This window comes from Pseudophryne corroboree, unplaced genomic scaffold (genome assembly GCF_028390025.1).
Source record: "Pseudophryne corroboree isolate aPseCor3 unplaced genomic scaffold, aPseCor3.hap2 scaffold_1411, whole genome shotgun sequence".
NCBI classification, from domain to species: Eukaryota; Metazoa; Chordata; class Amphibia; order Anura; family Myobatrachidae; genus Pseudophryne; species Pseudophryne corroboree.
This window is the reverse complement of record NW_026968037.1, coordinates 15,464-138,000: the sequence shown is the minus strand read 5'-3', so window position 1 is coordinate 138,000 and position 122,537 is coordinate 15,464. Positions and strand designations below refer to the sequence as shown.

The following is a 122,537-nucleotide window of genomic DNA, read 5'->3' as shown; positions in this document are numbered from 1 at the left end:
CGCTTTTTTTTTCAGAAGGAGAGGGTCGCGGTGATAGTTGGGTGAGGGGATGGGGGCTTGGGTAGGGAGGGAAGCCAAGGGAAGATCTCTGGGAATTGTTGCATATAAAGCCCCTCCAAAGCCACCCACTGCTTGGTATCTCGACTCCTCGTCCAATCCAGGACCCTATTAAGCAAAATTGCCCAATAATAGCCTCTGATATCAGGTAATTGGAAACCACCATTTCGGGTGGAACGAATCATAGTGGATCGACTAGACCACATAAAGTCTTATTATTCTAATAATTTCAAGTTCAATTTTGAGTTCGGTTTGCAAATCGAATGTTAGTAAATGACGGGATCCTATATTTGACTATGGTAAAACATCAATGTTTTGCAGAAATTCGATTTTGAGTGGGATTTGATTGGAATTCTGTTCTATGTTCAATTTGACATTCAATTTTCCCTTTAGTAAATCTCCAAAGTCAAATGGAAATTGAATGGCAAACATTAGTAAATATATTGCATGGTTTGAGTTCGGTGTGGAAGAACCTGACTGGCCCACACAGAGACTTGACGTCAACCCTTTGGGATGAACTGGAACGGAGATTGTGAGACAGGTCTTCTCGTCCAACATCAGTGCCTGACCTCATAAATGCTCTACAGAATGGATACAAATTCCCACAGAAACACTCCAGAATCTTGTGGAAAGCCTTCTAAGAAGAGTGGAAGCTCTTATAGCTGCAAAAGGGGGACCAACTCCATATTAAAGTATATGTTTTTAAATGCAATGTCATTTCAGTCACTGTTGGTGTAATGGTCAGACGTCCTTATAGTATTGTAACATGGGTACTGTAAATAAGGACTCACAGGCAGGTGTTCCAGTTACAACCACAGTGTCTTCTTTACTGGCATCAGACACTGTAGAACAGCATACACAGGCTTGGGCCTGGTCACACAGGTACATACAGAAAAATGAAACAAACAAAACATAAAAGGACCTAGCACTTCCCGTGCTCACAAGTCATTCTGCTGCAGTGGCTTGCAGCTACACATGCCATGCTCTCCTGGCACAGCCAATGTCCACAGTCCCTGGTGCTATAAACTCAGCCCTGCTCACTGGCCTCTAACAGGCATCAGCGCAATGCATTGTGGGTAAATAGGATTTTTAAACCCCTCTCCTGCACCTGACTTCCTTCTGTATCTGGGTGAGCTGGAAAACCAGAACAACTGTTTCTTCAGATGCAGCGGTGCAGGACTTTGTAATTTTATATATATACATATATATTTATTACACACACACACACACACACACATACATACATACATGTAGTCATTTTGGACATGAGCCTGTACAAATCCATATACATTTTATTTTCATCTCCATAGTTCATAAACAGTCCCTAGATGTGTATTTGTTCCGTAACAATGACACTTCTATACATAGAGTCATTTTTGGCTCGAGGAGTTTGCACGTGTTGAGTGTCAATCATCTGATTTCTCTTTTATTGCTCCTACCACTGATGCCACAGCAAGATCATACATACCTCAGTTTCTTTCGAGGTCACTAAGCTATACAATAGTGACAAACGCAATCCAAATTCATCTAGTAATTTTTTTCATGATGCCGGATAAAAAAAACCCCAAAAGATTCCCCCAATTTTTTCTGTGTCATATACAGTCCCAAGGAGCACATTTTTCTACAAAAATTGTATGTACAGACACAACCATTACAACTTTATTGCAAGTATAGATTACCAGTTTTATATATATATATATATATATATATATATGTATATATATATATTTTATTTTTTTCCCCGCAGCAATTTACAGATAAATTGCGTCCATGTACATCAGTCCCTGCCCCAGTGGAGCTTACAATCTACATACCCTACCATATGTACAAACACATACATTTTATAGTTCATTTTTTGGGGGGAGACAATTAGCCTAACATTGATTTGTGGATTGTGCAAGGAAACTGAAGTACATGGAGAAAACTAACATGAGCGTGGAAAGGATATACAAACTGAACACAGGGCCATGGAGGGAATCGAACCCAAGACTTCAGTACTGTGAGGAAGTAGTGCTAACTATTTCATCAACTCTATGACCCATTAGGCCCCTGATACTATACCTACCAGCTAGAGGAAATTCAACTATGACTTTCTGATATCTTACACGGGTTCTCACCTGTGTGAGTTTTCTGATGTCTATTTAAGTGTGTTTTTTTCGTAAAAGATTTCTCACACTCAGAACACGGAAATGGTTTCTCACCTTTGTGACGTCTCTCATGTCTAATAAGATCAGATGTTTGCGTAAAACGTTTCCCGCACACAGAACATGTAAATGGCTTCTCACCTGTGTGACTTCTCTCATGTTTAACAAGATCTGATCTTTGTATAAAACATTTCCCACACAAAGGACATGGAAATGGTTTCTCACCTGTGTGAATTCTCTCATGTCTAACAAGATCTGATTTCTGTGCAAAGTATTTCCCACACTCAGAACAGGAAAATGGTCTCACACCCGTGTGACTTCTCACATGTTTAACAAGAATTGATTTCTGTGAAAAGCATTTTCCACACTCAGAGCATGGAAATGGTTTCTCACCCGTGTGATTTCTTTTATGTGTAACAAGATGTGATTTGTAAGCAAAACATTTCCCACACTCAGAACATAGGAAAGGTTTCTCACCTGTGTGACTTCTCTGATGTTCAACAAGATGTGATTTATTTGTAAAACATTTCCCACACTCTGAGCACGAAAATGGCTTCTCACCTGTGTGACATCTAAGATGTTCAGCAAGATGATATTTTAGTAGAAAACCTTTCCCACACTCAGAACATGGAAATGGCTTCTCACGGTTGTGAATTCTCACATGTCTAGCAAGAGATGATTGGTTTGTAAAACATTTCCCACACCCAGAACATGGAAATGGTTTCTCCCCCGTGTGTATTCTCTGATGTACAAGCAGTTGTGATTTTTGTGTAAAACTTTTTCCACACTCAGAACATGGAAATGGTTTTTCACTTATGTGACTATCATCCCTAACAAGTTGGGTTTTAGGTGCAGAACTTTTTTCATCAAAACATGGAAACTGTATCTCCGTGTGACTTCTCAGATGTGTAACAAGAGATGATTTCTGTGAAAAACATTTCCCACACTCAGAACATGGAAATGGCCTCTCACCTGTGTGACATCTTTGATGTTTAATGAGATGTGATTTCTCGTTAAAACATTTCCCACACTCGGAGCATGGAAATGGTTTCTCACCTGTATGGACCCTCTCATGTATTGCTAGAGCTGATCTGTGGATAAAACATTTCCCACACTCGGAACATGGAAATGGTTTCTCACCTGTGTGACTTCTCTTGTGTCTTACAAGATGTGATTTTTGTGTAAAACATCTCGCACACTCAGAGCATGAAAATGGTTTCTCACCTGTATGAGTTCTCTGATGTTCAACAATATATAATTTCTTTGCAAAACATTTCCCACACTCAGGACATGGAAATGGCTTCTCACCCGTGTGGCATTTCTGATGTATACCAAGATGTGTTTTATCAATAAAACATTTCCCACACTCAGAACATGGAAATGGTCTCTCTCCTGTGTGACGTCTCCCATGTTTAACACGAGCTGAATTGCTGATAAAACATTTCCCACACTCAAAACATGGAAATGGTTTATCACCTGTGTGAATTCTCTTGTGTCTAGCAAGAGCTGTTTTCAGTTTAAAACACTTCCCACACTCAGAACATGGAAATGGCCTGTCGCCTCTGTGATTTTTTAGATGTCTTCGAAGATATGTTTTCCGTGTAAAACATTTCTCACACTCAGAACATGGAAATAGCCTTTCACCTGTGTGACTTCTCTCATGTCTAACAGCTGATTTATTTGTAAAACATTTCCCTCGCTCAGAAGACGAAATTACTGTATCAACGCTATAGTCTGTACTATGTGCAGCAATATGTGAGTTACCAGGAGAACATTCCTCAGGCACAGGGGGATCAGATGATATATCTGCACTGTGAGGTACTGGATGCATATTTAGGGTAATACAGTTTTCTTCTGGAGAACCTCGTGTGATTTTCTTATCTTCTAATTTACAATCAAGACGTTCCTCAGAGGTATTCCTTGCATTGCGTCCATCTGGTAGAAATAATTTAGTTAACTTAGTGTCCCACAGCACAGGCATCATTAATCATTATTTGACCTAACCACTATTCATCATAACTCTTCTGTATAGATACACACACATATAACCTTGGATTGTGTGGCCACCAGTGCAGTGTTCATTGGGTTTATGATTAGTAGTCACCACGGTGGGGTGGTTGAGATTTATAGATGGTTCCCTTTACCATCTCTTCCCTTTGTTTTACCCATCGGTATATAAACAGAATGACGAAACTGAAAAGTAAGCGGGAAATAAAAACGGAAAAAAAGGAAAATTTGCAGGTGTACACTGCAAACATCAAAAATACTGACAATTACAACAATTATAGTTAACTCTGCTATTTAACAGAGTCAAATTGAGGTTCTTGGCAAAATTTGTGGCCAAAAATATGGGCCCACCTACTGCATTTCATTCCTAAGGTTCAAGTTCAGTAGACAAGACAGCCCAATTGCCCAAGGCATCATACAAATGAAAAGTAGAGTATAACTATTAAAACGTGCCACAGGTGTTACATAGGTGAGAGGTAGCAACTAAAGTGTTAAAATGTGTGTCACACTCTGGAACTTTATCATGTAACTTCCCTTTGCTGCCTGTCCTAGTTGCACTTTTGTTGCGGAGCTAATACCTGGATATCGCCATGTTGGCTCTTGTCAGCTGACTGCATCTTTTCCAGTCAGAGGGCTTTTTGCATCAGCTGACTCTGGCAGCCAATCTGTAACCTACAGCTCTCACATAAACCATCCATGTCTACTGATTCACTGCCAGAGCAATAAGCGACATAGCTAATCTCTGGCCCCTGAGAGCCTCTGAATTATGGCTTTCCTTCTGGCAAGTCTTCCAAGCCACAGATTTTCCCAGAATCCCTTGTGCACCAAATCAGATAAGTCACTGATGTAATCTTGACTCCTGTTTAGCAGCAAGTCAGAAGATATTAGGGTAACCTCAATGTCTCAGTTTTGCTGACGTCCGTCTGTAACTTAGGTAAATGAAGAGAGGAAAGAAAGACTCTTTTTGGGGCCCTCTGCCTATGTTTAAAATGTAAATGTTATTGATTTTTTACTAATAATAAGGGGGGGGGGGAGTCTTTGAAGGTTAAAAACCCAGTGGGTATGGAAGTTGTGCTCACAGTGAATAGATAAGGATAGATTTTATATATATATAAAATTAATTTGTACATCTTAGTTGGATAGTAACAGTGTGATAACAGGGCCTAAATCAGCATGGAACAATATCTCCGAACACGATTCACGGGATGGAAGGGCCACGATCCAGACAACGCAGGTGTGTCTGGACCGAGGCCCTCATTCCGAGTCGTTCGCTCGGTAATTTTCATTGCATCGCAATGAAATTCCCTTAGTACGCATGCGCAATATTCGCACTGCGACTGCGCCAAGTAATTTTACAATGAAGATAGTATTTTTACTCACGGCTTTTTCTTCGCACCGGCGATCGTAGTGTGATTGACAGGAAATGGGTGTTACTGGGCGGAAACACGGTGTTTTAGGGGCGTGTGGATAAAAACACTACCGTTTCCGGAAAAAACGCAGGAGTGGCTGGAGAAACGGGGGAGTGTCTGGGCGAACGCTGGGTGTGTTTGTGACGTCAAACCAGGAACGACAAGCACTGAACTGATCGCAGATGCCGAGTAAGTCAGAACCTACTGTGAAACTGCTACTAAGTAGTTTGTAATCGCAATATTGCGATTACATCGTTCGCAATTTTAAGATGCTAAGATACACTCCCAGTAGGCGGCGGCTTAGCGTGAGCAACTCTGCTAAATTCGCCTTGCGAGCGATCAACTCGGAATGAGGGCCCGTGTGTGTATGGGGAGGTGGCCAGGTGGCTGAGTGACATCACATGTAGCTGCTGCAATCTGAAACATGGCAGGTAGCGGTCTGCCTACGCAGCTAGCCTTATATCATACTGTCCCAGCATCAGGTGTAAGATGGCGGGGCTGGCGAACACGTGGTCACACATTGAGGTGCGGTGTGTGATCAGATTTCTGCTTATAAAAAGGACACATCACCAGCTGAGATTTGCGAGGTGATAACGTCATGTCATAGTTTGGTGCACTGCCTTTGATAATGTCAGGACAGACCTGAGTTATTATGGCACTATCATTCGGGAAAACTAGACCATCCATCCTACAGCTCTAACTACTGAAACCGTGGTCCACCGCATATCCAGAGGGATGGACAACGGTGCTGGCGTGGACACGGACACAGCTCGGGGTCCCCACTAGACCACCAGGGCATTGAGGCACAGGTTACAGTGCATTGCACTAATTTTAAAGGGGCCTCTCAGCACCGGGGGTTGAGTGTCAGCTTAGGGGAGGGAGCGTTCATCCTGTAGCCCCTACCCCAGCTTTGGATGCCAATCCACCATGGACTTTCTGCCTTCTAGATGCATTGCCACACCTTCTACCCTCAGAGACTCAGTGTTAGGGTCTCCTGCCCTGTGCTGCCACGTCGTCAAGGCAACCGGGAGACAAGTGCTAGCAGAGCAACCTGAGCGCAGCTGATACTCCGGTTCGGGTCTTTTGCTGTGCAGTGGTTACAGGCTCTGTGCACGGCAGGGGATCCAGTGCTGGTTTTTGTGCTCACAGTCTGTGAGGTCTGAGTGGGGCGTGGACAGCACCTGCTATATAAGGCCTCTTCTCAGGTTAAGCAGATGCTGCTGAATCTTTGTTGGTTAGTCAGTTCCTGAAAGTTAGCCAGTACTGTGTAGCTTTGTATTTGTTGTTGCTTACTGCAAAAAGGCCTGGGGATTTGGTACTACACTCTGCCAATCCAGACCTAGCAGTAAGACTGGAGTCAGTCGTTTAACTTGCTGGGGTTCTTTTGCTACTCTGTGAACTTAGCAAGTTTGCGGCTGTATTCTCAGATTTGCCTGCCTAAATCCTGTCTCACTGTGCAAGGTGTTCAGGTGTCAGTTTAGTGGAAGTAAGCTGAACCTGTGCACTGCAAGTGAGGATTAGGATTGTGGAGACTCTCCTTGTGTCTATCATTCCATCTCTGACCAAGGAGTTTACTGCCACACCCGTTGGTAACCCTTTAGGGTTTTGCTGTTGCCCTTAGCAACAGCATTTCGGGTTCTCTACGTATTAAAACACAACATCTTGCTTTTTCCATCTGAGCATTACTAATACTAGGGAGACACCCAGTTTCTTAGCCTCTGGGCTTCTCTGTTCACTTTGTGTTTATTTTGTTACCCTATCACCTTCTGTGTACGTAATGTCATACTCCCCAGTCTGTCTGTGAGTTCATTTGTTTTGCATCCCTATCCGTTCAGACACCAGTACATTCCTGCAGGCACTGGTGTGCATAACAGTTCAGACACCAGTACATTCCTGCAGGCACTGGTGTGCATAACACTCAGGCAGCCATCTCAGTGTAAGCAAGCCAGGTCTCCGGGAACACTGGGTTCAGTCTCTCTGTAAAAACGTCTCCAAGGAGCCAGGTTTTGACATCACTTATATCCTAACTGTGTAAACTGCCATACACCTCCTGCCCTGTCCACATCCTCAGCACCTACTCAAGAACCCCCATTGGCTTCTCTCAGTTACTGGGTACCTTAGTGGATCAGTTCATTCCACCCATGGGACCTCCTATGTTTGCACCAACTAATATTGTCTCCATTATTTATCCACCTTGGGTGGATACTCTGAATAATACGACTTAGAACCTAGCCCAGCCATTCCTAGCTTTGCAAAAGATGTTACCTGGGACTAAACAATCCTCCTTGTTCTACTACCAGGACCACACCTTCATCTCAGTCCACGGCTATGTTAGACTCAAATTAGTCATCTGCTGAGGAAGGTGAGGACACAACTCTGTCAGTGATTCCTGTGTAGTAGAGGAGGAATCACTCAATACAGTGGAGGTGGCAGCTTTGATTCATGTTTTTAGGCACATCCTCCAAGTGATGGAGGAGGAACCCAAGCTGGTTGCTAATAAAAACAGATTTTAAGCAACAAAAAGGTAATTAGATCAGAAATCCCAAATTCACATCTTGTCACGGAAATTAGACAGGAGCCCCGGAAAACCCTTGGTAAGAAGTTCCCTGTGTCTAAATGATTGGCACCACGTTACCCTATCCCTTATTGTGCTAAGTGGGAGGCTCCTCCTCTGGTGGATTTGCATATTGCACATCTAGTTAAGATGTCCATTCTACCCGTCACTAAATCTTTCCTCACTGAAAGAGCCCACAGAGAGACAAATCAAAAAGTTCCATAAGTCTATTTTTTCTCTCACTGGTGCGGTCACCAAACCTACAGTGGCTGCTTCTTCGGCTGCTAAAGCCATTGAATCATGGTTACAGGCCATAGAGGAGGAATTGCCCTCAGATATATGTTAGGACTGTATGTCATACTTGGCCCTTACTAAGCACGCAGCTTCTTACATTTGTGAAGCTCTCTCTGATGCCGGAGTATTGGCAGCAAAGGCTTCTGCCACTTCTGTACTGGCATTCTCTGGCTACGTTCCTGGAAAGCTGACCTCGATTCCAAGAAAACACTGGAATTTTTTCCCTTTTACGGGTGAGGTGTTATTTGTAGCTGAATTGGACAAAATTGCAACTTCTCTGGCTGCAGCTAAGACTTTCTCCCATCCACACTGACTCCACAAATTTTCATTCCTTTCATCCCCAAGGCAATGTGAAAGGACAGGCTTTTCCAGACAAACACCCAACACAAAGCCTAAGCGCAAGGCCAAGCAACCCTGGGCTGCACGACAACCTCCAGCAAACCCCGAAAAGCCCACAGCCAGATGGGGTGCGCCTCCCCAGGGGACCCCAGCGTGGGAGGCTGACTTCTTCACGTTGCGCATGTCTGGATTCGGACCAGCCTCCCTACGTACCTCCTGTGGCTCCATGTGATTTATCTGTGGTTCTAGATGCTCTTCAAAAACCTGCATTTGAACCTCTTGAGTCAGGTGACCTAAAATGGTTAACTGCGAAGACTTTATTCCTTCTGGCCATTGCATCTCCTAGACAGGTGTCAGATTTGGTCACACTCTCATGTCACCCTGCTTTCTTGGTCTTTCGTCCAGACAGGGCTGTTCTCTGTACTCAACCTGGTTACTTATTTAAGGTGGTCTCGCGTTTCGACTTGAATAAAGAAATTATGGTTCCGGCCTTCGTATCGTCAGACCTCTCGGCATGAGAAATTTCTCTGGACATGGTTCAAGATCTGAGTATCTATGTAGATCGGACATCATCCTCCTCTATGGTTTTCACAAAATGTGGTTGGCAAGATAATGAACAGACTCTGGCCAGATGGATCAGAATGGCTATCGCGCAAGCATACTCTCATGCTGATTTTCCAGTATCAGCTTCAATCTCAGCTTATTCTACTCGGTCTGTGGAACCGTCATGGGCGGCGCACCGTGGTGCGTCTGCTTAACAATTGTGCAAGGCGGCTACATGGTCTTCTAGCCACACCTTTCTTAGGTACTATTCTTTGATATATTCGCCTCCCAGGATGCATCATTTGAATGGTGGATTCTACTATCCACTCAGGAGCGTCCCCATGCTTGAAGTACTGCTTTAGGACATCCCCAATGTGAGAGTGTGTTCTTATGTGTACCATGTCTTCTGATAGAGTTGATAATTAGCCATCATATTGGGTTATAATAATCAAATGCTTTTTATATCAGAAAGTTGTGTTTAAGCAAGGTTTGGACATATTTCAGGCTGATATATAGAATATTGGAACTATAAGTTAGTCACGCACACCATTGTTTGAAAGGGAAGTAGCTAGCATCCTGTGCTCTCTACAGAAACAGAAATGCATCTAAATGTAGTTCTCAGAGGAAGTTGATAACAATAGATAGGCGGATGTGAAAGGATGTTGGCAGGGCGTAGAGGAGCTAGGAATGTATGACGTTATTATGCTATACATTTACTGGAAATTATGTATTGAATGTTACAAAATGGAAGGGACGTAGCTTACGTTGAACCAATGTTTAGACTGTAACCCCTCCTTTGGGGAGGAGATGTGGGCTGGCCAACTATGGCTGAATGTGAAATGTATGTGTATAAAAATGCTAACAGACAAAAATGAATTCAGAAGACTTGTGAGACATATCCTGTGTGGTTGTTTCATTTAAGTGTTCTCCCAACGCATTGGCCTTTGCTGCAAAGAGGTGACTTGATACTTGAAGGATATTTCTTTAGTGACCAGACGGAGCTAATGAGGCCAGCTCCATCACTTCTCTCCTATCCTCTCCTGCTTACAAAATTGACCTGCCTGAGCATTGAGGAGAGGTTATAGGGAGAGGGACCAAGGCATCCTGGGAAATCTGAAAAGCTTAACTGTTTGGTGCCCAGGACCTGATCCCACCACCTACAACCCGATGTTCCCCTGTGGACCTCGAAGAAAGAGTTAACAAAGGTAAGTCTACCATAACTCTCCTTATCCATACTATAAGCAGAAGCAGTGGAGCAAAATCTGAGTCCCTGTGGTTGCCATTTAGGGAGCAGAACTTCAGAGCCAACATCTTACTGACAATCTAGACTAAGCCATCCGTGTAGGCCAGCACTGATAGGGAAGGACAGCAGGACAGAGCAGAAGATCAGGAATCAGCAACTCAGAAGGACATAGCAGAAAGTAGAAGAAAGCAAAAGGGCAGAGAGGGATACAGAGACAGGTCACAGAATAAAGAGCATCAGAACAGGAAATCATTCAGAGAGACTGGAGTGTACTACACAATGACAAGAGTGTAGTTACAGTGGTGAAAGTGTGCGGAGGAGACTGGTCAGATCTCTGGGCTGGTAACACACAGTGACATGATGTGAGGAGGATAATAAGAATTTACTTACCGATAATTCTATTTCTCGTAGTCCGTAGTGGATGCTGGGGACTCCGTCAGGACCATGGGGAATAGCGGGCTCCGCAGGAGACAGGGCACATCTAAAAAAGCTTTTAGGTCACATGGTGTGTACTGGCTCCTCCCCCTATGACCCTCCTCCAAGCCTCAGTTAGGTACTGTGCCCGGACGAGCGTACACAATAAGGAAGGATCTTGAATCCCGGGTAAGACTCATACCAGCCACACCAATCACACCGTACAACTTGTGATCTGAACCCAGTTAACAGTATGATAACAAAACGAAGTAGCCTCTGAAAAGATGGCTCACAACAAGAATAACCCGATTTTTGTAACAATAACTATGTACAAGCATTGCAGACAATCCGCACTTGGGATGGGCGCCCAGCATCCACTACGGACTACGAGAAATAGAATTATCGGTAAGTAAATTCTTATTTTCTCTAACGTCCTAGTGGATGCTGGGGACTCCGTCAGGACCATGGGGATTATACCAAAGCTCCCAAACGGGCGGGAGAGTGCGGATGACTCTGCAGCACCGAATGAGAGAACTCCAGGTCCTCCTTAGCCAGAGTATCAAATTTGTAAAATTTTACAAACGTGTTCTCCCCTGACCACGTAGCTGCTCGGCAAAGTTGTAATGCCGAGACCCCTCGGGCAGCCGCCCAAGATGCGCCCACTTTCCTAGTGGAGTGGGCCTTTACAGATTTAGGCTGTGGCACGCCTGCCACAGAATGTGCAAGTTGGATTGTGCTACAGATCCAACGTGCAATCGTCTGTTTAGACGCAGGAGCACCCATCTTGTTGGGTGCATACAATATAAACAGCAAGTCAGACTTTCTGACTCCAGCCGTCCTAAACTATATATATATATATATATATATATTTTTAGGGTCCTGACAACGTCTAGTAACTTGGAGTCCTCAAAGTCCCTAGAAGCCGCAGGCACCATAATAGGTTGTTTCAGGTGAAAAACCTGACACCCCCTTAGGAAGAAAACTGGAGACGAGTCCCAGTTCTGCCCTGTCCGAATGGAAAATTAAATATGGGCTTTTGTAAGACAAAGCCGCCCATTCTGACAATCGCCTGGCCGAGGCCAGGACCAACAGCATGGTCACTGTCCATGTGAGATATTGGTCAACAGCATGTTCACTTTCCATGTGATATATTTCAAATCCACAGATTTGAGCGGTTCAAACCAATATGAGTTTAAGGAATCCCAACACTATGTTGAGATCCCACGGTGCCACTAGAGGCACAAAAAGGGGTGTATATGCAATACTCCCTTGACAATCTGGACTTCAGGAACTGAAGTCAATTCTTTTCGGAAGAAATTCTACAGGGCCGAAACTTAAAACCTTAAAGAACCCCAATTTTAGGCTCAAAACACTCCTGTTTTCAGGAAGTGTAGAAATCGACCTAGTTGAATTTTCTTCGTGGGGCCTTCCTGGCCTTACCCACGCAACATATTTTCACCACATGTGGTGATGACGTTGTGCGGTCACCTCCTTCCTGGCTTTGACCAGGGTAGGTATGACCTCTTATGGAATGCCTTTTTTCCTTCAGGATCCGGCATTCAACCGCCATGCCGTCAAACGCAGCCGCGGTAAGTCTTGGAATAGATATGGTACCTGCTGAAGCAAGTCCCTTCTTAGCTCCCCAGGCCCTTAGTCCTCTGTGAGCATCTCTTGAAGTTCCGGGTACCAAGTCCCTCTTGGCCAATCCGGAGTCACGAGTATAGTTCATACTCCTCTATGTCTTATAATTCTCAATACCTTGGTTATGAGAAGCAGAGGAGGGAACACATACACCGACTGTTACACCCACGGTGTTACCAGGACATCCACAGCTATCGCCTGAAGGTCTCATGACCTGGCGCAATACCTGTCCCGTTTTTTGTTCGGGCGGGACGCCATCATTTCCACCTTTGGTCTTTGCCAATGGCTCACAATCATGCGGAAAAACTTCCCTATGAAGTTCCCCCTCTCCCAGGTGGAGGTCATGCCTGCTGAGGAAGTCTGCTTCCCAGTCGTCCACTCCCGGAGAGAACACTGCTGACAGTGCTATCACATGATTTTCCGCCTAGCGAAAAATCCTTGCAGTTTTTTCACTGCCCTCCAGCTTCTTGTGTCGCCCTTTCTGTTTACGTGGGCGACTGCCGTGATGTTATCCCACTGGATCAATACTGGCTGACCTTGAAGCAGAGGTCTTGCTAAGTTTAGAGCATTATAATTTTGCTCTTAGCTCCATCTATGTGGAGAGAATTCTCCAGACTTGATCACACTTTCCTGGAAATTTTTTCCCTGTGTGACTGCTCCCCAGCCTCTCAGGCTGGCCTCCGTGGTCACCAGCATCCAATCCTGAATGCTGAATCTGTGGCCCTCTAGAAGATGAGCACTCCGTAATCACCACAGGAGAGACACCCTTGTCCTTGGATATAGGGTTATCCGCTGATGCATCTGAAGATGCGATCCGGACCATTTGTCCAGCAGATCCCACTGAAGAGTTCTTGCGTGAAATCTGCCGAATGGAATTGCTTCGTAATAAGCCACCATTTTTACCAGGACTCTTGTGCAATGATGCACTGACACTTTTCCTGGTTTTAGGAGGATCCCGATTAGCTCGGATAACTCCCTGGCTTTCTCCTCTGGGAGAAACACCTTTTTCTGGACTGTGTCCAGAATCATCCCTAGGAACAGTAGACGTGTCCTCGGAAAAGCTGCGATTTTGGAATATTTAGAATCCACTCGTGCTGTCGTAGAACTATTAAAGATAGTGCTACTCCGACCTCCAACTGTTCTCTGGACCTTGCCCTTATCAGGAAAGCGTCCAAGTTTCTTTTAAGAAGAATCATCATTTCGGCCATTACCTTGGTAAAGACCCGGGGCGCCGTGGACAATCCAAACGGCAGCGTCTGAACTGATAGTGACAGTTCTGTACCACGAACCTGAAGTACCCTTGGTGAGAAGGGCAAATTTGGACATGTAGGTAAATGTCCCTGATATCCAGTGACACCATATCGTCCCCTTCTTCCTGGTTCGCTATCACTGCTCTGAGTGACTCCATCTTGATTTGAACGCTTGTATGTAAGTGTTCAAATATTTCAGATCTCACCGAGCCGTTTGGCTTCAGTACCACAATATAGTGTGGAATAATACCCCCTCCCTTGTTGTAGGAGGGGTACTTTGATTATCACCTGCTGGGAATACAGCCTGTGAATTGTTTCCAATACTGCCTCCCTGTCGGAGGTAGACGTTGGTAAAACAGACTTCCGGAACTTGTGAGGAGGAGACGTCTCGAATTTCCAATGTACACCTGGGATACTACATGTAGGATCCAGGAGTCCCCTTGCGAGTGAGCCCACTGCGTGCTGAAACTCTTGAGATGACCCCCTACCGCACCTGAGTCCGCTTGTACTGCCCCAGCGTCATGCTGCGGACTTGGCAGAAGCTGTGAAGGGCTTCTGTTCCTGGGAATGGGCTGCTTGCTGCAGTCTTCTTCCCTTTCCTCTACCCCTGGGCAGATATGACTGGCCTTTGCCCGCCTGCCCGTATGGGGACGAAAGGACTGAGACTGAAAAGACTGTGTCCTTTTCTGCTGAGATGTGACTCGGGGAACAAAAGGTGGATTTTTCAGCTGTTGCCATGGCCACCAGGTCCGATGGACCGCCCCTTTATACGGCAATACTTCCATGTGCCGTCTGGAATCTGCCTCACCTGACCACTGTCGTGTCTTCGTCTGGCAGATATGGACATCACATTTACCCTTGATGCCAGAATGCAAATATCCCTCTGCGCATCACGCATATATAGAAATGCATCCTTAAAATGCTTTATAGACAATAAAATCTTGTCCCTGTCAAGGGTATCAAAATTTTCAGTCAGGAAATCCGACCAAGCCCCCTCAGCGCTGCACATCCAGTCTGAGGCGATTGCTGGTCGTAGTATAACACCAGTATGTGTGTATATAGTTCTTAGGCTATTTTTCAGCTTCCTATCAGCTGGCTCCTTGAGGGCGGCCGTATCTGGAGACGGTAACGCCACTTGTTTTTATAAGCGTGTGAGCGCCTTATCCACCCTAAGGTGTGTTTCCCAACTCGCCCTTACTTCTGGCGGGAAAGGGTATACCGCCCATAACTTTCTATCGGAGGAACCCCACGTATCATCACACACTTCATTTAATTTATCTGATTCAGGCAAAACTACAAGTAGTTTATTCACACCCTACAAAATGCCCTTATTTGTGGTACTTGTAGTATCAGAAATATGTAACACCTCCTTCATGCCCTTAACATGTAACGTGTGGCCCTAAAGGAAAATACGTTTGTTTCTTCACCGTCGACACTGGAGTCAGTGTCCGTGAGGTAAATGGGCGATTTTACAAGCCCCTACGGTGTCTGAGACGCCTGGACAGGTACTAATTTGTTTGCCGGTCGTCTCATGTCGTCAACCGGCTTGCAGCGTGTTGACATGATCACGTACTTCCACAAGTAAGCCATCCATTCCGGTGTCGACTCCCTAGAGAGTGACATCACCATTACAGGCAATTTGCTCCGCCTCCTCACCAACATTTTCCTCATACATGTCGACACACACATACCGACATACAGCACACACACAGGGAATGCTCTGATAGAGGACAGGACCCACTAGCCCTTTGGGGAGACAGAGGGAGAATTTGCCAGCACACACCAAAATGCTATAATTATACAGGGACAACCTTTATAAAAGTGTTCCTCCCTTATAGCATTTAATATATATTTATATCGCCAAATCAGTGCCCCCCCTCTCTGTTTTAACCCTGTTTCTGTAGTGCAGTGCAGGGGAGAGCATGGGAGCCTTCCCCTCAGCCTTTCTGTGAGGGAAAATGGCGCTGTGTGCTGAGGAGAATAAGCTCCGCCCCTTTTCGGCGGGCTTTTTCTCCCGGTTTTTAAGAACTGGCCTGGGTTAAAATACATACATATAGCCTTAATGGCTATATGTGATGTATTTATTTTGCCAATAAGGTACTTATATTGCTGCCCAGGGCGCCCCCAGCAGCGCCCTGCACCCTCCGTGACCAGGTCAGTGAGCCGTGTGACAACAATGGCGCACAGCTGCAGTGCTGTGCGCTACCTTCATGAAGACTGTGAAGTCTTCTGCCGCCTGTTTCCGGACCTCCGTTCTGCCGTCTTCTTCAGCGTCTGTAAGGGGGATCGGCGGCGCGGCTCCGGGACGAACCCCAGGCTGACCTGTGTTCCGACTCCCTCTGGAGCTCAGTGTCCAGTAGCCTAAGATCCCAATCCATCCTGCACGCAGGTGAGTTGGAGATCTCTCCCCTAAGTCCCTCGTTGCAGTGATCCTGTTGCCAGCAGGAATCACTGAATGAAACCTAAAAAAAAACTTTTCTAAACAGCTCTTTAAGAGAGCCACCTAGATTGCACCCTTCTCGGACGGGCACAAAAACCTAACTGAGGCTTGGAGGAGGGTCATAGGGGGAGGTGCCAGTACACACCATGTGACCTAAAAGCTTTTTTAGATGTGCCCTGTCTCCTGCGGAGCCCGCTATTCCCCATGGTCCTGACGGAGTCCCCAGCATCCACTAGGACGTTAGAGAAATCAGGAGTATAATAGGGGCTGATGTCTCCTGATGTATGAGATACACCAGAGAGTGTGGGGAGGAGACTGGTCAGATCTCTGGACTGGTAAAAAACAGTGACATGATGTGATGGGAGAACAGGAGTATAATAGGGGTTGATTGCTCCTGATGTATGAGATACACCAGAGAGTGTGGGGAGGTGACTGGTCAGATCTCTGGACTGGTAAAACACAGTGACATGATGTGAGGGGAGAACAGGAGTATACTAGGGGCTGATTGCTCCTGATGTATGAGATACACCAGAGAGTGTGGAGAGGAGACTGGTCAGATCTCTGGGCAGGTAACACACAGTGACATGATGTGAGGAGGATATCAGGAGTATAATAGGGGCTGATGTCTCCTGATGTATGAGATACACCAGAGAGTGTGGGGAGGAGACTGGTCAGATCTCTGGACTGGTAAAACACAGTGACATGATGTGAGGGGAGAACAGGAGTATAATAGGGGTTGATGGCTCCTGATGTATGAGATACACCAGAGAGTGTGGGGAGGAGACTAGTCAGATATCTGGGATGGCAACACACACAGTGACATGATGTGAGGAGGAGAGCAGGAGTATAATAGGGGCTGATGGTTCCTGATGTATGAGATAGACCAGAGAGTGTGGGGAGGAGACTGGTCAGATCTCTGGGCTGGTAACACACAGAGACATGATGTGAGGAGGAGAGCAGAAGTATAATAGGGGCTGATGTATGAGATACACCACAGAGTGTGGAGAGGAGACTGGTCATATGTCTGGACTGGTAACACCCAATGACATGATGTGAAGGGGAGAGCAGAAGTATAATAGGGACTGATGGGACCTGATGTATGACATACACCAGAGAGTGTGGGGAGGAGACTGGTCAGATCTCTGGGCTTGTGCCACACAGTGACATGACGTGAGTAGGAGAGCAGGAGTATAATAGGGGCTGATGGCTCCTGATGTATGAGATACACCAGAGTGTTGAGAGGAGACTGGTCAGATCTCTGGGCTAGTGACACACAGTGACATGATGTGTGGGGGAGAGCAGGAGTATAATAGGGGCTGATGGCTCCTGATGTATAAGATACACCAGAGAGTGTGGGGAGGAGACTGGTCAGATCTCTGGGCTGGTAACACACAGTGACATGATGTGAGGGGGAGAGCAGGAGTATAATAGGGGCTGATGGCTCCTGATGTATGAGATACACCAGAGAGTGTGGGGAGGAGACTGGTCAGATCTCTGGGCTGGTAACACACAGTGACATGATGTGAGGGGGAGAGCAGGAGTACAATAGGGGCTGATGGCTCCTGATGTATGAGATACACCAGAAAGTGTGGGGAGGAGACTGGTCAGATATCTGGGCTGGTAACACAGTGACATGATGTGAGGGGAGAACAGGAGTATAATAGGGGCTGATGCCTCCTGATGTATGAGATACACCAGAGAGTGTGGGGAGGAGACTGGTCAGATCTCTGGGCTGGTAACACACAGTGACATGATGTGAGGGGGAGAGCAGGAGTATAATAGGGGCTGATGGCTCCTGATGTATGAGATACACCAGAGAGTGTGGGGAGGAGACTGGTCAGATCTCTGGGCTGGTGACACACAGTGACATGATGTGAGGAGGAGAGCAGGAGTATAATAGGGGCTGATGACTCCTGATGTATGAGATACACCAGAGAGTGTTGGGAGAAGATTAGTCAGATCTCGTAACACACAGTGACACGATGTGAGGGGGGTGCAGGAGTATAATAGGGGCTGATGGCTCCTGACTCCCTCCACTGGGCACATACATTTTCCTAGTTAGTTTGTACTGACAGAGGAGGGTGTAGGATAAGAGATTGCTGTAGTGACTGAGCAGGGAGAATATGTGACTCTTTTCTGTAATAAGTGTTTATTACTCACCTGTGCTGATATCTGTAGGGATCTCTTCCTCCTTACACTGCTGATCACCCCTCACATACGTCTCTCCTTCCTCATTATTAGTCACATAGCTCTTTTCTTCTCTCTCTGTATCGTCTGCCTTTATATTGGTCACATATGCCTCTTTTTCTTCTTCCTCTAAATCTTCTGCCTTTATTTTAGGCACATACGTCTCTTCTTCTTCCTCTATATCTTCTGTCCTTTTATTAGTCACATACGTCTCTTCTTCTCCCTCCATATCTTCTGCCTTTATATCAGTCACATACTTCTCTTCTCCCTTTATATCTTCTACCTTAATATCAGTCAGTTCTTCACCCTATATGACAAATAACAATAAAATAACATTATATGCAATTTATCTGATTTGTAGCAAGCGATGATTATAACCTTTTGTGCCACGGGTGGCAGTATTTCTGACCTAGCGTAGTGTGTGAACTGTTTGCGTGCTGCTGCGGTGAAGGTGTATCGTGACTGGACAAACAGCACATTGCAAATAACCGATGTGGAAACAGTGGAGCACCACGTGCCATTGATGTGAGAGGTGAATGTCAGCGACAAAGGTGCATGAGGGCCGACCAACACACTACAGTGGAATAGCTCACTGTCAAAATGAACCTGGGAGCCACCAGACATGTGTAAAATTATAGTTCAGCCCATCTTACTGCTGTCCGTTATTAGCTGGTGCTCATAATAATGTGACTCAATTGTGTATTATGTTTAGTTAGTGCCCAGATGGGCACTTGTTTTTTTTTTTTTTGTTCTGCACAATTAAACTACCTACAGCTAGATTTCATGAAAACCCTGGACTGGTGTGCTGTTTTCCTGGCTGCTGTGTGTATGGAGGTGCCCATCTACCCCAGGAGAGAGCACCCCTACCCTGATCTCCTCACGATTAGTGGAAGCGAATGTGAGCAACACAATGAAAATTGCAGCAGTAGGAAAAGTTTATGTTGAAAATTGAAAGTGACAGACGCCAATCTGTTGTTTTGGACATCAACTTATATACAGTGAAATTCAAGTGGTGGCATCGACAGATACTTAGAGAATACAGACTCTGCTTCACACCTACACTCAAAGATAACATGGAAGATATTGTTAAGGCTTTGCTGCAGGCTACCTCAGATCAACAGGAAGCTACCCCGGTGCAACTAGCCACTACTGAGGAAATCCACAGACCTCAACTGGAGCTTAAGGAACTTCACGAGCAACAGCACTAAGACCACCAGGCCTTACAGGAGCTGGTACAGCAGCTAGCAGCCCGGTCAGGAGATACTTCCATGAACGTTCTAACTAACTCTAGCTCCATATGGGCCAGTCACTTTCTGGAAAAAGATGACCCCGAGTGATGATGTTGAAGCTTATCTAATCACTTTTGAAAAAACGCAGCTAGAGAGTCAGCCTAAAGATCAGTGGGAAAGCCTTGTGCCACCAATCCTGTCTGGAGAACTGCAAAAATCCTATTTTGACTTGTGCCTGACTGATTGATTAGGAGTCACAGTATTGGTCATGCCCAACAAGCTCACTGCTGGGAATACCAAACAGAAAACCCTCCCTGCTCTAAAATGCATGACCTCATCCATCTCACCACAAAGTGGCTACAGCCGGAGTTTCTGACAAGACCATAGAAAGGGTTGTTATGGATCGATATCTATGGTCCCTACCTACAATCCTGTGAAAGTGGGTGAGCCAAGCAGTCCCTAAAACAGAAGACCAATTGGTTGAAATATTTGAGAGGTATGTGACAGCTGAGGAACTGCTAAGTGATTGGGGAGCCAGTGAATCATGAGAGCAGTAGTGGATGATTGGGGAGCCAGAGAATGATGAGAGCAGTAGTGGATGATTTGGGAGTCAGAGAATGATGAGAGCAGTAGTGGATGATTGGAGAGCCAGAGAATGATGAGAGCAGTAGTGGATGATTGGGGAGCCAGAGAATGATGAGAGCAGTAGTGTATGATTGGGGAGCCACAGAATGTTGAGAGCAGTAGTGGGTTATTGGGGAGCCAGAGAATGATGAGAGCAGTAATGCATGATTGGGGAGCCAGAGAATGATGAGAGCAGTAGTGGATGATTGGGGAGCCCGGGAAAGATGAGAGCAGTAGTGTATGATTGGGGAACCAGAGAATCATGAGAGCAGTAATGGATGATTGGGAAGCCAGAGAATGATGAGAACAGTAGTGGATGATGAGAGCAGTAGTGGATTATTGGGGAGCCAGAGAATGATGAGAGCAGTAGTGGATGATTGAAGAGCCAGATAATGATGAGAGCAGTAGTGCATAATTGGTGAGCCACAGAATGTTGAGAGCAGTAGTGGGTGAATGGGGAAGCAGGGAATAATGAGAGCAGTAGTGGATGACTGGGGAAGCTGGGAATAATGAGAGCAGTGGTGGATGATTAAGGAGCCAGAGAATGATGAGAGCAGTAGTGAATGATTGGGGAGTGGGGGAAAGATGAGAGCAGTAGTGGATGATTGGGGAGCCAGATAATGATGAGAGCAGTAGTGGATGATTGGGGAGCCAGATAATGAGGACCGCAGTAATGGGTGATTGGGGAGCCAGAGAATGATGAGAGCAATAGTGGATGATTGGGGAGCCAGAGAATGATGAGAGCAATAGTGGATGATTGGGGAGCCAGAGAATGATGAGAGCAGTAGGGGGGTACAGAATAATGTACCTCCTACTGAGATAGGAAATGTTGTGGGACCAGTTGATTGGCTGCCTGACTGTGAACCAGAAAAGAGATATTTGCCTTAGAGCAGATAAATGACACTATTCTGGTCAAAGCTAGAGAGAAGGTAAAATTGATTGATGGAAACCCTGTAGACCCAGATAGTCAGGTGTTATAGCCTCACATGGCAGTACATCAGGATTTTCTGCATAAAGTGACTAAGAAAGGGAAAGATATTGTGGAACAATTGGTAGTCCCCAAGGCATATAGAAGAATGGTATTAGACCTGGCTCATGGTCACATAACTGCAGGTTACCTAGGGGCAGAAAAAACCACTGCGAGAATTTTACAGAGGTTTTTCTGTCCTGGGGCCCATAAAGGATGAAGTATCTGAATATTGTGCATCCTGCCCTGAATGTCAGTATCATGCTCCAAGACCACATTTTAAAAGTCTACTTGTCCTGTTACCCATTTTTGAGGTTCAGTTCCAAAAGAATAGCTATAGATTTGATTGGATCTCTAATAAAATCCACACATGACCATCAATATATTTTGATGATAATGGATTATGCTACCAGATACCCAGAAGCAATATCATTGCACAATACATCAAAGACTATTGCGAGAGAACTAGTACAAGTCTTCAGCAGGTTAGGAATACCAAAGGAAATTCTGACCAGGGTACCCCAATTTTGTTGAAAATCATGAAAGAATGATGCCAACTGTTTAAGGTGACTCAGATAAGAACCTCCGCATATCACCCCCAGGCTGATGGGTTAGTGGAGAGGTTTAACAAAACTTTAAAGAAAATGCTAAAGAAAGTGCTGGATAAAGATGGAAGAGATTGGGATTAATTGCAGGAGAGGATGGCTGCAGTGATGCAGACAGTGGGAGAGCACTTGGAACAGGCCCAACAGGGCACAGCAGCAGGTGTACAATCACAATGCCCAGTTATGTGTCTATACTCCTGGGGACAGAGTGCTTGGTTTGGTTCCTATAGTAGAAACTAAACTTTTGGCTAAGTGGCATTCCCCTTTGAAATCTAATAAAAGTGATGGAGGCTAATTATAAAGTGTATAAGCCCGGGAAAATAAAGCCAGAGCAGATCTACCATACAAATCTTATAAAACCTTGGAAGGACAGAGCAGCTCTGTCAGCTATCCCAGTCCCTCAGTAAACCTTTGGTTGTTAAAGTAACAATGGGGGTAATTCTGAGTTGATCGCAGCAGCAAGTTTTTTAGCAGTTGGGCAAAACCATGTGCACTGCATGGGGGAGGGGGGGGCAGATATAACATGTGCAGAGAGAGTTAGATTTGGGTGTGGTGTGTTCAATCTGCAATCTAAATTGCAGTGTAAAAATAAAGCAGACAGTATTAACCCTGCACAGAAACAAAATAACCCACCCAAATGTAACTCTCTCTGCACATGTTATATCTGCTTCCCCTGCAGTGCACATGGTTTTGCCCAACTGCTAAAAAATTTCCTGCTGCGATCAACTTGGAATTACCCCCCATGTGCGCTGCAGGGGAGGAAGATATAACATGTGCAGAGAGAGTTAGATTTGGGTGGGTTATTTTGTTTCTGTGCAGGGTAAATACTAGCTGCTTTATTTTTTACATTGCAATTTAGATTGCAGATTGAACACACCACACCCAAATCTAACTCTCTCTGCACATGTTATACCTGCAGTGCACATGGTTTTGCCCAACTGCTAACAAAGTTACTGCTGCGATCAACTCAGAATTACCCCCAATAGCTTAAACTCTCTCTTCTGTCTAACAGCCGGTGGCTAGAGATATTTCTCATAAAAAATAGAGTTTTGTTTTTAGACATACGGGTAAAACAACAGTCATACAACATGACCTAATCACTGACCCAGGGATTGAGGTTATCCTAGAGACCTATCCTAGAGATCTAGGTTATCCTAGAGATTCCTTCCAACAGGAATCAGTGTCTACAGAAACTAAAAAAAAGTTGGAGTTGGGGGAATTGAAGAGCCACATCGTGAGTGGTCAAGTCCTGAAGCCAGAAGGGAGTTTACGCTTCTGCAATGATTTCCATAAATTCAATAACGTATCAATGGGCTAATTCAGTAGAGATCGCAAAAGCGATCCTTAGTGCAGTTAGCCAATGTCCTGTGATCTCTTCTCTAAAATGTAAAAACCTCTCCCTGACTAAAAGGCAGAGGCATTCAAGAAGTGGTATGCACCTCCTACTGCATTTGCAATCCTTAATGAATCAGGCCCAACATTCAATGCCTACCCAATGCCTTGGATGGATGAACTTATTGAAAGATTAGGAACAACTTGAGCACTCTAGACTTAACCGAAGGGTATTGGCAAGTGGCATTAACCAAGAATGCCATTTGGGTTATATAGGCATCCACCACCTAACAAAGGATGATGGACAGAATTATAAGGCCCATAGACAGTATGCTGCTGTTTATCTGGATGATAATCATCTGTAGTCCTGATTGGCAGTCTAACATACCCTGAGTACAAGCAGTGTTGGACTCCATCCATAAAGCAAGATTGACAGCCAACCTCAACATAAGTTGTCTAGGGATGGAAGAAGTAAAGTATCTTGGCTACACCACTGGCAGACGTGTGATAAAGCCCCAACTTAATAAAATTAAGGCAATACAAAATTGGCCACCACCAGTAAATAAGAAGTAGGTGAGAGTGCTCTTAGGAATCACGGGGTATTATAGAAGGTTTTTACCCAAATTTGCTACAACTGCAGTCCCAGTGACAGTCCTTACCAAGGGCAAACAGAAAATTATGGTTACGTGGAGTCCTGAGGCCGAAAAGGCTTTTCAGGTGTTGAAAGTAGAGTAGCATTGTGTACCCAATGAGTTCTGATGACTCCTGACTTTCAAAGAGAATATGTGGTGCAAACTGATGCATCGGATGTAGGGATAGGTGCGGTCCTGTCGCAGAACAAAAAGGGTGAAGAACATAGTCTTATTTACTTAAGCAAAAGGTTAAAAAAATGAGTTCACCTATGCCACTATTGATAAAAGAGCATTGATAATAAATTGGGCATTAGGAGCTCTCAATTACTTCTTGCTGGGCAGAAAACTCCGGTTGATCACTGATCATGCCCCATTGAAATGGATGTCTGAGAATAAAGAGCAATGGGAAAGTAATGATGGTTATTTGTGGTTCTCAACACTGCAAAACATAACATTTTAAGAGCACAGGCCAGGAAGCAAACTGTCCAGTGCAGACACTTTGTCTTGTGTGTTTTGTTTGGGGGCTGCAGTTGTTCCGCTCCACAGGTTGAAACCAATTGCGGAATATGTGATAGAAGCACTGGAAAGTGACAAACAGGAGCTATGGCCCTCATTCCAAGTTGTTCGCTCGCAAGCCGATTTTAGCAGCTTTGCACACGCTAAGCCACCGCCTACTGGGAGTGAATTTTAGCTTCTTAAAATTGCGAACGAAAGATTCGCAATATTGCGAAAAGACATCTCTGTGCAGTTTCTGAATAGCTCGAGATTTACTCTGCCAGTGCGATCAGTTCAGTGCTTGTCGTTCCTGGTTTGACGTCACAAACACACCCAGCGTTCGCCCAGACACTCCCCCGTTTCTCCAGCCACTCCCGCGTTTTTCCCAGAAACGGTAGCGTTTTTTCCCACACGCCCATAAAACGGCCTGTTTCCGCCCAGTAACACCCACTTCCTGTCAATCACATTACGATCGCCTGAACGAAGAAAAAGCCGTGAGTAAAATACCTAACTTCATAGCAAATTTACTTGGCGCAGTCACAGTGCGAACATTGCGCATGCGCACTAAGCGGAAAATCGCTGTGATGCGATGAACTCGGCGAACAACTCGGAATGACCACCTATGTTTGTCCCAGGTTTTTGGCCTATATCAAGGGCGGAACTACTGGCAGGGCAGGCAGTGCATTGCACTGGGGCCCCGCCGCACTCAAGGGCCCACAATGAGTCACAAATGACTCATTGTATCATGCCGCCACACAGCAGGCACCAGCGCTCCCGTCGGGTCTGTGTCCCGCTGCCCGCCCGCAGCCAGCACCAGACAGGCTGTCGCCCGCCGCCTCTGTAACACACTCAGCGGCAGCCCGGCTACAAGGGAAGGAGCAGGAGGGGTCCCGGCCGAAGAGGGAGGAGGGTCCGTCCCTCCCTCAAACGTATTAGTCGGTCAGACTCTCAGGTCTCACTGGCTGCTGCTGCTGGCTCTCTCCGGGGCCTCCTCCTCCACACGTCCTCGGTCCTCCTCCTATAATAAAATGCTGCTGCACAGTGTCTTGTCAATCAGGAAAAGGAGGGAGGGGCAGCTAACTCAGCTCCTCCCCCTTCCTGTTTATATTCCGCCTCTCCCTCAGCTTTCTCTCTCTCTCTGTGTTTGGGCGCCGGGGATCTGACAAGCATCACGCCAAGATCTTGTGGCCGTCCCCAGCGCCCACTGTGATAATAAGAGGGAGGGAGAGAGAGAGGAGCTGGAGCTGCTGGTCATTCCCTAATTTCCCTATGTGCATGGCCATGGTGAGTCTCCATTTGCTTGTATTACTGCCTGCAGCAACCCTCTCCCTCTGGTAGGAATTAGGTGTTTTAATTGTGTTGCATCACATGTGTAAACACAAAATAAATATATATATGTGTGTGTGTGTATATATATTTTATATTGTGTGTGTGCATAATTTTTTATATTTTTCTTATGAAAAAAATTTATATTTTTATATATTGAGTTTCATCTCTTGCCTCTGTATCACCGATGCCATGTGTTTTTCAGCCGATAAAGATGGCCTCTAATTTGATACTGCGTTAATTACCATCAATCATTAATCGCAATATCCGTGTTTTCACCTACCAAAGCGGCACCGCAGCTTTTTGTATATCCCCCCCCCCCTTGTCTGTTTCTATATTTTGCCGTTTTAAGTAGTTACATCACCACCACCTGTTAGGGGTCTCCCTTACTCCATTTCCGCACACGTCGTTGGTAAAATGCTAAGCACAACTCATATCGTGATAGGCTGTATGTAATGCAGTACAAGACGGCTGGGGTGCCAGTACTCTGTACAAATGTGTATTTTATTTATTTTTTTAGCGCCAAAAATTTACACGGGAAATGATTGCATCTTTTTGTTTAAAAAGTACGCGTTTGGCCGTATTCTTGGTGCTCCAACCGTCTCGCACTGCATTACATCCGGCCCCATGGGTTCAAAGAACGAAGTAACGAAGCGCTAATGCGGCTCCCTCTACTGCCCGGGAATCGTCTCTGACGCTGCACTGAGGAGCCGGAGCCAGCGGAGAGGGTAAGTATCTTTCTTTCTTTCGCCGTAATGTGTAAAAAGGGGACGCTGTCTGCCGTTATGTGTAACAAGGGGACGCTGTCTGCCGCTATGTGTAACAAGGGGACGCTGTCTGCCGCTATGTGTAACAAGGGTCGCTGTCTGCCGCTATGTGTAACAAGGGTCGCTGTCTGACGTTATGTGTAACAAGGGGACGCTGTCTGCCGCTATGTGTAACAAGGGGACGCTGTCTGCCGCTATGTGTAACAAGGGTCGCTGTCTGACGTTATGTGTAAAAAGTGCACGCTGTCTGCCGTTATGTGTAAAAAGGGGACGCTGTCTGCCGTTATGTGTAAAAAGAGGAATCTGTCCGCTGTAAGGTGTAAAAGGGTCTCTACCTGGTGTAGTGGTGCTACTGTGCGGCGTAATTTGAATAATGGAGACTACTGTGCACCGTTTTATGAATTGGTATTATTTTGTGGCCACACCCCTTCCCCACGAAGCCACGCCACTATGTATTTTTGCGCGCGCCTACGGCGCGGACTGCCCCTGTTTTGCATGCAGGGGTGGGGCTCCGATGCCGTTTCTTGCACACAGTGCTAAAATGTCTAGTTACGGCACTGTTGCTAGGTATCCATTTCTCTGGCCCTGAGCAGGTCCCCCTCACCAAATACTCTCCAGGGGTGAGGGGGTGGACTTGGATGGGATATATGTGTGTGTGTGTGTGTGTGTGTGTGTGTGTGTGTGTGTGTGTGTGTGTGTGTGTGTGTGTGTGTGTGGCAAAGCATTTTGTCGCACCTGGGCCCACCGCTCGCTAGTTCTGCCACTGGCCTATATATGTTAGAAACTCCAGGAAGATGTGTGTGATTGCTGTGCTGAGAGCTTTTGGGCTATTGAAAAAAAGCCTTAAAAAAGGTTCCTGGGAAGTAAGTGGATGTGAGAGAGAAGGGAGGGCTCCAGCCAAAAGGCCCATTTCGGGTCTTTGTCACAATCCTGACTGTAGGTTTATATTTGGTGACTTACCCCTGCCATCTGTCCTGGATCCTGTGTCTTTTCACTCACGGAGTTAAACAGCTTGTCAGCACTATGAGTTTTCCTGAGTTCTCTGCCTGAGAGGTAATCAGCTCCACCTGTGGTGATCTCCTGTGTGAGGCTGAATTCAGTAATCTAAAAGCAAGCATCCTGTGTTTTGCAGAAGTCCAGGCTTCAGTGTTCTCTTGGCCTGCTAGGCCTCATTCTACATCACAGCCTTGGCTAGAGTAGTCACATGACAGTGACATCACCTAATCCTGCCCACCAATCATCAAGGACCAGGAAGTATAAATCAGGAGGCTGAGTTGGAATCTGGGCCAGTTCCTTGTGTCACATACAGCCTTGTGTGGGTCTTAAGCTGAGCTCCCTAAAGGTAACCTTTGTACCTAAGTTCCTGTGGAAACTCTGTTCCCTTGTTACCGTTTGGTTTATTTGTGTGTTGCCATTTGATTTCACCATTTCCCTGAGTCTCAATGTAAAGGTACAGCTGCAATGTTTCGTCTTAAAGGCACAGTACTGAATTCCGTGTTCTCCACTGAAAACCACAGCTGTCGTGTTTCAGTTTTACTACTGTTGTAGTTGGGATCTCCAGGGCTCAGTGCCTCGTGCCTCAGCATCTCCGTGCCTCAGCACCTCCGTGCTTCCAGCATCTCTGTGCCTCAGTACCTCCGTGCTTCCAGCACCTCAGTATCTCCGTGACTCAGCATCTCCGTGCCTCAGCACCTCAGCATCTCCGTGCCTCAGTGCCTCAGCACCTCCGTGCTTCCAGCACCTCAGTACCTCCGTGCCTCAGTACCTCCGTGCCTCAGTACCTCCGTGCTTCCAGCACCTCCGTGCCACAGCACCTCCGTGCCTCAGTACCTCCGTGCCTCAGCATCTCCGTGCTTCCAGCACCTCCGTGCCTCCAGCACCTCCGTGCCTCAGCACCCCTACGCACCCCAGTGTCTCTACGCACCCCAGTGCCTCCACGCACCTCAGTGCCTCCACGCACCTCAGTGCCTCCACGCATCTCAGTGCCTCCAAGCACCTCAGTGTCTCCAAGCACCTCAGTGTCTCCAAGCACCTCAGTGTCCGCAAGCACCTCAGTGTCCGCAAGCACCTCAGTGTCTCCAAGCACTCCGTGCCCTTTAGCACAGTTGTACCTGGTATTCTTCACTGATTCATCAGTGCCTTTCCAGTTCTGTCTTTCAGGAGACCTTCAGCATGCCTCCTGTCTGCCGACCTAATCCTGCATGAGGAGAACCTAGATTCGGCCATCTCTGCTGCGGTTCCTCTTCCCAGTCACCGGAAGAAACCCAGAGTCCACAACAGTCCCAAACCAGGTCAGTGGTAGTATTCATATAATCCTCCAGTCGCCCGCACAGACTTCACTAACACCGGGTTCACAAAACCTTAGTCATGACAGTAGGAACTGGCCACATGGACCCGTCCGAAAGTGTTTGTCTGACGCATGACCTCCTAAGCAATACTGCAGGACGCTTGGAAGGTCTGGAGTCGACTCAGCATCGATTGGCACATTGTCTGCATCGGAATTCGTCCTCCAGAGATTCTATGACCTTCTGCTCTAAGACTCCTGACCAACTGCAGATTTTCTACCAGATGTTACTACAGTTACAAGAACTTTTGCCTAGTATTCTCTCTGTGATGCCTGATCTCCTCAGGAATACTACCAACGTTGTTGATCCTGTTTTGTCCCATCCAGTTAATAGAGTCTCTTCCTCTGCGCAAGGGAAAGTTTTTCATCAGAGCTATCCACGGCCCAAGCTCTCTGAAGCTGAACGTCAGCGGCGTAAGGAGCTACATCTCTGTCTTTACTGTGGAAATTCTGGTCATTTTGTTAAAGACTGCATTCTTCGCAAGCCAGGTAATAGTGACAAATCTCAGTATCATAGTGCTCATGTCTACAAGTCATCCACAGTATCCGATCCTTCTGCTGCTGACGGGGGTATCAAGAAGGCTACTCTTCTGAGAGAGACTCAAATTTATGACTGGGGTCCGGTGGTTAAAAGACCTTATCCCAAGTTGGGTGTCCAGAGAAGAATGTTCAAGCCATTTACAGTCACAGAGGAGTCCGTGTCCACAGCCCCAGGAGGGGCATCTTCAGAGCGTCCAGCCCCAGGAGGGGCATCTTCAGAGCGTCCAGCCCCAGGAGGGGCGTTTTCAGAGCGTCCAGCCCCAGGAGGGGCGTCTTCAGAGCGTCCAGCCCCAGGAGGGGCGTCTTCAGAGCGTCCAGCCCCAGGAGGGGCGTCTTCAGAGCGTCCAGCCCCAGAGAGTCTTCAGAGTGCTGCCCAGCCAGTGAGTCTTCAGAGTGCTGCCCAGCCAGTGAGTCTTCAGAGTGCTGCCCAGCCAGTGAGTCTTCAGAGTGCTGCCCAGCCAGTGAGTCTACAGAGTGCTGCCCAGCCAGAGATTCTACAGAGTGCTGCCCAGCCAGAGATTCTACAGAGTGCTGCCCAGCCAGAGATTCTACAGAGTGCTGCCCAGCCAGAGATTCTACAGAGTGCTGCCCAGCCAGAGATTCTACAGAGTGCTGCCCAGCCAGAGATTCTACAGAGTGCTGCCCAGCCAGAGATTCTACAGAGTGCTGCCCAGCCAGAGATTCTACAGAGTGCTGCCCAGCCAGAGATTCTACAGAGTGCTGCCCAGCCCCGTGAAGAGGGGGCTCTTGCCTCAGCCCAGCCCCGTGAAGAGGGGGCTCTTGCCTCAGCCCAGCCCCGTGAAGAGGGGGCTCTTGCCTCAGCCCAGCCCCGTGAAGTGGGGGCTCTTGCCTCAGCCCAGCCCTGTGAAGAAAGGGCTCAGCCCGTCCCGGTTCCAGCCGGTCCAGCAATACTCCAGGCCCTGCCTGTCAGTCCGTCCCGGTTCCAGACGGTCCAGCAATATTCCAGGCCCTGCCTGGTCAGTCCGTCCCGGTTCCAGCCGGTCCAGCAATACTCCAGGCCCAGCCTGGTCAGTCCGTCCCGGTTCCAGCCGGTCCAGCAATACTCCAGGCTCCGCCTGGTCAGTCCGTCCCGGTTCCAGCCGGTCCAGCAATACTCCAGGCTCCGCCTGGTCAGTCCGTCCCGGTTCCAGCCGGTCCAGCAATACTCCAGGTTCTGCCTGGTCAGTCCGTCCCGGTTACAGCCGGTCCAGCAATACTCCAGGACCAGCCTGGTCCATCTCCTTTGGCTCCAGCCAATTCAAGTATCCTCGGATCCAATCCAGTCCTACTCGTCCAGCCAAAGCTTTCTTCAGTTTCATCCTCTAAGCCTGCCAAAGATAGTCCAAGTATCTCCTTCCGTAGGAATCCGACCATTCAGGTTGGTCATGTAGGAGTCTCTCCTAGCTCAATACTAAGTTCTCCGCCAAAGAATTTAAAGTTACAGTGCACTTCTAGGTCATTTTCAAACTGTGTATCTAAAGGAGATTCGTATTTTCCGTTAGACTTGGACTCAGACTCTGAATTTGATCCAGTTTATGATGCTACTCCTTTCCTGGGAGGTGCTGTTCCTTCCTGTTATGCTTCCATGCATGAAGAGGTTCCAGAATCACCAAAAAGCTCTACAGGTCTCTGTATGAAAAGTCCTCGTTATAGAACAAGATTTAATTTAAGCCTCAGTGGAGTGCTAGCTTCGAAAGCACAATCTTCTCGCACTACAAAACGAGGAGAGGAACCTTCTACAGTTTATTCCTCAGTCCTTTCGGATGAAGGAAATTCCAGTCTTGTCTATGATGGATGGTCTACCTGTTCTGAAGATGAAGATCAGGAAGACTTCTAAAGAATCCAGCTTAAGTTTTGTTCTGGACCCTCTGGTTTCCACTTTTTAGAAGCTTTGTGTACAAGTTATTCATCAAGATCCTCTAAGATTCAAGATGGGTGTCCGGAGTCCACCCTTGAAGAGGGGGATACTGTCACAATCCTGACTGTAGGTTTATATTTGGTGACTTACCCCTGCCATCTGTCCTGGATCCTGTGTCTTTTCACTCACGGAGTTAAACAGCTTGTCAGCACTATGAGTTTTCCTGAGTTCTCTGCCTGAGAGGTAATCAGCTCCACCTGTGGTGATCTCCTGTGTGAGGCTGAATTCAGTAATCTAAAAGCAAGCATTCTGTGTTTTGCAGAAGTCCAGGCTTCAGTGTTCTCTTGGCCTGCTAGGCCTCATTCTACATCACAGCCTTGGCTAGAGTAGTCACATGACAGTGACATCACCTAATCCTGCCCACCAATCATCAAGGACCAGGAAGTATAAATCAGGAGGCTGAGTTGGAATCTGGGCCAGTTCCTCGTGTCACATACAGCCTTGTGTGGGTCTTAAGCTGAGCTCCCTAAAGGTAACCTTTGTACCTAAGTTCCTGTGGAAACTCTGTTCCCTTGTTACCGTTTGGTTTATTTGTGTGTTGCCATTTGATTTCACCATTTCCCTGAGTCTCAATGTAAAGGTACAGCTGCAATGTTTCGTCTTAAAGGCACAGTACTGAATTCCGTGTTCTCCACTGAAAACCACAGCTGTCGTGTTTCAGTTTTACTACTGTTGTAGTTGGGATCTCCAGGGCTCAGTACCTCGTGCCTCAGCATCTCCGTGCCTCAGCACCTCCGTGCTTCCAGCATCTCTGTGCCTCAGTACCTCCGTGCCTCAGCACCTCCGTGCTTCCAGCACCTCAGTATCTCCGTGACTCAGCATCTCCGTGCCTCAGCACCTCAGTGCCTCAGCATCTCCGTGCCTCAGTGCCTCAGCACCTCCGTGCTTCCAGCACCTCAGTACCTCCGTGCCTCAGTACCTCCGTGCTTCCAGCACCTCCGTGCCACAGCACCTCCGTGCCTCAGTACCTCCGTGCCTCAGCATCTCCGTGCTTCCAGCACCTCCGTGCCTCCAGCACCTCCGTGCCTCCAGCACCCCTACGCACCCCAGTGTCTCTACGCACCCCAGTGCCTCCACGCACCTCAGTGCCTCCACGCACCTCAGTGCCTCCACGCATCTCAGTGTCTCCAAGCACCTCAGTGTCTCCAAGCACCTCAGTGTCTCCAAGCACCTCAGTGTCCGCAAGCACCTCAGTGTCCGCAAGGACCTCAGTGTCCGTAAGCACCTCAGTGTCTCCAAGCACCCCGTGCCCTTTAGCACAGTTGTACCTGGTATTCTTCACTGATTCATCAGTGCCTTTCCAGTTCTGTCTTTCAGGAGACCTTCAGCATGCCTCCTATCTGCCGACCTAATCCTGCATGAGGAGAACCTAGATTCGGCCATCTCTGCTGCGGTTCCTCTTCCCAGTCACCGGAAGAAACCCAGAGTCCACAACAGTCCCAAACCAGGTCAGTGGTAGTATTCATATAATCCTCCAGTCGCCCGCACAGACTTCACTAACACCGGGTTCACAAAACCTTAGTCATGACAGTAGGAACTGGCCACATGGACCCGTCCGAAAGTGTTTGTCTGACGCATGACCTCCTAAGCAATATTGCAGGACGCTTGGAAGGTCTGGAGTCGACTCAGCATCGATTGGCACATTGTCTGCATCGGAATTCGTCCTCCAGAGATTCTATGACCTTCTGCTCTAAGACTCCTGACCAACTGCAGATTTTCTACCAGATGTTACTACAGTTACAAGAACTTTTGCCTAGTATTCTCTCTGTGATGCCTGATCTCCTCAGGAATACTACCAACGTTGTTGATCCTGTTTTGTCCCATCCAGTTAATAGAGTCTCTTCCTCTGCGCAAGGGAAAGTTTTTCATCAGAGCTATCCACGGCCCAAGCTCTCTGAAGCTGAACGTCAGCGGCGTAAGGAGCTACATCTCTGTCTTTACTGTGGAAATTCTGGTCATTTTGTTAAAGACTGCATTCTTCGCAAGCCAGGTAATAGTGACAAATCTCAGTATCATAGTGCTCATGTCTACAAGTCATCCACAGTATCCGATCCTTCTGCTGCTGACGGGGGTATCAAGAAGGCTACTCTTCTGAGAGAGACTCAAATTTATGACTGGGGTCCGGTGGTTAAAAGACCTTATCCCAAGTTGGGTGTCCAGAGAAGAATGTTCAAGCCATTTACAGTCACAGAGGAGTCCGTGTCCACAGCCCCAGGAGGGGCGTCTTCAGAGCGTCCAGCCCCAGGAGGGGCGTCTTCAGAGCGTCCAGCCCCAGGAGGGGCGTTTTCAGAGCATCCAGCCCCAGGAGGGGCGTCTTCAGAGCGTCCAGCCCCAGGAGGGGCGTCTTCAGAGCGTCCAGCCCCAGGAGGGGCGTCTTCAGAGCGTCCAGCCCCAGAGAGTCTTCAGAGTGCTGCCCAGCCAGTGAGTCTTCAGAGTGCTGCCCAGCCAGAGAGTCTACAGAGTGCTGCCCAGCCAGAGAGTCTACAGAGTGCTGCCCAGCCAGAGAGTCTACAGAGTGCTGCCCAGCCAGAGATTCTACAGAGTGCTGCCCAGCCAGAGATTCTACAGAGTGCTGCCCAGCCAGAGATTCTACAGAGTGCTGCCCAGCCAGAGATTCTACAGAGTGCTGCCCAGCCAGAGATTCTACAGAGTGCTGCCCAGCCAGAGATTCTACAGAGTGCTGCCCAGCCCCGTGAAGAGGGGGCTCTTGCCTCAGCCCAGCCCCGTGAAGAGGGGGCTCTTGCCTCAGCCCAGCCCCGTGAAGAGGGGGCTCTTGCCTCAGCCCAGCCCCGTGAAGTGGGGGCTCTTGCCTCAGCCCAGCCCTGTGAAGAAAGGGCTCAGCCCGTCCCGGTTCCAGCCGGTCCAGCAATACTCCAGGCCCTGCCTGTCAGTCCGTCCCGGTTCCAGACGGTCCAGCAATATTCCAGGCCCTGCCTGGTCAGTCCGTCCCGGTTCCAGCCGGTCCAGCAATACTCCAGGCCCAGCCTGGTCAGTCCGTCCCGGTTCCAGCCGGTCCAGCAATACTCCAGGCTCCGCCTGGTCAGTCCGTCCCGGTTACAGCCGGTCCAGCAATACTCCAGGCTCCGCCTGGTCAGTCCGTCCCGGTTCCAGCCGGTCCAGCAATACTCCAGGTTCTGCCTGGTCAGTCCGTCCCGGTTACAGCCGGTCCAGCAATACTCCAGGACCAGCCTGGTCCGTCTCCTTTGGCTCCAGCCAATTCAAGTATCCTCGGATCCAATCCAGTCCTACTCGTCCAGCCAAAGCTTTCTTCAGTTTCATCCTCTAAGCCTGACAAAGATAGTCCAAGTATCTCCTTCCGTAGGAATCCGACCATTCAGGTTGGTCATGTAGGAGTCTCTCCTAGCTCAATACTAAGTTCTCCGCCAAAGAATTTAAAGTTACAGTGCACTTCTAGGTCATTTTCAAACTGTGTATCTAAAGGAGATTCGTATTTTCCGTTAGACTTGGACTCAGACTCTGAATTTGATCCAGTTTATGATGCTACTCCTTTCCTGGGAGGTGCTGTTCCTTCCTGTTATGCTTCCATGCATGAAGAGGTTCCAGAATCACCAAAAAGCTCTACAGGTCTCTGTATGAAAAGTCCTCGTTATAGAACAAGATTTAATTTAAGCCTCAGTGGAGTGCTAGCTTCGAAAGCACAATCTTCTCGCTGTCACGAACCGGTCTCTCACCTTTGCGGGTTCTGGGGTTCATCCGTTGCCAGTGCGGTTGCTCGCGGTGCTGTGCGCCCGTGTGGGGACACGGCGTGATCAATGGCACAGGTAATGCAGAGTCTGGGAACTGTGAGTGCGGGGACCAAATGGCCTAAGGCACTGCGGTGTGTCTGCTGTATAGGAGGTGGCTATGTTGGAGACCAAATAGCTAATACTGAGCACTTGTGAAAACACCTGTGGGCAGGTGTAAGCCAATCCCGTGCTTGTGCTGCCTTTAAGTAGGCTGGGATTATGTCACTCTGGGCCAGTGCTTTGTTGTATCAAAGCTGTGCTCTAGCTCTGAACTCTCTCCGTGCATTCCTGTGTGATTCCCGTGGTCCAGATATCGCCTCCGTTCCCAGAGGTCCGTTTTGCAGCCTTCACTGCCAAAGATCTACCGGCTCTCCATTGTGCTATCAGTCAATTGCACACCTATTGGAAATACTCGGATTCCCAGTGTCCTGCATGAGGTTACCCTGTCTGTCTGCCTATCATACAAAGTCTGGAGGATTCCAATTCCTTCAGCTGTTCGTTTGTTCAACTCTGCATTTAACCCATTCATCACCTTGCCATCTACTACAGTTTCACAGTGATCTCCGGAACCCGCAAGTAACCCAATTCAGTACTTTTTCTATGTTGTCATTACAAGGATAATTCTTCACAGTCTCTCAGTTAACTCTCAAAGCTCCATTGCAAATTCTTACAGTTAATTCTCCATGTCTGCATTAACCAGTTAAACACAATCTGCAGTTCAGCATCAAAGCCTGTTTATATTTGGACAATTCAACATTTATTCTTTAGCTTGTTTTTGCATATGTTTCCATGAACATTTCTTTTATTTATTTCTGAGTTTTCTCTTGCATATTATTTCTGTCATTCCTGCAATACTTCAGTATAATGATGATTAACAACTAGTCATTTAACTCCTTACCGAATTGTTACTTTAATAAATATATGAAACGGAACTTCCTTCGTCCTCCCTGTTTTCTTCATACCCCAGCACCTACACCTGAGGTTGGTTCCAGGTTAACGGATTCACAAAAACACCCGGACCTGACAGTAAGCACTGGCCACATGGATCCGTCAAGTGACCAATTCGCAGGAGGCGGTGCTACGTCAAATATCCTTTCCCGTCTGGAAAACCAGGAGTCTATACAGACACAAATAGTGCAGTTTATGCAAACTATGGCAGACCGTTTAGAGACTCTTCATACAGCAATTAAAACGTCTCAAGTCCAGATTCCAACTCCGGTTGTCCCAGTTACCACTACAGCTTCTCCTGTGATGCTGCCTATGTCCCGCTTGCAGTTACCCTCTCCGAGTAAGTTTGACGGAACTCCAAAACTTTGCAGGGGATTCCTGAATCAATGCGAGATCCAGTTCGAACTGATGTCCGCCAGTTTCCCATCAGCTCGTTCTAAGGTCGCATATATTATTGCCCTCCTCTCCGGTCAGGCTCTGGAGTGGGCATCACCATTATGGGAGAGAGGTGATCCTATCCTCTCTAATTACAAAGAGTTTGTATCTTCTTTCCGGAGAATCTTTGACGAACCCGGCAGGACCACCTCAGCATCTTTGGAGATTCTCCGTCTACGTCAAGGTTTACGTCCTGTCAATCAATATATTGTTCAGTTTCGCACGTTGTCTTCAGAGTTAAACTGGAATGAGGAGGCCCTGATCGCCGCGTTTTGGAATGGACTTTCTGAGAGAATCAAGGACGATTTAACTATCCGGGATGTGCCAACTAAACTGGATGAATTGATTTCTCTCTGTAACAAACTTGACCTACGCTACAGGGAGCGATGTTTAGAGAAATCCAGGGCAGAGCGATCCAGTCCACGTTATCATCCTAGGCCTCGACAAGATTCTTCATCACAGTCTCCGGTAACGACAGACGAACCTATGCAGATTGGGCGCTCTCGCCTCACAGAAGAGGAACGACTTCGTCGTCGACAGGGTAACCTCTGCATGTACTGTGGGTCCTCTGAACACTTAGTTAAATTCTGCAAACTCCGACCGGGAAACTCTCGCTCCTAGCTTATTCAAGAGAGGTTAAGCTAGGAGTTACTCTAGAATCACGTTCTGGGGAAGAGCCGACTTTGTCTATTCAATTAGAAGTTCCAAGTTCTACAGTGAAAGTTTCAGCTCTCCTAGATTCTGGGGCAGCCGAGAACTTCATCTCCTCAGCCTTTGTCATGCGGTCTAAAGTTCAAACCATGCCTCTGGAAGCAGCAGTTGCCGTTACAGCAGTGGATGGAAGTCGAATTCCAGATGGTATAATTACTCATCGAACCGTATGTCTCAAGATGAAAGTTGGTGTGCTCCATTCCGAATACCTCTCCTTCTACGTGATTCCCAAAGCCTCTCAAGATGTGATACTTGGTTTACCTTGGCTGCAGAAACATAACCCTCAACTTAATTGGCAAACCATGGAAGTCCTTTCATGGGGTAAATCTTGTACCAAAGACTGTTTAGCCTCAATTGTACCTCTCCGGTCAATCAGCCTTCCCGACCTACCTCCGGTGTATCAATCCTTTGCGGATGTTTTCAGTAAACAAGCAGCAGACTCTCTACCTCCTCATCACGAATGGGACTGCCCAATTGTCCTGGTTCCGGGTAAAACACCTCCTAGGGGACGAATTTATCCGCTATCCATCCCAGAGACGCAAGCTATGTCTGATTATATACAAGAAAATCTAACCAAAGGATTTATCAGACCATCTTCTTCACCTGCAGGAGCCGGATTCTTTTTCGTTAAGAAGAAGGATGGTGGGTTACGACCATGCATAGATTACCGTGGACTCAATGAGATCACTGTGAAAAACAAGTATCCATTACCCTTAATTCCAGAATTATTTGACCGGGTAAAAGGAGCTACTGTGTTTACAAAACTGGATCTCCGAGGGGCCTACAATTTAATCCGCATCCGAGAAGGGGACGAGTGGAAAACTGCTTTTAATACCCGGGATGGGCATTACGAATACCTTGTAATGCCTTTCGGTCTTTGTAATGCACCTGCAGTTTTTCAAAGCTATGTGAATGAACTTTTTCGTGATCTTCTCTACAAGTGTCTAGTAGTGTACCTGGATGATATCCTAATATTCTCTAGGGATATAAAGTCTCACCGTCACCAAGTTAAAGAGGTACTGACACGTCTGAGGAAAAATCAACTTTATTGTAAGTTAGAGAAGTGCACTTTTGAAGTATCTTCCATACCGTTCCTTGGTTACATCATTTCCGGATCAGAGCTATGTATGGATCCCGGTAAGGTACAAGCTATCCGAGATTGGTCCACTCCTACAACTCTCAAGGGGATTCAGCGATTTCTCGGCTTTGCTAATTTCTATAGGAGATTCATTAAGAATTATTCTACGTTAGCTGCTCCCATCACAGCCCTAACTCGTAAGGGAGCAAATCCTACGAACTGGTCTTCAGAAGCAATCAAAGCCTTCTCTGATTTAAAGCAAGCCTTTGTGTCAGCCCCCATTCTTCGACAGCCTGATCTGAATCGTCCCTTTCTACTAGAGGTGGATGCATCTACAGAAGCAGTAGGAGCTGTGTTGTCACAAGTCTTTGAAGATAAAAAGGTCCATCCCTGCGGATATTTCTCCCGTAAGTTCCTCCCGGCAGAACGTAATTATGCAATCGGTGAGCAAGAGTTACTTGCCATCAAGTTGGCATTTGAGGAGTGGAGATACCTCCTAGAAGGAGCTCAACATCGCATTACAGTTTATACTGATCATAAGAATCTTCTGTATCTGCAGTCAGCTCAGTGTTTGAATCCACGACAAGCTCGATGGGCGCTTTTCTTCTCACGATTTGATTTCAAACTCACCTATCGTCCAGGGTCTCAGAACAAAAAGGCAGATGCCCTTTCCCGGTCCTTTGCTTCTTCTGAATTAAATGATGCTACCACGAATCAAGCCATTGTGAATCCTAGGTCCTTTTTAATGACTCGAACCTCTCCAGTTCCTCCGCCTGGCAAGACCTTTGTCGCCACAAGTCTTCGAAAACGGCTGCTTACCTGGGCTCACTCCTCTTCCTTCATGGGTCATCCTGGGGTTCTAAAGACTCTCAAGTTTATTCAACAGTCTTATTGGTGGCCACGTCTCAAAGCCGATGTCCAAGAGTTTATAGCAGCATGTCCTAAATGTGCCCAACATAAGAGTCCAAGAAGTTCTCCACCAGGTTTGTTACATCCACTATCCATACCCAAACAACCATGGACTCATATCTCAATGGATTTCGTGACCGATCTACCTCCATCAAAAGGGCGAAATACCATTTGGGTGATAGTGGATCGATTTTCGAAAATGGCACATTTCATTCCATTAACTGGGTTACCATCTGCCCCTTTACTAGCCAGATTGTTCATCTCTGAAATCTTCAAGTTGCATGGCCTTCCTCGAGAAATTGTTTCTGATCGGGGAACACAGTTTGTGGCCAAGTTTTGGAGGTCGCTTTGTTCATCTTTAAATGTCAAGTTGAACTTTTCTTCTGCATATCATCCTCAGACAGATGGACAAACTGAGAGAGTCAACCAAGACCTTGAAACATTTCTCCGGCTATATATATCGTCCTCACAGGATGACTGGGTTGACTACCTTCCATTGGCAGAATTTGCTCATAATAATCTCTTCCATTCATCTTCAGAATCTACGCCCTTTTATATTAACTTCGGCTTTCATCCTCGTGTGCCAGAGTTTCATCCATTGCCAGCCCTAGAGGTCCCAGCGGCAGATCAAGAGCTTCAACGTCTATCTAGCATCTGGAGTTGTGTACGTAAGTCCTTGGTCAAAACTTCCGCTCGTTATAAATCTTTTGCAGATAGAAAATGTAAAGCTGTACCGAATTACAAAGTGGGAGACCAAGTTTGGATTTCTACGCGCAATCTCAAGTTCAAAGTTCCTTCTAAGAAATTTGCTCCCAGGTTTATTGGTCCATTTCCCATTGTAAAGGTACTCAACCCTGTGTCATACAAAGTCAAGCTGCCACCGTCTTTGAGAATTCCTAACGCCTTTCATACATCTTTACTGAAGCCTTTGATTCTCAATAAGTTCCGTACTACCCAGTCCAAATCTCCTAAAGTTCACTCTTTGCAGAATGAGGAATTTGAAGTTAAAGAGATTGTGGACTCACGTTCCCGATATGGACGTTTACAGTTTCTGGTCGACTGGAAGGGTTACGGCCCGGAGGAGAGATCCTGGGTTTTCTCTGAAGATGTTCATGCTCCAAGACTGGTACAGAAATACTTCTCCAAAAATCCTGACAAGGTTCAAAGGTGTTCGGAGACCACCCGTAGAAGAGGGGGTACTGTCACGAACCGGTCTCTCACCTTTGCGGGTTCTGGGGTTCATCCGTTGCCAGTGCGGTTGCTCGCGGTGCTGTGCGCCCGTGTGGGGACACGGCGTGATCAATGGCACAGGTAATGCAGAGTCTGGGAACTGTGAGTGCGGGGACCAAATGGCCTAAGGCACTGCGGTGTGTCTGCTGTATAGGAGGTGGCTATGTTGGAGACCAAATAGCTAATACTGAGCACTTGTGAAAACACCTGTGGGCAGGTGTAAGCCAATCCCGTGCTTGTGCTGCCTTTAAGTAGGCTGGGATTATGTCACTCTGGGCCAGTGCTTTGTTGTATCAAAGCTGTGCTCTAGCTCTGAACTCTCTCCGTGCATTCCTGTGTGATTCCCGTGGTCCAGATATCGCCTCCGTTCCCAGAGGTCCGTTTTGCAGCCTTCACTGCCAAAGATCTACCGGCTCTCCATTGTGCTATCAGTCAATTGCACACCTATTGGAAATACTCGGATTCCCAGTGTCCTGCATGAGGTTACCCTGTCTGTCTGCCTATCATACAAAGTCTGGAGGATTCCAATTCCTTCAGCTGTTCGTTTGTTCAACTCTGCATTTAACCCATTCATCACCTTGCCATCTACTACAGTTTCACAGTGATCTCCGGAACCCGCAAGTAACCCAATTCAGTACTTTTTCTATGTTGTCATTACAAGGATAATTCTTCACAGTCTCTCAGTTAACTCTTAAAACTCCATTGCAAATTCTTACAGTTAATTCTCCATGTCTGCATTAACCAGTTAAACACAATCTGCAGTTCAGCATCAAAGCCTGTTTATATTTGGACAATTCAACATTTATTCTTCAGCTTGTTTTTGCATATGTTTCCATGAACATTTCTTTTATTTATTTCTGAGTTTTCTCTTGCATATTATTTCTGTCATTCCTGCAATACTTCAGTATAATGATGATTAACAACTAGTCATTTAACTCCTTACCGAATTGTTACTTTAATAAATATATGAAACGGAACTTCCTTCGTCCTCCCTGTTTTCTTCATACCCCAGCACCTACACCTGAGGTTGGTTCCAGGTTAACGGATTCACAAAAACACCCGGACCTGACACTCGCACTACAAAACGAGGAGAGGAACCTTCTACAGTTTATTCCTCAGTCCTTTCGGATGAAGGAAATTCCAGTCTTGTCTATGATGGATGGTCTACCTGTTCTGAAGATGAAGATCAGGAAGACTTCTAAAGAATCCAGCTTAAGTTTTGTTCTGGACCCTCTGGTTTCCACTTTTTAGAAGCTTTGTGTACAAGTTATTCATCAAGATCCTCTAAGATTCAAGATGGGTGTCCGGAGTCCACCCTTGAAGAGGGGGATACTGTCACAATCCTGACTGTAGGTTTATATTTGGTGACTTACCCCTGCCATCTGTCCTGGATCCTGTGTCTTTTCACTCACGGAGTTAAACAGCTTGTCAGCACTATGAGTTTTCCTGAGTTCTCTGCCTGAGAGGTAATCAGCTCCACCTGTGGTGATCTCCTGTGTGAGGCTGAATTCAGTAATCTAAAAGCAAGCATTCTGTGTTTTGCAGAAGTCCAGGCTTCAGTGTTCTCTTGGCCTGCTAGGCCTCATTCTACATCACAGCCTTGGCTAGAGTAGTCACATGACAGTGACATCACCTAATCCTGCCCACCAATCATCAAGGACCAGGAAGTATAAATCAGGAGGCTGAGTTGGAATCTGGGCCAGTTCCTCGTGTCACATACAGCCTTGTGTGGGTCTTAAGCTGAGCTCCCTAAAGGTAACCTTTGTACCTAAGTTCCTGTGGAAACTCTGGGGGTAATTTCAAGTTGATCGCAGCAGGAATTCTGTTAGCAACTGGGCAAAACCATGTGCACTGCAGGGGAGGCAGATATAACATGTGCAGAGAGAGTTAGATTTGGGTGTGGTGTGTTCAATCTGCAATCTAATTTGCAGTGTAAAAATAAAGCAGCCAGTATTTACCCTGCACAGAAATAAAATAACCCACCCAAATCTAACTCTCTCTGCAAATGTTATATCTGCCACACCTGCAGTGCACATGGTTTTGCCCAACTGCTAAAAAATTTCCTGCTGCGATCAACTTGGAATTACAACCTCTGTTCCCTTGTTACCGTTTGGTTTATTTGTGTGTTGCCATTTGATTTCACCATTTCCCTGAGTCTCAATGTAAAGGTACAGCTGCAATGTTTCGTCTTAAAGGCACAGTACTGAATTCCGTGTTCTCCACTGAAAACCACAGCTGTCGTGTTTCAGTTTTACTACTGTTGTAGTTGGGATCTCCAGGGCTCAGTACCTCGTGCCTCAGCATCTCCGTGCCTCAGCACCTCCGTGCTTCCAGCATCTCTGTGCCTCAGTACCTCCGTGCCTCAGCACCTCCGTGCTTCCAGCACCTCAGTATCTCCGTGACTCAGCATCTCCGTGCCTCAGCACCTCAGTGCCTCAGCATCTCCGTGCCTCAGTGCCTCAGCACCTCCGTGCTTCCAGCACCTCAGTACCTCCGTGCCTCAGTACCTCCGTGCCTCAGTACCTCCGTGCTTCCAGCACCTCCGTGCCACAGCACCTCCGTGCCTCAGTACCTCCGTGCCTCAGCATCTCCGTGCTTCCAGCACCTCCGTGCCTCCAGCACCTCCGTGCCTCAGCACCCCTACGCACCCCAGTGTCTCTACGCACCCCAGTGCCTCCACGCACCTCAGTGCCTCCACGCACCTCAGTGCCTCCACGCATCTCAGTGTCTCCAAGCACCTCAGTGTCTCCAAGCACCTCAGTGTCTCCAAGCACCTCAGTGTCTCCAAGCACCTCAGTGTCCGCAAGCACCTCAGTGTCCGCAAGCACCTCAGTGTCCGCAAGCACCTCAGTGTCTCCAAGCACCCCGTGCCCTTTAGCACAGTTGTACCTGGTATTCTTCACGGATTCATCAGTGCCTTTCCAGTTCTGTCTTTCAGGAGACCTTCAGCATGCCTCCTGTCTGCCGACCTAATCCTGCATGAGGAGAACCTAGATTCGGCCATCTCTGCTGCGGTTCCTCTTCCCAGTCACCGGAAGAAACCCAGAGTCCACAACAGTCCCAAACCAGGTCAGTGGTAGTATTCATATAATCCTCCAGTCGCCCGCACAGACTTCACTAACACCGGGTTCACAAAACCTTAGTCATGACAGTAGGAACTGGCCACATGGACCCGTCCGAAAGTGTTTGTCTGACGCATGACCTCCTAAGCAATATTGCAGGACGCTTGGAAGGTCTGGAGTCGACTCAGCATCGATTGGCACATTGTCTGCATCGGAATTCGTCCTCCAGAGATTCTATGACCTTCTGCTCTAAGACTCCTGACCAACTGCAGATTTTCTACCAGATGTTACTACAGTTACAAGAACTTTTGCCTAGTATTCTCTCTGTGATGCCTGATCTCCTCAGGAATACTACCAACGTTGTTGATCCTGTTTTGTCCCATCCAGTTAATAGAGTCTCTTCCTCTGCGCAAGGGAAAGTTTTTCATCAGAGCTATCCACGGCCCAAGCTCTCTGAAGCTGAACGTCAGCGGCGTAAGGAGCTACATCTCTGTCTTTACTGTGGAAATTCTGGTCATTTTGTTAAAGACTGCATTCTTCGCAAGCCAGGTAATAGTGACAAATCTCAGTATCATAGTGCTCATGTCTACAAGTCATCCACAGTATCCGATCCTTCTGCTGCTGACGGGGGTATCAAGAAGGCTACTCTTCTGAGAGAGACTCAAATTTATGACTGGGGTCCGGTGGTTAAAAGACCTTATCCCAAGTTGGGTGTCCAGAGAAGAATGTTCAAGCCATTTACAGTCACAGAGGAGTCCGTGTCCACAGCCCCAGGAGGGGCGTCTTCAGAGCGTCCAGCCCCAGGAGGGGCGTCTTCAGAGCGTCCAGCCCCAGGAGGGGCGTTTTCAGAGCGTCCAGCCCCAGGAGGGGCGTCTTCAGAGCGTCCAGCCCCAGGAGGGGCGTCTTCAGAGCGTCCAGCCCCAGGAGGGGCGTCTTCAGAGCGTCCAGCCCCAGGAGGGGCGTCTTCAGAGCGTCCAGCCCCAGGAGGGGCGTCTTCAGAGTGCTGCCCAGCCAGTGAGTCTTCAGAGTGCTGCCCAGCCAGAGAGTCTACAGAGTGCTGCCCAGCCAGAGAGTCTACAGAGTGCTGCCCAGCCAGAGAGTCTACAGAGTGCTGCCCAGCCAGAGATTCTACAGAGTGCTGCCTAGCCAGAGATTCTACAGAGTGCTGCCCAGCCAGAGATTCTACAGAGTGCTGCCCAGCCAGAGATTCTACAGAGTGCTGCCCAGCCAGAGATTCTACAGAGTGCTGCCCAGCCAGAGATTCTACAGAGTGCTGCCCAGCCAGAGATTCTACAGAGTGCTGCCCAGCCAGAGATTCTACAGAGTGCTGCCCAGCCCCGTGAAGAGGGGGCTCTTGCCTCAGCCCAGCCCCGTGAAGAGGGGGCTCTTGCCTCAGCCCAGCCCCGTGAAGAGGGGGCTCTTGCCTCAGCCCAGCCCCGTGAAGAGGGGGCTCTTGCCTCAGCCCAGCCCCGTGAAGTGGGGGCTCTTGCCTCAGCCCAGCCCTGTGAAGAAAGGGCTCAGCCCGTCCCGGTTCCAGACGGTCCAGCAATACTCCAGGCCCTGCCTGTCAGTCCGTCCCGGTTCCAGACGGTCCAGCAATATTCCAGGCCCTGCCTGGTCAGTCCGTCCCGGTTCCAGCCGGTCCAGCAATACTCCAGGCCCAGCCTGGTCAGTCCGTCCCGGTTCCAGCCGGTCCAGCAATACTCCAGGCTCCGCCTGGTCAGTCCGTCCCGGTTACAGCCGGTCCAGCAATACTCCAGGCTCCGCCTGGTCAGTCCGTCCCGGTTCCAGCCGGTCCAGCAATACTCCAGGTTCTGCCTGGTCAGTCCGTCCCGGTTACAGCCGGTCCAGCAATACTCCAGGACCAGCCTGGTCCATCTCCTTTGGCTCCAGCCAATTCAAGTATCCTCGGATCCAATCCAGTCCTACTCGTCCAGCCAAAGCTTTCTTCAGTTTCATCCTCTAAGCCTGCCAAAGATAGTCCAAGTATCTCCTTCCGTAGGAATCCGACCATTCAGGTTGGTCATGTAGGAGTCTCTCCTAGCTCAATACTAAGTTCTCCGCCAAAGAATTTAAAGTTACAGTGCACTTCTAGGTCATTTTCAAACTGTGTATCTAAAGGAGATTCGTATTTTCCGTTAGACTTGGACTCAGACTCTGAATTTGATCCAGTTTATGATGCTACTCCTTTCCTGGGAGGTGCTGTTCCTTCCTGTTATGCTTCCATGCATGAAGAGGTTCCAGAATCACCAAAAAGCTCTACAGGTCTCTGTATGAAAAGTCCTCGTTATAGAACAAGATTTAATTTAAGCCTCAGTGGAGTGCTAGCTTCGAAAGCACAATCTTCTCGCACTACAAAACGAGGAGAGGAACCTTCTACAGTTTATTCCTCAGTCCTTTCGGATGAAGGAAATTCCAGTCTTGTCTATGATGGATGGTCTACCTGTTCTGAAGATGAAGATCAGGAAGACTTCTAAAGAATCCAGCTTAAGTTTTGTTCTGGACCCTCTGGTTTCCACTTTTTAGAAGCTTTGTGTACAAGTTATTCATCAAGATCCTCTAAGATTCAAGATGGGTGTCCGGAGTCCACCCTTGAAGAGGGGGATACTGTCACAATCCTGACTGTAGGTTTATATTTGGTGACTTACCCCTGCCATCTGTCCTGGATCCTGTGTCTTTTCACTCACGGAGTTAAACAGCTTGTCAGCACTATGAGTTTTCCTGAGTTCTCTGCCTGAGAGGTAATCAGCTCCACCTGTGGTGATCTCCTGTGTGAGGCTGAATTCAGTAATCTAAAAGCAAGCATTCTATGTTTTGCAGAAGTCCAGGCTTCAGTGTTCTCTTGGCCTGCTAGGCCTCATTCTACATCACAGCCTTGGCTAGAGTAGTCACATGACAGTGACATCACCTAATCCTGCCCACCAATCATCAAGGACCAGGAAGTATAAATCAGGAGGCTGAGTTGGAATCTGGGCCAGTTCCTCGTGTCACATACAGCCTTGTGTGGGTCTTAAGCTGAGCTCCCTAAAGGTAACCTTTGTACCTAAGTTCCTGTGGAAACTCTGTTCCCTTGTTACCGTTTGGTTTATTTGTGTGTTGCCATTTGATTTCACCATTTCCCTGAGTCTCAATGTAAAGGTACAGCTGCAATGTTTCGTCTTAAAGGCACAGTACTGAATTCCGTGTTCTCCACTGAAAACCACAGCTGTCGTGTTTCAGTTTTACTACTGTTGTAGTTGGGATCTCCAGGGCTCAGTACCTCGTGCCTCAGCATCTCCGTGCCTCAGCACCTCCGTGCTTCCAGCATCTCTGTGCCTCAGTACCTCCGTGCCTCAGCACCTCCGTGCTTCCAGCACCTCAGTATCTCCGTGACTCAGCATCTCCGTGCCTCAGCACCTCAGTGCCTCAGCATCTCCGTGCCTCAGTGCCTCAGCACCTCCGTGCTTCCAGCACCTCAGTACCTATGTGCCTCAGTACCTCTGTGCCTCAGTACCTCCGTGCCTCAGTACCTCCGTGCTTCCAGCACCTCCGTGCCACAGCACCTCCGTGCCACAGCACCTCCGTGCCTCAGCATCTCCGTGCTTCCAGCACCTCCGTGCCTCAGCACCCCTACGCACCCCAGTGTCTCTACGCACCCCAGTGCCTCCACGCACCTCAGTGCCTCCACGCACCTCAGTGCCTCCACGTACCTCAGTGTCTCCAATCACCTCAGTGCCTCCACGCACCTCAGTGCCTCCACGTACCTCAGTGTCTCCAAGCATCTCAGTGTCTCCAAGCACCTCAGTGTCTCCAAGCACCTCAGTGTCTCCAAGCACCTCAGTGTCTCCAAGCACCTCAGTGTCCGCAAGCACCTCAGTGTCCGCAAGCACCTCAGTGTCCGCAAGCACCTCAGTGTCTCCAAGCACCCCGTGCCCTTTAGCACAATTATACCTGGTATTCTTCACTGATTCATCAGTGCCTTTCCAGTTCTGTCTTTTAGGAGACCTTCAGCATGCCTCCTGTCTGCCGACCTAATCCTGCATGAGGAGAACCTAGATTCGGCCATCTCTGCTGCGGTTCCTCTTCCCAGTCACCGGAAGAAACCCAGAGTCCACAACAGTCCCAAACTAGGTCAGTGGTAGTATTCATATAATCCTCCAGTCGCCCGCACAGACTTCACTAACACCGGGTTCACAAAACCTTAGTCATGACAGTCTTTAGGCCTTCAGCCTGAGAGCAGGCTAATAATGGCTTGCACCTACATATGGCTGATATAAGCTGTGTCAGGGCTTGGCTTGAAGCTCCCTACCTGAGGACACAAGCAGCAGGCTTGTTATTAGATGGTAGTACTGCGCATACAGTATGGTCGGTGTTTGTGGTAAGAGCATTAGATCCTACCACTCAGAGAGGGGAATCTATAATGTTTAGTTAGTGTTCAGTTGGGCTAGGATTTATTTTAATGTTTTGTTTTTGTACTGCACAATAAAACGAACCACGGCTAGATTGTACAAATACCCTGGACTGGTGTGCTGTTTTCCTGGCTGCTGTGTGTTGGGAGTTGTCCATCTACCCCAAGAGAGGGCACACCTATGCTATTCTACTGACATATGAGAAAGACATGGATCTGATGACTATGTTAGTACCCTACTTCTAGCGCTAGGACACTGCAACCAAACATTTTGTGTCATCTCTTCTAGGCGCGAACTATTCAACTCAGGAAAATTCTACATATCGGGCACATAGATGGCTGCCTCACCCGGAACATTTAGTGGATGGAATATATAAAACGTGGAATATTATTACCACAAATAATAGATTGGGTATTAAATGCAGGAGGTCAGGATGCTGGCTGTCACATGACTGATCGCAGCAACCTGATATTGACAATTCCAACACTGGACAGGGGTAAGTATTATACCTCTCTCCCTTACCCCCTCCTGGTGTGTCGGCTATGGCCAAAATAACTCCACCCAACCCTGTATTATGCTTTTTGGCTCTCTAGGTTCCTCTCTCTCTCTGGTTTTCTACTTGCTGTAATACTAAATCTGGTAAGGTCCATATTAATATCCCAGCACTTAGAATTCCAGTGGTCAGAAAACCCAAAGCAGAATCCCGACACCTGATTGTTATGTGGTCTAACCCTAAACCCATCTCTGTGCAGCCTAACCCTAACCATCCCTGGTGGTGGCAATACCTAACCCCCCCCCCCTTCCAGCAGCCTAACCCCCCCTCCCCGCAACCTAAATCTAACTATCCCCTTTAGTACCTAACCCTAAAACCCCCTTCTTAGTTACTAATCCTAACACACCCTCCCCACAGCCTAACCCTAACCTACCCCCAGTCAGGAATCCGCATTCTCCATCGCATCACTTCCAGTGAACAGGCGTCTCCTGGCTTCAGATTCCAGCCACAGATCACTACTTCCATCTGCAGTAAGAGACTTTCCTCAGGTGTGCACCTAATTATCAGCATTTCATCCTTTGCATTGTATCCAGCATTTAACTCTCTTGCTGAGTTAGGACAGTCTCCTGCCTGGGCCGTGCTAGGCCAAAGTATTTCTATGTTTATAGAGACTGTGTGCTTTTACAAAATACCGGAGTTCTGCTTTTCTTCAATTATTACTACAGTACAGTACAGTACAATACGAGAGGAGCCATCCACCTGGATCCAGACCGCCATCCCCTGCCTGTGATTGCTGCTGCAGCCAGTGCCGGCCCGACCATCACGCGGAGTAGAGGGCGCCATGTTATGGAGGGCGCTGCCGCTCTTCTCGACTCCCGTGGGGCCGCCTGCCAGCTGTGTGTGGAGTCCATGGCATTGGACTCCGTGCAAGCCCAGGTGCTGCTGCGCTCCGAGGGTGAGCAGGAACTCTGCATAGTTCCCTCCCCCAGCAAAGGGACACACTCCCGGCCATTAGAGATGCGATGAGCAGTTCTGCAGAGGGAGGGAGAATCGATCACAGCCGGCCGCCCCCCCCTCCTCTCTCCCTTTCTTCCGCGCAGTGTGTAAAGCACAAATGGGAAGAGTACGGGCAGCAGGGAGCTGCGTTGAGATACTGCAGGGCGTCAGCAGCAGTTTCACAGCACCTTGTTCTTGCACCACTGGCTCTCTGCACACCGAAGACGCTGAAGCGTGGCCAATATCATAGTTCCTGCAGAGAGTGGAGTCCTGTCCCTGGTTACCAGCCTGGGGAGGTGAGAATAGTAGCACCGTGTTCATAGGAGCCGCAGTGCTGCCGACCACAGCCGCCTCCTCCTTGCAACGCTGCCGCCCCTGCCTCCTCTTACACTACGCCGCCGCCTCCCTCAGCCGCCGTAAGTCCTTCTCTGCCTCCTCTGGACCACATCGCAGACAACAGCATCCTCAGCACCGCCGCTGCTAAATCGGTAATCTTACCCTGCTGTCTTTCTCTCTCCCTAGTCCCTACTGTATGCCCTGCTGTCCCTCTCTCTGTCCCTATGCCCCTGCTGTCCCTCTCTCTGTCCCTGCTGTCCCTCTCTCTGTCCCTATGTCCCTGCTGTCCCTCTCTCTGTCCCTATGTCCCTGCTGTCCCTCTCTCTGTCCCTGCTGTCCCTCTCTCTGTCCCTATGTCCCTGCTGTCCCTCTCTCTGTCCCTATGTCCCTGCTGTCCCTCTCTCTGTCCCTGCTGTCCCTCTCTCTGTCCCTATGTCCCTGCTGTCCCTCTCTCTGTCCCTGCTGTCCCTCTCTCTGTCCCTGCTGTCCCTCTCTCTGTCCCTATGTCCCTGCTGTCCCTCTCTCTGTCCCTATGTCCCTGCTGTCCCTCTCTCTGTCCCTATGTCCCTGCTGTCCCTCTCTCTGTCCCTATGTCCCTGCTGTCCCTCTCTCTGTCCCTATGTCCCTGCTGTCCCTCTCTCTGTCCCTATGTCCCTGCTGTCCCTCTCTCTGTCACTCCCTGTCCCTGCTGTCCCTCTCTCTGTCACTCCCTGTCCCTGCTGTCCCTCTCTCTGTCCCTATGTCCCTGCTGTCCCTCTCTCTGTCCCTATGCCCCTGCTGTCCCTCTCTCTGTCCCTATGCCCCTGCTGTCCCTCTCTCTGTCCCTATGTCCCTGCTGTCCCTCTCTCTGTCCCTATGTCCCTGCTGTCCCTCTCTCTGTCCCTATGTCCCTGCTGTCCCTCTCTCTGTCACTCCCTGTCCCTTCTGTCACTCCCTGTCCCTGCTGTCACTCTCTCTGTCCCTATGTCCCTGCTGTCATTCCCTATCTCTGCTGTCACTTTCCCTGTTCCTCTGTCACTCCCTATCCCTGATGTCACTTTCCCTGTCCCTCTGTCACTCCCTATCCCTGCTGTCACTCTCCCTGTCTCTATGTTCCTACTGTCACGCTCTCTGAATTTTGTCTCATTCCATGTGGCATAATGTGATTTTGGCTCATACAGTGTGCTATAATGTGAATTTTGGCGCATACCATGTGGTATAATGTGAATTTCGACTCATTTTGTGTGCTATAATGTGAATTTCAACTCACACAGTGTGCTATAATGTGAATTTCAACTCACACAGTGTGCTATAATGTGAATTTCGGCTCATTCTGTGAGCTATAATGTGAATGTGAAAACAGAAAAGCTTTTGCATGAACCCGAGTGCCCTCCCTGAAATTGCCAATTTCAAACCTTTTCCTGTACTTATGGGCAGCGCTCCACGGATTGCAAAGAAGTATGCACATAGCAGAAATAGCTTATCAATGTTTCAGGTGCTGTAATACTGCATCTTACGATGCATCTGAAACGTTGTTAAGCTATTTATGCGTATGTGCATACTTCTTTGAAATCCGTGGAGTGCCACCCATAAGTACAGGAGTCTATCTATCAACATCTATATATGATATATCCAAACATTTCCCTAATCATAACCCCCAATACCTTATACCAACCGTAATAGCCTATCCCTAATACTCTACCCCACACCCCTAACTAACCCTAATTCCTTAGCATAAACCACTAAAACAACCCTAATGCCATATCCCAAATATCCTAACCCAATCCAGTAAACTAACCCTAGTATGATTACCACTAACCAAACCCTGATACTCCTTTTCACCTCAGGCGTTGGGTATTGAAGTGTGTGTGTGTGTGTGTGTGTGTGTGTGTGTGTGTGTGTGTGTGTGTGTGTGTGTGTGTGTGTGTGGGGAAGGGGGGGGGGGGGAGGGCAGCAGCAGAAGATGTGCCTAGGATGCTGAGAAACCTTGCACCGGCCCTTATCCATTGTATATTATCCCATCTGTTTCCAACTACTATGTCACCTCTGACACAATAAACACCAGTGCTTATGCGCAGGACTTTTATCAAGCCTCCTTGTTTTATACACCGCACCAGCCCTGACCCACTAGTGCCCCCTCTGGGAACAGATGAAACAAGAAACCTGACACCCCCACAGCCTAAATCTAATCCTCCCACTGCAGCCTAAAACTGACCTCGCCCGTAGCCTAACCTTTCCCAGCCCCGTCACACTTATGATTGTGCTATGTGAAAATAATAATAATTGTGCTATTATTAATATTATTATTATAAAGGCAGAGTCACTTTGGTATATTGGCGAGACCCTAAATCCCACCTACCTGATCCTCCTGTGGGATCCTGTGATTCTCCTCTGTACAATCCTGGGAATACAGAGGACGGGGACATCTCTCTGGGGTATCTCTGTTACTGGGCCCATCTGTAGGAGACACACAGTGACTGAGTACAGTGTATATATGTGATTATCAGGTGATGTGTGTATATAGGGGGATCCATACCTGCCCTCCCCTGTACAATACATGACAGTCTCCTCTTACCCAGTGATGTGAGGGACCGGTGATTCTCCATCATCATGTCCTTGTACAGACCCCTGTGTTCCTCTATATACTCCCCCTCCTGCATGGAGACATAGACAGTGACATCCTGACACCTTATAGGAACCTGACACACACAGTGATACAGTCATCACCCAGACACATCCCCTGGTGTTACTGTATAATGTCCCATTCCAAGCAGTCACCTCTCCAGTCATCACCCAGACACATCCCCTGGTGTTACTGTATAATGTCCTATTCCCAGCAGTCATCTCTCCAGTCATCACCCAGACACGTCCCCAGGTGTTACTGTATAATGCCCCATTCCCAGCAGTCACCTCTCCAGTCATCACCCAGACACGTCCCCTGGTGTTACTGTATAATGTCCTATTCCCAGCAGTCATCTCTCCAGTCATCACCCAGTCACATCCACTGGTGTTACTGTATAAAGCCCCATTCCCAGCAGTCACCTCTCCAGCCATCACCCAGACACATCCCCTGGTGTTACTGTATAATGTCCCATTCCCAGCAGTCATCTCTCCAGTCATCACCCAGACACATCCCCTGGTGTTACTGTATAATGCCCCATTCCCAGCAGTCATCTCTCCAGTCATCACCCAGACACATCCCCTGGTGATACTGTATAATGCCCCATTCCCAGCAGTCATCACCCAGTCACGTCCCCTGGTATTACTGTATAATGTCCCATTCCCAGCAGTCACCTCTCCAGTCACCACCCAGACACATCCCCTGGTGGTACTGTATAATGCCCCCATTCCCGGCAGTCACCTCTCCAGTCAACAGCTGAATGATCTTGTTGGTGAGTTCCAGGATCCTCTGGTCATTGTGTCTCTCATGTATCTGTGAGTGAGGGGGAGGCACCGTGATGAGGCTCTGGGTCACACTCAGTCCAACTGACACATGGGGATGGCTGTAAGGTGTCTCACACTCACCGGATGACTTCTTCACTATTGTGTAATCCTGTGTATTGGGGAGACACAAATTATCACTGTATACACTCAGATCCCCTCCCCAGTCATGTCCCTGTATTATTACTAAAGATATTTGATGTCACTGTAAATACTCCCAGATTCCCTCACCTCCCCAGTCATGTCCCTGTATTACTATAGATATAAGTGATGCCACTGTGATGCTCCAAGATCTCCTCACCTCCCCAGTCATGTCCCTGTATTATTACTATAGATATAAGTGATGTCACTATGATGCTCCCAGATCCCCTCACCTCCCCAGTCATGTCCCTGTATTATTACTATAGATATAAGTGATGTTACTGTGACGCTCTCAGATCCCCTCACCTTCCCAATCATGTCCCTGTATTATTACAATAGATATAAATGATGTTACTGTGACGCTCTCAGATCCCACTCACCTTCGCAGTCATGTCCCTGTATTACTATAGATATAAGTGATGCCACTGTGATGCTCCAAGATCTCCTCACCTCCCCAGTCATGTCCCTGTATTATTACTATAGATGTAAGTGATGTCACTGTGACATTCCCAGATCCCGTCACATCTCCAGTCATGTCCCTGGATTATTACTATAGATATAAGTGATGGCACTCTGACACTCCCAGATCCCCACACCTCCCCAGTCATGTACCTGTATTATTACTATAGATATAAGTGATGTCACTGTGACGCTCCCAGATCCCGTCACCTCCCCAGTCATGTCCCTGTATTATTACTATAGATATACGTGATGTCGCTATTATGCTCCCATTGTCTCTCACCTCTCCAGTCAGCAGGTAGATTATCTCCAAAGTGATATTTAATATGTTTTCTGTCATCACATTTTTATCCTTGTCCATCTTCAGATGATCAGTAACTGGTGTTTTATTGTCTATAGTTTTACTCCCGTAGGTATATTTCTCCTCTTGCAGCCTTGCAAAAAAATAAAAATAAATAAGGTATTTATGAAGATTATTTGACATAATCTTTATTTTCAAGTCTTTTTTTTTTTATTAAACCTGGGCAAACCTGCTGTGTAACCTCAGCTGCCCCAGCTTTGCTCTGTACTATTATACTTACCCACCTACAGGTCCCCAATCATTATTCATCAGGGTCCAATTTTATAACGGACACAACAATACAGAAAGTCCATGATTACAATATCAGGATGTGCAAAACACACAGCGCACAACTCATCATCCAGGGTTTATATGTGATGTACAGAGAGGAGCTGTATCAGGAAAATGCACCAGCCACAGATTTCACTATTATACGCACCACGTACAGATATATAATACAGCACAATATACACACACTGCACCACACAGAGGTACGGCAACACAGGAGGGATTATTACATGCGACTGACAGGGCCGGTTCCAGGGCGCAGAGCGCCCCGGGCGAGAAAGGGGCGTGGCCTAATACAGGGGGCGTGGTGAGTCACGCCCCCTGTACATTGAAAGCGCCGCTTGACTGCTGAGCGGTGCGCGATGACGTCATCGCGCACCGCACAGCAAAAGGTCCTCTCCACGAAGAGAAACTAGACGCTATGCGTCTAGTTCCCTTCGTGGAGAGGACCTTTGCTGTGCGGTGCGCGATGACGTCATCGCGCACCGCTCAGCAGTTACTCTCCACGAAGGGAAACTAGACGCATAGCGTCTAGTTCCCTTCACAGGAGACGACGGGACGACGGGGACGGCAGCGGACGGGGGACACAGCGGGCGGCAGTGGCGGATCTTGCCACGGTGCGGCGCCCTCCGGATGGCGCCAGCGCCCTCCGGAAGGCGGCGCCCCGGGCAAAAGTCCTGCTTGCCCGTGGCAAGAACCGCCACTGGCGACTGAACCCAAGAATAAGCCACGTAGAGATGTCTTGTAATCGCTGTAAGGTCCTGTGGGTCCAACACTCTGACCTGGGAAGCTAAGCAGCGCTGAGCTCGGACTGACTGTGGATGGGGGACTGACCGAGTGATCACCTGGAGGGTCTGTTTATCACCATAGACTATGAGGCGTTATATGCACTGATATAGCGCTGCTATTATTCTTATGCTGCTGAGAAACTGTACCATATATGTATTATTAACAACACTATGACCTATTAGGCTGGGCTAAACTAATTATTATTATTATACTTTTTTTTATATGGCGCAACATGGCATCCGCAGCGCCCAATTACAGAGTACATCATACATCATACATGGACATACAGATAACACGGACATAAGTATCAGGGCAGTAGTTTGGTGCCATCAAAAGGAGTATTGAAAAAGGAGATAGGTGAAGAAGCACATGAGGGAAGAGGACCCTGCTCTTCAGAGCTTACATTCTATAAGGGAGGGGCACATAGACAGGGGTAACACAGATGGACTAGGAAGTGATCAGAGGGTTAGGATGAGATTTGGCAGGGTTGGCTGTAGTAGTGGGTCTTTCAAGTTCTGTAGAGAGGTGGAGAGTCTGAGGGGGAGAGGTAGAGAATTCCAGAGAAAGGGAGCAGCACGTGAGAAATCTTGGCGATAGGAGAGGGAGGAAGTAATCAGTAGGCAGGAGAGTCGGCGGGCATTAGCAGAGGACGGGTGGGAGTGTAAAGGGAGATAAGGTCAGAGATGCAAGAGAGAGAAGCTTGAAGGGAGTTAGGGAGGACAGTCAGGAGATTACAGTAGTCAAGTCTAGAGATGACCAGTTAAGGGTCGTGTGTGTGTGTGTGTGTGTGTGTGTGTGTGTGTGTGTGTGTGTGTGTGTGTGTGTATTTGGGAAAACCTACAATTAAGGGAAAAAAGGGGGAGGTGGAGTCATGAGAGGTGACAGAGGTCAGACAGGTACTGTAGGATGACAGCCAGGAGGGGGCAGTATCACACAGACTAAAGGAGTAAAGGATTTGCAGTGTATGAGGTATAACAGGGATATAATATACAGTATAATACAGATCAGTGATGACATTGCTGTGTGTATATATTACAGTGTATGAGGTATAACAGGGATATAATATACAGTATAATACAGATCAGTGATGACATTGCTGTGTGTGTGTATATTACAGTGTATGAGGTATAACAGGGATATAATATACAGTATAATACAGATCAGTGATGACATTGCTGTGTGTGTGTGTGTATATTACAGTGTATGAGATATAACAAGGATATAATATACAGTATAATACAGATCAGTGATGACATTGCTGTGTGTGTATATTACAGTGTATGAGGTATAACAGGGATATAATATACAGTATAATACAGATCAGTGATGACATTGCTGTGTGTGTGTATATTACAGTGTATGAGGTATAACAGGGATATAATATACAGTATAATACAGATCAGTGATGACATTGCTGTGTGTGTGTGTGTATATTACAGTGTATGAGGTATAACAGGGATATAATATACAGTATAATACAGATCAGTGATGACATTGCTGTGTGTGTATATTACAGTGTATGAGGTATAACAGGGATATAATATACAGTATAATACAGATCAGTGATGACATTGCTGTGTGTGTGTGTGTGTGTATATTACAGTGTATGAGATATAACAGGATATAATATACAGTATAATACAGATCAGTGATGACATTGCTGTTTGTGTGTATATTACAGTGTATGAGGTATAACAGGGATATAATATACAGTATAATACAGATCAGTGATGACATTGCTGTGTGTGTATATTACAGTGTATGAGGTATAACAGGGATATAATATACAGTATAATACAGATCAGTGATGACATTGCTGTGTGTGTATATTACAGTGTATGAGGTATAACAGGGATATAATATACAGTATAATACAGATCAGTGATGACATTGCTGTGTGTGTGTGTGTGTATATTACAGTGTATGAGATATAACAGGATATAATATACAGTATAATACAGATCAGTGATGACATTGCTGTTTGTGTGTATATTACAGTGTATGAGGTATAACAGGGATATAATATACAGTATAATACAGATCAGTGATGACATTGCTGTGTGTGTGTATATTACAGTGTATGAGGTATAACAGGGATATAATATACAGTATAATACAGATCAGTGATGACATTGCTGTGTGTATATTACAGTGTATGAGGTATAACAGGGATATAATATACAGTATAATACAGATCAGTGATGACATTGCTGTGTGTATATATTACAGTGTATGAGGTATAACAGGGATATAATATACAGTACAATACAGATTAGTGATGACACTGCTGTTTGTGTGTATATTACAGTGTATGAGGTATAACAGGGATATAATATACAGTATAATACAGATCAGTGATGACATTGCTGTGTGTGTGTATATTACAGTGTATGAGGTATAACAGGGATATAATATACAGTATAATACAGATCAGTGATGACATTGCTGTGTGTATATTACAGTGTATGAGGTATAACAAGGATATAATATACAGTATAATACAGATCAGTGCTGACATTGCTGTGTGTGTGTATATTACAGTGTATGAGGTATAACAGGTATATAATATACAGTATAATACAGATCAGTGATGACATTGCTGTGTGTGTGTGTGTGTGTGTATATTACAGTGTATGAGGTATAACAGGGATATAATATACAGTATAATACAGATCAGTGATGTCATTGCTGTGTGTGTATATTACAGTGTATGAGGTATAACAGGGATATAATATACAGTATAATACAGATCAGTGATGACATTGCTGTGTGTGTGTGTGTATATTACAGTGTATGAGGTATAACAGGGATATAATATACAGTATAATACAGATCAGTGATGACATTGCTGTGTGTGTGTATATTACAGTGTATGAGGTATAACGGATATAATATACAGTATAATACAGATCAGTGATGACATTGCTGTGTGTGTATATTACAGTGTATGAGGTATAACAGGGATATAATATACAGTATAATACAGATCAGTGATGACATTGCTGTGTGTGTGTATATTACAGTGTATGAGGTATAACTGGGATATAATATACAGTATAATACAGAGCAGTGATGACATTGCTGTGTGTGTGTATATTACAGTGTATGAGGTATAACAGGGATATAATATACAGTATAATACAGATCAGTGATGACATTGCTGTGTGTGTGTATATAACAGTGTATGAGGTATAACAGGGATATAATATACAGTATAATACAGATCAGGGATGACATTGCTGTGTGTGTGTATATTACAGTGTATGAGGTATAACAGGGATATAATATACAGTATAATACAGATCAGTGATGACATTGCTGTGTGTGTGTGTGTATATTACAGTGTATGAGATATAACAGGATATAATATACAGTATAATACAGATCAGTGATGACATTGCTGTTTGTGTGTATATTACAGTGTATGAGGTATAACAGGGATATAATATACAGTATAATACAGATCAGTGATGACATTGCTGTGTGTGTATATTACAGTGTATGAGGTATAACAGGGATATAATATACAGTATAATACAGATCAGTGATGACATTGCTGTGTGTGTATATTACAGTGTATGAGGTATAACAGGGATATAATATACAGTATAATACAGATCAGTGATGACATTGCTGTGTGTGTGTGTGTGTATATTACAGTGTATGAGATATAACAGGATATAATATACAGTATAATACAGATCAGTGATGACATTGCTGTTTGTGTGTATATTACAGTGTATGAGGTATAACAGGGATATAATATACAGTATAATACAGATCAGTGATGACATTGCTGTGTGTGTGTATATTACAGTGTATGAGGTATAACAGGGATATAATATACAGTATAATACAGATCAGTGATGACATTGCTGTGTGTATATTACAGTGTATGAGGTATAACAGGGATATAATATACAGTATAATACAGATCAGTGATGACATTGCTGTGTGTATATATTACAGTGTATGAGGTATAACAGGGATATAATATACAGTACAATACAGATTAGTGATGACACTGCTGTTTGTGTGTATATTACAGTGTATGAGGTATAACAGGGATATAATATACAGTATAATACAGATCAGTGATGACATTGCTGTGTGTGTGTATATTACAGTGTATGAGGTATAACAGGGATATAATATACAGTATAATACAGATCAGTGATGACATTGCTGTGTGTATATTACAGTGTATGAGGTATAACAGGGATATAATATACAGTATAATACAGATCAGTGCTGACATTGCTGTGTGTGTGTATATTACAGTGTATGAGGTATAACAGGTATATAATATACAGTATAATACAGATCAGTGATGACATTGCTGTGTGTGTGTGTGTATATTACAGTGTATGAGGTATAACAGGGATATAATATACAGTATAATACAGATCAGTGATGTCATTGCTGTGTGTGTATATTACAGTGTATGAGGTATAACAGGGATATAATATACAGTATAATACAGATCAGTGATGACATTGCTGTGTGTGTGTGTGTATATTACAGTGTATGAGGTATAACAGGGATATAATATACAGTATAATACAGATCAGTGATGACATTGCTGTGTGTGTGTATATTACAGTGTATGAGGTATAACGGATATAATATACAGTATAATACAGATCAGTGATGACATTGCTGTGTGTGTATATTACAGTGTATGAGGTATAACAGGGATATAATATACAGTATAATACAGATCAGTGATGACATTGCTGTGTGTGTGTATATTACAGTGTATGAGGTATAACTGGGATATAATATACAGTATAATACAGAGCAGTGATGACATTGCTGTGTGTGTGTATATTACAGTGTATGAGGTATAACAGGGATATAATATACAGTATAATACAGATCAGTGATGACATTGCTGTGTGTGTGTATATAACAGTGTATGAGGTATAACAGGGATATAATATACAGTATAATACAGATCAGGGATGACATTGCTGTGTGTGTGTATATTACAGTGTATGAGGTATAACAGGGATATAATATACAGTATAATACAGATCAGTGATGACATTGCTGTGTGTGTGTGTGTATATTACAGTGTATGAGGTATAACAGGGATATAATATACAGTATAATACAGATCAGTGATGACATTGCTGTGTGTGTGTATATTACAGTGTATGAGGTATAACAGGGATATAATATACAGTATAATACAGATCAGTGATGACATTGCTGTGTGTGTGTATATTACAGTGTATGAGGTATAACAGGGATATAATATACAGTATAATACAGATCAGTGATGACATTGCTGTGTGTGTGTGTGTATATTACAGTGTATGAGGTATAACAGGGATATAATATACAGTATAATACAGATCAGTGATGACATTGCTGTGTGTGTATATATTACAGTGTATGAGGTATAACAGGGATATAATATACAGTATAATACAGATCAGTGATGACATTGCTGTGTGTGTGTATATTACAGTGTATGAGGTATAACAGGGATATAATATACAGTATAATACAGATCAGTGATGACATTGCTGTGTGTGTGTATATTACAGTGTATGAGGTATAACAGGGATATAATATACAGTATAATACAGAGCAGTGATGACATTGCTGTGTGTGTGTATATTACAGTGTATGAGGTATAACAGGGATATAATATACAGTATAATACAGATCAGTGATGACATTGCTGTGTGTGTATATATTACAGTGTATGAGGTATAACAGGGATATAATATACAGTATAATACAGATCAGTGATGACATTGCTGTGTGTGTGTGTATATATTACAGTGTATGAGATATAACAGGGATATAATATACAGAATAATACAGATCAGTGATGACATTGCTGTGTGTGTGTATATTACAGTGTATGAGGTATAACAGGGATATAATATACAGTATAATACAGATCAGTGATGACATTGCTGTGTGTGTGTGTGTATATTACAGTGTATGAGGTATAACAGGGATATAATATAAAGTATAATACAGATCAGTGATGACATTGCTGTGTGTGTGTGTGTGTGTGTGTGTGTGTGTGTGTGTATATTACAGTGTATGAGGTATAACAGGGATATAATATACAGTATAATACAGATCAGTGATGACATTGCTGTGTGTGTATATTACAGTGTATGAGGTATAACAGGGATATAATATACAGTATAATACAGATCAGTGATGACATTGCTGTGTGTGTATATTACAGTGTATGAGGTATAACAGGGATATAATATACAGTATAATACAGATCAGTGATGACATTGCTGTGTGTCTATATTACAGTGTATGAGGTATAACATGGATATAATATACAGTATAATACAGATCAGTGATGACATTGCTGTGTGTGTGTATATTACAGTGTATGAGGTATAACAGGGATATAATATACAGTATAATACAGATCAGTGATGACATTGCTGTGTGTGTGTATATTACAGTGTGTGAGGTATAACAGGGATATAATATACAGTATAATACAGATCAGTGATGACATTGCTGTGTGTGTATATTACAGTGTATGAGGTATAACAGGGATATAATATACAGTATAATACAGATCAGTGATGACATTGCTGTGTGTGTATATTACAGTGTATGAGGTATAACAGGCATATAATATACAGTATAATACAGATCAGTGATGACATTGCTGTGTGTGTGTATATTACAGTGTATGAGGTATAACAGGGATATAATATACAGTATAATACAGATCAGTGATGACATTGCTGTGTGTGTGTGTGTGTGTATATTACAGTGTACGAGGTATAACAGGGATATAATATACAGTATAATACAGATCAGTGATGACATTGCTGTGTGTGTGTGTATATTACAGTGTATGAGGTATAACAGGGATATAATATACAGTATAATACAGATCAGTGATGACATTGCTGTGTGTGTGTGTATATTACAGTGTATGAGGTATAACAGGGATATAATATACAGTATAATACAGATCAGTGATGACATTGCTGTGTGTGTGTATATTACAGTGTATGAGGTATAACAGGGATATAATATACAGTATAATACAGATCAGTGATGACATTGCTGTGTGTGTGTGTGTATATTACAGTGTACGAGGTATAACAGGGATATAATATACAGTATAATACAGATCAGTGATGACATTGCTGTGTGTGTGTGTATATTACAGTGTATGAGGTATAACAGGGATATAATAATAAGAATTTACTTACCGATAATTCTATTTCTCGGAGTCCGTAGTGGATGCTGGGGTTCCTGAAAGGACCATGGGGAATAGCGGCTCCGCAGGAGACAGGGCACAAAAAGTAAAGCTTTCCGATCAGGTGGTGTGCACTGGCTCCTCCCCCTATGACCCTCCTCCAGACTCCAGTTAGGTACTGTGCCCGGACGAGCGTACACAATAAGGGAGGAATTTTGAATCCCGGGTAAGACTCATACCAGCCACACCAATCACACTGTACAACCTGTGATCTGAACCCAGTTAACAGTATGATAACAGCGGAGCCTCTGAAAAGATGGCTCACAACAACAATAACCCGATTTAGTTAGCAATAACTATGTACAAGTATTGCAGATAATCCGCACTTGGGATGGGCGCCCAGCATCCACTACGGACTCCGAGAAATAGAATTATCGGTAAGTAAATTCTTATTTTCTCTATCGTCCTTGTGGATGCTGGGGTTCCTGAAAGGACCATGGGGATTATACCAAAGCTCCCAAACGGGCGGGAGAGTGCGGATGACTCTGCAGCACCGAATGAGAGAACTCCAGGTCCTCTTTTGCCAGGGTATCAAATTTGTAGAATTTTACAAACGTGTTCTCCCCCGACCACGTAGCTGCTCGGCAAAGTTGTAATGCCGAGACCCCTCGGGCAGCCGCCCAAGATGAGCCCACCTTCCTTGTGGAATGGGCCTTAACAGATTTAGACTGTGGCAGGCCTGCCACAGAATGTGCAAGTTGAATTGTGCTACCAATCCCACGAGCAATCGACTGCTTAGAAGCAGAAGCACCCAGCATTGTTGGGTGCATACAGGATAAACAGCAAGTCAGATTTCCTGACTCCAGCCAACCTGGAAACTATATTTTCAGGGCCCTGATAACATCCAGCAACTTGGAGTCCTCCAAGTCCCTAGTAGCCGCAGGTACCACAATAAGCTGGTTCAGGTGAAACGCTGACACCACCTTAAGGAGAAACTGGGGACGAGTCCGCAGCTTTGCTCTGTCCGAATGGACAATCAGATATGGCTTTGTGAGATAAAGCCGCCAATTCTGACACTCGCCTGGCCGAGGCCAGGACCAACAGCATGGTCATTTTCCATGTGAGATATATCAAATCCACAGATTTGAGTTGTTTAAACCAATGTGATTTTTTAGGAATCCCAAAACTACGTTGAGATCGCCCAGTGCCACTGGAGACCTCAAAGGGGCTGTATATGCAGTACTCCCTTAACAACTTCTGGACTTCAGGAACTGAAGCCAATTTCTTTCTGGAAGAAAATCAACAGGCCAAAATTTGAACCTTAATGGACCCAATTTGAGACCCATAGACACTCCTGTTTGCAGGAAATGTAGAAATTAACCTAGTTGAAATTCTTCCGTGGAGCCTTCCTGGACTCACACCCTGGCACATATTTTCACCTAAGTGGTGATAATGTTGTGCGGTCACCTCCTTCCTGGCTCTGACCAGGGTAGGGATGACCTCTTCCGGAATGCCTCTTTCCCTTAGGATCCGGCGTTCACCCGCCTTGGCGTCAACGCAGTTGCGGTAAGTCCCGGAACAGACACGGTTCTTGCCGAATCAAGACCCTTCTTAGTATCTCTTGATGTTCCGGGAACCAAGTCCTTCTTGGCCAAACCGGAGCCACGAGTATAGTTCTTACTCCTCTCCTTCCTATCATTTTCAATACATTGGGTATGAAAAGCAGAGGATGGAACACATACACCGACTGGTACACCGACGGTGTTACCAGAGCGTCCCAGCTATTGCCTGAGTGTCTCTTGACCTGGCGCTTCAGGTGGGACGCCATCATAACCACCTTTGGTCTTTCCCAACGGTTTACAATCATGTGGAAACTTCCAGATTAAGTTTCCACTTTTCCGGGTGGAATTCATTTATGCTGAGGAAATCTTCCCAGTTGCCCACTCCCGGAATGAACACTGCTGACAGTGTTATCACATGATTTTCCGCCCAGCGAAGAATCTGTCATTGCCCTCCTGCTTCTTGTGTCGCCCCGTCTGATAACGTGGGCGACCGCCATGATGATGTCCTACTGGATCAGCACCGGTTGACTTTGAAGCAGGAGTCTTCCTAGGCTCAGAGCATTGTAAATTGCCCTTAGCTCCAGTATATTCATGTGGAGAGAAGTCTCCAGACTTGACCACACTTCCTTGGAAATTTTTTCCCTGTGTGACTACTCCCCAGCCTCTCAGGCTGGTATCCGTGGTCCCCAGAACACAGTCCTGAATGCTGAGTGTGCTGCCCTCTAAAAGATGAGCACTCTGCAGCCCCCACAGAAGAGACACCCTTGTCCTTGGAGACAGGATTATCCGCTGATGCATCTGAAAATGCGATCCGGACCATTCGTCCAGCAAATCCCCTGAGATCTGCCGAATGGAATCGCTTCGTAAGAAGCCACCATTTTTCCCAGGACTCCTGTGCATTGATGCACTGATACTTGGCCTGGTTTTAGGAGGTTTCTGACTAGGTCGAATAACTCCTTGGCTTTTTCCTCCCGGAGGAACACCTTTTTCTGGACTATGCCCAGAATCATTCCTAGGAACAGCAGACGTATCGTCGGAAAACAGCTGCGATTCTTGGAATATTTAGAATCCAGTCGTGCTGTCGTAGAACTACTTTAGATAGTGCTCTTCCGACCTCCAACTGTTCTCTGGAACTTGCCCTTTTCAGGATATCGTCCAAGTAAGGGATAATTTAGATGCCTTTTTTCTTTGAAGAAACATCTTTTCGGCCATTACCTTGGTAAAAGGCCCGGGGTGCCGTGGATAATTCAAACGGCATCGTCTGAAACTGATATTGACAGTTCTGTACCACGAACCAGAGGTACCCTTGTTGAGAAGGGCAAATTTGGACATGGAGGTAATCCTTGATGTCCAGGGACACCATATAGTCCCCTTTTTTCCGGTTCGCTATCACTGCTCTGAGTGACTCCATCTCGATTTGAACCTTTTATGTAAGTGTTCAAAGATTTCAGTTTAGACTATGTCTCACCAAGCCGTCTGGCGTCAGTACCACAATATAGTGTGGAAAAATAATACCCTTTTCCTTGTTGTAGGAGGGGTACTTTGATTATCACCTGCTGGATATACAGCTTGTGAATTGTTTCCAATGCTGCCTCCCTGTCGGAGGGAGCCGTTGGTAAAGCAGACTTCAGAAACCTGCGAGGAGAAGATGTCTCGACTCTCCAATCTGTACCCCTGGGATAATACTTGTACTATCTAGGGGTCAACCTGCGAGTGATCCCACTGCGCGCTGAGACTCTTGAGACTACCCCCCCACCTTGAGTCCGCTTGCATGGCCCCAGCGTCATGCTGAGGACTTGGCAGACGCGGTGGAGGGCTTCTTTTCCTGGGAAGGGGCTGCCTGCTGCAGTCTACTTCCCTTACCTCTATGTCTGGGCAGATATGACTGGCCTTTTGCCTGCATGCCCTCATGGGAAAGGAAGGATTGAGGCTGAAAAGATGGTGTCTTTTTCAGCTGAGATGTAACTTGGGGTAAAAAGGTTGGATTTCCCAGCTGTTGCCGTGGTCCCCAGGTCCGATGGACCGACCCCAACTAACTCCTTCCCTTTATACGGCAATACTTCCATGTGCCGTATGGGATCTGTATCACCTGACCACTGTCGTGTCCATGACATCTTCTGGGTGATATGGACAACGTACTTATCTTGATGCCAGAGAGCAAATATCCCTCTGTGCATCTCACGTACATATATATAGAATGCATCCTATTAAATGCCCTATATGAATAAAATATTTTCAGTCAGGGAATCCGACCAAGCCAACCCAGCACTGCATCTCCAGGCTGATGGCGATCGCTGGTCGCAGTATAACCACCGTATGTGTGTATATACTTTTTAGGATATCTTTCCAGCTTCCTATCAGCTGGCTCCTTGAGGGCGGCCGTATCTGGAGACGGTAACGCCACTTGATAAGCGTGTGAGCGCCTTATCACCCTAAGGGGTGTTTCCCAACGCGCCCTAATTTCTGGCGGGAAAGGGTTTCATTTTATTTTATCTGATTCAGGAAAAACTACAGGTAGTTTTTTCACTCCCACATAATACCCTTTTTTGTGGTACTTGTAGTATCAGAAATATGCAACACCTCCTTCATTGCCCTTAACGTGTGGCCCTAATGAGAAATACGTTTGTTTATTCACCGTCGACACTGGATTCAGTGTCCGTGTCTGTGTCTGTGTCGACCGACTGAGGTAAATGGGCGTTTTTAACGCCCCTGACGGTGTTTCTGAGACGCCTGGACCGGTACTAATAGTTTGTCGGCCGTCTCACGTCGTCAACCGACCTTGCAGCGTGTTGACATTCTCACGTAATTCCCTAAATAAGCCATCCATTCCGGTGTCGACTCCCTAGAGAGTGACATCACCATTACAGGCAATTGCTCCGCCTCCTCACCAACATCGTCCTCCTACATGTCGACACACACGTACCGACACACAGCACACACACAGGGAATGCTCTGATAGAGGACAGGACCTACTAGCCCTTTGGAGAGACAGAGGGAGAGTTTGCCAGCACACACCAAAAACGCTATAATTATATAGGGACAACCTTATATAAGTGTTTTCCCTTATAGCATCTTTTTTATATATTTCTAACGCCAAATTAGTGCCCCCCCTCTCTGTTTTAACCCTGTTTCTGTAGTGCAGTGCAGGGGAGAGCCTGGGAGCCTTCTCTCCAGGCTTTCTGTGAGAGAAAATGGCGCTGTGTGCTGAGGAGATAGGCCCCGCCCCTTTTTCGGCGGGCTCGTCTCCCGCTATTTAGTGAATCTTGGCAGGGGTTAAATATCTCCATATAGCCTCTGGGGGCTATATGTGAGGTATTTTTCGCCAAAAAAGGTTTTCATTTGCCTCCCAGGGCGCCCCCCTCCCAGCGCCCTGCACCCTCAGTGACTGCCGTGTGAAGTGTGCTGAGAGGAAAATGGCGCACAGCTGCAGTGCTGTGCGCTACCTTTAGAAGACCGCAGGAGTCTTCAGCCGCCGATTCTGGACCTCTTCTTACTTCAGCATCTGCAAGGGGGCCGGCGGCGCGGCTCCGGTGACCATCCAGGCTGTACCTGTGATCGTCCCTCTGGAGCTGATGTCCAGTAGCCAAGAAGCCAATCCATCCTGCACGCAGGTGAGTTCACTCCTTCTCCCCTAAGTCCCTCGTTGCAGTGATCCTGTTGCCAGCAGGACTCACTGTAAAATAAAAAACCTAAGCTAAACTTTCTCTAAGCAGCTCTTTAGGAGAGCCACCTAGATTGCACCCTTCTCGGCCGGGCACAAAAATCTAACTGGAGTCTGGAGGAGGGTCATAGGGGGAGGAGCCAGTGCACACCACCTGATCGGAAAGCTTTACTTTTTGTGCCCTGTCTCCTGCGGAGCCGCTATTCCCCATGGTCCTTTCAGGAACCCCAGCATCCACAAGGACGATAGAGAAATACAGTATAATACAGATCAGTGATGACATTGCTGTGTGTGTGTGTGTGTATATTACAGTGTACGAGGTATAACAGGGATATAATATACAGTATAATACAGATCAGTGATGACATTGCTGTGTGTGTGTGTATATTACAGTGTATGAGGTATAACAGGGATATAATATACAGTATAATACAGATCAGTGATGACATTGCTGTGTGTGTGTATATTACAGTGTATGAGGTATAACAGGGATATAATATACAGTATAATACAGATCAGTGATGACATTGCTGTGTGTGTGTATTACAGTGTATGAGGTATAACAGGGATATAATATACAGTATAATACAGATCAGTGATGACATTGCTGTGTGTGTGTGTGTATATTACAGTGTATGAGGTATAACAGGGATATAATATACAGTATAATACAGATCAGTGATGACATTGCTGTGTGTGTGTATATTACAGTGTATGAGGTATAATAGGGATATAATATACAGTATAATACAGATCAGTGATGACATTGCTGTGTGTGTGTATATTACAGTGTATGAGGTATAACAGGGATATAATATACAGTATAATACAGATCAGTGATGACATTGCTGTGTGTGTGTATATTACAGTGTATGAGGTATAACAGGGATATAATATACAGTATAATACAGATCAGTGATGACATTGCTGTGTGTGTATATTACAGTGTATGAGGTATAACAGGGATATAATATACAGTATAATACAGATCAGTGATGACATTGCTGTGTGTGTGTATATTACAGTGTATGAGGTATAACAGGGATATAGTATACAGTATAATACAGATCAGTGATGACATTGCTGTGTGTGTGTGTGTGTGTGTGTGTGTGTGTGTGTGTGTGTGTGTGTGTGTGTGTGTGTGTGTATATTACAGTGTATGAGGTATAACAGGGATATAATATACAGTATAATACAGATCAGTGATGACATTGCTGTGTGTGTGTATATTACAGTGTATGAGGTATAACAGGGATATAATATACAGTATAATACAGATCAGTGATGACATTGCTGTGTGTGTGTATATTACAGTGTATGAGGTATAATAGGGATATAATATACAGTATAATACAGATCAGTGATGACATTGCTGTGTGTGTGTATATTACAGTGTATGAGGTATAACAGGGATATAATATACAGTATAATACAGATCAGTGATGACATTGCTGTGTGTGTGTATATTACAGTGTATGAGGTATAACAGGGATATAATATACAGTATAATACAGATCAGTGATGACATTGCTGTGTGTGTATATTACAGTGTATGAGGTATAACAGGGATATCATATACAGTATAATACAGATCAGTGATGACATTGCTGTGTGTATATTACAGTGTATGAGGTATAACAGGGATATAATATACAGTATAATACAGATCAGTGATGACATTGCTGTGTGTGTGTATATTACAGTGTATGAGGTATAACAGGGATATAATATACAGTATAATACAGATCAGTGATGACATTGCTGTGTGTGTGTATATTACAGTGTATGAGGTATAACAGGGATATAATATACAGTATAATACAGATCAGTGATGACATTGCTGTGTGTGTGTGTGTGTGTGTGTGTGTGTATATATTACAGTGTATGAGGTATAACAGGGATATAATATACAGTATAATACAGATCAGTGATGACATTGCTGTGTGTGTGTATATTACAGTGTATGAGGTATAACAGGTATATAATATACAGTATAATACAGATCAGTGATGACATTGGTGTGTGTGTGTATATTACAGTGTATGAGGTATAACAGGGATATAATATACAGTATAATACAGATCAGTGATGACATTGCTGTGTGTGTATATATTACAGTGTATGAGGTATAACAGGGATATAATATACAGTATAATACAGATCAGTGATGACATTGCTGTGTGTGTGTGTGTGTGTATATTACAGTGTATGAGGTATAACAGGGATATAATATACAGTATAATACAGATCAGTGATAACATTGCTGTGTGTGTGTGTATATTACAGTGTATGAGGTATAACAGGGATATAATATACAGTATAATACAGATCAGTGATGACATTGCTGTGTGTGTGTGTATATTACAGTGTATGAGGTATAACAGGGATATAATATACAGTATAATACAGATCAGTGATGACATTGCTGTGTGTGTGTGTATATTACAGTGTATGAGGTATAACAGGGATATAATATACAGTATAATACAGATCAGTGATGACATTGCTGTGTGTGTGTGTATATTACAGTGTATGAGGTATAACAGGGATATAATATACAGTATAATACAGATCAGTGATGACATTGATGTGTGTGTATATTACAGTGTATGAGGTATAACAGGGATATAATATACAGTATAATATAATATAACATCAGGGATTATTACGCTGCAGGACACATACTCACCGTGTGATATCAGGGAATGAGATGAGGAAACAAAGGATTCTGGGTAGTGTAGTACATATCAGGTGACCACTAGAGCTTCCTTGTCATGTGATACATTTGTCCTCTGTCAGGCAGCCATTTTGTGTAGGGCTAATACCTCCAGGAAGAGACTGAGGCTTCTGTAATATGGTCGTTTTATTACGTTTAAGCCTAGTGCTGGCTGTGTCACATGACTGTGCTTTGTGTTTTTCACATGACTGTGATAGCTAATCAAAGCAGAGAGTGCATGATCACATGACTTTGTGAGCCAATCAGAAAAGAGTGCATGAATAAAAGACAGTATGTCACATTACTGTGAGAGCCAATCAGAGCAGAGAGGGCAGGGTCACATGACTGTGAGAGCCAATAAGAGCAGAGAGTGTAGCAGTGGAGGTGTCAGTGAGTACGGAGCACATACAGTATAATGAGGTTGGGGTGTGACTGCTGCTACTATGGGGACAGTGACATTATATTATTATGCTATAGTCTGTGTGGTATTATCCCCATGTGTCTCTGTACAGTCCCTGTGCCCGACCGTCCTGCCCCCGCTCCTGCCGCCTCCACATAGAGTGTCAGCAGTGCGGCTCCCCCTGTATTATACACATAGTGCCCGGCTCCCCCTGTATTATACACAGATAGTGCCCGGCTCCCCCTGTATTATACACAGATAGTGCCCGGCTCCCCCTGTATTATACACAGATAGTGCCCGGCTCCCCCTGTATTATACACAGATAGTGCCCGGCTCCCCCTGTATTATACACAGATAGTGCCCGACTCCCCCTGTATTATACACAGATAGTGCCCGGCTCCCCCTGTATTATACACATAGTGCCCGGCTCCCCCTGTATTATACACAGATAGTGTCCGGCTCCCCCTGTATTATACACAGATAGTGCCCGGCTCCCCCTGTATTATACACAGATAGTGCCCGACTCCCCCTGTATTATACACAGATAGTGCCCGGCTCCCCCTGTATTATACACAGATAGTGCCCGGCTCCCCCTGTATTATACACAGATAGTGCACGGCTCCCCCTGTATTATACACATAGTGCCCGGCTCCCCCTGTATTATACACAGATAGTGCCCGGCTCCCCCTGTATTATACACATAGTGCCCGGCTCCCCCTGTATTATACACAGATAGTGTCCGGCTCCCCCTGTATTATACACAGATAGTGCCCGGTGCTCTGTATTATACACAGATAGTGCCTGGCTCCCCCTGTATTATACACAGATAGTGCCCGGCTCCCCCTGTATTATACACAGATAGTGCCCGGCTCCCCCTGTATTATACAGAGATAGTGCCCGGCTCCTCCTGTATTATACACAGATAGTGCCCGGCTCCTCCTGTATTATACACAGATAGTGCCCGGCTCCTCCTGTATTATACACAGATAGTGCCCGGCTCCCCCTGTATTATACACAGATAGTGCCCGGCTCCCCCTGTATTATACACAGATAGTGCCCGGCTCCCCCTGTATTATACACAGATAGTGCCCGGTGCTCTGTATTATACACAGATAGTGCCCGGCTCCTCCTGTATTATACACAGATAGTGCCCGGCTCCTCCTGTATTATACACAGATAGTGCCCGGCTCCCCCTGTATTATACACATAGTGCCCGGCTCCCCCTGTATTATACACAGATAGTGCCCGGCTCCCCCTGTATTATACACATAGTGCCCGGCTCCCCCTGTATTATACACAGATAGTGCCCGGCTCCCCCTGTATTATACACAGATAGTGCCCGGCTCCCCCTGTATTATACACAGATAGTGCCCGGCTCCCCCTGTATTATACACAGATAGTGCCCGGCTCCCCCTGTATTATACACAGATAGTGCCCGGTGCTCTGTATTATACACAGATAGTGCCCGGTGCTCTGTATTATACACAGATAGTGCCCGGCTCCCCCTGTATTATACACATAGTGCCCGGCTCCCCCTGTATTATACACAGATAGTGCCCGGCTCCCCCTGTATTATACACAGATAGTGCCCGGCTCCCCCTGTATTATACACAGATAGTGCCCGGCTCCCCCTGTATTATACACAGATAGTGCCCGGCTCCCCCTGTATTATACACAGATAGTGCCCGGTGCTCTGTATTATACACAGATAGTGCCCGGTGCTCTGTATTATACACAGATAGTGCCCGGCTCCCCCTGTATTATACACATAGTGCCCGGCTCCCCCTGTATTATACACAGATAGTGCCCGGCTCCCCCTGTATTATACACAGATAGTGCCCGGCTCCCCCTGTATTATACACATAGTGCCCGGCTCCCCCTGTATTATACACAGATAGTGCCCGGCTCCCCCTGTATTATACACAGATAGTGCCCGGTGCTCTGTATTATACACAGATAGTGCCCGGCTCCCCCTGTATTATACACAGATAGTGCCCGGCTCCCCCTGTATTATACACAGATAGTGCCCGGCTCCCCCTGTATTATACACAGATAGTGCCCGGTGCTCTGTATTATACACAGATAGTGCCCGGTGCTCTGTATTATACACAGATAGAGCCCGGCTCCCCCTGTATTATACACATAGTGCCCGGCTCCCCCTGTATTATACACAGATAGTGCCCGGCTCCCCCTGTATTATACACAGATAGTGCCCGGCTCCCCCTGTATTATACACATAGTGCCCGGCTCCCCCTGTATTATACACAGATAGTGCCCGGCTCCCCCTGTATTATACACAGATAGTGCCCGGTGCTCTGTATTATACACAGATAGTGCCCGGTACTCTGTATTATACACAGATAGTCCCCGGCTCCCCCTGTATTATACACAGATAGTGCCCGGCTCCCCCTGTATTATACACAGATAGTGCCCGGCTCCCCCTGTATTATACACAGATAGTGCCCGGCTCCCCCTGTATTATACACAGATAGTGCCCGGCTCCTCCTGTATTATACACATATAGTGCCCGGCTCCCCCTGTATTATACACAGATAGTGCCCGGCTCCCCCTGTATTATACACAGATAGTGCCCGCCTCCCCCTGTATTATACACAGATAGTGCCCGACTCCCCCTGTATTATACACAGATAGTGCCCGGCTCCCCCTGTATTATACACAGATAGTGCCTGGCTCCCCCTGTATTATACACAGATAGTGCCCGCCTCCCCCTGTATTATACACAGATAGTGCCCGACTCCCCCTGTATTATACACAGATAGTGCCCGGCTCCCCCTGTATTATACACAGATAGTGCCCGGCTCCCCCTGTATTATACACAGATAGTGCCCGGCTCCCCCTGTATTATACACAGATAGTACCCGGTGCTCTGTATTATACACAGATAGTGCCCGGTGCTCTGTTTTATACACCGATAGTGCCCGGCTCCCCCTGTATTATACACAGATAGTGCCCGGCTCCCCCTGTTTTACACACAGATAGTGCCCGGCTCCCCCTGTATTATACACAGATAGTGCCCGGCTCCCCCTGTATTATACACAGATAGTGCCCGGCTCCCCCTGTATTATACACAGATAGTGCTCGGTGCTCTGTATTATACACAGATAGTGCCCGGCTCCCCTTGTATTATACACAGATAGTGCCCTGCTCCCCCTTTATTATACACAGATAGTGCCCGGCTCCCCCTGTATTATAGACAGATAGTGCCCGGCTCCCCCTGTATTATACACAGATAGTGCCCGGTGCTCTGTATTATACACAGATAGTGCCCGGCTCCCCCTGTATTACACACAGATAGTGCCTGGCTCCCCCTGTATTATACACAGATAGTGCACGGCTCCCCCTGTATTATACACAGATAGTGCCCGGCTCCCCCTGTATTATACACAAATAGTGCCCGGTGCTCTGTATTATACACAGATAGTGCCCGGCTCCCCCTGTATTATACACAGATAGTGCCCGACTCCCCCTGTATTATACACAGATAGTGCCCGGCTCCCCCTGTATTATACACAGATAGTGCCCGGCTCCCCCTGTATTATACACAGATAGTGCCCGGCTCCCCCTGTATTATACACAGATAGTGCCCGGCTCCCCCTGTATTATACACAGATAGTGCCCGACTCCCCCTGTATTATACACAGATAGTGCCCGGCTCCCCCTGTATTATACACAGATAGTGCCCGGCTCCCCCTGTATTATACACAGATAGTGCCCGGCTCCCCTGTATTATACACAGATAGTGCCCGGCTCCCCCTGTATTATTCACAGATAGTGCCCGGCTCCCCCTGTATTATACACAGATAGTGCCCGGCTCCCCCTGTATTATACACAGATAGTGCCCGGCTCCCCCTGTATTATACACAGATAGTGCCCTGCTCCCTCTGTATTATACATAGATAGTGCCCTGCTCCCCCTGTATTATACACAGATAGTACCCGGTGCTCTGTATTATACACAGATAGTGCCCGGCTCCCCCTGTATTATACACAGATAATGCCCGGTGCTCTGTATTATACACAGATAGTGCCCGGCTCCCCTGTATTATACACAGATAGTGCCCGGCTCCCCCTGTATTATACACAGATAGTGCCCGGCTCCCCCTGTATTATACACATATAGTGCCCGGCTCCCCCTGTATTATACACAGATAGTGCCCGGTGCTCTGTATTATACACAGATAGTGCCCGGTGCTCTGTATTATACACAGATAGTGCCCGGTGCTCTGTATTATACACAGATAGTGCCCGGCTCCCCCTGTATTATACACAGATAGTGCCCGGCTCCCCCTGTATTATACACAGATAGTGCCCGGCTCCCCCTGTATTATACACAGATAGTGCCCGGCTCCCCCTGTATTATACACAGATAGTGCCCGGTGCTCTGTATTATACACAGATAGTGCCCGGTGCTCTGTATTATACACAGATAGTGCCCGGCTCCCCTTGTATTATACACAGATAGTGCCCGGCTCCCCCTGTATTATACACAGATAGTGCCCGGCTCCCCCTGTATTATACACAGATAGTGCCCGGTGCTCTGTATTATACACAGATAGTGCCCGGCTCCCCCTGTATTACACACAGATAGTGCCCGGCTCCCCCTGTATTATACACAGATAGTGCCCGGCTCCCCCTGTATTATACACAGATAGTGCCCGGCTCCCCCAGTATTATACACAGATAGTGCCCGGTGCTCTGTATTATACACAGATAGTGCCCGGCTCCCCCTGTATTATACACAGATAGTGCCTGGCTCCTCCTGTATTATACACAGATAGTGCCCGGTGCTCTGTATTATACACAGATAGTGCCCGGCTCCCCCTATATTATACAGAGATAGTGCCCGGCTCCACCTGTATTATACACAGATAGTGCCCGGTGCTCTGTATTATACACAGATAGTGCCCGGCTCCCCCTATATTATACAGAGATAGTGCCCGGCTCCACCTGTATTATACACAGATAGTGCCCGGCTCCCCCTATATTATACAGAGATAGTGCCCGGCTCCCCCTGTATTATACACAGATAGTGCCCGGCTCCCCCTGTATTATACACAGATAGTGCCCGGCTCCCCCTGTATTATACACAGATAGTGCCCGGCTCCCCCTGTATTATACACATAGTGCCCGGCTCCCCCTGTATTATACACAGATAGTGCCCGGCTCCCCCTGTATTATACACAGATAGTGCCCGGTGCTCTGTATTATACACAGATAGTGCCCGGTGCTCTGTATTATACACAGATAGTCCCCGGCTCCCCCTGTATTATACACAGATAGTGCCCGGCTCCCCCTGTATTATACACAGATAGTGCCCGGCTCCCCCTGTATTATACACAGATAGTGCCCGGCTCCTCCTGTATTATACACATATAGTGCCCGGCTCCCCCTGTATTATACACAGATAGTGCCCGGCTCCCCCTGTATTATACACAGATAGTGCCCGCCTCCCCCTGTATTATACACAGATAGTGCCCGACTCCCCCTGTATTATACACAGATAGTGCCCGGCTCCCCCTGTATTATACACAGATAGTGCCCGGCTCCCCCTGTATTATACACAGATAGTGCCCGCCTCCCCCTGTATTATACACAGATAGTGCCCGACTCCCCCTGTATTATACACAGATAGTGCCCGGCTCCCCCTGTATTATACACAGATAGTGCCCGGCTCCCCCTGTATTATACACAGATAGTGCCCGGCTCCCCCTGTATTATACACAGATAGTACCCGGTGCTCTGTATTATACACAGATAGTGCCCGGTGCTCTGTTTTATACACCGATAGTGCCCGGCTCCCCCTGTATTATACACAGATAGTGCCCGGCTCCCCCTGTTTTACACACAGATAGTGCCCGGCTCCCCCTGTATTATACACAGATAGTGCCCGGCTCCCCCTGTATTATACACAGATAGTGCCCGGCTCCCCCTGTATTATACACAGATAGTGCTCGGTGCTCTGTATTATACACAGATAGTGCCCGGCTCCCCTTGTATTATACACAGATAGTGCCCTGCTCCCCCTTTATTATACACAGATAGTGCCCGGCTCCCCCTGTATTATACACAGATAGTGCCCGGCTCCCCCTGTATTATACACAGATAGTGCCCGGTGCTCTGTATTATACACAGATAGTGCCCGGCTCCCCCTGTATTACACACAGATAGTGCCTGGCTCCCCCTGTATTATACACAGATAGTGCACGGCTCCCCCTGTATTATACACAGATAGTGCCCGGCTCCCCCTGTATTATACACAAAATGTATTTTATGGTATACTTCTGTTTCTGTTCCCCTTGGCTTTTATGGGGTGTCCTGAGTCGACCCTTAAGGAGGGGGTACTGTTATGAACCAAAAGCAGTGGTTCATTCCTGTTAACTTTCTATTCATGAATTTTATGTTATAGTTCTGTTGCATGCCAGGATTTCTCATGTACTTGTTTAGAGTTCTGTTGTTGGCCGCCGGTGGTGAGTCTGTGTAACTGCAGCCTGTTTCCTGTGTGTTCAGTCTTGCCTGCCAGTAATTAGGCCATTACCTTGTGCCTGGCTTCCAGCTGTCCTGATTGGGGCGTGCTTCCCTTATTACCCAGCTAGCCCTGTATCCAGTGCTGGTGATAGAAGTTTGTTATTATACCTGTATGTTCCTGGTTAGTGTCTTGTCCAGTATTGCAATTGTGTCCAGGCCCTATCTGATAGTGGAATCCTAAATTGGTGCTATTGTATTCCTTGTGGTGTCCAGCTGGAATCCTGTGTACTCAGTTCTGATGGAATCCAGAGTTCATTACTCTCCACCTGCGTTCCTACCTTCAGTGAGAACCTGTCAGAGTCCTGTGGAGCTGTGTCCAGCCTCTGGATTGTTCCTGTGCAGCCAGGGCGGTTCCGCAGGAGCCTCCGGCCCTTTAATCCTGTATAGCATTACCTTGGTTTCAGTTTTGTTGGCGGCTGCGCCGCACATATACTAGTTTATTGTTTCTTAGTGGTTTCCCCCGATTTTCTCGTGTGTCTGTCTTGGTTAGTTTTCCCCTTATTCTCTTTCTGTCTCGGTTAACGCCTTGTGACCTACTAAGACCGGGGGGGCATCGGAGTCGGGCAGACCTAATCCGCCTGTCAAACGCGGCTGCCATGGGCCCAAGAAACCATAGTCTCGCAGGCGTTGACCGACCACTTGGGAGAGACAATGGAGTCAGGATTCCCGTTAGGTATTGCTGCATATCCCAGTTCTGTCGCAGCTTCACGCATCTGTACTTGGAACTCTTCTGCTGCCACCCTATCTCCTGGGTTCCAAGTACAGAGAACGTAACCATTTCTTTATGTAACAAGACTGAGCTGAGATACAAGGAGCACTGTCTGGAGAAAACAAGGTTTGAGCGAGCCAAACCTCGGACCTGTCCCACTCCTAGACCATCCTCGCCATCTACTGAAGAACCCATGCAGGTCAAACGCTCTCATCTCAACGATGAGGAACGTCTAAGACAGGGCAACCACTGCATGTATTGTGGGGCGGCCAACCACTTTGCTAAGTCTTGTATTAAATGACCGGGAAACTCCCACTCCTAGCTTACGCAGGAGAGGTTAAGCTAGGAGCATTCCCCAACCAATTTACCAGGAATGAATCACTGTTGGCTGTATGTCTGGATCTTCCCTCTTCCTCCAGTCATGTTGCAGCACTTTTGGACTCTGGAGCTGCAGAAAGTTTAATTTCTTCCACCTTAGTCCGACAGTCTGAAATACCAACCACTCGTTTGGAGCGAGCCATCTCTATCACCGCGGTTGACGGAAGTTATATCCCTGAAGGGATCATTACCCACCGTACAGCTCCTCTGAAGATGAAAGTTGGTATTCTCCATTCTAAAGTTATCTCTTTCCTGGAAATTCCCAAAGCCTCTCAAAAAATAATCCTAGGATTCCCGTGGTTACAGGAGCTCAACCCCCACTTGGATTGGCAAACTATGGATGTACTCACCTAGGGAGAGTCGTGTTCTCAAAGCTGTTTATGCACCGTCAAGCTACTCCTTACCCTACACTCCACTGATCTCCCAGATGTCTATAGCCCTTTCTGGACATCTTCAGTAAGCAAGGCGCGGATACCTTGCCTCCCCACCAAAGTTGGGACTGCCCTATCGATTTACTGTCTGGTAAAACACATCCCATAGGCCGAATGTACCCTTTATCTCTCCCGTAAACCCAAGCGATGTCTGAGTACATACAGGAGAATTTGGCCAAAGGGTTCCTTTGCCCTTCCTCTTCTCCAGCCAGGGCAGGGTTTTTTTTGTGTTAAGAAGAAGGACGGGGGCCTACGGCCTTGCTTCGACTACCGGGGACTCAGCGAAATTACAGTTAAGAACAGATACCCCTTGCCCTTGGTTCCCAAACTATTTGACTGAGTAACAGGGGCTACTATTTTCACCAAATTGGACCTGTGGGGAGCTTATAACCTTATACGCATTTGCGCAGGAGACCAGTGGTAGACTGCGTTCAATACTCGCGACGGGCATTACGAATATCTGGTGATGCCCTTTGGCTTATGCAATGACCCAGCAGTCTTCCAGAATTATGTCAACGAATTATTCCGAGATCTCCTCTATAAGTGCCTGGTTGTGTATCTGGACGATATTCTAATATTTTCCAAAGATCTGAAAGTCCATCGGGAACAAGTCAGAGAAGTCTTGAGACATCTAAGGGAAAATCGACTCTTTTGTAAACTAGAGAAGTGCACGTTTGAGGTTCCCTCCATCCCTTTCTTAGGTTACATCATTTCCGGGAGGGAATTACAGATGGATCCTGCCAAAGTCCAAGCAATCAGAGATTGGACCCTTCCTACCACTCTGAAGGGAATCCAGCATTTTTTAGGCTTCGACAATTTCTATAAGAAGTTTATTAAAGATTATTCCTCCATCATTGCCCGATTACAGCACTAACTAGAAAAGGGTCTAATTCTGCAGCTTGGCCACCTGAGGCACTAAACCTTTTCATTTCTAAAAGAGGCCTTCATGTCTGCTCCTATCCTTCGGCAACCTGATCTAAGTCGTCCTTTTCAGGTGGAGGTGGATGCTTCTTCGGTAGGAGTGGGGGCCGTCTTATCCCAGTACATCGAGGATCAGAAAGCTCATCCTTGTGCTGTCACTGACCTGGGCTGGGAGTGTTGAGAACTCGGGGGTTCTTCCGATGGTCGGGAAGAGGAACCACAGCTGGGTCGGAGTAGATATGGCCGGATATAGGTTTTTCCTCATACAGAACGATGACCGTTATAATTGGTGTAAAAGAACTTTATTATGAAAAGGGTTTGGGCATGATACTGAAACAAATAAAAGAATGAGTACTTGTGAGCGATGTCGAAAGACACTGAATAATTTGTGAGCGATGTTCAAAGACACTGAAGAATGAAGAACTTGTGAGCGGTGGTGAAAGACACTGAAGAATTTGTGAGCGGTGTTTAAAGACACTGATGAACTTGTGAGCAATGGTGAAAGAAACTGAAGAAATTGTGAGCGATGTTTAAAGACACTGATGAACTTGTGAGCAATGGTGAAAGACACTGATGAATTTGTGAGTGATGTTCAAAGACACTGAAGAATGAAGAATTTGTGAGCAGTGTTTAAAGATACTGATGAACTTTTGTGCGATATTTAAAGACAGTGATGAATGAAGAACTTGTGAGCGATGTTTAAAGACACTGATGAACTTGTGAGAGATGTTTAAAGACACTGATGAATGAAGAACTTGTGAGCGATCTTTAAAGACACTGATGAACTTGTGAGCGGTGGTGGAAGACACTGATGAACTTGTAAGCGGTGGTGGAAGACAATGATGAACTTGTGAGCGGTGGTGAAAGACACTGAAGAATTTGTGAGCTGTGTTTAAAGACACTGATGAACTTGTGAGCGATGATGAAAGACACTGATGAACTTGTGAGCGATGGTGAAAGACACTGAAGAATTTGTGAGTGATGTTCAAAGACACTGAAGAATGAAGAATTTGTGAGCGGTGTTTAAAGACACTGATGAACTTGTGAGCGGTGGTGGAAGACACTGATGAACTTGTGAGCGGTGGTGGAAGACACTGATGAACTTGTGAACGGTGGTAAAAGACACTGAAGAATTTGTGAGCTGTGTTTAAAGACACTGATGAACTTGTGAGCGATGGTGAAAGACACTGATGAACTTGTGAGCGATGGTGAAAGACACTGATGAACTTGTGAGCGATGGTGAAAGACACTGCAGAATTTGTGAGCGATTTTCAAAGACACTGAAGAATGAAGAATTTGTGAGCGGTGTTTAAAGACACTGATGAACTTGTGAGTGTTAGGCGCCGGGGTCCGCTCGTCGGTGCGGCCCGGCGCCTAGCAACCAGGGACGCCGTGCGCGTGCAGCCGCCGGCTCCCTGGCAACGCTAGACGCCGGGCGCGCGGAGCCGCTCTGACCTTAGCAACGGGGACGCCACGTTCAGCCGCGTTCCCCGTTGCTGGGTCTGTCCTAATCTTATTATGGTGTGCTGGCCGTGCAGCATGCAAGCTGCACGGCATTTCCTGAGATCACCCTGTCTGGATCTTGATTGGAGGGTTCCTGAATAAAGGCACCCTCAGGACTTCCTACAGACGCCGGTGATAGCTTCCTGTTTGCCTGTGTCTGCTACAGAGAGTTTCCAGTCCTGCTCAATCCGGTTGTTCCTGTCCTCAGAGATCCTGTACTCGGAAGTTTGTCATCTTTTCCTGGAGTCTGACCGAGCACCTTTAACATCCTGTGGTGTTCGTGAGTCGCGGCGCAGCCGTGTGTTGCGGCTTGTCCGCTTACTGTTTATTATTTAGTTTATTTGTGTTCTGGAGCTTTTGCGGAGGATTCCGCTCCCACAGATCCACTCTGGTATCCAGCGGTGTTGGATAGGAGTAACGGATCAGTGGATCTTTGGTTGTCCTTTTCCCTGGCGGCTAGTCCGCACATACCTTTGGTTTAAGTTAGTTAGCTTGTAACCCCTGGCCTGGTTGCTTAGTCAGAGGGCCCCTTGTTATCACCCTGTCTCGGATTTCCCCTTGTCTCCCATTAAGACCTGCGGGGGCATCGGGGTTGGGCAGACATAATCCGCCCTTCGAACGCGGCTGCCATGGGCTCAAGCAACCATAGTCTCGCAGGGGATTTCTGATAACACGGGCGAGACAACGGAGTTAGGGCGCCAGGGGTTACTAGGCTCTCCTGCTCCCACTACCAGCATATCTTCCCAGTACTCAGACCTCTGCCATAAGATCTCCTCTGGTCTGGAGTACGGGAATCATAACATTATCACCGGCCAGACAAAAGAAAAAAATAAAAATAAAAAAATTTAAATTAACAGGAGTTAATTTTTTTTTCACTTATTCAGTTGGGAGATTTTGTCGGCCTTATGAATCCCGCCGGTGTTGGGCCAAATCCTGGCCAGCTTCTAGTTAGTCAGATTCAAGAACTTACTCAGATGGTTCAGGATCTGTCCCTCCGGGTGAGGTCACAGGAAGATCTGTTACGGACTTCCCCGAGGGTCATCCCTGAACCAAAAATGCATCTGCCTGACCGTTTTTCTGGGGATAGAAAACAGTTTTTTAATTTTAAAGAGTCTTGTAAACTTTATTTTCGTTTAAGACCAGTCTCCTCAGGTACAGAGGCTCAGCGGGTTGGAATTATAATTTCTCTGCTTCAGGGGGATCCTCAGACCTGGGCTTTTGGTTTAAAGACAGACGACCCGGCCTTATCGTCTGTAGACGCCTTTTTAAAATCTTTAGGGCTATTGTATGACGACCCTGATAGAGAGGCGTCCGCTGAGAGTCAGTTGCGTGCTCTTAGACAGGGTAGGAATCCCGCAGAGAATTATTGTACGGAGTTTCGCCGTTGGTCGAACGACTGTGGATGGAATGACCCAGCCCTGCGCAGTCAGTTTCGCCTCGGCTTATCTGAATCTATAAAAGACAGTCTCCTTCAGTATCCCGCTCCTGAGACTCTCGATAAACTCATGGAGCTCTCTATTAAGATAGATCGTCGGCTCAGAGAGCGGAGGGCTGAAAAAGGGGCATCTGTCGGGTCTGCTCCTTGTGTTCTTTCCATTCCTGTAGACATGGAGGAGCCTATGCAGATAGGTCTCTCCAAATTGTCTCCTGAAGAAAGAACCAGGAGGCAAAATTCTGGTCTTTGTTTATACTGTGGAGGTAAGGGACATTTTGCCCGTAGTTGTCCGAACAAGTCGGGAAACTTCCTGACCAAGTGAGTTGTGAGGGGGTTCATTTTGGTCTGCAGCTCATCTCCTCAAATAATTCACTGTTGGTTCCTGCTAAAGTTTCCTTTGGCAGCCTCTGTTCCTCGGTCTCTGTTTTTGTGGACAGTGGAGCTGCAGGGAACTTTATGGATTTAACATGGGCCAAGGCCTTAGGTATTCCTCAGTTAACCTTGGGTAGGTGTGTCACCATGCATGGTTTAGATGGGAGTCCCTTGTCCAATGGGGTTATTTCTCTATGTACACCTCCTATTTTACTCTCGGTGGGAGCTCTGCATTCTGAAAAGATTGAGTTTTTCCTTACCCATTGTCCAGCAGTTCCTGTGGTTCTGGGTCACCCTTGGCTGGCCTTTCATAATCCCATCATTGATTGGCAGTCGGGGGAGATCTTACAATGGGGTACCATCTGTAGTAAAGAATGTATTACGCTTCCTATCCGAGTAGCTGCCGCCGTTCCCGCACCCATTCCTGGGGAATACCAGGATTTTGTTGATGTATTTTCCAAGGGCAATGCGGATATTCTGCCTCCCCATAGGCCTTATGATTGTGCCATTGAGCTAATTCCTGGTGCCACGTTGCCTAAAGGAAGGTTATATGCATTGTCTGGTCCTGAAACTGTGGCCATGAATGAGTATGTGAAAGAAAGCCTTGAGAAAGGATTTATCAGGCCATCTAAATCCCCTTTAAGTGCAGGTTTCTTCTTCGTAGAGAAGAAGGATGGTTCACTCAGACCCTGCATTGACTTTAGAGCTTTGAATAAAATCTCAGTAAAGAATACTTACCCTCTGCCGCTGATCTCTGTCCTCTTTGATCAGCTACGTTCGGCTGTGATTTTTTCTAAGATTGACCTGAGAGGAGCATATAACCTCATCAGAATCAAGTCAGGGGATGAGTGGAAAACGGCATTCAGTACTCAGTCAGGCCACTATGAGTATCTGGTTATGCCATTCGGCCTGTCTAACGCTCCGGCAGTTTTCCAGGATCTCATTAACGATGTGCTCCGTGAATTTCTTGGAAGATTCGTTGTAGTCTACTTAGACGATATTTTGATATATTCTGACTCTGTAGAACAACATGTTACCCAGGTGCGTCAGGTGCTAAAGAAATTACGTGAAAATCACCTATATGCCAAGCTGGAGAAGTGTGAATTTCATGTCACGGAGGTATCCTTTTTAGGGTACATTATTTCCCCTCGGGGATTCCGTATGGAACCAAAGAAGCTCCAAGCCATCCTTAGTTGGGCGCAACCCACCAACTTAAAAGCAATTCAGCGCTTTTTAGGGTTTGCGAACTACTATAGAAGATTTATTCACTCTTTCTCTGACCTAGTTGCTCCCATTGTGGCACTGACTAAGAAGGGAGCAGATCCTACCAATTGGTCACGCGAAGCTGAGTTATCTTTTCAGGCCTTGAAACAAGCCTTTGTCTCAGCCCCTGTCCTTAGACATCCCAACCCAGAATTGCCTTTCATTGTTGAGGTTGATGCCTCGGAGGTTGGAGTAGGGGCTATCCTTTCTCAGAAGGATCCGGATTCCCTTGAATTACATCCTTGTGCCTTTATGTCCAGGAAATTCTCATCTGCAGAATCCAACTACGATGTTGGTAACCGGGAATTGCTGGCTATTAAATGGGCTTTCGAGGAGTGGAGGCATTGGCTTGAAGGAGCGATCCATACCATTTCAGTTTTGACTGATCACAAAAATCTTCAATACATTGAATCAGCTAAACGACTGAATGCCCGGCAGGCTCGTTGGGCTTTATCTTTTACTCGTTTCAAATTCATTATCACCTTCAGGCCAGGTTCCAAGAATACTAAGGCAGATGCCCTGTCACGCAGTTTTCTTCCAGTTCAAGACAACAGTCCTGTTACTTCCATACTTCCGTCTTCAGTCATTCGGGCAGGCCTCACACAGGATGTATTTACCCAGTTAAAGCTGCTTCAACATCAAGCTCCTGGAAATACTCCTGCTGGTCGTCTTTTTGTCCCTGAGTTTTTGAGAGCAATTGTTTTGACGGAGTTTCATGATAGCAAAGTTGCCGGGCATCCGGGAATCGCTAAGACTTTGGAATTAGTCTCCCGCTCAGTATGGTGGCCTGGTTTTTCCAAAGACATTAAAGAATTTGTTTTTTCGTGTCAGGTCTGTGCACAGCATAAAGTTCCCCGTTCTCTGCCTATAGGTCAACTTATGCCCTTGAATGTTCCTCTTAGGCCATGGTCACATATCTCCATGGATTTTGTAGTGGACCTCCCTCTGTCAGCCGGATGCCGAGTCATATGGGTGGTAGTGGACCGTTTTAGCAAAATGGCCCATTTCATTGCTCTTCCCCGATTGCCATCTGCCCAGGGATTGGCAGTCTTGTTCCTCCGCCATGTTTTCAGACTCCATGGCTTACCTACTGATATTGTTTCTGATAGGGGTCCACAATTCATTGCTCAATTTTGGAAGTCTTTTTGTGCTTCGTTAAAGAAGAAATTATCTTTAACGTCCGGCTATCATCCCCAATCCAATGGGCAGACTGAGCGAGCTAACCAATCTCTAAAACAATATTTGCGTTTGTACTCGGCCAAACTCCAAAATGACTGGTCTGAGTTTCTTCCATTGGCGGAGTTTGCTTATAATAATGCCTGTCATTCCTCCACCAATGTGTCTCCATTTTTTGCAGTTGTTGGTTTTCACCCCAGAGCTAATTCATTTTTTCAACATTCCTCTGTCTCCTCTCTGGCCCTGACCTCTCATCTTAAACTTATTTGGAAAAAAGTGCACCTGGCTCTCAGAAAAGCAGCATTCCGGGAAAAAAGATGTTCTGACAGGCTCCGGCGGCCGTGCACTTTTAAAGTAGGAGACAGGGTGTGGTTGTCGACTCGCAACATTAAACTTCGACAAACCTCAGCCAGATTGGGTCCTAGATTTATTGGACCATTTCACATTATCAAAAAAGTCAATCCAGTTGCTTTCCGGTTACATTTACCAAAAACTTTACGGATCGGAAATACCTTCCATTGCTCATTGCTGAAACCATATGTTTCGTCCAGTAGATTTCCTCGTAAAATATCTCAGGGGAGATCACCAATAAATGTACAGGGTCAGCAGGAGTTCTTGGTGGAGAAGGTTCTCGATTCCAAGTTGTCCCGGGGTCGGCTTTATTTTTTGGTGCATTGGAGAGGTTATGGGCCAGAGGAAAGGTCTTGGGTCCTGGATGAGGATCTTCATGCCCCGAGGCTCAAGAGGGCATTTTTTCGAGAATTTCCTCAGAAACCTGGCTTTAGGGGTTCCTTGACCCCTCCTCAAGGGGGGGTACTGTTAGGCGCCGGGGTCCGCTCGTCGGTGCGGCCCGGCGCCTAGCAACCAGGGACGCCGTGCGCGTGCAGCCGCCGGCTCCCTGGCAACGCTAGACGCCGGGCGCACGGAGCCGCTCTGACCTTGGCAACGGAGACGCCACGTTCAGCCGCGTTCCCCGTTGCTGGGTCTGTCCTAATCTTATTTTGGTGTGCTGGCCGTGCAGCATGCAAGCTGCACGGCATTTCCTGAGATCACCCTGTCTGGATCTTGATTGGAGGGTTCCTGAATAAAGGCACCCTCAGGACTTCCTACAGACGCCGGTGATAGCTTCCTGTTTGCCTGTGTCTGCTACAGAGAGTTTCCAGTCCTGCTCAATCCGGTTGTTCCTGTCCTCAGAGATCCTGTACTCGGAAGTTTGTCATCTTTTCCTGGAGTCTGACCGAGCACCTTTAACATCCTGTGGTGTTCGTGAGTCGCGGCGCAGCCGTGTGTTGCGGCTTGTCCGCTTACTGTTTATTATTTAGTTTATTTGTGTTCTGGAGCTTTTGCGGAGGATTCCGCTCCCACAGATCCACTCTGGTATCCAGCGGTGTTGGATAGGAGTAACGGATCAGTGGATCTTTGGTTGTCCTTTTCCCTGGCGGCTAGTCCGCACATACCTTTGGTTTAAGTTAGTTAGCTTGTAACCCCTGGCCTGGTTGCTTAGTCAGAGGGACCCTTGTTATCACCCTGTCTCGGATTTCCCCTTGTCTCCCATTAAGACCTGCGGGGGCATCGGGGTTGGGCAGACATAATCCGCCCTTCGAACGCGGCTGCCATGGGCTCAAGCAACCATAGTCTCGCAGGGGATTTCTGATAACACGGGCGAGACAACGGAGTTAGGGCGCCAGGGGTTACTAGGCTCTCCTGCTCCCACTACCAGCATATCTTCCCAGTACTCAGACCTCTGCCATAAGATCTCCTCTGGTCTGGAGTACGGGAATCATAACAGTGAGCGATGGTGAAAGACACTGAAGAATTTGTGAGCGATGTTCAAAGACACTGAAGAATGAAGAACTTGTGAACGATGGTGAAAGAAACTGAAGAATTTGTGAGCGGTGTTTAAAGACACGGATGAACTTGTGAGCGATGGTGAAAGACACTGATGAACTTGTGAGCGATGGTGAAAGACACTGAAGAATTTGTGAGCGATGTTCAAAGACACTGAAGAATGAAGAATTTGTAAGCGGTGTTTAAAGACACTGATGAACTTGTGAGCGGTGTTTAAAGACACTGAACAATTTGTGAGTGGTGTTTAAAGACACTGATGAACTTGTGAGCGATGGTGAAAGACACTGAAGAATTTGTGAGCGATGGTGAAAGACACTGAAGAATTTGTGAGCGATGTTTAAAGACACTGATGAATGAAGAACTTGTGAGCGATGTTTAAAGACTGATGAATGAAGAACTTGTGAGCGATCTTCAAAGACACTGATAAACTTGTGAGCGGTGGTGAAAGACACTGATGAACTTGTGAGTGATGTTTAAAGACAATGATGAATGAAGAACTTGTGAGCGATCTTTAAAGACACTGATGAACTTGTGAGCGGTGGTGAAAGACACTGAAGAATTTGTGAGCGGTGTTTAAAGACACTGATGAACTTGTGAGCGATGTTTAAAGACACTGATGAACTTGTGAGCGGTGGTGGAAGACACTGATGAACTTGTGAGCGATGGTGAAAGACACTGAATAAATTGTGAGCGGTGGTGAAAGACACTGATGAACTTGTGAGTGATGGTGAAAGCTACTGATGAACTTGTGAGTGGTGGTGAAAGATACTGATGAACTTGTGAGTGATGGTGAAAGCTACTGATGAACTTGTGAGTGGTGGTGAAGGGCGCTGAACGCTGAGAGCACACTGGACGCTAGAAGCGGCACAGAACGGTGTGCAGGCTGGATGCCGGAAACGCTTGGAGATTATTACAGCGGTAACAGGAGCACTGGGGATCACTTTCGTAGTAGAGACGATACTCAGGCACCGGAGCTCTGCCCGGTGTCCAGTTTTGAATTCCCCGCCCTATCTGGATTGGTGGAGTGGATCAATGACGTCATCCGCTCTCCGCCCACGTGACGCCGGGTGTAATGGCGCGCCCACACTCCGGGGAACCGCCGGGAGCAGCGCCAGACAAACGCCGGGACCCGACGACCACCGGAGGCGGGGACCGCCAGGCGGACCAGCAGGCACGCATTGGGTAAGTGCGGCGGCCGCTGCCCCTGGCGTGTGACAGTACCCCCCTCCTCCAGGAGTGGCCCCCGGACACTTCCCGGGCTTTGTTGGATGTTTCAAATGGAAGATCCGAACTAGTTGGGGAGCAGTGACTTCAGCAGCTTTGACCCAGCTCCTCTCCTCAGGACCATAACCTTTCCATTCTACCAGATATTGTAAATTCTTGTGAAGATAACGAGAGTCAAGAATAGCTTTGATTTCAAATTCTGTTCCCGCTTCAGTCTCTATCGAGGTTGGCCTAGGAGATTCTGAATGGAACCGATTTAAAATGAGCGGACGAAGGAGAGAACATGGAAAGAAGGCAATCCCAATTTGCAAACAACCGGGTTCAGGACTTGCAAAACAGGGTAAGGACCAATGAAACTCGGAGCAAACTTCATAGCGGGCACTCTTAAACGAAGATTGCGGGTAGAGAGCCATACCCTGTCACCAACTTTGTATTGAGGTGCTGCCCGCCGTTTTCTATCCGCAAAGAATTTGTAGCGGCCAGAGATTTTCTTGAGATTAGCATGAACTCTACTCCAGATTTGACTGAAGTGCTGGAGAGTAGAAGCTGCAGCAGGAACATCCTGCGGAGGAAAGATGGGCAATTCTGGAACTTGTGGATAGAATCCATAATTAATGAAGAATGAAGACTCACCAGTGGAATAGTGTCAGGAATCGACTTACCACAGCTGCATCTGTCCGTCGGTGCGGCCTCCATCCGGGGTTCCTACGTCTTGCTGTCGCTAGTCTCCCTGTCGCTGGATGCCATCCTGGGCCTGGGAACGATCTTTTTGTCAGTGGGCGTGCATGTATGCCGCGTTCCCGCCGGGCCGCGGCATGGGCGCCGCCATGACAGTTTTCCTCAGACTAGTGTGACAGCCAATCCGGAGCTTGGCCGCACCCCCTCATTTCCATTCCAGCCAATGCCTGCAGACCGAGGGGTATATCAGGAGCAGCAGGGCGAGTCAGTCCTTGTCACTCCTGCGACCCGTGTGTCTGGCTCCGCTCTCCAGTTCTCTTGTGTTCCAGTCTACCTTCCAGCGTTGTTCCGATACCACCGTGTAACCACAAGTACCAGCAATCCCTGCATTTGTTATCAAGCTCCACACCTTTAACAGCTACAGTGTGCTCCAGCCCTCTGCAGTAGAGACTCTTCTCCAGGTGCATCTCATCATCTACACCTGTTCATCAGCCTGCAAGCTGCCAGTGTTATTCTCAACAGCACTGTAAACTTTACACTTGTCTCCTGCAATTATTACCAGGCTTGCTACCCTCATCACCATCTCTGCTGGCTCCACGGTCTAACTACCTTCGGTTCCCATACCGATATATCGATCCCCTGATCGATTATTCAACCATACAGTTATTGCCATAGACTCTCAGCTTCCACGCTGCACCATTACCACTGCATTTACTTTCTGTTATTGCAAGTATTCCTGCTGCCATATTGTTTTACCTTTTGTTTAATAAACAACATTGCGCACATGCGCAGGAATCCAATCCGGCCTCCTCACTTCTTCCATCCTACCTCCACTGACCCACTAGCGCCCCCTCCGGGGACACAAACCAAACAGAACCTGACAAAGAGTGATACAGATGGTTATGGGCAAACTCGGCCCAGGGTAACAGTTCCACCCAATCGTCCTGTGAAGGAGAGAGATAAACGCAGAGAAAAGTCTCTAACTCTTGATTGATACGTTCAGTTTGCCCATTGGTTTGTGGATGGTAAGCAGATGAGAACTTGAGTTTTATTTGTAAGGCTGAGCAGAGGGCCTTCCAAAATCTTGCAGTGAACTGTACCCCTCGATCAGAGACTATCTCCCAAGGCAACCCGTGCAGGCGGAAGTGTTCACGAATAAATAGCAGAGCCAACTTGGGAGCTGTTGGTAACCCGGTCAACGGAACAAAATGTGCCATTTTAGAAAAGCGGTCAATAATCACCCATATGGTATTGTAACCCTTGGAGAGGGATAATTCGGTAACAAAGTCCATAGAAATATGGGTGCAAGGTTTCTTAGGAATGGGCAGTGGATGAAGCAACCACGCAGGAGGCAGATGAAGAGTTTTGTGCTGAGCACATTGAGGACATGAATTGACATAATCTTGTATATCCTTCTTCATGGTGTCCCACCAATATGACCTTCATAGAAATTCACACATTTTTTGAACTCCAGGATGACCGGAAAACTTGGAGATATGAGCCCACTGCAGCAACTTTGGTTGAAATTCAGCTGTTACAGACCTTCTCCCAGGAGGAGGACCTAGAGCGGTGGGAGCTGCTGAAATAGAGACTGGACTGAGAATCAGACTCTTTTCAAAGGAATTCTCCTCATCCAAAGCCGTTAAGGAACGAGACAGAGCATCAGCCGTAGCATTAAGAGTCCCGGCCCGGTACTTAATAACGAACGAGAATCGAGTGAAGAAGAGTGCCCATCTAGCTTGACGGGGATTCAAGCACTGGGCCGTCTTGATATACAACAGGTTCTTGTGATCGGTGTAAATCGTAATTAGGTGTTTAGCACCTTCCAATAAGTACCTCCATTCTTCAAGGGCAGATTTTATTGCTAAAAGTTCCTGATCTCCAATGGTGTAGTTTCGTTCAGCAGGAGAGAAGTTACGAGAATGGAAACCACATGGATGTAACTTCCCATCAGAGGAGTACTGTGAAAGAACGGCACGATGCCTACTGAGAAAGCATCAAACTCCAAGAAGAATGGTTTTGAAAAATTCGGTTGTTGGAGCACCGGAGCGGACATAAAGGCTGATTTCAACCGGGCGAACGCTACTACAGCTTCTGAAGACCAGAGACTTGGATCAGACCCCTTTTTGGTTAGGGCAGTAATAGGTGCAACAATGGTAGAGAATCCCTTTATGAATTTCCGGTAGTAATTTGCAAAGCCCAGAAATCTTTGTACCGCTTTCAAGGAGAGAGGCTGAGTCCAGTCCCGAATGGCAGTGAGTTTTTCCCGATCCATGCGAAGCTCCGTACCTGAGATGACATAACCGAGAAATGGAATTGAAGGGACCTCAAAGACACATTTGGAAATCTTGCCGTAGAGACGATTCCTTCGTAGACGAAGTACTTCTTTGACCTGTACTCTGTGCTCTGCGAGATTTTTAGAAAATATCAGAATGTCATCCAAGTATACCACTACGCTTTGGTATAACATATCTCGGAAGATTTAATTTACAAATCCCTGAAAGATGGCAGGTGCATTGCTGAGGCCAAACAGCATTACCAGATATTCGTAATGCCCGTCCCTGGTATTGAAGGCCGTCTTCCATTCATCCCCCTGTCGAATACATATCAAATTATAAGCTCCTCTTAAGTCGAGCTTAGTGAAAACGTGGGCTCCACGAACCCTATCAAATAGCTCCATGATTAGAGGTAAAGGGTATTTGTTCTTAATGGTGATATCGTTTAAACCACGATAATCAATACATGGTCTTAACCCTCCGTCCTTCTTCTTCTTCTTCACAAAAAAGAAACCTGCTCCAGCCAGGGGGATAGAGGGGCGAATGAATCCTTTCAGCAGATTAGACTTGATATAGTCCGACATAGCTTGGGTCTCAGGTAATGACAAGGGATACGTGCATCCCCGGGGTGGCATTTTCCCTGGGATAAGCTCAATGGGACAGTCCCAGGGTCTATGGGGTGGTAACTGATCAGCCGCCTGTTCCGAAAGCAAGTCTGTGAACCCCCGATAGGCCTCCGGAATGAGCTCCTCATCCGACTCGGAAGATGCACGGAGCGGGTAAACAGGAGTGAGACAGTTAGCATGACAAAACGAACTCCAGGACATTATTTGTGACGACTTCCAGCCGATGTGAGGGTTGTGAAATTTAAGCCAAGGAAGACCAAGAACAAGATCGTGAGGCATCTCCGGAATTACTAGGAACTCCAGGTGTTCTTGATGCAGAGCTCCGACCTGCAGCTTGATTGGCTCTGTGCGACTTATAATAAGACCATTAGAAATTTTGTTACCATTGATGGTAGTCAACGTAATAGGTCGTTTGACAGACTGTAACTGTAAACCTAGACTCTGGACACAAGAAAGAGAAACAAAGTTCCCTGCAGCCCCAGACTCCAGCAGAGCCTTAACAGGTTTGGCTATTGACTCAGAAAACAGAGACACGGAGAGTAAACAATCCACTGTCAGAAGATTTAGATGTAACCCCTAACTCGACTCCTCCGGAACAAGCTAGGACTTCCCCTTTTCCCAGATGGGACTTGAAGAATTTGATAAAGTGATCCGCGGCTCCACAGTAGAGGCAGAGTTTATCCTCACGACGGAGCTGTCGTTCTTCCGGGGACAGCCGGGATCGATTGACTTGAATGGGTTCGTGCGGACTTGGGGTAACTGTTTGCTTAGACGGGAGAGACCGGAATCTGGATCGATCTGACTTACTACGTTCGCCACCTCGTTCCTGCATGCGAAGATCCACCTTTACACAGAGTGAGATCAACTGTTCCAAGGAATCTGGCAGATCCCTAGTGACCAGCTCTTCCTTTAGACGGTCGGAGAGCCCGTGTCACGATCCGGGTATCTGGACGCCATTACATACCCTTCAGATGCCTCCTGGGGCTGGCTCGGCGCTCCAGGACCGGTTCCCATCTGTTGTTCTGATGTCCACATTCCTGCCTCCTCTCCTGTCACTCTGAGACGCTGTCACAGCAGCTCCATGTTACATCTGGAATGGCGTCCCCCGCGGCCTCCGCCGCCGTCCCTGAGTTTCTGTATGCAGAGTGTCAGAGTGGCGCTTACGTCAGCCGCGGCCTCCGCTGTGCCCGCGTGGTTCAAATGTGCACTCATCAGTCTGGCGTCTCCTGTCTACTGTGGCTGGCGCCGCCATTACTGTTAAAGTTCTCACATGGATTACAAACCAATCTCCCTCCAAATGTCTTGATAAAGCTAAATATTTATCGTATATATAACCCTTTATGAGGTCTAAGAACACTGTACTCTATCTACGTAAGAAGTACCGTAAGGGTACGCAAGTTGCGTATCGATCGCTTAGCCGTGATCGAGACGCTCAGGCGCCACGTTCACTCACGGCCAAGTGATCACAGGCAGGCACGCTATTGGCTGTTGACTAACGTAATGATTCGCTCTAGCGTAGCGACGCTCGGGACCACGAGGAGATCACCAGCGATGCAGACGCTCACAACGTTAAACCTTTATATCTATACCTTTAACAATGAGATACACAGTATACCTTAGTGTAGAGACAGGGTGTAAGTGCAACCTGGTGTAACCTGTTTAACTACAAAGCTGCTTGAGCGTCACCGACGCTCAGGGATACTTAACACTATAAAGAATACACAGATACCTGGGCTTAGGGTCCAAAACCTATTATATGTATTATGACTATTATACTTGCAAAAAGAATCACAGTACAAATGATACACTACAATATAACAGAGACTACCTAACCAGATAACTACACAGGAAATACAATACAATACAATGAAGTCTAATCAAGGGAAAATACGAGAGAAAGAGAGAGAGAGAGAGAGAGAGAGATGAGAGAAATGGCTCACAGTAAGACAATATGATTACGGAGAGAACTTACGCACAAGGGGAAACGATCGCATGCGCCTCGATATCCAGCTCCCGGTTATCAGCAATGAGAACCGTTGATGAGAGTGAAGTTGGATATGGTTGGCCTGCCTATTTATGCCCCACACACAATACAATTCAATGGTCCCTACAATCTCATTGTCCATTGGACACAGGAATTCGGCTTCGCATTATAACAAAAGGTCATAGGTTGATTCATACAGGTGGGCTGTGACTGCTTCCAACTGTTCAGGTGGGTGGGACACTGGTTTTCCCGCCGCATGATTAAGTAAGAACAAATAAAAGTAAATGGACATAAACTTCTTATGTCCATAACTATTCGCACGAGCGATTAATCCGCTCCAAACCAACACCGGAATATTGCTATTTAAATACTCTTCCGATGGGTACCAAACACTACTGTATGACCCCTGTTAGACCCTTCGTACAATACAAAGAGGGATCTCTCTGTTCAGGAACATTCTATATTAACCAAACTTTCAGAATCTATCAAAGGGACCATGATCTACAAAATACATTATTACTGAAAATATGTAACGATTGAGTCGCACGCTACGACTACACAAACTTTACCGTAAATACGCATACCGTGCACCAGCGGGAACACGCAACAGCGGGTATGCGCAATCACGGGAGAGCGCACGCATGCGCAGCGCGGACCAGTGTGAGGTGCAAATATGGCAGTGTGTATAGAGATATTTTTCTGACTTTGACACTGTGTATAACACAGAGCACCGGGCAATATCTGTGTATAATACAGGGGGAGCCGGGCACTATCTGTGTATAATACAGGGGGAGCCGGGCACTATATGTGTATAATACAGAGCACCGGGCACTATCTGTGTATAATACAGGGGGAGCCGGGCACTATCTGTGTATAATACAGGGGGAGCCGGGCACTATCTGTGTATAATACAGGGGGAGCCGGGCACTATCTGTGTATAATACAGGGGGAGCCGGGCACTATCTGTGTATAATACAGGGGGAGCCGGGCACTATCTGTGTATAATACAGGGGGAGCCGGGCACTATCTGTGTATAATACAGGGGGAGCCGGGCACTATCTGTGTATAATACAGGGGGAGCCGGGCACTATCTGTGTATAATACAGGGGGAGCCGGGCACTATCTGTGTATAATACAGGGGGAGCCGGGCACTATCTGTGTATAATACAGGGGGAGCCGGGCACTATCTGTGTATAATACAGGGGGAGCCGGGCACTATCTGTGTATAATACAGGAGGAGCCGGGCACTATCTGTGTATAATACAGGGGGAGCCCGGCACTATCTGTGTATAATACAGGGGGAGCCGGGTACTATCTGTGTATAATACAGGAGGAGCCGGGCACTATCTGTGTATAATACAGGGGGAGCCCGGCACTATCTGTGTATAATACAGGAGGAGCCGGGCACTATCTGTGTATAATACAGGAGGAGCCGGGCACTATCTGTGTATAATACAGGGGGAGCCCGGCACTATCTGTGTATAATACAGGGGGAGCCGGGTACTATCTGTGTATAATACAGGGGGAGCCGGGCACTATCTGTGTATAATACAGGGGGAGCCGGGCACTATCTGTGTATAATACAGGGGGAGCCGGGCACTATCTGTGTATAATACAGGGGGAGCCGGGCACTATCTGTGTATAATACAGGAGGAGCCGGGCACTATCTGTGTATAATACAGGGGGAGCCGGGCACTATCTGTGTATAATACAGGGGGAGCCGGGCACTATCTGTGTATAATACAGGGGGAGCCGGGCACTATCTGTGTATAATACAGGAGGAGCCGGGCACTATCTGTGTATAATACAGGGGGAGCCGGGCACTATCTGTGTATAATACAGGAGGAGCCGGGCACTATCTGTGTATAATACAGGGGGAGCCGGGCACTATCTGTGTATAATACAGGGGGAGCCGGGCACTATGTGTATAATACAGGGGGAGCCGGGCACTATCTGTGTATAATACAGGGGGAGCTGGGCACTATCTGTGTATAATACAGGGGGAGCCGGGCACTATCTGTGTATAATACAGAGCACCGGGCACTATCTGTGTATAATACAGGGGGAGCCGGGTACTATCTGTGTATAATACAGGAGGAGCCGGGCACTATCTGTGTATAATACAGGGGGAGCCCGGCACTATCTGTGTATAATACAGGAGGAGCCGGGCACTATCTGTGTATAATACAGGAGGAGCCGGGCACTATCTGTGTATAATACAGGGGGAGCCCGGCACTATCTGTGTATAATACAGGGGGAGCCGGGTACTATCTGTGTATAATACAGGGGGAGCCGGGCACTATCTGTGTATAATACAGGGGGAGCCGGGCACTATCTGTGTATAATACAGGGGGAGCCGGGCACTATCTGTGTATAATACAGGGGGAGCCGGGCACTATCTGTGTATAATACAGGAGGAGCCGGGCACTATCTGTGTATAATACAGGGGGAGCCGGGCACTATCTGTGTATAATACAGGGGGAGCCGGGCACTATGTGTATAATACAGGGGGAGCCGGGCACTATCTGTGTATAATACAGGGGGAGCTGGGCACTATCTGTGTATAATACAGGGGGAGCCGGGCACTATCTGTGTATAATACAGAGCACCGGGCACTATCTGTGTATAATACAGGGGGAGCCGGGCACTATCTGTGTATAATACAGGGGGAGCCGGGCACTATCTGTGTATAATACAGAGCACCGGGCACTATCTGTGTATAATACAGGGGAGCCGGGCACTATCTGTGTATAATACAGGGGGAGCCGGGCACTATCTGTGTATAATACAGGGGGAGCCGGGCACTATCTGTGTATAATACAGGGGGAGCCGGGCACTATCTGTGTATAATACAGGAGGAGCCGGGCACTATCTGTGTATAATACAGGGGGAGCCGGGCACTATCTGTGTATAATACAGGGGGAGCGGGCACTATCTGTGCATAATACAGGAGGAGCCGGGCACTATCTGTGTATAATACAGGGGGAGCCGGGCACTATCTGTGTATAATACAGGGGGAGCCGGGCACTATCTGTGTATAATACAGGGGGAGCCGGGCACTATCTGTGTATAATACAGAGCACCGGGCACTACCTGTGTATAATACAGGGGGAGCCGGGCACTATCTGTGTATAATACAGAGCACCGGGCACTATCTGTGTATAATACAGGGGGAGCCGGGCACTATCTGTGTATAATACAGGGGGAGCCGGGCACTATCTGTGTATAATACAGGGGGAGCCGGGCACTATCTGTGTATAATACAGGGGGAGCCGGGCACTATCTGTGTATAATACAGGGGGAGCCGGGCACTATCTGTGTATAATACAGGGGGAGCCGGGCACTATCTGTGTATAACACAGAGCACCGGGCACTATCTGTGTATAATACAGGGGGAGCCGGGCACTATCTGTGTATAATACAGGGGGAGCCGGGCACTATCTGTGTATAATACAGAGCACCGGGCACTACCTGTGTATAATACAGGGGGAGCCGGGCACTATCTGTGTATAATACAGAGCACCGGGCACTATCTGTGTATAATACAGGGGGAGCCGGGCACTATCTGTGTATAATACAGGAGGAGCCGGGCACTATCTGTGTATAATACAGGGGGAGCCGGGCACTATCTGTGTATAATACAGGGGGAGCCGGGCACTATCTGTGTATAATACAGGGGGAGCCGGGCACTATCTGTGTATAATACAGAGCACCAGGCACTACCTGTGTATAATACAGGGGGAGCCGGGCACTATCTGTGTATAATACAGAGCACCGGGCACTACCTGTGTATAATACAGGGGGAGCCGGGCACTATCTGTGTATAATACAGGGGGAGCCGGGCACTATCTGTGTATAATACAGGGGGAGCCGGGCACTATCTGTGTATAATACAGGGGGAGCCGGGCACTATCTGTGTATAATACAGGGGGAGCCGGGCACTATCTGTGTATAATACAGGGGGAGCCGGGCACTATCTGTGTATAATACAGGGGGAGCCGGGCACTATCTGTGTATAATACAGGGGGAGCCGGGCACTATCTGTGTATAATACAGGGGGAGCCGGGCACTATCTGTGTATAATACATGGGGAGCTGAGCACTATCTGTGTATAATACAGGGGGAGCCGGGCACTATCTGTGTATAATACAGAGCACCGGGCACTATCTGTGTATAATACAGGGGGAGCCGGGCACTATCTGTGTATAATACAGGAGGAGCCGGGCACTATCTGTGTATAATACAGGGGGAGCCGGGCACTATCTGTGTATAATACAGGGGGAGCCGGGCACTATCTGTGTATAATACAGAGCACCGGGCACTATCTGTGTATGATACAGAGCACCGGGCACTATCTGTGTATAATACAGGGGGAGCCGGGCACTATCTGTGTATAATACAGGGGGAGCCGGGCACTATCTGTGTATAATACAGGGGGAGCCGGGCACTATCTGTATATAATACAGAGCAACGGGCACTATCTGTGTATAATACAGGGGGAGCCGGGCACTATCTGTGTATAATACAGGGGGAGCTGGGCACTATCTGTGTATAATACAGAGCACCAGGCACTATCTGTGTATAATACAGAGCAACGGGCACTATCTGTGTATAATACAGGGGGAGCCGGGCACTATCTGTGTATAATACAGGGGGAGCCGGGCACTATCTGTGTATAATACAGAGCATCGGGCACTATCTGTGTATAATACAGGGGGAGCCGGGCACTATCTGTGTATAATACAGGAGGAGCCGGGGACTATCTGTGTATAATACAGGGGGAGCCGGGCACTATCTGTGTATAATACAGGGGGATCCGGACACTATCTGTGTATAATACAGGGGGAGCCGGGCACGATCTGTGTATAATACAGGGGGAGCCGGGCACTATCTGTGTATAATACAGAGCACCGGGCACTATCTGTGTATAATACAGAGCACCAGGCACTATATGTGTATAATACAGGGGGAGCCGGGCACTATCTGTGTATAATACAGGGGGAGCCGGGCACTATCTGTGTATAATACAGGGGGAGCCGGGCACTATCTGTGTATAATACAGAGCACCGGGCACTATCTGTGTATAATACAGAGCACCGGGCACTATCTGTGTATAAAACAGGGGGAGCCGGGCACTATCTGTGTATAATACAGGGGGAAGCCGGGCACTATCTGTGTATAATACAGGGGGAGCCGGGCACTATCTGTGTATAATACAGGGGGAGCCGGGCACTATCTGTGTATAATACAGGGGGAGCCGGGCACTATCTGTGTATAATACAGGGGGAGCCGGGCACTATCTGTGTATAATACAGAGCACCGGGCACTATCTCTGTATAATACAGGGGGAGCCGGGCACTATCTGTGTATAATACAGGAGGAGCCGGGCACTATCTGTGTATAATACAGGGGGAGCCGGGCACTACCTGTGTATAATACAGGAGGAGCCGGGCACTATCTGTGTATAATACAGGAGGAGCCGGGCACTATCTGTGTATAATACAGGGGGATCCGGACACTATCTGTGTATAATACAGGGGGAGCCGGGCACGATCTGTGTATAATACAGGGGGAGCCGGGCACTATCTGTGTATAATACAGGGGGAGCCGGGCACTACCTGTGTATAATACAGAGGGAGCCGGGCACTATCTGTGTATAATACAGGGGGATCCGGACACTATCTGTGTATAATACAGGGGGAGCCGGGCACTATCTGTGTATAATACAGGGGGAGCCGGGCACTATCTGTGTATAATACAGGGGGAGCCAGGCACTATCTGTGTATAATACAGGAGGAGCCGGGCACTATCTGTGTATAATACAGGGGGATCCGGACACTATCTGTGTATAATACAGGGGGAGCCGGGCACGATCTGTGTATAATACAGGGGGAGCCGGGCACTATCTGTGTATAATACAGGGGGAGCCGGGCACTACCTGTGTATAATACAGAGGGAGCCGGGCACTATCTGTGTATAATACAGGGGGATCCGGACACTATCTGTGTATAATACAGGGGGAGCCGGGCACTATCTGTGTATAATACAGGGGGAGCCGGGCACTATCTGTGTATAATACAGGGGGAGCCAGGCACTATCTGTGTATAATACAGGAGGAGCCGGGCACTATCTGTGTATAATACAGGGGGATCCGGACACTATCTGTGTATAATACAGGGGGAGCCGGGCACGATCTGTGTATAATACAGGGGGAGCCGGGCACTATCTGTGTATAATACAGGGGGAGCCGGGCACTACCTGTGTATAATACAGAGGGAGCCGGGCACTATCTGTGTATAATACAGGGGGATCCGGACACTATCTGTGTATAATACAGGGGGAGCCGGGCACTATCTGTGTATAATACAGGGGGAGCCGGGCACTATCTGTGTATAATACAAAGCACCGGGTACTATCTGTGTATAATACAGGAGGAGCCGGGCACTATCTGTGTATAATACAGGGGGAGCCGGGCACTATCTGTGTATAATACAGGGGGAGCCGGGCACTATCTGTGTATAATACAGAGCACCGGGCACTATCTGTGTATAATACAGGGAGAGCCGGGCACTATCTGTGTATAATACAGTGGGAGCCGGGCACTATCTGTGTATAATACAGGGGGAGCCGGGCACTATCTGTGTATAATACAGGGGGAGCCGGGCACTATCTGTGTATAATACAGAGCACCGGGCACTATCTGTGTATAATACAGAGCACCAGGCACTATATGTGTATAATACAGGGGGAGCCGGGCACTATCTGTGTATAATACAGGGGGAGCCGGGCACTATCTGTGTATAATACAGGGGGAGCCGGGCACTATCTGTGTATAATACAGAGCACCGGGCACTATCTGTGTATAATACAGAGCACCGGGCACTATCTGTGTATAAAACAGGGGGAGCCGGGCACTATCTGTGTATAATACAGGGGGAAGCCGGGCACTATCTGTGTATAATACAGGGGGAGCCGGGCACTATCTGTGTATAATACAGGGGGAGCCGGGCACTATCTGTGTATAATACAGGGGGAGCCGGGCACTATCTGTGTATAATACAGGGGGAGCCGGGCACTATCTGTGTATAATACAGAGCACCGGGCACTATCTCTGTATAATACAGGGGGAGCCGGGCACTATCTGTGTATAATACAGGAGGAGCCGGGCACTATCTGTGTATAATACAGGGGGAGCCGGGCACTACCTGTGTATAATACAGAGGGAGCCGGGCACTATCTGTGTATAATACAGGGGGATCCGGACACTATCTGTGTATAATACAGGGGGAGCCGGGCACGATCTGTGTATAATACAGGGGGAGCCGGGCACTATCTGTGTATAATACAGGGGGAGCCGGGCACTATCTGTGTATAATACAGAGCACCGGGCACTATCTGTGTATAATACAGAGAACAGGGCACTATCTGTGTATAAAACAGGGGGAGCCGGGCACTATCTGTGTATAATACAGGGGGGAGCCGGGCACTATCTGTGTATAATACAGGGGGAGCCGGGCACTATCTGTGTATAATACAGGGGGAGCCGGGCACTATCTGTGTATAATACAGGGGGAGCCGGGCACTATCTGTGTATAATACAGGGGGAGCCGGGCACTATCTGTGTATAATACAGGGGGAGCCGGGCACTATCTGTGTATAATACAGGGGGAGCCGGGCACTATCTGTGTATAATACAGGGGGAGCCGGGCACTATCTGTGTATAATACAGGGGGAGCCGGGCACTATCTGTGTATAATACAGGGGGAGCCGGGCACTATCTGTGTATAATACAGGGGGAGCCGGGCACTATCTGTGTATAATACAGGGGGAGCCGGGCACTATCTGTGTATAATACAGGGGGAGCCGGGCACTATCTGTGTATAATACAGGGGGATCCGGGCACTATCTGTGTATAATACAGGGGGAGCCGGGCACTATCTGTGTATAATACAGGGGGAGCCGGGCACTATCTGTCCATAATACAGGGGGAGGCGGGCACTATCTGTCCATAATACAGGGGGAGGCGGGCACTATCTGTGTATAATACAGGGGGAGCCGGGCACTATCTGTGTATAATACAGGGGGAGCCGGGCACTATCTGTGTATAATACAGGGGGAGCCGGGAACTATCTGTGTATAATACAGGGGGAGCCAGGCACTATCTGTGTATAATACAGGGGGAGCCAGGCACTATCTGTGTATAATACAGGGGGAGCCAGGCACTATCTGTGTATAATACAGGGGGAGCCGGGCACTATCTGTGTATAATACAGGGGGAGCCGGGCACTATCTGTGTATAATACAGGGGGAGCCGGGAACTATCTGTGTATAATACAGGGGGAGCCGGGCACTATCTGTGTATAAAACAGGGGGAGCCGGGCACTATCTGAGTATAATACAGGGGGAGCCGGGCACTATCTGTGTATAATACAGAGCACCGGGCACTATCTGTGTATAATACAGAGCACCGGGCACTATCTGTGTATAATACAGGGGGAGCCGGGCACTATCTGTGTATAATACAGAGCACCGGGCACTATCTGTGTATAATACAGAGCACCGGGCACTATCTGTGTATAATACAGGGGGAGCCGGGAACTATCTGTGTATAATACAGAGCACCGGGCACTATCTGTGTATAATACAGGGGGAGCCGGGCACTATCTGTGTATAATACAGGGGGAGCCGGGCACTATCTGTATAATACAGAGCACCGGGCACTATCTGTGTATAATATAGGAGGAGCCGGGCACTATCTGTGTATAATACAGGGGGAGCCGGGCACTATCTGTGTATAATACAGGAGGAGCCGGGCACTATCTGTGTATAATACAGAGCACCGGGCACTATCTGTGTATAATACAGGGGGAGCCGGGCACTATCTGTGTATAATACAGGGGGAGCCGGGCACTATCTGTGTATAATACAGGAGGAGCCGGGCACTATCTGTGTATAATACAGAGCACCGGGCACTATCTGTGTATAATACAGAGCACCGGGCACTATCTGTGTATAATACAGGGGGAGCCGGGCACTATGTGTATAATACAGGGGGAGCCGGGCACTATCTGTGTATAATACAGGGGGAGCCGGGCACTATCTGTGTATAATAATGAGCACCGGGCACTATCTGTGTATAATACAGGGGGAGCCAGGCACTATCTGTGTATAATACAGGGGGAGCCGGGAACTATCTGTGTATAATACAGGGGGAGCCGGGCACTATCTGTGTATAATACAGGGGGAGCCGGGCACTATCTGTGTATAATACAGGGGGAGCCGGGCACTATCTGTGTATAATACAGGAGGAGCCGGGCACTATCTGTGTATAATACAGAGCACCGGGTACTATCTGTGTATAATACAGAGCACCGGGCACTATCTGTGTATAATACAGGGGGAGCCGGGCACTATCTGTGTATAATACAGGGGGAGCCGGGTACTATCTGTGTATAATACAGGGGGAGCCGGGCACTATGTGTGTATAATACAGGGGGAGCCGGGCACTATCTGTGTATAATAATGAGCACCGGGCACTATCTGTGTATAATACAGGGGGAGCCGGGCACTATCTGTGTATAATACAGGGGGAGCCGGGCACTATCTGTGTATAATAATGAGCACCGGGCACTATCTGTGTATAATAATGAGCACCGGGCACTATCTGTGTATAATACAGGGGGAGCCGGGCACTATCTGTGTATAATACAGGGGGAGCCGGGCACTATCTGTGTATAATAATGAGCACCGGGCACTATATGTGTATAATACAGGGGGAGCCGGGCACTATCTGTGTATAATACAGGGGGAGCCGGGCACTATCTGTGTATAATAATGAGCACCGGGCACTATCTGTGTATAATACAGGGGGAGCCGGGCACTATCTGTGTATAATACAGGGGGAGCCGGGCACTATCTGTGTATAATACAGGGGGAGCCGGGCACTATCTGTGTATAATACAGGGGGAGCCGGGCACTATCTGTGTATAATACAGGGGGAGCCGGGCACTATCTGTGTATAACACAGAGCACCGGGCACTATCTGTGTATAATACAGGGGGAGCCGGGCACTATCTGTGTATAATACAGGGGGAGCCGGGCACTATCTGTGTATAATACAGGGGGAGCCGGGCACTATCTGTGTATAATACAGGGGGAGCCGGGCACTATCTGTGTATAATACAGGGGGAGCCGGGCACTATCTGTGTATAATACAGGGGGAGCCGGGCACTATCTGTGTATAATACAGGGGGAGCCAGGCACTATCTGTGTATAATACAGAGCACCGGGCACTATCTGTGTATAATACAGAGCACCGGGCACTATCTGTGTATAATACAGGGGGAGCCGGGCACTATCTGTGTATAATACAGAGCACCGGGCACTATCTGTGTATAATACAGGGGGAGCCGGGCACTATCTGTGTATAATACAGGAGGAGCCGGGCACTATCTGTGTATAATACAGGGGGAGCCGGGCACTATCTGTGTATAATACAGGGGGAGCCGGGCACTATCTGTGTATAATACAGGGGGAGCCGGGCACTATGTGTATAATACAGGGGGAGCCGGGCACTATGTGTATAATACAGGGGGAGCCGGGCACTATCTGTGTATAATACAGGGGGAGCCGGGCACTATCTGTGTATAATACAGGGGGAGCCGGGCACTATCTGTGTATAATACAGAGCACCGGGCACTATCTGTGTATAATACAGGGGGAGCCAGGCACTATCTGTGTATAATACAGGGGGAGCCGGGCACTATCTGTGTATAATACAGAGCACTGGGCACTATCTGTGTATAATACAGAGCACCGGGCACTATCTGTGTATAATACAGGGGGAGCCGGGCACTATATGTGTATAATACAGGAGGAGCCGGGAACTATCTGTGTATAATACAGGGGGAGCCGGGCACTATCTGTGTATAATACAGGGGAGCCGGGCACTATCTGTGTATAATACAGGGGGAGCCGGGCAGTATCTGTGTATAATACAGGGGGAGCCGGGCACTATCTGTGTATAATACAGGGGGAGCCGGGCACTATCTGTGTATAATACAGGGGGAGCCGGGCACTATCTGTGTATAATACAGGGGGAGCCGGGCACTATCTGTGTATAATACAGGGGGAGCCGGGCACTATCTGTGTATAATACAGGGGGAGCCGGGCACTATCTGTGTATAATACAGAGCACCGGGCACTATCTGTGTATAATACAGGGGGAGCCGGGCACTATCTGTGTATAATACAGGGGGAGCCGGGCACTATCTGTGTATAATACAGAGCACCGGGCACTATCTGTGTATGATACAGAGCACCGGGCACTATCTGTGTATAATACAGGGGGAGCCGGGCACTATCTGTGTATAATACAGGGGGAGCCGGGCACTATCTGTGTATAATACAGGGGCAGCCGGGCACTATCTGTATATAATACAGAGCAACGGGCACTATCTGTGTATAATACAGGGGGAGCCGGGCACTATCTGTGTATAATACAGGGGGAGCCGGGCACTATCTGTGTATAATACAGAGCACCAGGCACTATCTGTGTATAATACAGAGCAACGGGCACTATCTGTGTATAATGCAGGGGGAGCCGGGCACTATCTGTGTATAATACAGGGGGAGCCGGGCACTATCTGTGTATAATACAGAGCATCGGGCACTATCTGTGTATAATACAGGGGGAGCCGGGCACTATCTGTGTATAATACAGGAGGAGCCGGGGACTATCTGTGTATAATACAGGGGGAGCCGGGCACTATCTGTGTATAATACAGGGGGATCCGGACACTATCTGTGTATAATACAGGGGGAGCCGGGCACGATCTGTGTATAATACAGGGGGAGCCGGGCACTATCTGTGTATAATACAGAGCACCGGGCACTATCTGTGTATAATACAGAGCACCAGGCACTATATGTGTATAATACAGGGGGAGCCGGGCACTATCTGTGTATAATACAGGGGGAGCCGGGCACTATCTGTGTATAATACAGAGCACCGGGCACTATCTGTGTATAATACAGGGGGAGCCGGGCACTATCTGTGTATAATACAGAGCACCGGGCACTATCTGTGTATAATACAGAGCACCGGGCACTATCTGTGTATAAAACAGGGGGAGCCGGGCACTATCTGTGTATAATACAGGGGGAAGCCGGGCACTATCTGTGTATAATACAGGGGGAGCCGGGCACTATCTGTGTATAATACAGGGGGAGCCGGGCACTATCTGTGTATAATACAGGGGGAGCCGGGCACTATCTGTGTATAATACAGGGGGAGCCGGGCACTATCTGTGTATAATACAGGGGGAGCCGGGCACTACCTGTGTATAATACAGAGGGAGCCGGGCACTATCTGTGTATAATACAGGGGGATCCGGACACTATCTGTGTATAATACAGGGGGAGCCGGGCACGATCTGTGTATAATACAGGGGGAGCCGGGCACTATCTGTGTATAATACAGAGCACCGGGCACTATCTGTGTATAATACAGAGCACCAGGCACTATATGTGTATAATACAGGGGGAGCCGGGCACTATCTGTGTATAATACAGGGGGAGCCGGGCACTATCTGTGTATAATACAGGGGGAGCCGGGCACTATCTGTGTATAATACAGAGCACCGGGCACTATCTGTGTATAATACAGAGAACAGGGCACTATCTGTGTATAAAACAGGGGGAGCCGGGCACTATCTGTGTATAATACAGGGGGGAGCCGGGCACTATCTGTGTATAATACAGGGGGAGCCGGGCACTATCTGTGTATAATACAGGGGGAGCCGGGCACTATCTGTGTATAATACAGGGGGAGCCGGGCACTATCTGTGTATAATACAGGGGGAGCCGGGCACTATCTGTGTATAATACAGAGCACCGGGCACTATCTGTGTATAATACAGGGGGAGCCGGGCACTATCTGTGTATAATACAGGGGGAGCCGGGCACTATCTGTGTATAATACAGGGGGAGCCGGGCACTATCTGTGTATAATACAGAGCACCGGGCACTATCTGTGTATGATACAGAGCACCGGGCACTATCTGTGTATAATACAGGGGGAGCCGGGCACTATCTGTGTATAATACAGAGCACCGGGCACTATCTGTGTATAATACAGAGCACCAGGCACTATATGTGTATAATACAGGGGGAGCCGGGCACTATCTGTGTATAATACAGGGGGAGCCGGGCACTATCTGTGTATAATACAGGGGGAGCCGGGCACTATCTGTGTATAATACAGAGCACCGGGCACTATCTGTGTATAATACAGAGAACAGGGCACTATCTGTGTATAAAACAGGGGGAGCCGGGCACTATCTGTGTATAATACAGGGGGGAGCCGGGCACTATCTGTGTATAATACAGGGGGAGCCGGGCACTATCTGTGTATAATACAGGGGGAGCCGGGCACTATCTGTGTATAATACAGGGGGAGCCGGGCACTATCTGTGTATAATACAGGGGGAGCCGGGCACTATCTGTGTATAATACAGGGGGAGCCGGGCACTATCTGTGTATAATACAGGGGGAGCCGGGCACTATCTGTGTATAACACAGAGCACCGGGCACTATCTGTGTATAATACAGGGGGAGCCGGGCACTATCTGTGTATAATACAGGGGGAGCCGGGCACTATCTGTGTATAATACAGGGGGAGCCGGGCACTATCTGTGTATAATACAGGGGGAGCCGGGCACTATCTGTGTATAATACAGGGGGAGCCGGGCACTATCTGTGTATAATACAGGGGGAGCCGGGCACTATCTGTGTATAATACAGAGCACCGGGCACTATCTGTGTATAATACAGGGGGAGCCGGGCACTATCTGTGTATAATACAGGAGGAGCCGGGCACTATCTGTGTATAATACAGGGGGAGCCGGGCACTATCTGTGTATAATACAGGGGGAGCCGGGCACTATCTGTGTATAATACAGGGGGAGCCGGGCACTATGTGTATAATACAGGGGGAGCCGGGCACTATGTGTATAATACAGGGGGAGCCGGGCACTATCTGTGTATAATACAGGGGGAGCCGGGCACTATCTGTGTATAATACAGGGGGAGCCGGGCACTATCTGTGTATAATACAGAGCACCGGGCACTATCTGTGTATAATACAGGGGGAGCCAGGCACTATCTGTGTATAATACAGGGGGAGCCGGGCACTATCTGTGTATAATACAGAGCACTGGGCACTATCTGTGTATAATACAGAGCACCGGGCACTATCTGTGTATAATACAGGGGGAGCCGGGCACTATATGTGTATAATACAGGAGGAGCCGGGAACTATCTGTGTATAATACAGGGGGAGCCGGGCACTATCTGTGTATAATACAGGGGAGCCGGGCACTATCTGTGTATAATACAGGGGGAGCCGGGCAGTATCTGTGTATAATACAGGGGGAGCCGGGCACTATCTGTGTATAATACAGGGGGAGCCGGGCACTATCTGTGTATAATACAGGGGGAGCCGGGCACTATCTGTGTATAATACAGGGGGAGCCGGGCACTATCTGTGTATAATACAGGGGGAGCCGGGCACTATCTGTGTATAATACAGGGGGAGCCGGGCACTATCTGTGTATAATACAGAGCACCGGGCACTATCTGTGTATAATACAGGGGGAGCCGGGCACTATCTGTGTATAATACAGGGGGAGCCGGGCACTATCTGTGTATAATACAGAGCACCGGGCACTATCTGTGTATGATACAGAGCACCGGGCACTATCTGTGTATAATACAGGGGGAGCCGGGCACTATCTGTGTATAATACAGGGGGAGCCGGGCACTATCTGTGTATAATACAGGGGGAGCCGGGCACTATCTGTATATAATACAGAGCAACGGGCACTATCTGTGTATAATACAGGGGGAGCCGGGCACTATCTGTGTATAATACAGGGGGAGCCGGGCACTATCTGTGTATAATACAGAGCACCAGGCACTATCTGTGTATAATACAGAGCAACGGGCACTATCTGTGTATAATGCAGGGGGAGCCGGGCACTATCTGTGTATAATACAGGGGGAGCCGGGCACTATCTGTGTATAATACAGAGCATCGGGCACTATCTGTGTATAATACAGGGGGAGCCGGGCACTATCTGTGTATAATACAGGAGGAGCCGGGGACTATCTGTGTATAATACAGGGGGAGCCGGGCACTATCTGTGTATAATACAGGGGGATCCGGACACTATCTGTGTATAATACAGGGGGAGCCGGGCACGATCTGTGTATAATACAGGGGGAGCCGGGCACTATCTGTGTATAATACAGAGCACCGGGCACTATCTGTGTATAATACAGAGCACCAGGCACTATATGTGTATAATACAGGGGGAGCCGGGCACTATCTGTGTATAATACAGGGGGAGCCGGGCACTATCTGTGTATAATACAGAGCACCGGGCACTATCTGTGTATAATACAGGGGGAGCCGGGCACTATCTGTGTATAATACAGAGCACCGGGCACTATCTGTGTATAATACAGAGCACCGGGCACTATCTGTGTATAAAACAGGGGGAGCCGGGCACTATCTGTGTATAATACAGGGGGAAGCCGGGCACTATCTGTGTATAATACAGGGGGAGCCGGGCACTATCTGTGTATAATACAGGGGGAGCCGGGCACTATCTGTGTATAATACAGGGGGAGCCGGGCACTATCTGTGTATAATACAGGGGGAGCCGGGCACTATCTGTGTATAATACAGGGGGAGCCGGGCACTACCTGTGTATAATACAGAGGGAGCCGGGCACTATCTGTGTATAATACAGGGGGATCCGGACACTATCTGTGTATAATACAGGGGGAGCCGGGCACTATCTGTGTATAATACAGGGGGAGCCGGGCACTATCTGTGTATAATACAGAGCACCGGGCACTATCTGTGTATAATACAGAGCACCAGGCACTATATGTGTATAATACAGGGGGAGCCGGGCACTATCTGTGTATAATACAGGGGGAGCCGGGCACTATCTGTGTATAATACAGGGGGAGCCGGGCACTATCTGTGTATAATACAGAGCACCGGGCACTATCTGTGTATAATACAGAGAACAGGGCACTATCTGTGTATAAAACAGGGGGAGCCGGGCACTATCTGTGTATAATACAGGGGGGAGCCGGGCACTATCTGTGTATAATACAGGGGGAGCCGGGCACTATCTGTGTATAATACAGGGGGAGCCGGGCACTATCTGTGTATAATACAGGGGGAGCCGGGCACTATCTGTGTATAATACAGGGGGAGCCGGGCACTATCTGTGTATAATACAGAGCACCGGGCACTATCTGTGTATAATACAGGGGGAGCCGGGCACTATCTGTGTATAATACAGGGGGAGCCGGGCACTATCTGTGTATAATACAGGGGGAGCCGGGCACTATCTGTGTATAATACAGAGCACCGGGCACTATCTGTGTATGATACAGAGCACCGGGCACTATCTGTGTATAATACAGGGGGAGCCGGGCACTATCTGTGTATAATACAGAGCACCGGGCACTATCTGTGTATAATACAGAGCACCAGGCACTATATGTGTATAATACAGGGGGAGCCGGGCACTATCTGTGTATAATACAGGGGGAGCCGGGCACTATCTGTGTATAATACAGGGGGAGCCGGGCACTATCTGTGTATAATACAGAGCACCGGGCACTATCTGTGTATAATACAGAGAACAGGGCACTATCTGTGTATAAAACAGGGGGAGCCGGGCACTATCTGTGTATAATACAGGGGGGAGCCGGGCACTATCTGTGTATAATACAGGGGGAGCCGGGCACTATCTGTGTATAATACAGGGGGAGCCGGGCACTATCTGTGTATAATACAGGGGGAGCCGGGCACTATCTGTGTATAATACAGGGGGAGCCGGGCACTATCTGTGTATAATACAGGGGGAGCCGGGCACTATCTGTGTATAATACAGGGGGAGCCGGGCACTATCTGTGTATAATACAGGGGGAGCCGGGCACTATCTGTGTATAATACAGGGGGAGCCGGGCACTATCTGTGTATAATACAGGGGGAGCCGGGCACTATCTGTGTATAATACAGGGGGAGCCGGGCACTATCTGTGTATAATACAGGGGGAGCCGGGCACTATCTGTGTATAATACAGGGGGAGCCGGGCACTATCTGTGTATAATACAGGGGGAGCCGGGCACTATCTGTGTATAATACAGGGGGATCCGGGCACTATCTGTGTATAATACTGGGGGAGCCGGGCACTATCTGTGTATAATACAGGGGGAGCCGGGCACTATCTGTCCATAATACAGGGGGAGGCGGGCACTATCTGTCCATAATACAGGGGGAGGCGGGCACTATCTGTGTATAATACAGGGGGAGCCGGGCACTATCTGTGTATAATACAGGGGGAGCCGGGCACTATCTGTGTATAATACAGGGGGAGCCGGGAACTATCTGTGTATAATACAGGGGGAGCCGGGCACTATCTGTGTATAATACAGGGGGAGCCGGGCACTATCTGTGTATAATACAGGGGGAGCCGGGCACTATCTGTGTATAATACAGGGGGAGCCAGGCACTATCTGTGTATAATACAGGGGGAGCCGGGCACTATCTGTGTATAATACAAGGGGAGCCGGGCACTATCTGTGTATAATAAAGGGGGAGCCGGGCACTATCTGTGTATAATACAGGGGGAGCCGGGCACTATCTGTGTATAATACAGGGGGAGCCGGGAACTATCTGTGTATAATACAGGGGGAGCCGGGCACTATCTGTGTATAAAACAGGGGGAGCCGGGCACTATCTGAGTATAATACAGGGGGAGCCGGGCACTATCTGTGTATAATACAGAGCACCGGGCACTATCTGTGTATAATACAGGGGGAGCCGGGCACTATCTGTGTATAATACAGGGGGAGCCGGGCACTATCTGTGTATAATACAGGGGGAGCCGGGCACTATCTGTGTATAATACAGGGGGAGCCGGGCACTATCTGTGTATAATACAGAACACCGGGCACTATCTGTGTATAATACAGAGCACCGGGCACTATCTGTGTATAATACAGAGCACCGGGCACTATCTGTGTATAATACAGAGCACCGGGCACTATCTGTGTATAATACAGGGGGAGCCGGGCACTATCTGTGTATAATACAGAGCACCGGGCACTATCTGTGTATAATACAGGGGGAGCCGGGCACTATCTGTGTATAATACAGGGGGAGCCGGGCACTATCTGTATAATACAGAGCACCGGGCACTATCTGTGTATAATATAGGAGGAGCCGGGCACTATCTGTGTATAATACAGGGGGAGCCGGGCACTATCTGTGTATAATACAGGAGGAGCCGGGCACTATCTGTGTATAATACAGGAGGAGCCGGGCACTATCTGTGTATAATACAGAGCACCGGGCACTATCTGTGTATAATACAGAGCACCGGGCACTATCTGTGTATAATACAGGGGGAGCCGGGCACTATCTGTGTATAATACAGGAGGAGCCGGGCACTATCTGTGTATAATACAGGGGGAGCCGGGCACTATCTGTGTATAATACAGGGGGAGCCGGGCACTATCTGTGTATAATACAGGAGGAGCCGGGCACTATCTGTGTATAATACAGGGGGAGCCGGGCACTATCTGTGTATAATACAGGAGGAGCCGGGCACTATCTGTGTATAATACAGGGGGAGCCGGGCACTATCTGTGTATAATACAGGGGGAGCCGGGCACTATCTGTGTATAATACAGGGTGAGCCGGGCACTATCTGTGTATAATACAGGGGGAGCCGGGCACTATCTGTGTATAATACAGGGGGAGCCGGGCACTATCTGTGTATAATACAGGGGGAGCCGGGCACTATGTGTGTATAATACAGAGCACCGGGTACTATCTGTGTATAATACAGGAGGAGCCGGGCACTGTCTGTGTATAATACAGGGGGAGCCGGGCACTATGTGTATAATACAGGGGGAGCCGGGCACTATGTGTGTATAATACAGGGGGAGCCGGGCACTATCTGTGTATAATACAGGAGGAGCTGGGCACTATCTGTGTATAATACAGGGGGAGCCGGGCACTATCTGTGTATAATACAGGGGGAGCCGGGCACTATCTGTGTATAATACAGAGCACCGGGGACTATCTGTGTATAATACAGAGCACCGGGCACTATGTGTATAATACAGGGGGAGCCGGGCACTATCTATGTATAATACAGGGGGAGCCGGGCACTATCTGTGTATAATACAGGGGGAGTCGGGCACTATCTGTGTATTATACAGAGCACCGGGCACTATCTGTGTATAATACAGGAGGAGCCGGGCACTATCTGTGTATAATACAGGGGGAGCCGGGCACTATCTGTGTATAATACAGAGCACCGGGCACTATCTGTGTATAATACAGAGCACCGGGCACTATGTGTATAATACAGGGGGAGCCAGGCACTATCTGTGTATAATACAGGGGGATCCGGGCACTATCTGTGTATAATACAGAGCACCGGGCACTATCTGTGTATAATACAGGGGGAGCCGGGCACTATCTGTGTATAATACAGGGGGAGCCGGGCACTATCTGTGTATAATACAGGGGGAGCCGGGCACTATCTGTGTATAATACAGGGGGAGCCGGGCACTATCTGTGTATAATACAGGGGGAGCCGGGCACTGTCTGTGTATAATACAGGGGGAGCCGGGCAATATGTGTATAATACAGGGGGAGTCGGGCACTATCTGTGTATTATACAGAGCACCGGGCACTATCTGTGTATAATACAGGAGGAGCCGGGCACTATCTGTGTATAATACAGGGGGAGCCGGGCACTATCTGTGTATAATACAGAGCACCGGGCACTATCTGTGTATAATACAGAGCACCGGGCACTATGTGTATAATACAGGGGGAGCCGGGCACTATCTGTGTATAATACAGGGGGAGCCGGGCACTATCTGTGTATAATACAGGGGGAGCCGGGCACTATCTGTGTATAATACAGAGCACCGGGCACTATCTGTGTATAATACAGGGGGAGCCGGGCACTATCTGTGTATAATACAGGGGGAGCAGGCACTATCTGTGTATAATACAGGGGGAGCCGGGCACTATCTGTGTATAATACAGAGCACCGGGCACTATCTGTGTATAATACAGGGGGAGCCGGGCACTATCTGTGTATAATACAGAGCACTGAGCACTATGTGTATAATACAGGGGGAGCCGGGCACTATCTGTGTATAATACAGGGGGAGCCGGGCACTATGTGTATAATACAGGGGGAGCCGGGCACTATCTGTGTATAATACAGGGGGAGCCGGGCACTATCTGTGTATAATACAGAGCGCCGGATACTATCAGTGTATAATACAGGGGGAGCCGGGCACTATCTGTGTATAATACAGGGGGAGCCGGGCACTATCTGTGTATAATACAGGGGGAGCTGGGCACTATCTGTGTATAATACAGGGGGAGCCGGGCACTATCTGTGTATAATACAGGGGGAGCCGGGCACTATCTGTGTATAATACAGGGGAGCCGGGCACTATCTGTGTATAATACAGGGGGAGCCGGGCACTATCTGTGTATAATACAGGGGGAGCCGGGCACTATCTGTGTATAATACAGGGGGAGCCGGGCACTATCTGTGTATAATACAGGGGGAGCCGGGCACTATCTGTGTATAATACAGGGGGAGCCGGGCACTATCTGTGTATAATACAGGGGGAGCCGGGCACTATCTGTGTATAATACAGAGCACTGAGCACTATGTGTATAATACAGGGGGAGCCGGGCACTATCTGTGTATAATACAGGGGGAGCCGGGCACTATGTGTATAATACAGGGGGAGCCGGGCACTATCTGTGTATAATACAGGGGGAGCCGGGCACTATCTGTGTATAATACAGAGCGCCGGATACTATCAGTGTATAATACAGGGGGAGCCGGGCACTATCTGTGTATAATACAGGGGGAGCCGGGCACTATCTGTGTATAATACAGGGGGAGCTGGGCACTATCTGTGTATAATACAGAGCACCGGGCACTATCTGTGTATAATACAGGAGGAGCCGGGCACTATCTGTGTATAATACAGGAGGAGCCGGGCACTATCTGTGTATAATACAGGGGGAGCCGGGCACTATCTGTGTATAATACAGGGGGAGCCGGGCACTATCTGTGTATAATACAGGGGGAGCCGGGCACTATCTGTGTATAATACAGGGGGAGCCGGGCACTATCTGTGTATAATACAGGGGGAGCCGGGCACTATCTGTGTATAATACAGGGGGAGCCGGGCACTATCTGTGTATAATACAGGGGGAGCTGGGCACTATCTGTGTATAATACAGGAGGAGCCGGGCACTATCTGTGTATAATACAGGGGGAGCCGGGCACTATCTGTGTATAATACAGGGGGAGCCGGGCACTATCTGTGTATAATACAGGGGGAGCCGGGCACTATCTGTGTATAATACAGGGGGAGCCGGGCACTATCTGTGTATAATACAGAGCACCGGGCACTATCTGTGTATAATACAGAGCACCGGGCACTATCTGTGTATAATACAGAGCACCGGGCACTATCTGTGTATAATACAGGAGGAGCCGGGCACTATCTGTGTATAATACAGGGGGAGCCGGGCACTATCTGTGTATAATACAGGGGGAGCCGGGCACTATCTGTGTATAATACAGGTGGAGCCGGGCACTATCTGTGTATAATATAGGGGGAGCCGGGCACTATCTGTGTATAATACAGAGCACCGGGCACTATCTGTGTATAATACAGGGGGAGCCGGGCACTATCTGTGTATAATACAGAGCACCGGGCCCTATCTGTGTATAATACAGGGGGAGCCGGGCACTATCTGTGTATAATACAGGGGAGCCGGGCACTATCTGTGTATAATACAGAGCACCGGGCACTATCTGTGTATAATACAGGGGGAGCCGGGCACTATCTGTGTATAATACAGGGGGAGCCGGGCACTATATGTGTATAATACAGGGGGAACCGGGCACTATCTGTGTATAATACAGGGGGAGCCGGGCACTATCTGTGTATAATACAGGGGGAGCCGGGCACTATCTGTGTATAATACAGGGGGAGCCGGGCACTATCTGTGTATAATACAGAGCACCGGGCACTATCTGTGTATAATACAGGGGGAGCCGGGCACTATCTGTGTATAATACAGGGGGAGCCGGGCACTATCTGTGTATAATACAGAGCACCGGGCACTATCTGTGTATAATACAGAGCACCGGGCACTATATGTGTATAATACAGGGGGAGCCGGGCACTATCTGTGTATAATACAGGGGGAGCCGGGCACTATCTGTGTATAATACAGGGGGAGCCGGGCACTATCTGTGTATAATACAGGGGGAGCCGGGCACTATCTGTGTATAATACAGAACACCGGGCACTATCTGTGTATAATACAGAGCACCGGGCACTATCTGTGTATAATACAGAGCACCGGGCACTATCTGTGTATAATACAGAGCACCGGGCACTATCTGTGTATAATACAGGGGGAGCCGGGCACTATCTGTGTATAATACAGAGCACCGGGCACTATCTGTGTATAATACAGGGGGAGCCGGGCACTATCTGTGTATAATACAGGGGGAGCCGGGCACTATCTGTATAATACAGAGCACCGGGCACTATCTGTGTATAATATAGGAGGAGCCGGGCACTATCTGTGTATAATACAGGGGGAGCCGGGCACTATCTGTGTATAATACAGGGGGAGCCGGGCACTATCTGTGTATAATACAGGGGGAGCCGGGCACTATCTGTGTATAATACAGGGGGAGCCGGGCACTATCTGTGTATAATACAGGGGGAGCCGGGCACTATCTGTGTATAATACAGGAGGAGCCGGGCACTATCTGTGTATAATACAGGGGGAGCCGGGCACTATCTGTGTATAATACAGGGGGAGCCGGGCACTATCTGTGTATAATACAGGGGGAGCCGGGCACTATCTGTGTATAATACAGGGGGAGCCGGGCACTATCTGTGTATAATACAGGGGGAGCCGGGCACTATCTGTGTATAATACAGGGGGAGCCGGGCACTATCTGTGTATAATACAGAGGAAGCCGGGCACTATCTGTGTATAATACAGGGGGAGCCGGGCACTATCTGTGTATAATACAGGGGGAGCCGGGCACTATCTGTGTATAATACAGGGGGAGCCGGGCACTATCTGTGTATAATACAGAGCACCGGGCACTATCTGTGTATAATACAGGGGGAGCCAGGCACTATCTGTGTATAATACAGGGGGAGCCGGGCACTATCTGTGTATAATACAGGTGGAGCCGGGCACTATCTGTGTATAATACAGAGCACCGGGCACTATCTGTGTATAATACAGGGGGAGCCAGGCACTATCTGTGTATAATACAGGGGGAGCCGGGCACTATCTGTGTATAATACAGAGCACTGGGCACTATCTGTGTATAATACAGAGCACCGGGCACTATCTGTGTATAATACAGGGGGAGCAGGGCACTATATGTGTATAATACAGGAGGAGCCGGGAACTATCTGTGTATAATACAGGGGGAGCCGGGCACTATCTGTGTATAATACAGGGGAGCCGGGCACTATCTGTGTATAATACAGGGGGAGCCGGGCACTATCTGTGTATAATACAGGGGGAGCCGGGCAGTATCTGTGTATAATACAGGGGGAGCCGGGCACTATCTGTGTATAATACAGGGGGAGCCGGGCACTATCTGTGTATAATACAGGGGGAGCCGGGCACTATCTGTGTATAATACAGGGGGAGCCGGGCACTATCTGTGTATAATACAGGGGGAGCCGGGCACTATCTGTGTATAATACAGAGCACCGGGCACTATCTGTGTATAATACAGGGGGAGCCGGGCACTATCTGTGTATAATACAGGGGGAGCCGGGCACTATCTGTGTATAATACAGGAGGAGCCGGGCACTATCTGTGTATAATACAGGGGGAGCCGGGCACTATCTGTGTATAATACAGGAGGAGCCGGGCACTATCTGTGTATAATACAGGGGGAGCCGGGCACTATCTGTGTATAATACAGGGGGAGCCGGGCACTATCTGTGTATAATACAGGGGGAGCCGGGCACTATCTGTGTATAATACAGGGGGAGCCGGGCACTATCTGTGTATAATACAGGGGGAGCCGGGCACTATCTGTGTATAATACAGGGGGAGCCGGGCACTATGTGTGTATAATACAGAGCACCGGGTACTATCTGTGTATAATACAGGAGGAGCCGGGCACTGTCTGTGTATAATACAGGGGGAGCCGGGCACTATGTGTATAATACAGGGGGAGCCGGGCACTATGTGTGTATAATACAGGGGGAGCCGGGCACTATCTGTGTATAATACAGGAGGAGCTGGGCACTATCTGTGTATAATACAGGGGGAGCCGGGCACTATCTGTGTATAATACAGGGGGAGCCGGGCACTATCTGTGTATAATACAGAGCACCGGGGACTATCTGTGTATAATACAGAGCACCGGGCACTATGTGTATAATACAGGGGGAGCCGGGCACTATCTATGTATAATACAGGGGGAGCCGGGCACTATCTGTGTATAATACAGGGGGAGTCGGGCACTATCTGTGTATTATACAGAGCACCGGGCACTATCTGTGTATAATACAGGAGGAGCCGGGCACTATCTGTGTATAATACAGGGGGAGCCGGGCACTATCTGTGTATAATACAGAGCACCGGGCACTATCTGTGTATAATACAGAGCACCGGGCACTATGTGTATAATACAGGGGGAGCCAGGCACTATCTGTGTATAATACAGGGGGATCCGGGCACTATCTGTGTATAATACAGAGCACCGGGCACTATCTGTGTATAATACAGGGGGAGCCGGGCACTATCTGTGTATAATACAGGGGGAGCCGGGCACTATCTGTGTATAATACAGGGGGAGCCGGGCACTATCTGTGTATAATACAGGGGGAGCCGGGCACTGTCTGTGTATAATACAGGGGGAGCCGGGCAATATGTGTATAATACAGGGGGAGTCGGGCACTATCTGTGTATTATACAGAGCACCGGGCACTATCTGTGTATAATACAGGAGGAGCCGGGCACTATCTGTGTATAATACAGGGGGAGCCGGGCACTATCTGTGTATAATACAGAGCACCGGGCACTATCTGTGTATAATACAGAGCACCGGGCACTATGTGTATAATACAGGGGGAGCCGGGCACTATCTGTGTATAATACAGGGGGAGCCGGGCACTATCTGTGTATAATACAGGGGGAGCCGGGCACTATCTGTGTATAATACAGAGCACCGGGCACTATCTGTGTATAATACAGGGGGAGCCGGGCACTATCTGTGTATAATACAGGGGGAGCAGGCACTATCTGTGTATAATACAGGGGGAGCCGGGCACTATCTGTGTATAATACAGAGCACCGGGCACTATCTGTGTATAATACAGGGGGAGCCGGGCACTATCTGTGTATAATACAGGGGGAGCCGGGCACTATGTGTATAATACAGGGGGAGCCGGGCACTATCTGTGTATAATACAGGGGGAGCCGGGCACTATCTGTGTATAATACAGAGCGCCGGATACTATCAGTGTATAATACAGGGGGAGCCGGGCACTATCTGTGTATAATACAGGGGGAGCCGGGCACTATCTGTGTATAATACAGGGGGAGCTGGGCACTATCTGTGTATAATACAGGGGGAGCCGGGCACTATCTGTGTATAATACAGGGGGAGCCGGGCACTATCTGTGTATAATACAGGGGAGCCGGGCACTATCTGTGTATAATACAGGGGGAGCCGGGCACTATCTGTGTATAATACAGGGGGAGCCGGGCACTATCTGTGTATAATACAGGGGGAGCCGGGCACTATCTGTGTATAATACAGGGGGAGCCGGGCACTATCTGTGTATAATACAGGGGGAGCCGGGCACTATCTGTGTATAATACAGGGGGAGCCGGGCACTATCTGTGTATAATACAGAGCACTGAGCACTATGTGTATAATACAGGGGGAGCCGGGCACTATCTGTGTATAATACAGGGGGAGCCGGGCACTATGTGTATAATACAGGGGGAGCCGGGCACTATCTGTGTATAATACAGGGGGAGCCGGGCACTATCTGTGTATAATACAGAGCGCCGGATACTATCAGTGTATAATACAGGGGGAGCCGGGCACTATCTGTGTATAATACAGGGGGAGCCGGGCACTATCTGTGTATAATACAGGGGGAGCTGGGCACTATCTGTGTATAATACAGAGCACCGGGCACTATCTGTGTATAATACAGGAGGAGCCGGGCACTATCTGTGTATAATACAGGAGGAGCCGGGCACTATCTGTGTATAATACAGGGGGAGCCGGGCACTATCTGTGTATAATACAGGGGGAGCCGGGCACTATCTGTGTATAATACAGGGGAGCCGGGCACTATCTGTGTATAATACAGGGGGAGCCGGGCACTATCTGTGTATAATACAGGGGGAGCCGGGCACTATCTGTGTATAATACAGGAGGAGCCGGGCACTATCTGTGTATAATACAGGGGGAGCCGGGCACTATCTGTGTATAATACAGGGGGAGCCGGGCACTATCTGTGTATAATACAGGGGAGCCGGGCACTATCTGTGTATAATACAGGGGGAGCCGGGCACTATCTGTGTATAATACAGGGGGAGCCGGGCACTATCTGTGTATAATACAGGGGGAGCCGGGCACTATCTGTGTATAATACAGGGGGAGCCGGGCACTATCTGTGTATAATACAGGGGGAGCCGGGCACTATCTGTGTATAATACAGGGGGAGCCGGGCACTATCTGTGTATAATACAGGGGGAGCCGGGCACTATCTGTGTATAATACAGGAGGAGCCGGGCACTATCTGTGTATAATACAGGGGGAGCCGGGCACTATCTGTGTATAATACAGGGGGAGCCGGGCACTATCTGTGTATAATACAGGGGGAGCCGGGCACTATCTGTGTATAATACAGGGGGAGCCGGGCACTATCTGTGTATAATACAGAGCACCGGGCACTATCTGTGTATAATACAGAGCACCGGGCACTATCTGTGTATAATACAGAGCACCGGGCACTATCTGTGTATAATACAGGAGGAGCCGGGCACTATCTGTGTATAATACAGGGGGAGCCGGGCACTATCTGTGTATAATACAGGGGGAGCCGGGCACTATCTGTGTATAATACAGGTGGAGCCGGGCACTATCTGTGTATAATATAGGGGGAGCCGGGCACTATCTGTGTATAATACAGAGCACCGGGCACTATCTGTGTATAATACAGGGGGAGCCGGGCACTATCTGTGTATAATACAGAGCACCGGGCCCTATCTGTGTATAATACAGGGGGAGCCGGGCACTATCTGTGTATAATACAGGGGAGCCGGGCACTATCTGTGTATAATACAGAGCACCGGGCACTATCTGTGTATAATACAGGGGGAGCCGGGCACTATCTGTGTATAATACAGGGGGAGCCGGGCACTATATGTGTATAATACAGGGGGAACCGGGCACTATCTGTGTATAATACAGGGGGAGCCGGGCACTATCTGTGTATAATACAGGGGGAGCCGGGCACTATCTGTGTATAATACAGGGGGAGCCGGGCACTATCTGTGTATAATACAGAGCACCGGGCACTATCTGTGTATAATACAGGGGGAGCCGGGCACTATCTGTGTATAATACAGGGGGAGCCGGGCACTATCTGTGTATAATACAGAGCACCGGGCACTATCTGTGTATAATACAGAGCACCGGGCACTATATGTGTATAATACAGGGGGAGCCGGGCACTATCTGTGTATAATACAGGGGGAGCCGGGCACTATCTGTGTATAATACAGGGGGAGCCAGGCACTATCTGTGTATAATACAGGGGGAGCCGGGCACTATCTGTGTATAATACAGAACACCGGGCACTATCTGTGTATAATACAGAGCACCGGGCACTATCTGTGTATAATACAGAGCACCGGGCACTATCTGTGTATAATACAGAGCACCGGGCACTATCTGTGTATAATACAGGGGGAGCCGGGCACTATCTGTGTATAATACAGAGCACCGGGCACTATCTGTGTATAATACAGGGGGAGCCGGGCACTATCTGTGTATAATACAGGGGGAGCCGGGCACTATCTGTATAATACAGAGCACCGGGCACTATCTGTGTATAATATAGGAGGAGCCGGGCACTATCTGTGTATAATACAGGGGGAGCCGGGCACTATCTGTGTATAATACAGGAGGAGCCGGGCACTATCTGTGTATAATACAGGAGGAGCCGGGCACTATGTGTGTATAATACAGAGCACCGGGTACTATCTGTGTATAATACAGGAGGAGCCGGGCACTGTCTGTGTATAATACAGGGGGAGCCGGGCACTATGTGTATAATACAGGGGGAGCCGGGCACTATGTGTGTATAATACAGGGGG

The 122,537-nt window shown here is 47.7% G+C and overlaps 1 protein-coding gene across 1 annotated transcript; it reads right to left on the bottom strand.

Moving 5' to 3' along the window:
* Nucleotides 1-857: 857 nt before the first annotated feature.
* LOC134995857 (zinc finger protein 271-like) lies at nt 858-70,365 on the bottom strand. The gene is made up of 7 exons (XM_063951140.1): nt 70,190-70,365; nt 53,937-54,087; nt 52,974-53,165; nt 52,188-52,266; nt 51,972-52,069; nt 18,496-18,829; nt 858-4,136 (listed from the first exon to the last, which is right to left on the bottom strand). Exons 2-7 carry the CDS (start codon nt 54,012-54,014, stop codon nt 2,137-2,139), a joined length of 2,781 nt encoding a protein of 926 aa, XP_063807210.1. The 5' UTR covers nt 54,015-54,087; nt 70,190-70,365; the 3' UTR covers nt 858-2,136.
* Between the last annotated feature and the right edge of the window lie 52,172 nt (nt 70,366-122,537).

What these genes read in the sequence shown, in the direction of transcription:
- LOC134995857 (XM_063951140.1), bottom strand. Translation starts at nt 54,014, where the DNA reads ATGGACAAGGATAAAAATGTGATGACAGAAAACATATTAAATATCACT. An exon ending in TCTACCTGCTGACTGGAGAG is followed by an intron (nt 53,166 to 53,936) that starts GTGAGAGACAAT and finishes CCCAATACACAG; the next exon opens with GATTACACAATAGTGAAGAA. An exon ending in CCGGTCCCTCACATCACTGG is followed by an intron (nt 52,070 to 52,187) that starts GTAAGAGGAGAC and finishes TGTCTCCTACAG; the next exon opens with ATGGGCCCAGTAACAGAGAT.